At 36.6% G+C, this 137,283-nt stretch overlaps 3 protein-coding genes across 3 annotated transcripts; 2 read left to right on the top strand and 1 right to left on the bottom strand.

Annotated features, from left to right (window-relative positions):
• Window positions 1-19,494: 19,494 nt before the first annotated feature.
• Window positions 19,495-40,065, top strand: LOC128547708 (ribitol-5-phosphate xylosyltransferase 1-like; the record flags this gene model as incomplete). The annotated part of the gene is made up of 3 exons (XM_053520809.1): window positions 19,495-19,805; window positions 24,059-24,229; window positions 27,528-40,065. Coding segments are annotated over 3 exons (897 nt in total), but the record flags the coding sequence as incomplete, so codon positions are not given.
• A 7,774-nt stretch (window positions 40,066-47,839) lies between these two features.
• On the bottom strand, window positions 47,840-58,794 carry LOC128545892 (uncharacterized). Its single transcript, XM_053521468.1, has 2 exons — window positions 58,770-58,794; window positions 47,840-51,099 (listed from the first exon to the last, which is right to left on the bottom strand). The coding sequence occupies exon 2, from the start codon at window positions 51,096-51,098 to the stop codon at window positions 49,068-49,070; it is 2,031 nt and encodes a 676-aa protein (XP_053377443.1). The 5' UTR covers window position 51,099; window positions 58,770-58,794; the 3' UTR covers window positions 47,840-49,067.
• On the top strand, window positions 53,135-127,705 carry LOC123529023 (ribitol-5-phosphate xylosyltransferase 1-like). Its single transcript, XM_053521473.1, has 5 exons — window positions 53,135-53,977; window positions 89,418-89,517; window positions 110,138-110,443; window positions 119,394-119,564; window positions 121,941-127,705. Exons 1-5 carry the CDS (start codon window positions 53,929-53,931, stop codon window positions 122,353-122,355), a joined length of 1,041 nt encoding a protein of 346 aa, XP_053377448.1. The 5' UTR covers window positions 53,135-53,928; the 3' UTR covers window positions 122,356-127,705.
• Window positions 127,706-137,283: the final 9,578 nt, after the last annotated feature.

Genomic DNA, 137,283 nt, shown 5'->3' with positions numbered 1-137,283 from the left:
TTTCTGTCGGGAAATAGCTCATGAGCTAATGTTTTTTTTTGTTATACTATATCCGACGTAAAATAAACATTCTTGTATCTCTTGTATCTTGTACCTATATGTGGGATAAACGATAATCAGATGCAACTGGAAGTGGAGGTATACGTGTGCTTTGTTGGTCTGATAATGTAGGAGACTAGTCACTATAGCAGGTGCTAGGTTTTGTAAAATAAGATAAGTAATTCCGAAGAACATTCCCCCAGCCGATAGTCGACAATGGTCAGATTTTCAATATAGAAATATGGCCATGTACTCATTTTACTTAATAACAAAAATACTAAAATTAAGAATCCTTAAGTGCAAAATATTATCAATGTTTAACATTTGATTCTCCACATGCTACATTTAAAATAATTGAGTGCTATCTATTTTATTTTTGTAGAATAAGAGTTTAATGAACCTAAATACGGTTTATTTTCACTTATTTTGAAGAATTATTAACTTAAAAGTTGTTATTGTAGCATCATATGCAGACGATATATAATGCCGCGTGAAAATGCGGTATCATGATTATATATTAAACGTAATGATTTAATAAGTTTTCTTAATTTGCATTTGAAAGTTTAATGAGTCTAATTTTGATGTAATTTTACTTATTAAACAATTCTATTCGTATTAATTACACGCCGACCTTTACTAAATGATAATTTGTTCAAGTAGGCCTAAATATACAATCAATGCTCAGAGAAAGAGATGCGCCTTTTTCTCTTCGTGACTCTCTTTTTTATCTATGGACAAATTATACAGTGCGATGACAGACTAGTTAGCTTTTCAGTGAGAGAAAAAGAAACAATCTGGGGACAAAACTGCGTCCTTGTAAACTTCTTTCTGTGTCAGAAGTTAAACGTGGTGCCTTTCCCATCCCCCGGATTCCTGTATCCTACTTTTAATGTCTACATTCTAACTCACGTTAAAGACAAAACAAGAGCTGCTTGTAAAACACAAATGCCTCCACCCATGATGGCCTGTCGGGGGCAAGTGGGTTCACAGTTACGGCTAAGATTGATATCAACATTATGGGGACAGCTCAAAGCAGTTAAAAATAGAGAAAAAAGAGAACACATAGGCGTAGGAGCAACCCCCCCCCCCCCCACCCCAAAGCTAGGATAGAGGGGGCGAACTATAGTTTGGCCCCGCCAATATTTTGGAAAAATTCTTTTCAACCTGATTTCTGATTTGCATTTGGTCTTTCCTTGCATTCTGACTTGTCTCTTTCCGTTAGGTGAGTATTGAAACCTCGTACGCGCCGAGGATTGTTTGATTATATTTTATAAAAAGAATATACTTAATATCGAGCGCATCACTACAGTTCCGGTTTGAGCGTCTGCAAAAACGATGTAATTATTTAGTCTGTTTACGCATGTAAACGTGATGTATTTACGTTTTTCATTGTCTATTCAAGGGAAATAATATTTCCACAACTTTATATCACAATTAGACAAATGCAGCGCTTTTTGATTGTATATCCAGGCCTTTACCGAAGACTGTAAAAAAAAAAAAAAAAAAAAATGGCACGCCTGATTAGAACAATGCACATTTTGATCGATTAAGTTACACTGCAGACAGTTCAGCGCGTAGTCGTATGCCTATCATCAGAATAGCTCAATGATTGCTAAAACACAGAGACTTGAGGGGGCCTACGGCCCATTTGGCCCCTGGACAAGGCTTTGTCATGAATGCACGGGATTCCTTGCCAGCCCCCGGGCCCCGCTGTCGAAAAGGTCCCCCCCCCCCCAAAAAAAGTTAAACTCACTCCTATTCCTATGGAACCGGTGCTTTTCCCCATTTAATGGGTCCATATTTTAAAAAGCAACTTTCAAATGATTGTCCTCATTCATTGCAAGGACATATTGTTTTCCTTGCCTACCTAACGGGAAGGTATCCCACGCGCCAGGGATAGATATTCCTGTCTTTCCCCAGGGAAAAGCTTGTCTAAAATACGTGCACTCCGGTGACGCCCACATAGTACTGCACTATTATGACGTCATAAACTATAAAAAAAATGCCAGGAAATCCCCAAATCTATTCGTTTTCACGATCTATTTTGAACGTGATCTTGGTGATATGCAAGAAAAATAAAATAAAATGATCTAACATGTCTGCCTGTGTAAGAAAAAGCTTTTTCCCCAACCCTCGGGACAGCTTGGATAAAAAACCTCGCTAACGCTCGGTTTTTCATTCCCCCACTGCCCTTGGGTAGGGAAAAGCCTGTTTTTACACAGGCAGGCAAGTAAGATCCTTATAGTCTCATTACATTGGAGAGAACAGGTCCTAGTATTTCGGGGAAAAGAGAAAGATCCAAGGTCAGCTTTTACGAAAATTTTCAAGAATTCTCTCCCTTAATTATTGACTGTGTAAAAGCAAATCCCTTCAAATTGGATTGTCTCCATTACATTACTAAAGTGGGTGTCATTCGTGACCCAAGCCAATAATTCTTTTGTCATGGTTTTTTGCATTGATCTTAATATTTTGCTTTGGGCAATACACGGAAATTAAGTTTGCATATTACTCCATGGAAAGCAACAAAACATAAATTTCTTTTCTTTTCTTTTGAAACTTTGAATCCCGCCAGAAAATGACGGCTAAACATTGAAATCCGAGGATTATTTTTTAAACGACTTTCCCACAAACAAAATGTAAATAGTTTTCCTCGAGAAAAACAACTTGTGTGAAAATGAATGTATTTGGTTCTGGGACGATTTTGTATGAAAAGAATTGGAACCACTGCCATACCCTTGCATGATCGTAAAAGGGCGACTAATAGGGTCTTAACTCCTTGGTTTTGCAGTAACTCTGATTCCAGCAGTAAGCAAATTTTGATTCCATACCTCTTGTTTTTATTTCGATGTAAATGAGATGTGGAACCAAAATTTGTAGTCCTTTTGGCGCCTTATAACCTATACTGTTTTGGGTGCGCCGTAAAATCCAAATAAATAAATAAGAATGTATTTCCCATTTTGTTTGAAGGTTTTTGTCCATATAACAGTACTTCCTTTTTAACTTTCATGCCTAGAGGTTTGCATTTTAAAACATGATAAAACTAGAGCTGCTTTTGAGAAAAGCGCATGTCTCCCACAACTGCCTAATCATTTAGTGATTCAAAGTGGTTTGGGTGGTACTCAAGGGCCATAATTCAAAAGTGCCTGGGCCGATTTGGCTAGTCGTTCGGACTTGGACCCGAGGACTTATGGTCAAACACATTTTGTTCAAGTTTGGTGAAGATCGGATGAGAAATGTTGGACTTAGAGTGCGGACAAGATTTGTGAAAGACAGACAGACAGACAGACAGGAGTAAGTCAATATGTCTCCCACACCACTGTGTGGTGGGAGACATAATAAAGTAATAAACTAAGTAATACTGTATTTGACAGGCAATGGCAAAAACACACACACACACACACACACACACAGCAATATAACAAACTTAAAAATCATACATGTTAATCGGCGTGAAGTTGGCAGTACAGCAGTAGCAGCAGTAGCAGCAGTTAACTGCTGTAACTGCTGGCAGTAGCAGCAGTTAACTGCTCCTACTGCCAGCAGTTACATCAGTTAACTGCCGCTACTGCCAGCAGTAGGAGCAGTTAACTGCTGCTACTGCCAGCAGTTACAACAGTTAAATTGCTTGTACTACCACAAGTGAAGTGCTGCTATTGCCATGAGTTAATGGTCGGTTTTAAAGTTAGCGAGCTTTACCCTTTTTTAAAAAGGGAAAAGGGCTATAGTTTGGATAGTGTTTGCAAATACAATATAGTAGTAAAGATTTATTTTGTATAATAATTAATTTTAGCAACAAAAAGATGAACCGCCAAAATAGCTGTGATAGTATGGTAGGGATAAGCATTGCTTAAATATCAATCAGTATTTTAATCAATAAAAAATTTTCATCTTTAACACAGGGGTTATTAAAGCCACAACATCAAACGAAATTATATGGAAGTGTAATGCTATTATAAATTTTTTTTACAAGTAAGTACAAAATATTTTATATAATGCACAATGGATGTGATGCATGCTGTGCAAATCAAATTATTTATAATTTATGACATTCTTGGCTAGAAAAATTATTTCTGTGGACTCTGACGAATTAGCTGGGGAAACTTACCAATAATGAAAATTAGCATGGTACTTTTGCGTTAAGATGAAAAGAAAAATAGAAAAACATATAAGTGAAAAAATGAATTAATTTTATCGCACATAAAAAGGTTAATAAAAAATGAATTGACAAGTACAGAGTCCCAACCGCTTACGTGAGAATACTCCACCTTATTTAGACAGGAAGTGAACATTTGTAATAAACACGGGAGATTTACATAATCGAGAGGGCCAGCCTTAAATTGAACTCTCAAATATCAAATTTAGTTTATAATAGAGTGTATTAACTCTGAGTTTTGGCCTTTACTATGATGTAATTACCTCCCCAGATTGTATGTTAAGAAACTGAAAAATAGAAAATCCCGCGATTTTCTAAAAGGCAAGGGATGGTTTTTGAATTTGGCCCGGGCACGTTTTCTGAATAAAATCAGTACATGTATTTTATAGGCATATATATTCAAATAGTTTTTTTAATGATAAATGAAGTAAAAATACAGACAACAGTTTGAAGGAAGTTGTTATGTGCTAAAATCGAATTTGCCAGCTCCCGACTAAAAATAGAACGGCGAGGAAGATCAGGCAAACCAAAAAAGGACAAATTTTCCATAAATGTATTCATCCATGTAAATTGTATAGATTAAATCATGACTGTTAAATAAGACAAAAGTTTGGGGGTCCCCAGCTTCGCCCCAGACCTTGACTTTTGGGATCGGACCGGTGGCCGTTGTAGAGGGGTCGTCCCCCACCCGGCACGGGTGGCCGCCATTCGGGGAAAACTCTTGTTCGGGAGGAACCCGGGTGAGGTGTGAGGCGGGGGGCCTAAAATGCTTACAGCAGTTAATAGGAGGACCCTACGGGGCCTTGACTTTGGGACGGGACCGGGTGGCCGTTGTTAGAGGGTGACGGTGTATGCGGGCCAGCATAGCGGCTACCCCGGGAAAACTCTTGTTTACTCGTGAGCGGGTCTCAAAGTTGGGCCGAGGCCGTTTTTTGGAAATGTTCACTTTTTTTCCGTTTGGGCACCCCAGCTCCGCCCCAGACCTTGACTTTTGGATCGACCGGGTGGCCGTTGTAGAGGGGGTTCCGTCCCCCACCCGGCACGGGTGGCCGCCATTCGGGGAAAACTCTTGTTTCGGGAGGAACCCGGGGGGAGGTGTGAGGCGGGGGTGGCCTAAAAAAAGCTTACAGCAGTTAATAGGAGGACCCCACGGGACCTTGACTTTGGGACGGGACCGGGGGGCCGTTGTAGAGGGGGACGGTGTATGCGGGGCCAGCATAGCGCTACCCCGGGAAAAAATCTTGTTTACTCGTGAGCGGGTCTCAAAGTTGGTCCGAGGCCTTTCTGGAAATGTTTACTTTTTTCCGTTTGGGCACCCCCAGCTCCGCCCCAGAACCTTGACTTTTGGATCGGACCGGGTGGCCGTTGTAGAGGGGGTCGTCCCCCACCCGGCACGGGTGCCGCCATTTTGGGGAAAAATCTTTTTCGGAGGAACCCGGGGGTGTGAGGCGGGGTGGCCTAAATGCTTACAGCAGTTAATAGGAGGACCTACGGGACCTTGACTTTGGACCCGGGGCCGGGTGGCCGTTGTAAGGGTGACGGTGTATGCGGGGGCCCCATAGCGGCTACCCGGGAAAACTCTTGTTTACTCGTGAGCGGGTCTCAAACTTGGTCCGAGGCCGTTTCTGGAAATGTTCACTTTTTTCCGTTTGGGCACCCCCAGCTCCGCCCCAGACCTTGACTTTTGGATCGGACCGGGTGGCCGTTGTAGAGGGGGTCGTCCCCCACCCGGCACGGGTGGCCGCCATTCGGGGAAAACTCTTGTTCGGGAGGAACCCGGGGTGAGGTGGGGCGGTGTTTCCAAGTGGCTCTTTTTTTTTTGGGACTCGAGGCTGAATGCGACTTGAGTGGTTTTCTTTCAGCAGTTAATACGCCAGAAATATATACGAAACTGGTAAATTGCTCTCGTTAGCTGTTACAGGAGCCTTTTTATTTGCTGTCATAAACATTTTACTGCTAGCAGTAATAGGAGCCTTGTAAACATTTAATCACTGGTAGTTACATCTAAAATAAACTGGTATACTGGTCTTATAAACCATTTGACTGCTGCCAGTAACACATAGAAAACTGCTTTCATTGGTCATTTGACTCATTTCCCCTGCTGGAAGTGACCTGTTCTCATAGACCACTCTGCTGCAGAAACATAAATGAGACTTTTTAAACCATTTAACTGCTGGATTATTTGTTTACAGGGGAATTTAAGGGTGAATGGGACAATTTTCTGTAGGGCAAAATTTTTCTTACGGGCAGAATTTCTTTAAACTTTGTATACTGTCTGAGAATAAAATTTTGAACGAAAATATGTATTTAAAAATCATAGGTACCCAGGCTTTTATCCTGAATTTACTGCTCTTGAATATCGGTTTCAAGGGGAGATAATTCATGATAGATTAAGAACGCTTCAATGATCTTTAAACGATACGCGAGAAGGGTAGGTTTTTACGGCCTATTACACATCTGAAGGAATCTTGTAAATGATTTAATAACACAATTTAACTGCTGGGGATATTATATGTAGGACACTGACAAAATAAATACCTTATGTCATTCTCATCACCTGGTAATACAGGGTTGAGAACTGTTATAATTGCTGGCAGTAGTAGCGTTAACTGATGTTAGCAAACACGATCAATTGTTGTAAAATGGTAGCAGTTAACTGCGACAGGCAATAAACTGCTGTAACTGCTGGGGAGTAGGAGCGTTAACTGCGTAAGCTGGCAGTAGGAGCATTAATGCTGCTACTGCCAGCAGTTAAGTTTGTCTGTCTTACTTTTTGGTTCAGAGGGTAAGTTTAAACCTGCTCAAGGGAATATAATGAAACATGATTATTGTGATAGATGTGCATAACACTATTTTGAACACTTTAATTTTCTCCCTTTTTAAGTTACCTGAGTAGAAATGCTTGGGTTGGAGCTCGAAGTGCCTGGGGTAAGTTATTGTGATCACTCATTGTCATTCACAGAAATGAGCAAAAACTGCCTGCCCAGTTTTGAAATAATTTACACGTTTGTTTCATGGTACATCTACCTAGTGTAAATGTTATTCTGATTTGTCAAAAAACATGGCAGGAAAAAAGAAAAATCTTCAAAAGCTCTCTCCTTTATATAACCACTGGTCCGATTTTGAAATAATTTCCTTGAATGACCCTCAACTAATGTTGTTGTATAAAGCTTCCAATAGATTTTATTTTGCCAGTGACCTTACATCTTCATAATAGAATCAGATAATATAATATTCTTATTAAATAAGTGTAAAATACTTTCATTAATTATGGACTTATCTTTTCTTTCAACTACAAAACACTTCAGTGTATCTCAGACTAGAGACAAAGTGGTCTGGGGTGTAAAACTCTTTGTAAAATGCCAGTCAAAAATGTTCCTTATTGTGAAAAATTATTGGAGTATCTAATAATAATTATTCCTATTTTAGGTTTATATTTTATTATTCATACTTACCTGCAATAATTTTATTTCATTGAAATTCATATTGTCTAAATCGAACAGTTTTCATTCGATCTTCACCAAACTTGCTGACAATGTTTGTGGGCATAATATCTTGGCCGAGTTCAATAACCACCCAAATCGCCCCAAGCACTCTTGGATTATGGCCCATGAATTACTCGAATAACTGCGAATTTAGCTTGTCCACTCTCTAAGTTAAGAACAATTTTTTGTCCGATCTTCAAACTTGCTGACAATGTTTGTGGGCATAATATCTTGGCCAAGTTCGATAACCACCCAAATCGCTCCAGGCACTCTTGGATTGTGGCCCTTGAATTATTCGAAAAACTGCAAATTTAGCCTAATGTCCGCTCTCTAAGTCGAACAGTTTTCATCAGATATTCATCAATCTTGCTGCAAATGTTAATGGGCATAATATCTCAGCCAAGTTCGATAACCACCCAAATCTCCCCAGGCACTCTTGGATTATGGCCCTTGAATTAGGCCAAGTTAGATGACGGGCTTATTTTGTGACAGTCTGGCACTCTTGTTAATCATAATAAAAACTTACATATCTAAGTGATTCTGCACATAATAAAAATACTTATTTCAGTTATATAATGTCACTCCGACTGTCAGAGCTCAGCAGTCTTTAATTATTGTATGGAAAAGTCATTGCAAACAAGCCATTTGCAAGAACATTTGCAAAAAGTGATTAAAATCTTCACCAGATTTTCATCTATGTTAGACAGCTTGATTTAATAATGCATAAGTAATGGACACAATTCCTTAAAATATTACAATATTCTTGTCCCGCAGTAAATCATTTGAACATTAAGTTGTGTGCAGAAAACCTATTTACTGCCATCAGTAAAGGAAATAAACATTTACAAGATGTGCGATATGAGAATTTTTAGGTCTGGAATCCGTACTTAATATAAAAAATTTCTAGGAATTCTTACTGTGGAGACTTTGGAATCGATGAAGCACACTATACATCTTTCAAGAACAAAATTTCTTAAATTCGTGGTCTTAACTAATGCACAGATGCACATAAAAGCTTTAAAGCCAGTACAGTTGTTTGATATGATTGCTCAATTGCCCAGGTGAACAGGTGTTTACTTTTTGAAGTTTATTTACAGTTTGGTGTTAAACCCAATAAAATGAAAACAATTAACAGTGTACTTGTAAAATAATCTATTCAGATTCCTCATTCAATCTTTAAACAGTCTTTTAGTCAGATGAAGTGTTGCACTCATCAGTCAATTGATGCCAATGATGATGATCAAGAAGAGTGATGGTTTCATAGTTACAGTCGAAACTTGTTATCTCGAATTTTAAGGGACCATGCTTTTCATTTAACTGGAATTTGAGCTATGAGGAGGGACAAAGTAATGAAAGTTGGTTCCAACACCTATTTTTATCCCCTGCTATTGGGCACACTATAAATATAATATACATGTACATTGCATTAAACCTTTTAAAACGCAACACAAAATGATTATAAATTTTAAGTATTTCATTTCCAAGTAAACATAATCAGAAGTACACAATATATACATACATGTACGTCAAGTAATATTTACAGCAAATGCGCATCAGTCATAAAAACCTCACACATCAACATTTAGTACATTTAATAAATATTATTACAGCATATCTGATAAAAACTAATTAATCCATTAGTTTAGATTAAATGCAATTTTCATAATGTCTAAATCTAGTGTTTACATCAAACAATTATCATTAAGGCACGTGCAAACAAGTATGACATCATCTCACTGATAATCGCCACACTTTTGATAAGTCGCCATCACGGCTTTCTGGTAAGGCAATAAACAAGGACATGTGTTAAAAACCAACCACATTCACAATGACATGATTGTGTGAAATTTTATCGCATATTTATCTCACTTTGACTTACCGAGTTTACAATGCACTTGAATTTTAATGACGGGACTGAAAATCCCTTTCGACACATCCGGAGTCTCGGTAAGTCAAATTTTGACGTAACTGGAGTTGAATTATTTATATAAAGAAGAAATTTGACGGGACTTGAAAATTTCTTCGACTTAAGTGGAATTTCGAGGTAAGCGAGTTTGAGATACCGAGTTTCGACTATATATTATGTCTGATATCAGAAATAACTGTCAATATCTGAGGTCAACCACAGTGCAGTACAACTGTCAATATCTGATATCAACCACAGTGGTCAATGTCATATATCAGTAACAACTGTCAATATCTGAGGTCAACCACATTGGTCAATGTCTGATATCACAAACAACTGTCAATATCTGATGTCAACTGCAATGGTCAGTGCCTCATATCAGTAACAACTGCCAATATCTGATGTCAACCACAGTTGTCTATTATGGTCAGTGTCAGGTATCAGTAACAACTGTCAATATCTGAGGTCACTGTCAGTATCTAATGTCAACTGCATTGGTCAATGTCTGATATCAGTAACAAATGTTCACCACTATTAGATGGAGTGTCATGCGCAAGAACCTGGTCCCTAGGTCGAAGGTCAAGGTCACACATAGGGGCCAAATGTCAGATACAAGAACGACTTTGTCTGGAACATTTCTTCTTAATTCATTGAGGGATTTTGATGTAACTTGGCATAAATGTTCACTACCATGAAACGGATTGTTGTTTGCAAGAACCAGGTCCCTAGGTCTAAGGTCAAGGTCACACTTAGAGGTCAAATGCCAAATTTAAGAATGACTTTGTCCGGAGCATTTCTTTTTCATGCATAGTGGGATTTTGATGTAACTTGGCACAGTTGTACACCATCATGAGACGAAGTGTCATGCGCAGGTCCCTTCTTTAGAATTACTTCCCTTTGTTGTTACTATAAATAACTTATATTGTAACTTTTTCATTACTAGTCATAGGGAAAAATCGAGACCACTTTTCTGTGGTACTACATGCATGTTAAGTCCAATTTTGAGGTGTATTTTGACCTATCTCTACCTCAGGTAAGAATTTTTGTGTGGACTTAGAATTTTTTTTGGATTTTTTTTTTAAAGATTAACTTCCCTTAGGTGCTACTATAAATAACTTACATTGTAACTTTTTTTATAATTTACCATAGGGAAAAAACTAAAACCACTTTTCTGTGGTACAACATAGATGTTACTTTCAAATTTTAGGTGTATTGTAAGGTATCTCTGCCTGGTAAGGAGTTTTTTTGTGGATTCAGACAAACAAAAGAATTACAATAATTACTACACAACCACAGAATTAAAATTACATTTGCAAATACAGGTGCTAGTGTAAAGAAATTTGCTATGACGGGCATATATTGTGACATTCTGGCACTAATTTTTTTTTTCTTTTTTTTTTTTTTTTTACTATAAATAACTTATATGATACCTTTTTGATAATTGACCAAAAATGCTATAACATTATGTATATAGTACAATATTTTTTATACATTATTGACAGATATCAGTTCATTATGTTATACTGCAGTAGAGAAAATTAGTTACCTTCCAGTAGGGGACTTTGTATTGCATGGCAATACTTCATTCACTTGTTATTTTTAGCTCACCTGAGAGCCAAAGGCTCAGGGTGAGCTATTAGGATGGGTCACCGTCCGGCGTCCATCATCCGGCGTCCGTTGTCCATCTGTAAAGTTTTTACTTTAAATGACATCTCCTCATAAACCTCTAGGCCAATTTCATCCAAACTTCACAGGAATGTTCCTTGGGTGAAGCTCTACAAAATTTTTTCAAAGAATTGAATTCCATGCAGAACTCTAGTTGCCATGGCAACCGAAAGGAAAAACTTTAAAAATCTTCTTCTCAAAAATCAGAAGCCCTAGAGCTTAGATATTTGGTGTGAAGCATTGCCTAGTGGACCTCTACCAAATTTGTTCAAATCATGACCCCGGGGTCGAAATTGACCCCTCCCCAGGGGTCACTTGATTTTACATAGGAAAATCTTAAAAAATCTTCTTCTCAAAAACCAGAAGCCCTAGAGCTTAGATATTTCCCATGTAGCATTGCCTAGTGGACCTCTACTAAATTTGTTCAAATCATGACCCCGGGGTCAAAATTGACCCCGCCCCAGGGGTCACTTGATTTTACATAGGAAAATCTTCAAAATTTTTCTAAAAATAAACCAGAATGCCTAGAGCTTAGATATTTGACATGTAGCATTGCCTAATGGACCTCTACCAAATTTGTTCATATCATGACCCCCGGGGTCAAAATTGACCCCGCCCCAGGGGTCACTTGATTTTACATAGGAAAATCTTCAAAAATTTTCTTAAAATAAACCAGAAGGCCTAGAGCTTAGATATTTCACATGTACCATTGCCTAATTGACCTCTACTAAAATTGTTCAAATCATGACCCCAGGGTCAAAATTGACCCCGCCCCAGGGGTCACTTGATTTTAACATAGGGAAATCTTCAAAAAAATTCTAAAAATAAACCAGAATGCCTAGAGCTTAGATATTTGACATGTAGCATTGCCTAGTGGACCTCTACAAAATTTGGTCAAATCATGAACCCGGGGGTCAAAATTTACCCCGCCCCAGGGGTCACTTGATTTTACATAGGAAAATCTTCAAAAATTTTCTAAAAATAAACCAGAAGGCCTAGATCTTAGATATTTGACATGTGGCATTTCCTAATAGACTTCTACAAAATTTGTTCAAATCATGCCCCCCAGGGTCAAATTGACCCCGCCCCATGGGGTTACTTGATTGTACATAGAAAAATCTTCAAAATTTTCTAAAAAAAACCCAGAAGGCCTAGAGCTTAGATATTTGACATGAAGCATTGCCTAGGGGACCTCTACAAAATTTGTTCAAATCTTGACCCCCAGGGTCAAATTGACCAAGCCCCAAGGGTTACTTGATTGTACACAGGGAAATCTTCATAAATTTGCTTAAAATAAACCAGAAGGCTTAGATGTTAGATATTTGATATGTAACATTGCCTAGTAGACTGCTACAAACTTTGTTCAAATCATGACCCTCGGGGTAAAATTGGCCCCGCCCCAGGGGTTACTTGATTGTACATAGGAAAATCTTCCAAAAAATTTCTAAAAATCATCAGTTTGACATTTGAAACATGTAGCTCATATTACTCTGGTGAGCGATCCAGGGTCATCATGACCCTCTTGTTACAGTTTTCTTAGCTTTTTTTATTTATGAAGTTCTTTGCAATAGTGATGGGGTGCCTTTTCACTTTAGAATTTTATCCAAAACTCCAAAGACTTTAAAGATATCAGCCTTGGAAAGAAAAGTGACTGTCAATGAACTTCTTGGAGAAAAACAGGCAAGCTGTATGGTACTGATTAGCTGGAGAAATCTAATCGTTAATTCTATTTAACAGGCCTCGATCTTGACGGTAGCCCGGTAGCCGGAGACTACCAGTTTTTCAGACGGACTACCGAATTTCCCAAGCTGGGTAGTCCGTCGGGCTACTAAGTTTTCAAACTTGTTAATAATAAAAGCGTGGAATTTCACCGATTACTCTGATGTTTCCTTTTAAATGACAACGATATTTCCGGTCCGCATAACACGAAAATTACCTGGATTGACTAGAATTTACCCGCGAATCGTAAAGATATCAAAACGTCATGCCAGTAATTTTCCATTCCACGAGCACGTGCGACCTATCGTATCGCCGCTACTTAAATGTTTATCGACACGTTCACAAAAAAACGCTTGTAGTGCATTAATTTTTTGATAAAATCGCTTCAAATTTTCAGCCCCGCTTTAGAAGTAATACAGTTTGAATTCTATAACGATCTTAATAAGATGTCGACAGAAATGTAGGCAAAATTTTATAAAAAACGATCGAAGTTTCATACAATTATTTGTAAAATTTCAAACCGCGCGATCTTAATTATTTATTTATTTCTAAAAGTAAATAAATAATACATACTATGGTCATAAAATTCAGACTTCTGACAAGGAAGTACTAAAAACAGAATTAAAAAATCTTAAATAATTACAAGAAATATCTTTAAAAAAGATGATCGGCGTGATGTAACTGAAGCACAAGTTATATATGGGCAGAAACCTGTATTTTAAATCGTTTGGCAATGTTGAAAGGGGCCTCTGTGAAGTTTTGTATAAATGAGGACAGTAGTTCTAAAGAAGACTGTGTTTAGAAATTGTGGAGGGACACACGACGGACACCAAACAATCACAAAAGCTCACTTTGAGCCTTTGGTGCTTAAAAGATGGTAGGCAAACAATATTGAAATACGTTCTATACTTTATTTCTGGAATTGTTGGAAGCAACATGAACCCTTACTCTACTTCAGCTTATTATCAAATTTGTCTATCATTCAGAATATGTACAGTACTGTTTTCTCCGGAAAGATTAATTTAAAATTTAGAGTCTAAAACAGTATCGGACATGTTGTTGCAGGTTAGAAATGATTTGCACTGGTTAGAAATTGTTGCTGTAATGCAGGGTAAGAGTAAATGACTGTACAAAACAAATAACCTTTTTGTAAAAACAAAACTTAAGGAAAGGAAACTTAACAAAACAGAAATAACTTAACAAGAAAACTTAACAAAACAGAAGTATGTCCGGGTGAGCAGATGAATATTTGGTTACGCACACCTGTTCAAGTGGTACGAATACAACCCGATGGTGCTGTACTTATAGAGGTTATAGATGACGAACGCGTTGTCATTTCACTCAGTGTCACACATGACTCAGAGTGAAGCATTTTCAGCCTTTCCTCCAGTCAGCGTCACTCTTACAAAATCTCTCATTATGGCTGAAAATATCGAGATTACCTTACCAAGCAATCCGATTGGTACATTATTCAGGCGGCATAAGGTCATATGAGGTCATAAAATCGTGCTTAATACGGCACGCCGAAAAAAGCGGCAGCAATTTAAATACATCGAGTAAAATGATTTTTTGGCAAACAGATTTCTGCAAGTGCGGATGAATAGGTTACGGGACCTCGTGAACGTAAATAATATTGTTTGACACATTTACCTGTCAGTTTATACGGGATATTGCACATTCGCTTGAAAAAAATAATAAAGAAGAAACCCTTTTTACTGATTTCTTCTCAGCAGTTTAAAGAACCGAGGCCGTACGATCAGACAGTGATGTGTCACATGGCGCGAAAACATGACGTAATGCCATGACAATCTCGGGCAATTATACCGCTTTGATCTCCACTTCAGATGCCGTGATGCCGACACACTTCTTTTAGCTCTGTGAGAGGGTTTTAATTGATAATGAAAACAAGGCCAATTAACAACAGAATAATTACCGATAATTGATGGGTTTTTTTTTTCGCTTTAAACACGGGTGGGTTGATGATGATTATGGACATATTATTTTGTCCACGTCGCCTCGGACTGTGATAATAGGCTACATTTACTTGATAATAGTGCTTAAAAAAAGAACATACCGACCTACCGACCCTACTTTTTTTGACCACCAGAAACACAACATTTTTGGGGGTGGGTGGAGTGGGAGTGGGGGGCTAACCAGCCAGATCCATTATTGCAGTTAAATTTGAACAGCTACACTATATTTTAAAGGCCCTGACTAAAAAGTAAGTTTTAGAAGGGTAGTGCAAATTTGAACCCAATGCCTGGCATATAACTAGATACTGGTATATGTCTTACTTTTTTTCTACAGTTTTCTCCCATAATTTCTGTCTGCTAGTTACTTGAATATTGCAAGATGTTATCCACTTACGTTTGCTTAGCCTGCACATGGATAGTGTGGGTAGTTTAGTTGCCTACACTTTAAATAACTGAGTGTTGAATCAAGCATAAACTAAAATACATCATATTTTTTAAACAAAATGATTTCGGGCAATTAAAAATGTTTTCGGGCAAGTGGTTTTCTTAACTTACTTGCCTGAAATGACAAGTGCTGAAAAAAAATTAAGGCGAAGACTGTAATATATTTTTCTCTTTTCCAAAACGGGACTACCAGAAACCTGATCGGGCTACTTGATTTCACAAGTTGGTAGCCCTGCTGGCTACCAGCAAAAGTAGGTTAAGATCGAGGCCTGTTTAAGTACAGAGATAAGCTTCTAATCAACAGAGAGGAAATAACAAACTGTGTGTAGAGAAGTGTTGATATTGTCCTGCAATGTTGCCTTCTTATGCTGTGCTAATTCTATTACAGAAGCTATATATGTCAGTGATGGAGAAAGCTTCATTTATCAAAGAGGTATGCTTCATCTCCCGAGGGAAACACAGTGTTTGCTATAAGCTGAATTATGCCTTAACATGAAGGAGACAGACAGAGCATAAACGAAGAAATTCCACAATTGTCTTATCTTGAGAGATATATGTCTCCTTTAGTTGTGAACGGACAAAAGGTTCCATTTAATCTTACATTGTTTTCTGTCCCAGGAGATCCGTTTTAAAAGGCTGCTTGACTATAACATGACAGTATCAATTTCTAGGCGATGGTTTAATATGTTCTGGTGTTTTGTCATGTTTCTGGGATAGGAGAGAGAATACTATTTTCTCAAATGTTGATATTGGCCCCAATGAATTTCTATGGAGACTGATAAATTAGAATGATAAATTAGAATTACATTGTCAGTAATTGATAATAGGTTTGTAGATTAGTAGAAATAATTTGACAGGAGAGTTTGAGCTTTTCTGTGTGAGCCTGAACTTGTTATGATAATGTTCAGACTACTTTTAAGCAGGTACACAATATGAGCTGTGCCATGGGAAAACCAACATAGTGGCTTTGTGACCAGCATGGATCCAGACCAGCTTGCGCATCCGTGCAGTCTGGTCAGGATCCATGCTGTTCACTAAAAGTTTCTCTAATTGCAGTAGTCTTTGAAAGCGAACAGCATAGATCCTGACCAGACTGCGCGGATGCGCAGGCTGGTCTGGATCCATGCTGGTCGCAAATCCATTATGTTGGTTTTCTCACGGCATGGCTCATATAAAGGTGACATCTCTTTGCCAGATTCTAATCAATTCTAATTCTAAATCTTAAAATATTCATTATTTCAAGGGTTTTGATCTTTGCAGTTTTTGTGCAGTTTACTTCAAATAAGAAACATGCGGAAATCTGAAACAAACATCTGTAAACAGAAATGAAGGCATGTACTAACCACACACACACATAAACAACAACATTAAGTTTCGATTTAGAATAAAATCATTTGCTGGCAAAGAAACAGAATAAGATGAAACTGTAAAGGTTTTTATCTGCTCTTATGTATAAAATGAAAGCATTACTCTGTGAATAAACTGTGACCTTGTAAAGTTTGAAAATTATAAGCTTAACTGGTCAGCAGATTGGTGCACTTTTAGGACAATTTGATATATTTAGAAATAATAAGTTCCCAAGTGTGGTTTGTCGTAGAATAACCTGTGTTTTTCGTTCTTATGCGTAAGAATATATCAAGAAGGCCATAGGCCTGAGTGATATATTGTTTCGCATAAGAACGAAAACTTAGGGTTATTCTATGATAAATCACACTTCGGAACTTGTTATTTCGATTCTTACACAACATACTAGTATCAACAGTGTTAGAAAAAATGGTAACTACTTTTTACGACCGTGCTACACACCTGGATCAGATGACGTCATTGCACACGAGTGGTTTGTTGCAGAATAACCCGAGATAGATTTTGCTCTACATGTATGTAGGTTATTGGCTGGTCGTGTTAGAATGCATGTTAAACATTTTTCGGATGTTTGTTTCATAATATCAGACTATATATAAAAAAACATATCTTATTTCTTTAGCTCACATTGAACAAGATTTTGTATAAGTGGATGGTCCAGCAATCATCTTCCTACGTCTGTCGATCTGCATAAATTTTTTTAGTTAAACATGACTTCTCCTGAAACCACTGGTCAGAATTACACCAAACTTAGTCTGTAGTATCCTTGTATGGTCTCTCTGAATTGGCCCCTTTTTGGGGCTGCAAATATCCTTTAAAAGATTTCTTCTCACTAACCACTATCTTCACCAAACTTAATCTGAAGCATTCTTATATGGACCTCTCTCAAAACTATTCAAATAGTTCCACTCGGATCCTTTTCAGGTCTGGTAGCTCTCAAGTTTGTTTCAAATGCTTCTGCTTGGCCCCTTGTAGGGGCCACCAGAGATAAAAATTTAAAAAACCCTTCTAAATGATCTCTTCTCATGGAATGCTTGATGGTTCAGTATAAAGCTTGGTCTGAAGCATCCTTATGTTGTCTTCTGGCAGTTGTTCAAATGGTTCCGTTTGGCCACACTTAGCAACCACACCCTTGGAAGATCTTCACTAAACTTGGTCTGTATTATCCTAGGATGGACCTTCCTCAGTTTTATTCAAATATTTCTGCTTGACTGCATATAAGAGTTGCCAGAAATAGAAAATAGATCTTCAAAAAAACTTCTGAGGAACCACTGGATGGATCTTCACCAAACTTGATCTGTAGCACTCTTTTTTGTTCCTCTGTCAAGTTTGTTGAAATGGTTTAATACCATGGAGGCTGTCGTAACTGCTTGTAAATTGTTCAATGAATCGCTAAATGGATGTTAACCAAACATGGTTAGAAGCAATATGTCAAAAGGTAGGGTCCTCTTCAGGTGAGCGATTTAGACCCATTTCCAGGTCTTGTTTTAGTTTAACCATAATTTGTAGTCAATAAAAGAAAAGTGTTTTTGAAATATGAGCCAAGCTTTAACAAGTTTTAATAGATATTTTGCATGTTTGTATAATTCAGGGAATAAAATACAGCATTTGATGATTGCTTTATTGGGAGAAGTATCATGCAGCTGTTGTAATTTATTAGTCAATTTTAAATGCTCAGTGATATATTTACATTGTTTGCAGTAACTCACCTTGCAGGATAGAGTAGGTATAAGGAGCATCTGCTGTGCAGGAACATCCTGGAATTTAAATGATAATAGTGCTATTGTAATTTTAACTGCAGCTTACATAACAACTGACTTATAATTGCTTCATAATAAATCCATTACAGTGGAACCCTTTTAACAGGAACTTCTGAAAACTGGAAACACTCTAAACAGAGCAGTTGTAATGGTCCAGAATAATTTCTGTAAGAAATAACCTCTATATGCCAGGAACCTCTCAAAACTTTAAGTTTGGTATCAAGGCATACCAAGGGAGCAAGACAGTCTGGCTGCTTAAAAGGCAGGTTTCTGCTTGTGAAAAGTTGAAATTAAAACAAAAGTCAGTTTGGGAAGCTCAGGGAAGTTAGCTGACTGGTTACTCAAAACAAGTGCCTCTTTAATATAGATGGCTGCAAAGGCAAATTCAGCGGCATTTAAGAAACAATTTACAAAAGTTGAGCTGCGCCATGAGAAAACCAACATAGTGCATTTGCAACCAGCATGGATCCAGACCAGCCTGCACATCCGCACAGTCTGGTCAGGATCCATGCTGTTTGCTTTCAAAGCCTATTGCAATTAGAGAAACTGTTAGTGAACAGCATGGATCCTGACCAGACTGCGCGGATGCGCAGGCTGGTCTGGATCCATGCTGGTCGCAAATGCACTATGTTGATTTTCTCATGGCGTGGCTATAATGTATTTAAGAATGTTTTAATTATTGAATTGGTTTTTACAATTCAGTGCAAAAATTTGATGCACATAGAAGTGGACTACTTCTATATTTTTTTACAATCAATTTCTATTTGATTTTTGATTGAAGAGTACTGAACTATGGCTGGATCGGGAATACAAATAGTTATTGTCTTCTTCTTCCATTGAAAAAGTCTAGTGGCCTGTTTACTAAGAGAAGTGTGTCCTTTTGTCAGAATTTTGTTTATAGTAATATATTTGTTCTACTTGTACTGTATATGAAAAGCTAGACTACATCATTTTAGTCTGATAATTTATCATCGTATGATATTTTCATTTCAGATTCCGAACTGGTCCTGGTGTAATTCCGGAACATGTGCCAAAAGATACAGAGAACCTGTTGCTCATACTGAATGGCCGGGAACCAGATAAAGTTCAGTTTGCTGAAACCTGGCTCAAATCCCTGCATAATCTGTCTCAGCTGCGTAATGTTGGCCTGGTGTTGCTAGGCAACGAACAGTGCAATAATTCCTGGCTTCACAATTACATGCACTATAATGGCGGACTGGTGAAATTTGTGTTCTTGGTGTACGACAGTCCTGAAATAGACAACGTAAATTTCTACCAATGGCCATTAGGGGTTGCCACGTAAGTAATATACAATTATGATGGACAGTTATCAGGCATTAAATTCAGTTAATTTATTTATTTTTAGCTTGATTATCAAGAATTATGTCTTTCCCCCCCCCCCCCCCCCCCAAAGGGGAGACGTATTGTTTTTGCCCTGTCCGTCCGTCACATTTCATTTCCGATCAATAACTAGAGAATCATTTGACCTAGAACCTTCAAACTTCATAGGGTGGTAGGGCTGCTGGAGTAGACATCCCCTATTGTTTTTGGAGTCACTCCATCAAAGGTCAAGGTCACAGGGGCCTGAACATTGAAAACCATTTCTGATCAATAACTTGAGAAGCGCTTGATCCAGAATGTTGAAACTTCATAGGATGATTGGTCATGCAAAGTAGATGGTCCCTATTGATTTTGGGGTCACTATTAAAAGTCAAGGTCACAGGGGCCAGAACATGGAAAACTGTTTCCAGTCAGTAACTTGAGAACCACTTGACCCAGAATGTTAAAACTTCATAGGATGATTGGACATACAGAGAAGATGACCCCAGTTGATTTTGGGATCACTCTATTAAAGGTCAAGGTCATGGGGGCCTGAACATGGAAAACCATTTCTGATCAATAACTTGAGAAGCACTTGACCCAGAATGTTTAATCTTCATAGGATGATTGAACATGCAGAGTAGATGACCCCTATTGATTTTGGGGTCAGTCTATTAAAGGTCAAGGTCACAGAGGCCTGGTCATGTAAAATCATTTCAGGACAGTAACTTGAGAACCACTTGACCCAGAATTTTGAAACTTCATAGGATGATTGGACATACAGAGTAGATGACCTCTATTGATTTTGCGATCAATCTATTAAAGGTCAAGGTTAAAGCAGACAGAAAATGGAAATCCATTTTTTGTCAATAACTTGAGAACCATTTGACCTAGAACCTTCAAACTTCATAGGGTGTTAGGACTTACAAAGAAGATGCATGGCCCCTATTGTTTTTTAGGTCACTCCATCAAAGGTCAAGGTCACATGGGGCTGAACATAGAAAACTCTTTCCAAATAACTTGAGAACCACTTGACATAGAATTTTTAAACTTAACAGGGTGATTGGACATGCAGAGTAGACGACCCCTATTGATTTTGGGGTCACTTGATCAAAGGTCAAAGTCACAGGAGCCTGAACAATAACTTGAGAACCACCAGGCCCAGAATGTTTAAAGTTAGTGGGATGACTGGACATGCCAAATAGATGATCCCTATTGCAGCCAACCATCAGTGTCTCTTTGACTTTTGCTCCTGTCCCCTATTGACTTCTTGCCTATACAGCTATGCATTGGGGAAGACATTCACCTTTTTACAAAAGCATCTTCTAGTTATTTTAGTAATTGCTTTGAGAAAACATAGCTTAAGATACAATGTAAGGAAGTTTTAGCTTGGCCCTAGCTGGGTTTCAAAACCATGAACTTCTATTTAGTTATGGCAACAGGCATAACTGAATCATTGTTGATGCTGCCTTAAACTATGTCAGCATGTGCCTTTCAGCCTACCAGAACTGTTGATTATAAAACCTTTCTACTGGCAATCAATCATGTTTATAATACAATTATATTGTTCTTAAGTGCATATAATTAAGCAATGCTTACAGACCCTTAATACATTGTATAGACCAGAATAGATTGGTAAGACAATTACAGGTTCTAAATTACTGGTTTGCAATTTCTCTCCTTAAATAATTAATGAAGAAGTCAATTGCACTTTTCGCAGCACCATTGATGTATGTAGATGCACATGACGAAGCCACTTTATGTTATTATATTGAATAACTTTCACATATTTCAGAGTTACCAAAAGAGTAAGTCAGTGTCAATGTTTAGTTTATATATATTATTAAATGGCATTTATTAGTTAATTTTGCAGTGCCTTAAGAAGACTTGATTTTGAGGAATAAAAAAACTGACTAATAAAATCACCTTTTACAAGACATTTTGCGTTTTATTCATACATGTATGTACAGTGCTGTAAACTGCTTTTACCTTTTCTCTACTGAAAGTACTCACCAGAATTACATCAAACTCAGTCTTAGTGTTGACCTCAGTTTTTTTCAGATGGTTCCAACTCACTGTCTGCATTACAGGGCCACTAGAGCAAAAACAACAACAAAAACCCCAGCTAATAACCCGCTTGATGGATTGTATCATACTTTTTCTGAATTATCCTTTAATGGAAGTTTCTTCTTTGTTCACATTTTGTTCCCTACACTGCAAAACATTGGAAAACCTTGATAGGACTTCTTCTCATGAAACACTTAGTGAATATTCACCAAACTTTTTGGTAAGAAACTTGCTTGTTCTGATGTTTCTCAGGTTTGTTCAAAAGTTAAAATTCCCTGGACTGCACTAAAGGGGCCACAGTTAATAACTGAAAAACCTTTAAACAACATCCCCTCATTAACTGCATGATGAATGTTCACCAAAGTTGGTTGAAAACATAGTTGCCTCATATTTCTCAAGTTGATGAAATTGGTTCTTCTTGACGGCATTAATGGGGCTGCTAGAGCTAAAAATTGACAAAAACATTTAACCCTTACCAACCTAAATTTCTATAATGAACTTGTCTATCTTTTGATTTGGACAGAACTATTATCTGTTTAAAGGGGTGCTTACCAAATAAGATACTGACTGAATGGCAAACAGTGCAGTCCATGATTAGCCTGCACATCTGTGCAGGCTGATCTTGGTCACCACTGGTCCCAAAGGCAGAATGACTTGCCGCCAGCAGGCTTTTTCTTATGAACAGCTTGATTGAAGATCACCAATCTTCTTGGTTTACCGCCGTGATAGCCTAGTAGTAGAGCGTCCGCTTCAAGTGCAGGAGGTTGTGGGTTCAATCTTCGGCTGCTTCATACCAAAGACATGAAAAAAAGGTACCAGTAGCTCCCTTGCTTGGCGCTCAGCATTAAAAGGGAAACTGGCCTCTTCTCTCATACCCTCGTGGCAATGGATTCCATCAGGAATGAGGTGTCGAGAGTTATTAATATAAGTTGTAGAACTTGCTTCACTATCAACCTAAAATAAATTATGTATAAACTAATCCTCAGTAGTAAGGTCAAAATGTTTATTTCCAGAACATTTCTATACAGTCATATATAATGTTTATAGCCACAAACTTATCTATAAGTTATATATTATGTTTATTTCTAGATGCATTTCTGTATAGTCATATCGTATGTTTATTTTCAAATACATTTCTGTACAGTCATATCATTACATTTCAATCTTCTGTATATTCAAATCCAGTGTTTATTTCCAGATACATTTCAATACATTTTCTGTATATTCATATCCAGTGTTTATTTCCAGATACATTTCAATACATTTTCTGTATATTCATATCCAGTGTTTATTTCCAGATACATTTCCATACATTTTCTGTATATTCATCCAGTGTTTATTTCCAGATACATTTCCATACATTTTCTGTTTAGTCATATCTAATGTTTATTTCCAGGTATGTTACTGTATGAAGTTGCATTTCATCTTTATTTTCAGATACATTCCTATACAGTCATATTTTATGTTTATTTCCAGGTCATATCTTGTTGATTTCCAGCCACAAGTCTATACAGTCATATCTTGTTTATTTTCAGCCACAAGTCTATACAGTCTTATCTTGTTTATTTCCAGCCACAAGTCTGTACAGTCATAAATGTTTATTTCCAGACACAGGTCTGTGCATTCATATCCTGTTGATTTCCAGAAACAAGTCTGTGCAGTCATACCTTGTTTTATTTCCGAACACAAGTCTGTAAATCATATCTTGTTGATTTCCAGAAACAAGTCTGTACTGACATAAATTGTTTAAGACTCAAGCCTGTACATTCATATCTTGTTTATTTTCAACTACAAGTCTATATAGTCATATTTTGTTTATTTCCAGACATAAGCCTGTACAGTCATATCTTGTTTATTTCCAGACTCAAGTCTATACAGTCATATCTTGTTTATTTCAGACACAAGTTTATACAGTCATATCTTGTTTATTTCCAGACACAGGTCTATACAGTCATATCTTGTTTATTTCCAGACACAAGTCTATACCGTCATATATCTTGTTTATTTCCAGACACAAGTCTGTACAGTCATATCTCATCTATTTCCGGACACAAGTCTATACAGTCATATATCTTGTTTATTTCCAGATACAAGTCTATACAGTCATATACCTTGTTTATTTCTGGACACAAGTCTATATAGTCATATATCTTGTTTATTTCCAGGTACAGAGACTTTCCAACTGTAGACAGCTCCAAGCTACCTGTACATATCCGTAGACAATATTCCTGCAACTTTTTTGGGACCATTTACAAAAATTCATCACGAGAAACTTTAATGAAAATTTTAGAGGGAGATTTCTTCAGAGAAAAATGTTTGATCAAGGCTAGAAGACAGTAAGTGTAGGCTGAGGTTTATGAGTTGTCACAAGTGCTTGAAGCAGATTCAGTTATATTTGCGTCTGCTATTTTGGATAAAAGTTTTAGTACCTTGATAGTGGCAAGGGGATATAGTTTTACTTGTATCCTTTAGTCCATGTCTGTGTGTGTGCATGCATGCGTATGTATAGAAAATCAGGTCCCTGAAAGAACTTTATGGTACATGATAGGATTTAGAATGAAGTTGGTACAAGTTTTATATATGACCAACATAACAAGATGATGTTTTGCAGAGTTCGTTGCATTCTGTCCTGAACTTGGTAATTCATTTTGGAATTTCAAAATATCTTTGCACAAATTATAACCATAGATGATATGTCACAAGCAAGATCCATGTCTAAAGCCCAAAGGTCAAGGTCACAGTTTAAAACTAAACTTAAAACATTCTATTGTAAAAGTACTATTAATCACAGAACTCACACATTTTTGTCTGTACATTACATAATAGGGAGGATATGGAGGGGGTGAGCATTTGAATCATTTGGACACATTCTTTGTTTAATTGTCTTAGACCAAGTGTCTCATCTTAGATTTTCATGAAGTATGCCTTTCCTTGTTCTTTTTGTAGGAAGACTGCTTGTGTTTTTTTTTTCATATTATAAAGCTTGCAAGTCCTTACTCATACTGTGAGAACTGATTTGATTCTTAATTTTGCCTTCCCTGTTTTCACACCATTGAACCACAAAATATTTCTCAAATTTTGGCACTGGAAGTGATAATGGCAAAATTACTTGAAAACACACAGCCTATGTTTTATACCACTAAGCTTAGACTGTTAAATTGTCAACAAATTACGTTGCATGTTGAAGTCATATTGTGGTGTTAGGTAACTTGAAGCATTAACACACTGCTGTTATATTTGAAAAATGATACCGAACCGATGTTCTAAGATTTAGCTCGACTATTTGAATATTAAAGCTGTCAATGTGACAAATATTTTACATGTGAGCAGGTTGCTCAGTTGCTCAGAAACTACTGTACAGATGTTTTCATACTCCCTTCGCATCATGAATTGTACCTTTCTAGAAAAGTACCATAACTTGAGCTTACATTTTGTCACAACTATGTTCCTTTTTAACCTAGAAATTTGGTGAATGTTTTGGATGTAAATGGGTTTCCTAAGGGTTTCCTAGAACGACTTGACCAGATGCTTTTAAATCTTACACAAATCTTCAGCATAATGACATTACCTAACAGGACAGGTTTTTATGCCCCCGAAGGGAGGCATATAGTTTTTGAACCGTCCGCCCGTCTGTCAGTCTGTCGGTCTGTCGGTCTGTCCGCAATTTTCGTGTCCAGTCCATATCTTTGTCATCGATGGATGGATTTTCAAATAACTTGGCATGAATGTGTACCACAATAAGATGACGTGTCGCGCGCAAGACCCAGGTCCGTAGCTCAAAGATCAAGGTCACACTTAGACATTAAAGGATAGTGCATTGATGGGCGTGTCCGGTCCATATCTTTGTCATCGATGGATGGATTTTCAAATAACTTGGCATGAATGTGTACCACAGTAAGACGACGTGTCGCGCGCAAGACCCAGGTCCGTAGCTCAAAGGTCAAGGTCACACTTAGACATTAAAGGATAGTGCATTGATGGGCGTGTCCGGTCCATATCTTTGTCATCGATGGATGGATTTTCAAATAACTTGGCATGAATATGTACCACAGTAAGACGACGTGTCGCGCGCAAGACCCAGGTCCGTAGCTAAAAGGTCAAGGTCACACTTAGACATTAAAGGATAGTGCATTGATGGGCCTGTCCGGTCCATATCTTTGTCAACCATGGATGGATTTTCAAATAACTTGGCATGAATGTGTACCACAGTAAGACGACGTGTCGCGCGCAAGACCCAGGTCTGTAGCTCAAAGGTCAAGGTCACACTTAGACGTTAAAGGTCATTTTTCATGATAGTGCATTGATGGGCGTGTCCTGTCCATATCTTTGTCATTCATGCATGGATTTTAAAATAACTACGCATGCATGTGTGTCACAGTAAGACGACGTGTCGCACGCAAGACCCAGCTCCGTAGGTCAAAGGTCCTAAACTCTAACATCGGCCATAACTACTCATTCAAAGTGCCATCGGGGGCATATGTCATCCTATGGAGACAGCTCTTGTTTTTTTTAACTCTGACATACATTTAATGAATATAAAAAATATAAAGCCCCATTAACTTAAAAAAAAAGTTTGCTGAAAGATTTGCAAGTTGGTAATTTTCTCAGAAACTACTTTATATAAGTTTTTGATATCATGAGATGACATCAAAGAGGTTTTAAACTCAGGCTTGCTTGCTGCTTTATAAAGGTTTGTCAGGCACTGTAATGGACTGAATGCTTTTAAACTCTCCACAAACCATTACCACCCTGAGCCAGCTTCCAAAATTCTGACTTTCATTTTCTGTATTATGTCCCATCTTAAGTAGCAGGGTACACTTCGAATTTTGGCCCCTGTCAATATTTTTTATAATTAGAACTTCGTGATTTTGGATGTCTGTAAATTAAGGTGAGAGATAATGATTGTTGATTCTTTAGAAAATTTATACACATGTAAAATTCTGATGTCAGTTGTAAAACTAACTGCTGGTAGCTTTGTATGAATCAATGAGGCACCTTTTCGCAGAAAATTCAAATCATGGAAGGGTTCTGTGCTTTTTGATTGATACTTAGGAACATTTTCGCTATTTTGTGAAAAAAATCGAGCTGGATGGGCCCCCATTCCGTTTGTATCTTGAAGTTCAGTAAGGACTATTAAATTGATAAATGCAATAAAATTGGGCATTGTTCTTGCAGCGGGATCATTGCAGGCTGTTCAAAAAGTGCAAAATTGATGATTTTGGCATGATATTTTTCATGGATGGTGTAAAACTTTCGTTTTGATAACTTTCTTTATTCTTGTATGAGAATCCTGATCTTGCCATTAATTAAAAGCACAAAACATGCACACAATTTATAAAATGGCCACACTGATTCTGCTCATAAGGGAAGTGCAATATTGCGACTCGTGACATGTAAGACTGTCCGTGCCCAAAATTTTCGAATCCAAGTGTACCCTGCTACCTTAAGTTAAAAAGACTTTGGGAAAGCTAAGTTGTGTTAGATATTATCTAAGAGAGGTAACTCAGTGTTGATTTCACCTTTTAATTTTGACAGAATTATTTTCAGGACAAACGTGGAAGAAGTCCATTCGGCATGAATGTAACATACTAATTTTGTTATTATCAAAACTTGTAAAGATGACATTTATTTCAGGTGGTTGCCCCTGGAGACAGACGAGACAAGGGAGCAGTTCATACAAGCATTATCTCAGAGCGATCTCACACTAAACCCGGTTGGTGTAAACACGGAGTGCTACAGAATATACGAGGCTATAACATATGGTTCCATTCCAGTTGTGGAGGACATCATGACCCCTGGCAATTGTGGGAAATCTAAAAACTCAAATACATTTCCTTTGCGTCTGCTCAAAGAAATGGATGCACCAATTATTTATATCAAAGACTGGTCAGAATTGACTAAAATTTTAGAAAATGAGAAAAAGTTGCGACATAGTGAAGTAGTGAAAAGGAGGAGAAATATATTACTATGGTATGAAAGTTTTAAATCTAAAATGCGACAAAAACTGATTGGAGCTATTAACAGACATTTCTTTGGCCTAAACAGATAATGTTAATAGAAGTTAGATTTATTTAGTTTTATTTTTGTAATAAAATCTCAGTTAAGTGTGATTCAAGTTTGTACAAGAGTTTGTATATTGAAAATCTCTCATCTATACTCAAAACTGAGTCAGTCTGTATGTGATTATTTTATAGTTCTATTTATTTATTAATATTTTTATTTTAATTCATAAATTCTATAAAATAAAACTAAAAAACACTGAGTTTCAAGTTCGGTTAGTAAGGTTGTAAGTTTTCTAAATAAAACTCATTCATATGACTTGTAATTTGATTTAGAGATGGATGATTTGATTGTAAGTTATAGCTATTCTTATTTTACATGTCCATACATGTCATACGTCCCGGATTGTCCGGGATTGTCCCGGAAATCACATACTCGTCCCGGTGTCCCGGACAGTGTTGAAATGTCCCGGAAAATTAAAAATACAGAAAAACAAAAATAACCCCCCAAAAAACTAGTTTTTTTGCCGATAAATTGTTGAATTTTACATGAATAAAACACAATAAACAGTCACCGGTGTCACATTGTTTATTCCTAATCATCCGATAATCAGTTTCATGCCCTCGAGCGGGACACATGTTGAAAGCTAGCTCCGATCACCACTCATATTGTGCACTGCGATCTTTTGATGACCCAGATTAATTTACAGTCAGCTATTTTGATGACCCTGATTATGAATTGACAAAATTATGCAATCAATAACAGTTTTATGATAATTTAATATTAGGAACAATAGCCGAAAATCTCGTTGTTGTTAGCACGTAGGCAGTGAAGCTACATGTAGCCTTGATTGGAAGAAATGGCTGATAACGGTCAATTAAACGATAAATATTTTAAAAGGTTGTAATCTTTCAAAATGATGATTGATTGTCACACATATTCTAAATTAAACTTTTGACTACTGAATGCCTTTGCCGGCCGATCCTTGAAAATTGACCCAACCTGAAATATTTTATATCGATTTTATCTACAAGATTTATTTATTTCCTTTAAGGATACCATTTTATTAATGATTAGGTAAACTTTTAAGCTTTAAAAAGATACCAAATAAGCTGGATTCTAAATCACGATGACCAGGTTAACTCTTCGTATATAGCAAGTCTCCCAATTCAGTTCACCTCGGGAACGCAACCAATTCACGTGCCGAACTATAGACGTAAATTACCCTATTTACCTCCCATAGAAAGCTAAACGACATTTGCAACAAATTATTCCTAAGCGAGGGAACAATGTTTATCTCTGGAAACTGCATATAATTTTATGATATTTATGCATGAAACAGACGAATACTAATGTCACGGTGTATGTCCCGGACAAAGGGTAAAAATCCCGGAAATTTTAACTCAGAATCCCGGAAAGGTCCGGAAAAATTATGGCATGTATGTACATGTCTGTTAAGGTGCTGTTAATATCATTACAATGATTGTCATGCTTGCTTGTAAATTCAGTATTTCTCTAACGTATCTAGGCATATGTACAGTTAACACATTTGTTCCCTTGGAAAAGCAGAAATGCAGAGGGTTTGTTATAAGAATTGGATATCCTTCAAGTGGTGAACTGCAGATGCGGTATTTTCATGAATGGCACAGTTGCCTATTGTAGACAAAGTGAATTTGGCTAACGTCTCCTATACTTTAAACAGCATTAAAGTGTTTTCACATTAGTGTAATGCCAAGATTATGTAAAGGCTATCTTTCACTTCCATGTGATAAATATGTTCTATGTGCTTGATGGAGTGTATATCAAAATCCCCTTGATCAAAATCCCCTCCACTGAAAAATGACTGGGTGTTACAAAATCCCCTTCACACATTTGCAGGGGGTATCATAATCCCCTCTGTGATTAACATTATAGATATATAGATGTCAGTGCTACAAATTATATTATGTTTGCTAAAGGCATTTTATTTACATGCTTTATGCAATAGACTTTTAAGTTGTATATAGTTGTATTTGAACTTGATGAAATAAGTAAAAATCACAGAGGGGATTATGATACCCCCTGCAAAAGTATGAAGGGGATTTTGTAACACCCTGTCATTTTTCAGTGGAGGGGATTTTGATCAAGGGGATTTTGATTGTCTCCCTGCTATGGTATATGTGATAAATACGTATTTTTCATAACATAGGTATCTTTTTAGCTCACCTTAGCCAGAAGCTCATGGTGACCTTTTGTGACCGCTCAGTGTCCGTCGTCAGTCGTGCGTCCGTCAACATTTTCTAAAAAAATCTCCTTGAAAACCACTGGGCAGAATTACACCAAACTTAAATGGTCGTTTGGTGGTCCCCTTTCAAAATTGTTCAAAGAATTTAATTCCATGCAGAACTCTGGTTGCCATGGCAACCGAAAGGAAAAACTTTAAAATCTTCTTGTTCAAAACCGAAAGGCATAGAGCCTTGATATTTGGCATATGACATCATCTTATGGTCCTTTATCAAGATTGTTCAAATTGTGCCTCTTGGGTGAAAAGAGGCCCCACCCCGGGGGTCACAAGTTTTACATAGACTTACATAGTAGACGTGCAGGCTGATCTTGGTCTGCACTGGTCGCAAAGGCAGAATAATATTAACTTGCCGCCAGCAGGCTAAAGGCTAAATAGTATTGAAAGTCTTATGAATGTTTCTAATATTGCCTACCATTATAATTCAGTAAACCAGTGTAAAATAAGAAATAAGAAGTTACAAACCTTTCAGCTCCTTAATAATACAATTAAAAGGTCATGACCCTGAATCAAAGTGTTACAGAATAGCATTCTGTGATAGCTATACATAACTGCCATTCCTTATACAGGTATATGCCATGTATTACACATAGACTTGCATGCATTTCAAACTTTCATGATTAGAAACAGTCTTGTCTTTGAACATTGTAACATGTGTTACTTAAATTTATATACTGTTAATCGTGATTACCTAAAACACTAAGCTATTATTTTCATTTTTTTTCATCAGTTTTTCTTTTGTTTTATCATTGATCTTGATGGAACATCAGAAAAATATTTGTATGTTAAACATAATGTAATTTTGATAAATATTTAATAGAAGAGAAAATTAAGACAGGAAAATGTATTATCTTGCTGAATAATGTAATTTTCATGAATGCTGGTGAAATATAAAAATTGCTGTAGTGTTTACAAAAATTAGAAGATAAAAGATGATCAAGAAAACACATTGCTATTAGTTTCGAATTTTGCGTTCTTATTTGAAATGTACGACAAATTATGAAAATTTCTTCATCATAATAATACTACATTTAAAGATATTGGGTAACTGTAATAAACGTGATTATGTCTCCCACCACACAGTGGTGTGGGAGACGTATTGATTTACTCCTGTCTGTCTGTCTGTGTGTGTCTGTCTGTCACAAAGCTTGTCCGCACTCTTTAAGTCGAACATTTCTCATCCAATCTTCACCAAACTTGAACAAAATATGTTTGCCAATAAGTCCTCGGCCAAGTTCGATAACTAGCCAAATTGGCCCAGGCACTTGGGAATTATGGCCTTTAAAACTTGCGTTTGATAATCAAAGCACTGAAAGTCTGATAAGGCAGTTGAGGTCTTGGTGTTTGGTTGACTCATGTACTACTATTCAGATGATTAGGCAGTTGTGGGAGACGTGCGCTTTTCTCAAAAGCAGCTCTAGCTGATAACATGTTTTTCAGTGAATTATCAAAATACTAGAGTGAAATATATTTGATATTTTCAGTGAAGAATATCAAATATATTTTTCTCTCTGGTAAGAAATTATAAAAATGGGTAAATTTTGTTAAGACATGAAATAAAAAGAAAATATGTTCGTTTTAAATGTAAGATTAAAATATCTTCCATGCATGAACACCATAATCTTACATTTTCACTTATGGCTTTGCCACTCATGAAAATATTACATCTGGTGATCAATTGTGAAAGATATTACAATCTTACAGTGAAACAAACAAATATCCTTTATATGTTCTTGCTCCAAATATACAGAAATATGTGTATATGTAAAAAAAATGAATTCATTGAAAACACTGAAAGTTGTTTTTAGGAGAAATGTTTCAATTTGCATTTTATTTAATTGAGACTTTCTGACTCAAGAGGCAATTTTTTATACATTTTTTGTCAGTGAAATAGTACAAGACTGATTGAATTCACTTTTAGTTTTAAATTAATGAATGTCTGTTCTTGAGAGGTTGTTGTATAAGATGTATATTCATTTGACAGGAATATGCTGAGAGCCAAGTGCCAAATAGTTGTAACTAAGTATTGATAAGGTGTCCGCAGCTCAGCTAGGACTTTGTGGGGTTTGAATCACACTATTTCACAACTACATACCCCAGCACTGGATATGTAGGACCAACACATGAAAATGTCATAATTAATGTTATTATTTTGTGATTATTATTTATATGAGCTGCACCATGAGAAAACCAACATAGTGCATTTGCGACCAACATGGATCCAGACCAGCCTGCGCAGGCTAGTCTGGATCCATGCTGGTCGCAAACGCACTATGTTGGTTTTCTCATGGCGTGGCTCATATGATATTTCTGTTTTGTTAATTTTTGTTCTACAAGTATCTTTTACAGACTTAGATTTTTATACTTTGTGTTCAAGGTTGTGACTTTTATGGAATATGAATTATAATTATGCATGTTTTACGGGTTGAGATGAATTTAAAACTTCTTGATAAATTTACATCAGATTCCAAAAATATAAAAATTTAGAATAGACTTGCCCTCTCTTGAAGAATTTGTGTAAATTACTGTTTTGTGACTCATTAGCCATTAAACACGTATTGTATGGCATTGAGGTCCATACACATGTTTATAGACTTGAAAGTGAAGCCAAAAATCTTTAATGATTCATAATTCGTAATATCCTTTTCTGTCTTGCTGTCCAGTAACTTGCATATTGACCTAGATGTCATGTGATACTTGTTATATTATACAAAATAGATATTGTGTTTTATCATATTGTTTAAGGTATGGAGAAGTTTTTATTTCTCCACCTTGGATTGTAGAACTGGTTCTGTCTTTTTACGAAGGCTTCAACAATCATAAAATAAAATCATAATAGTCATAGTTATGACAATCTTCATAATGATGCTGAAAATAGCATCTGTGTCACTTTTTGGATTTGAAATTTACCAACTTCAGGACACTTTGGTATAATAGTTTAATGCCATTGCTCGGTATTTGCCACGAGTGCAGGAAATTGCTTTACTTTATTATTTTGTCTTCATGTCATTTGCTGTAACTGTTAGATAATCAGATTTATTCATTCATTCTCAATTGAATGGTCTTCCAGTCTGTTATTGGTAGTGACTGGTTTGATTTCACTTAATGTTAGTTGTTGTAACATGTTAGTATTAAAAGACTAGTTGTACTGTTTTCACAGTTATTGATCTGGCTCTATGTTCACAAAACATTTTCAGTCTCAGCTGAATTTTAGACTGAAAATTTGTTAGCTAATTTTACTAGAACATGTATATTTAGTTTGATTCATATATATATTTAGTTACACTTAGCTCGGAGGAAGAGTAGGTATATTGTTTGGCTGATGTCAGTCTGTCTATCTGTCTGTTTGTAGATTACCTGTATTGTTTTGGGGTCATGATGTCACAGGAACCTTGTGGTTTCTGATCAATAATAGGAGATTGCTTTGGCCTATGACCACTAAATTGTACAGCATGTTTGTCTATGGTCATTGTAATTGGGTCATCAAGTCTAAGGTCAATGTTACAGCATACCTGAGACTGAAAATAACACACACAAGTACCTCCTGACCACCGGAGAGGAGCTTATGTTCTTTATAGTTTAGTTCTTTACTTGGTTTTAAAGTCAGTAATAGTGCTGGTTATAGAAAATAGTATCAGATTGTATATGTAGTTATGAATCCACTGTATAGGGGTTTAGGAAATGCACCAAATAGGTAGGATACATGGCTTGTAGGGAAATGCACAGCAGGTTACCCCTTTTATGATTTAAATTAAACACATGCATTACATGGTAAATATACAACAATGTAAAATGTTTAATAAAAAAACATAGATTGGCTATATCTAAGTGTATCATTATTAAGTGTGAAATGAAACAGCAGGAATGAAACTGAATCATACAACGAAACATAGTGAATGTAAAATACCTTCCAGTCTTAAATAATAGTTGAATTTAGAAACTGTGCATCTCTTTTTTTTAAAGTAAAATCTTACCTGCAGATTACTATGGTCAGTTTTAATTTTATACAGATAGTTACAAAATGATGGAGGAGGTGAAAGGGTCATCATCTGCCATTAAAATCTGGAAGGGTGATAAAGAATTGTTAAACTGTAGCATCTGAAACAGAATATATCAGCTATGGAATGCAGATTGCACTGGTCATTGTTATTGTAGAATAATGCTTCATTTATGGTTTAGAATTAGAAATTTCCTGTTTTTAGCTCACCTGTCACAAAGTGACAAGGTGAGCTTTTGTGATCGCGCGGTGTCCGTCGTCCGTGCGTGCGTGCGTGCGTCCGTAAACTTTTGCTTGTGACCACTCTAGAGGTCACATTTTTCATGGGATCTTTATGAAAGTTGGTCAGAATGTTCATTTTGATGATATCTAGGTCAAGTTCGAAACTGGGTCACGTGCCATCAATAACTAGGTCAGTAGGTCTAAAAATAGAAAAACCTTGTGACCTCTCTAGAGGCCATATATTTCACAAGATCTTCATGAAAATTGGTCAGAATGTTCACCTTGATGATATCTAGGTCAAGTTTGAAACTGGGTCACGTGCCCTCAAAAACTAGGTCAGTAGGTCTAAAAATAGAAAAACCTTGTGACCTCTCTAGAGGCCATATATTTCACAAGATCTTCATGAAAATTGGTCAGAACGTTCACCTTGATGATATCTAGGTCAAGTTAGAAAGTGGGTCACGTGCCATCAAAAACTAGGTCAGTAGGTCAAATAATAGAAAAACCTTGTGACCTCTCTAAAGGCCATATTTTTCATGGGATCTGTATGAAAGTTGGTCTGAATGTTCATCTTGATGATATCTAGGTCAAGTTCGAAACTGGGTCATGTGCAGTCAAAAACTAGGTCAGTAGGTCTAAAAATAGAAAAACCTTGTGACCTCTCTAGAGGCCATATATTTCATGAGATCTTCATGAAAATTGGTCAGAATGTTCACCTTGATAATATCTAGGTCAAGTTTGAAAGTGGGTCACGTGCCTTCAAAAAGCAGGTCAGTAGGTCAGATAATGAAAAAACGTTGTGACCTCTCTAGAGGCCATATTTGTACCCCCCGACAACAAAGTTGTAAGGGGGGGTATACTGGTTTCAGGTTGTCTGTCTGTCTGTCCGTCTGTCCGTAGACGCAATCTTGTGCGCACCATCTCTCCTTATCCCCTTGACAGAATTTAATGAAACTTCACACAAGTGATCAGTAACAACAGTAGTTGTGCATGGGGCACGTTAGGTTCTTTTAGAAAAAAAAATTCCAGAGTTATGGGACTTTGTTTTTTTGTTACTATACTATATACATAGACACAATCTTGTGCGCACCATCTCTCCTTATCCCCTTGACAGAATTTAATGAAACTTCACACAAATGATCAGTACCAACAGTAGTTGTGCATGGGGCATGTTAGGTTCTTTTAGAAAAAAAAAATTCCAGAGTTATGGGACTTTGTTTTTTTGTTACTATACTATATACATAGACACAATCTTGTGCGCACCATCTCTCCTCATCCCCTTGACAGAATTTAATAAAACTTCACACAAGTGATCAGTAACAACAGTAGTTGTGCATGGGGCATGTTAGGTTCTTTCAGAAAAAGAAAATTGCATAGTTATGGGACTTTGTTTTTTTGTTAGCTCACCTGTCACAAAGTGACAAGGTGAGCTTTTGTGATCGCGCGGTGTCCGTCGTCCGTCGTCCGTCCGTGCGTCCGTCCGTGCGTGCGTCCGTAAACTTTTGCTTGTGACCACTCTAGAGGCCATATATTTCACAAGATCTTCATGAAAATTGGTTAGAATGTTCACCTTGATGATATCTAGGTCAAGTTCGAAACTGGGTCACGTGGGGTCAAACACTAGGTCAGTAGGTCTAAAAATAGAAAAACCTTGTGACCTCTCTAGAGGCCATATTTTTCATGAGATCTTCATGAATATTGGTCAGAATGTTCACCTTGATGATATCTAGGTCAAGTTCGAAACTGGGTCACGTAGGGTCAAAAACTAGGTCATAAGGTCTAAAAATAGAAAAACCTTGTGACCTCTCTAGAGGCCATATTTCTCAATGCATCTTCATGAAAATTGGTCAGAATGTTCATCTTGATGATATCTAGGTCAAGTTCGAAACTGGGTCACGTGGGGTTAAAAACTAGGTCAGTAGATCTAAAAATAGAAAAACCTTGTGACCTCTCTAGAGGCCATATTTTTCATGAGATCTTCATGAATATTGGTCAGAATGTTCACCTTGATGATATCTAGGTCAAGTTCGAAACTGGGTCATTTGGGGTCAAAAACTAGGTCAGTAGATCTAAAAATAGAAAAACCTTGTTACCTCTCTAGTGGCCATATTTCTCAATGGATCTTCATGAAAATTAGTCAGAATATTCACCTTGATGATATCTAGGTCAGGTTCGAAACTGGGTCATGTGCGGTCAAAAACTAGGTCAGTAGGTCTAAAAATAGGAAAACCTTGTGACCTCTCTAGAGGCGATATTTTTCAATGGATCTTCATGAAAATTGGTCAGAATGTTTACCTTGAAGATCTCTAGGTCAAGTTCGAAACTGGGTCACGTGGGGTTAAAAACTAGGTCAGTAGATGTAAAAATAGAAAAACCTTGTGACCTCTCTAGAGGCCATATTTTTCATGAGATCTTCATGAATATTGGTCAGAATGTTCACCTTGATAATATCTAGGTCAAGTTCGGAACTGGGTCACGTAGGGTCAAAAACTAGGTCATAAGGTCTAAAAATAGAAAAACCTTGTGACCTCTCTAGAGGCCATATTTCTCAATGCATCTTCATGAAAATTGGTCAGAATGTTCATCTTGATGATATCTAGGTCAAGTTCGAAACTGGGTCACGTGGGGTTAAAAACTAGGTCAGTAGATCTAAAATAGAAAAACCTTGTGACCTCTCTAGAGGCCATATTTTTCATGAGATCTTCATGAATATTGGTCAGAATGTTCACCTTGATGATATCTAGGTCAAGTTCGAAACTGGGTCAGTGGGGTCAAAAACTAGGTCAGTAGATCTAAAAATAGAAAAACCTTGTTACCTCTCTAGTGGCCATATTTCTCAATGGATCTTTATGAAAATTAGTCAGAATATTCACCTTGATGATATCTAGGTCAGGTTCGAAACTGGGTCATGTGCGGTCAAAAACTAGGTCAGTAGGTCTAAAAATAGGAAAACCTTGTGACCTCTCTAGAGGCGATATTTTTCAATGGATCTTCATGAAAATTGGTCAGAATGTTTACCTTGAAGATATCTAGGTCAAGTTCGAAACTGGGTCACGTGGGGTTAAAAACTAGGTCAGTAGATCTAAAAATAGAAAAACCTTGTGACCTTTCTAGAGGCCATATTTTTCATGAGATCTTCATGAATATTGGTCAGAATGTTCATCTTGATGATATCTAGGTCAAGTTCGAAACTGGGTCACGTGGGGTCAAAAACTAGGTCAGTAGGTCTAAAAATAGAAAAACCTTGTGACCTCTCTAGAGGCCATATTTCTCAATGCATCTTCATGAAAATTGGTGAGAATGTTCAGCTTGTTGATATCTAGGTCAGGTTCGTAATTGGGTCATGTGCGGTCAAAAACTAGGTCAGTAGGTCGAAAAATAGAAAAACCTTGTGACCTCTCTAGAGGCCATATTTTTCACGAGATCTTTATGAAAATTGGTGAGAATGTTCACCTTGATGATATCTAGGTCAAGTTTAAAAGTGGGTCACGTGCCTTCAAAAACTAGGTCATTAGGTTGAATAATAGAAAAACCTTGTGACCTCTCTAGACGCCATATTTTTCAATGGATCTTCATGAAAATTGGTCAGAATTTTTTATCTTGATGATATCTAGGTCACATGTGCTCAAAAACTAGGTCACTATGTCAAATAATAGAAATAACGATGTCATACTCAGTTGAACACTGGGTCATGTGGAGATAAGTGAGCGATTCAGGACCATCATGGTCCTCTTGTTACTATACTATATACATAGACACAATCTTGTGCGCACCATCTCTCCTCATCCTCTTGACACAATTTAATGAAACTTTCACACAAGTGATCAGTAACAACAGTAGTTGTGCATGGGGCATGTTAGGTTCTTTCAGCGACAAAAATTGCAGAGTTATTGGACTTTGTTTCTTGTTAACATACTATGTACATACAGTCTGCATATGCAATTTTGCGCGTGCCTAATCTACCAAACCCTTGCACACAATTTAATGAAACTTCACACAAGTGATCAGTACCAACCCTAGTTGTGCATGGTGCATGTTACATTCTTTTAGATATATATTCTGCATAGTTATGGGACTTTGTTTTGTTTTTTGTTACTATACTGTATACATACAGTCTATATATACATACAGTCCACATAATTATGCAATCTTGTGTGCGTCAAATTGCAATGTACTGTGTCGGTGCATGCGGGGGGGGGGGGGGGGGATACATTCATCACCTTTAGTGATAGCTCTAGTTTTCATGGGATCTGTATGAAAGTTGGTCTGAATGTTTATCTTGATGATATATAGGTCAAGTTTGAAACTGGGTCAACTGCGATCAAAAACTAGGTCAGTAGGTCTTAAAATAGAAAAACCTTGTGACCTCTCTAGAGGCCATACCCTTGAATGGATCTTCATGAAAATTGGTCAGAATGTTCACCTTGATGATTTCTAGGTCAAGTTTGAAACTGGGTCACGTGCCTTAAAAAACTAGATCAGTAGGTCAAATAATAAAAAAACCTTGTGACCTCTCTAGAGGCCATACTTTTCATGGGATCTGTATGAAAGTTGGTCTGAATGTTCATCTTGATGATATCTAGGTCAAGTTTGAAACTGGGTCAACTGTGGTCAAAAACTAGGTCAGTAGGTCTAAAATTATTAAAATCTTTTGACCTCTCTAGAGGCCATATTTTTCAATGGATCTTCATGAAAATTGATCTGAATGTTCACCTTGATGATATCTATGTCAGTTTCGAAACTGGGTCACGTGCGGTCAAAAACTAGGCCAGTAGGTATAAAAATAGAAAAGCCTTGTGACCTCTTTAGAGGCCGTATTTTTCATGAGATCTTCATCAAAATTACTGAGAATGTTCACCTTGATGATATCTAGGTAAAGTTCAAAACAGGGTCACGTACCTTCGAAAACTAGGTCAATAGGTCAAATAATAGAAAAACCTTGTGACCTCTCTAGAGACCATATTTTTCAATGGATCTTCATGAAAATTGGTCAGAATTTTTATCTTGATAATATCTAGGTCAAGTTCGAAACTGGGTCACATGAGCTCAAAAACTAGGTCACTATGTCAAATAATAGAAAAAACGACGTCATACTCAAAACTGGGTCATGTGGGAAGAGGTGAGCGATTCAGGACCATCATAGTCCTCTTGTTATGTTCATAATTTGAGCCATGCCATGAGAAAACCAACATAGTGGGTTTGCGACCAGCATGGATCCAGACCAGCCTGCGCATCCACGCAGTCTGGTCAGAATCCATGCTGTTCGCTTTTAAAGCCTATTGGAATTGGAGAAACTGTTAGCGAACAGCATGGATCCTGACCAGACTGCGCGGATGCGCAGGCTGGTCTGGATCCATGCTGGTCGCAAACCCACTATGTTGGTTTTCTCATGGCACGGCTCATTTTCATTTCTTTGCTACTTTTACAATAATGTTGTTGTATTACAGTGTTGTTCAAGTTTTGTTTATGTATTATATAGTTATTTATAGTTTAGTTTTTAGTACAAGACAGTCTTTCACATCGTATGTAGTTCATTTCACATTATGATTGTATTGTTGTTGATTTTTAATGAAATTGATTATGGAATAATCTTTCTAGCAGAAGTAGGTTTCATATTTTTCATGGGTAAATTGCCATATCAGTATACAAGATGAAAATAAAAGTTGAACATACACAGTGTTTGCGATTTTTATTTTGTGTAAGCCAATGGGGATCATTAGTCAGTTTCTTCCCTTGATTGTGTCCGAGAAGTAACTTGGTTCTTCCTCTGTTTTATCATTGACTTCTTTTTAGCTCACCTGTCACATAGTGACAGGGTGAGCTTTTGTGATTGCCCTTCGTCCGTCGTCTGTCGTCCGTCCGTCCACAATTTCTTGTCTGCTCGATAGTGGTTTCATTTATGATTTTATTTAAACCAAACTTGCACACAACTTGTATCACCATAAGATCTTGGTTCCTTTCTTGAACTGGTCAGATCCCATCATGGGTTCCAGAGTTATGGCCCCTGAAAGGGCCAAAATTAGCTATTTTGACCTTGTCTGCACAATAGCAACTTTATTTATGATTTGATTTTTACCAAACTTGCACACAACTTGTGTCACTATAAGATCTTGGTTCCTTTCTTGAACTGGCCAGATCCCATCATGGGTTCCAGAGTTATGGCCCCTGAAAGGGCCAAAATTAGCTATTTTGACCTTGTCTGCACAATAGCAACTTTATTTATGATTTGATTTTTACCAAACTTGCACACAACTTGTATCACTATAAGATCTTGGGGTTCCTTTCTTGAACTGGCCAGATTCCTTTATGGGTTCCAGAGTTATGACCCCTGAAAGTGCCAAAATTAGCTATTTTGACCTTGTCTGCACAATAGCAGCTTCATTTAAGATATGAATTTAATTAAACTTGCACACAACTTGTATCACCATAAGATCTTGGTTCCTTTCTTGAGCTGGCCAGATCCTATTATGGGTTCCAGAGTTATGGCCCCTGAAAGGGCCAGAATTAGCTATTTTGACCTTGTCTGCACAATAGCAGCTTCATTTATGATTTGATTTTAACCAAACTTGCACACAACTTGCATCACTATAAGATCTTGGTTCCTTTCTTGAACTGGCTAGATTCCTTTATGGGTTCTAGAGTTATGGCACCTGAAAGGGCCAGAATTAGCTATTTTGACCTTGTCTGCACAATAGCAGCTTCATTTATGATTTGAATTTAATCAAACTTGCACAAAACTTGTGCTGCCATAAGATCTCAGTTCCTTTTTTGAACCGGCCAGATCCCATCATGGGTTCCAGAGTTATGGCCCCTAAAAGGGCCAAAATTAGCTATTTTGACCTTGTCTGCACAATAGCAACTTCATTTATGATTTGATTTTAACCAAACTTGCACACAACTTGTATCACCACAAGATCTTGATTCCTTTCTTGAACTGGCCAGATTCCATCATGGGTTCCAGAGTTATGGTCCCTTAAAGGTCCAAAATCGGCTATTTTGGCTTTTGCAGCCATATAGAGACTTCATTTATATATTTTTTTTTAATACAAACTTCCAAAATATCTTCAACAACAATAAATCTTGGATTCCATGACAAATCAGATCCAGTCGTAGGTTCAAGAGTTATTTTATATCTGATTACCTCCCCTGATTGTAGTCAAAATGGATTTATATTAGTAAGTACTTATAGGACTTATTTGAAATTTCATTATTGTCATTAGTTGGACTGAGCCAATCAGGGTAGATAACTATGGACTGATTTTATGTCAAATTACCTCCCTTTATTTCAAATTAAAATGGGTATATCTTCGTAACTCATGAAGATACTGATCTGAAATTTCATTTACATTTGTGTGTCAACAGATTTATTTGGCAGATCCTTCTTTTGATCACTTACAATAATTTTCTTTTTTATTACTTCCCTTTTACGTTAATATAAATAGCTTATTTTTAGTAACTTTTTTATTATTGGCCGTAGGGAAAAACCGAGACCACTTTTCTGTGGTACAACATGGATGGTACCTCCAATTTTTATGTGTATTTTGACATATCTGTACCTTGTAAGAATTGTTTTTTCTTTCTGGTTAAATTTCTTTCCTTTGTTGTTCCTGTCCTTTGGACTTAGATATTTTTTCTGAGGACCTTCTTGTCCTCAAATGCAATGATAACAGGTGAGCGATTTAGGGCCATCATGGCCCTCTTGTTTAATTTTCATGAGCAATTTCTGCTCTAAATTTCATCGGATTGGAATATATGCTTAAGCGCAGGTTTTCTTTTAGTGGCTCTGTGCAAAATTTAGTTTTGATTAATCATATTTAGCTCGACTATACGAAGTATAAGGAGAGCTATCTTACTCGACCCGGCGTCGGCGTCTTTCAGCGTCCCCACCTTGGTTAAAGTTTTTTAACACTTTCTCTTTTTTCATCATATCTCTGTATTTACTTGATGGATTTGATTCAAACTTAAAATAGTTATTCCTTATCATCACCCACATCATCTGACATAAGGGCCATACCTCTTGCACCAATATTTTTTGATTTATCCCCCCTTTATACTTAGATTTTCAGGTTAAAGTTTTGATGCACTTTCACTCTATCTCTGTTATTACCTAATGGATTTGATTCAAACTTAAAATAATTCTTCATCATCATCACCCACATCATATAACACAAGGTGCATAACTCTGACACAAATTTTTCATGAATTATTCCCCCTTTTTACTTAGAATTTCAGGTTAAAGTTTTGATGCACTTTCACTCCAACTCTGTTATTACCAAATGGATTTGATTAAAACTTAAAATAATTCTTCAACATCATCACGCACAGCCACATCATATGACACAAGGTGTATAACTCTGGCACAAATTTTTCATGAATTATTCCCCCTTTTTACTTAGAATTTCAGGTTAAAGTTTTGATGCACTATCACTACAACTCTGTTATTACCGAATGGATTTGATTAAAACTTAAAATAATTCTTCAACATCATCACCCACATCATATGACACAAGATGCATAACTCTGGCACAAATTTTCATGAATCTCCCCCTTTTTACTTAGAATTTCAGGTTAAAGTTTTGATGCACTTTCGCTCCAACTCTGTTATTACCGAATGGATTTGATTAAAACTTAAAATAACTCTTCAACATCATCACCCACATCATATGACACAAGGTGCATAACTCTGGCACAAATTTTCATGAATTATTCCCCCTTTTTACTTAGAATTTCAGGTTAAAATTAAACACTCTAGTGACAGCTCCATTTCTTCAGATATGCCCACTTCCACTATCCAGCACGGAAATAGTCGAGCACGCTGTCTCCTGTGACAGCTCTTGTTAGCTCACCTGAGCACAATGTGATCAAAGGTGAGCTTTTGTGATCGCCCTGTGTCCCGTCGTCAACAATTTGACTGTTAACACTCTAGAGGTCACAATTTTGGCCCAATCTTAATGAAACTTGGTCAGAATGTTACCCTCAATAAAATCTTGGACAAGTGCGATATTGGGTCATCTGGGGTCAAAAACTAGGTCACCAGGTCAGATCAAAGGAAAAGCTTGTTAACACTCCAAAGGTCAAAATTTTGGCCCGATCTTAATGAAACTTGGTCAGAATGTTACTCTCAATAAAACCTTGGACGAGATTGATATTGGGTCATCTGGGGTCAAAAACTAGGTCACCACGTCAAATTAAAGGAAAAGCTTGTTAACACTGCAGAGGTCACAATTTTGGCCCAATCTTAATGAAACTTGGTCAGAATGTTACCCTCAATAAAATCTTGGACGAGTTTGATATTTGGGTCATCTGGGGTCAAAAGCTACGTCACCAGGTCAAATCGAAGGAAAAGCTTGTTAACACTCCAGAGGTCACAATTTTGGTCCAATCTTAATGAAACCTGGTCAGAATGTTACTTTCAATAAAATCTTGGACGATTTAGATATTGGGTCATCTGGGGTCAAAAACTAGGTCAAAGCCCCAGGCCCTGTGGTTTTGGACAAGAGGTTTTTCAAAGATTTTCCCTATATAAGTCTATATAAACCATGTGACCCCGGGGCGGGGCCATATTTGACCCCATGGATATAATTTGAATCATCTTGGTAGAGGACCACTAGATGATGCTTCTTACCAAATATCAAAGCCCTAGGCCCTGTGGTTTTGGACAAGAAGATTTTCAAAATTTTTCCCTATATAAATCTATGTAAATCATAAAAATAAACAAAGGGCCATAACTCACTCAAAAATTGTTGAACCAGTCTGATTTTCAGAGGGACACAACTAGGCTAACAAAACATCATTCTGACAAAGTTTGGTCAAAATCCCCCCAGTATGTTCTGAGGAGATGCAATAACAAGAAATTGTTAACGGACGGACAGACGGAATGACGGACGGACCACGGATGCAGAGTGATTTGAATAGCCCACCATCTGATGATGGTGGGCTAAAAACTAATGCATTAGCATTACTACAACCCTGCAAAAGGCTCATTTTAAGGTGAGCTCTTGTGACCGCTTGATGTCCGTCATCCGTCATGTGTCAACAATTTCTAAAAGAAAAAATCTTCTTCTTTAAAACCACTGGGCAGATTTAAACTTCACAGGAATGATCATTGGGTGGCCCCCTTTCAAAAGTGCCCTCTGGTTTTGACCTAGTGACCTACTTTCACATTTCTCAATTTACAGCCTTCAAATTTGGACCACATGCATAGTTTTGTGTACCAAAATGAACTTTGATCTTGAGATTGACCTAGTGACCTACTTTCACATTTCTCAAGCTACAGGCTTCAAATTTGGACCACATGCATATTTTTGTGTTCTGAATTTGAATTTGACATTGATTTTTATCGAGTACCTACTTTCACATTTCTCAAGCTGCAGCCTCCAAATTTGAAGCACATGCAGTGTTTTGTATACCGAAATGAACTTTGACCTTGAAATTGATCTTGTGACCTACTTTCACATTTCTCAGGCTACAGTTTTCAAATCTGGACCACATGGGATCCGGACATTTGCCCCCCAGGACATTTGCCCCCCAATAAAAAAGTGGACTGCAAGACCCAGGTCCGTAGGTCAAAGGTCCTAAACTCTAACATCGGCCATAACTATTCATTCAAAGTGCCATCGGGGGCATGTGTCATCCTATGGAGACAGCTCTTGTTTTTTTGTTGTTATTTTATAAAGTAATGGTAAAAGAATTAATCAGATATAATACAAGGAAGTCAAACATGTATTTAACTATTCATGTAGATGACCTAGGTAAACTAAAATGATTTAATGAAAAACAAACAGTGTATGTGATAATAACATGCAATGATTCTCAAAAAGTAATGGTAATGCTAATGCACCCTATGTAATGCTAATTTAATGCATTATTTTGATAAAAATGAGTAATGCTAATTTAATGCCATCTTTTTCCAAGTAATGCTAATTTAATGCATTACTTTTGCAAGTAATTATTAACAACCCTGGCCTTTGGCTCAGGTGAGCTAAAAAGAAACATTTCTAATAGGGAATATTGGGATTGTTCATAACTTTAACATTTGAAACATGTAAGATTTTCATATGAAGTACTTTAATTTTTCTATCAAGATAGAGTCATTTTACTCTGTAAAATTCAAGAGTAACAGTAAGAAATAAAACAAACACAGAAAGTAGGATTAAGGCTAGTATTTGGCAGTAAGTATCGATTTACCTACTGACCTACTTTCTTGTTTTTTTTTAGATACAGCCTTAAAATTTGGATGACATATTCAGTTTTGCACCACATTCTTAAAACTGACTTTCAGTGACCATGAATGTGACCCACTGACTTATAGTAATATTTTAGCATCTGTTTGATATCCCCTGTCAAATGAATACTCATACTGCATGAAGTATTCATAAAGTTTGCATGATTACTTCATGCAGGACTTCATGAAGTCTTCATGAGGAAGAAGTGAACTGAAAATGAGACAAATTCATCAACAACTCATGAAATGTAATTTCATGAATAATTCATGAACAACAAAATGTGTCGTTTTCACTCATAACAAGAGCTGTCCGTAAGACAGCCAAGCTCGACTATTCAAAATATTGTCCCAGAAGCAGGAAAATATTACCCAAAAAGGTTAAATATCAAAAGAGTTTTAAGTTCAAAAGGGGACATAATTTGACCAAAATGCATATCAGAGTTATGGGACTTGCAGCCATCAACTAGTTTTATAACCCCGAAGACACATGTGAAGTTTCAATTCAATATCTGTATTAGTTTTGGAGATAGTAACTTGCAAGTAAAACTTTAACCAGAATTTTTTAAGTCCAAAAGGGGGCATAATTTGCTCAAAATACATGTCAGAGTTATGGAACTTGACCCAGTGAGGTTGGTAATTGACCTAGAAAAAGAAAAAATAAGTTTCAAATCTATATGCCTTTTAGTAATAGCTGTATGTACTTGCACGCAAAACTTTAACCAGAAGGGGACATAATTTGGCCAAAATGAAGGTCAGAGTTATGGGACTTGGTGTTATCAACTAGTTTTATAACCCCGAAGACACATGTGAAGTTTCAATTCAATATCTGCATTAGTTTTGGAGATAGTAACTTGCATGTAAAACTTTAACCAGAATTTTCTAAGTCCAAAAGGGGGCATAATTTACCAAAAATACATGTCAGAGTTATGGGACTTGACCAAGTGAGGTTGATAATTGATCTAGAAAAAGAAAAAATAAGTTTCAAAGCTATATGCCTTTAAATGATAGCTGTATGTACTTGCATGCAAAAACTTAACCAAGGTGTGACGCCGACGCCGACGCCAGGGTGAGTAGAATAGCTAGACTATTCTTCGAATAGTCGAGCTAAAAATGCATAAAATCAAGCATGTATTGTTTGCATGAAAAATTCTTGACCTATGCGTTAATTAATGTTCATGAAGACTTCATGCAATTATTCTTCAAAAAACACTTCATGAATAATGCATGAAGTTTTTGTTCTTAATTTCATTGTCTCATTTTTCAGTTCACATGTTTGCAATGAATACTTCATGAGTTATTTTCAGTAAAATTGATGGATGCATAAAAATGCATGAAATCAAGCATGGGTATTTTGCATGAAAAGTTCTTGAACTGTGCATTAATATTTCTTCATGAAGACTTCATGTAAATATTCTTAAAAACACTTCATGAAGTTTTTGTTCTTTATTTCATTGTCTCATTTGCAGTTCACTTCTTTGGCATGAATACTTCAAGAATTATTTTTAGTAAATTTCATGAATTTCATGAAGAAACTTTTTGAGCTTTTCTTGAACTTTTCATGAAGAATTTTTTTATAGAAATTTCAATGTGAAGGTCAATTTGATTTTGACCTAGGTGACCCTATAATATTCTCATTTAGGAGCAACTTTGGTACTAAGGATTAATTGTGGCCAAGTTTCATTGAAATTCACCCAGTTGTTTCAGAGGTTATGACAAGAATTTTCAACACATGAAGGAAGCACCGAACAAATGCGATTCGATAAGCCAACTTACTGTTTAGAATTCACAATGACATTTTCCACTCTCAACAAATCAAATTGTAAAATTATACGAGGTTTACTGAAGTATGATTTCAATTCCATGAAATCACACTGCAGTGCTGAGACGTTAATTGAGACGACTAAGGTAATATCCACTCAGACTTTAACGCATGTAGCTGGATGTCACAGTCATAATACCATATAATATATACAATCTATACAATGTTGATATACATTTTAGTACATTATTAGGTATAGGGCTTTTGGGATTGGTCGGGCAATTAACGTCTCAGCACTGCAGTGTGATTTCATGGAATTGAAATCATACTTCAGTAAACCTCGTATAATTTTACAATTCCACTTCACACTCTGCAGTGCTGATCGGCTAATTGAGATTTTTAGAGGACATCCAGCGAAATTAAATGGTTTGTATTGCACCATTTAAATAAAATTAACGAAACCTGTGACTATCTATTTACTGTTCTAAATAAGCATACATAAATGTCTAACAAAACTAAGTATCAATATATGTTATAAAAACATCAATGAGAGCATATACAATGAGGAAAAATAATACTACAGATACTATATGAAAGTCATTATAGTCATATATCATTCACTGCATATAAATTGCTATCAACGTTAATAATTCAGTTTGCAGAGTCATTTCTGTTGAAAAGCTTCTGCGAAGGCCGTATCATTTGTGATTGGCTTATTATAAAACTTCCGGAAAGTTGACTCCTTTGTCCAACCAGCAGTTCTCATAGTACTCACAGGTACATGCTTTTTAGAAGCATGAGATGCAGAAGCAGCTCTGATGCTATGGGGCTTAAACTTAAAAGTGCCGATGCCTGCGTTATCCAGTACTTGCTTAACCCATCTAGCAACTGTGTCCTTTGACACGGCTTTATGAGATTTACTTAAACAAATGAACAGTGAAGTCTCATTATTGTGTAAACTGATGTTATTTCCATGTAACAATGTAAGCAGGTAACCACACACAAAGATTTTTCAGAAAATGATTGAAAATATAACTCATTCAAATGATTTCCAGGCCTAGATTGCTTTAACAATTCAGTTATTCTAATTTTTACACCATCTTTGGTAAATTCTATATTTCCCGTTTTTAGAAGGTGAAGGGATTGCAATCTTGTGCAGTCAACAAACTTAACAATCCTATCAATTTAAATGTTGTAAGTTTCAAGTCACTGCATGAATTTATCTGTTTCACTCATCATAATTAAGAACAATTTCAACATCCCAGGTAAACTGATACCTTGGTAGAGGGCCTGAGTAAAAACACACCTCTCATAAATCTCTTTATCAGATGATTGTTTCCCACCCAGTTAGTGGAACAAGACATGGTATTGATTAATGAGTTCACAGCTGACCTAACGGTGTTTAAAGCACTGTAGCTAAGACCTTTCTTATAAAGGAATGCCACAAAATCTAAAATATCTTTTACATGTTGTGAAAAGGAATTAATATTTTGTTCATTGCAAAAACTGAACCAATTTTTGATATTACTCCCATATTGAACTTTATGGTATTTTTCCATGACAACAGTATGATGCTGATAAGTTGATAACGTTGTCCGACACTGCCTCTGTGGGCAATCTTTCCCCTATATCTGAAAAACGGCAAGGTGTAAATTATTGTCTAGTTTTTTTTGCACTGGTGCTTTCTTACTCTACTTGTTTGTTAGTAAACTTGATAAAAGTCTACAGATATGGATCTTTGCTGCGTTGTAATTCTTCCTTAGGTTTAAGGATTTTGAATAGCAGTGCAAAGCATCTGTAGCCCTGTCCTCTTGTTCCATGCATTGTCCAAGTAAATTTAAGGCTGTTTCCTTGTGTCCAAGATTTGGTTCTCGGTCAGTTGTCTTGAGAAGGTTAGACAGCGCTCTTTTCTTTTCATCTTGTTTCCCAAGACTTTTATAGGTCTTGTACTGTAGAAAGTAGAGGTAAGGGAGAGAATCAACCACTGCCCATTTTATCCAGTTTTCATCTGGGGGTCTGAATGCTAGATCAGCTTTTGTGGATCTATACATTTCGTACTGTAGTTCATGTGGAGCACATTTTATTTCATATGGCAGAAATTTAACACAGAGTGCTGTAATGTGCTGCATAGCTTCTTCATAGCTATGATCATTAGCTTTTTCAAAAAATCCTTTTCTTAGAGCTTCAGTGTTGTAAAAATGGCAACCACAGATAGGTTCAACAGTGTTTAGGTCATAGCTTCTTTCAATATTCCTGAGAGTAATTTCTGTTTTATGAGTATCCCCTATACAATAGTAAATTGATGCTAGCTTCAGTTTACTAGATGAAACATCTGTGTTCAAACCCAAGGAGATCCAGGTGAGAGCTTCTTCTGATACTGTATTGTCCAACTGAATGCTTTGGGATGCTAGGACTGTTCCTAAGGATGTACAGAAACGTTGTTCAAGAAGACGGCATGCTGTTTTGTCCACTCCTTCACGCTGATTTAAAACAGCTAATTTGGTAATATACTTCTGCAGTGTTTGTACAACTTCTTCATTACTACTGTTTTTGTAAATGAATAAATTTAGAAAAGACCTATTGACATGTTCAATGCTGCATGTAAGTGGCTTTAATATTTGTCCGGAAAGCACATCACCTACATTTCTCGGTGGTATTATCCACCAATGAGCTAAATTATCACGTATTTTTTGCAGAATGTATGGTTTATCTGTGTGTGGTATTTTCCCTTTCATCAAATTGTTTCCAGGTATGATAAAGTGTGGACAATTTTCATTCAAAATACAGTGGTGTAGGACAAATAAACATAATGACAGACACCCATATAGGTTATTTTCTCTCCAGATGTTTGAATGTGTATTTGCAATACAGTGAAACATAACTGTTTTACACATGAAACTGGAAATGGTATCTTTAAAGTATGGCTTTATAAAGCGTTTCAGTATCATCTTCATCAAGACGTAACATCGAATCTGTGTAATATTGAGACTGAACATCAAGCGTCTTTCTGCTAGAGATGTTGATATTCTCCATTCAAGTTCCTCATGTTCACTGCCCTTGCTTCCAGTACCAACAAGGAAACATCCAGTACTGCCACAGTATCTTCTCATGTCAGCTGAAGGCCACTGACCAACACCTTGCCAGTCTAACCACTGCCTTGCTTGAAGAGGCCAGGACTTACACGGGAAAACATAAACAAAGTCATGATCGTTTAACCCAGGTTGATTTTGTAATGTGATTGCTGGTCCATGTATTATTTGTCCTTCATAGAGAGCATTTCGTAAACCTGCGTCAGCCAAATATTTGTTCTTTAGCAGTATTTTTCCTTTTCTTTCCCTTAAATGATTAGTACAATTCGGAAGTTCTCCGAGAGGTTGCAGAAGGCAATAGCCAGGTGATACAGTATCATCCTGGATCATCATTAAAGTTTTTACATCAGGTTTCCAGTCACTTATATCTTGGATCACATTAAAGTCATTGACACATATTAGTATGTCACTGTCTGAATTAAGATCCATTATTGTCGTGCCCTCTGACTGGCTGCCAAAGTGGTATGCTGTAAAATTTAAATTCTGTAGTTGTGATGATATTGTTTCCATATTTTCTTCCAGTAATGCTGCTCTTCTTCTCTTAAGTACAATACTCTCGTCAACTCCTCTATCAGAAAGAGCCTTTGACAGTGTTTCTGACATTGACACAATGTTCTCATGTGCTCGAAACATTCTGAAAATAAATAGAGCAGTTGTGATGACTGGAGCCCAGTTGATTTTTGTGTTATTGATTTCAAGGTAGTTATACATATTTTAAACAAATGTTTTTCTACATTGTAGATTATTTTAAACATATTTTTTCAAAGCATCATTGTATCCAAAAGGAAATTCAGCCAACAAGGAAGATATGGTTGTATGCTTGATTGTTTGTTAGACTGATCTGAAAATATTGCTTTGATAATCCTGCTTTCACAATGGGCTTCTATGGAAAAAATCGCAATAAGCTGACATTAATTTTCATCTATACATAGAAAAATTTTCACTGTATAATTTTTGAAGAAATTTTTCAAAGTTGTAGACTTGCCTATTTTCAATCTTATGGCCAAATAAAAATGCATCAAATTGGTCGGTGTACTTAATTTTTTTTACAGTTCGCCAACTACCAATCTGAGTTCTTACATTTACACTGGATAACCGACTATCCTGACGCCCGCTGGACAAAAAAACCCTGCTGGAAATGTAACCAAGCTGTAAATCAGTAGGTAAAGTTTTTCATTTATTTCTATAGAAACGGAGACAATTATTGCAAATAAACTGGACAGTTTTGTCAAGGAATGGACGTGGCTTACATTTACAATTTCTGGACCGAGAACGATCTTTATGTTTTAAGGAATTCCCTAACAATTTCTTCAGTTTGAAACAAGAGCTGTCAGTTGACAGCGCGCTCGTCTATTCTCAGTGCTTGATAGTATAATATAAGCTATGAGTAAAACTTTAACATTACAATAAGCAAATTCTAAGTCGAAAAGGGGCCATAATTCAGTTGATAGAGTTGCCTCCTCCTTTTTTACAGACTGGGGTCATGATGGTAAACAAGTATGCAAAATATGAACGCAATATTTCAATGGACTTTGAAAATATTTGGGGTGGTACACAAACTTTAACATTACAATAAGCATATTCTAAGTTGAAAAGGGGCCATATTTCAGTCAAAATGCTTGATAGAGTTGCCTCCTCCTTTTTACAGACTGGGGTCATGATGGTAAACAAGTATGCAAAATATGAAAGCATTATATCTCAATGGACTTTGAAAATATTTAGGGTGGTACGCAAACTTTAACTTTTGTGTGACGCTAACGCTCACGCCGACGGCGGGGCGAGTAGGATAGCTCCCCTATTCTTCAAATAGTCGAGCTAAAAATGAGCAAAAATCAGAAGTTTTGCGCAAATCGTTTTGTTTATGAACATCCTGTGAAAACTATTATCATCTTTTAACAGATGTGTCCTTTCGGAACACCTGTGTAAAGTTTCCAGGTTCTACGTTCTTTCTGAAAAAATATATTAGCCATTAAATAGGCATGGTTGACAAATGACTGTCAAAAAACAGCCGCTGTATTTGCAATAGGCAGTTGTTGAAGTCAGCTGTCGGCTCCCTTACAGAAGCAAGCCTCTGTGGCGTACATGCTGCGTATTTGCTGTGTATATGCCGCGAACACAGTAGTACGCCAGAGGAGTACATTTTACATACACCGCATGCCGCGTACATGCCACGTACTATTTCGACAAGTACACAGCATGTACACAGGAGGTCACTAGTACACTTGAAGTACGCAGCACAAACTGAAAATTTAAGGAGTACACTGCATGTATGCAGGAGGGCCTTGTACAAGAAAATAGTACACTGCATGTACACCGCAGATACTTTGAAATTTGTGCAGTACACTTCTTATACGCGGGAAAGACTTGTACAATTTCTTTTGGCATTTATACGTAGTTTTTTTTATAAATAGTACACTGCATGTACACCGCCGATACTTTGAAATTTGTGCAGTACACTTCATCATACATGTGATCTCCCGCGCGGGAGGGTCAAAATCCCGATTTTTTCACCTTGCCTCCCGTCTCCCGCTTTTCAAAAAAAAAAAAAAAAAAAAAAAAAAAAAAAAAAAAAAAAAAATCAGTATTATGACTGGGCAAAGAGCTATAAAATATGTATTTTTAGTTCTTTGGACTGGGTTGATAATTACCGAGGAGTGCCAATTCAATTCATTTTATTTCTCTCAGGTCACAATACATGACAACATGAGGTATACATAATATTACTTAAACATGTGAGGCAACAAAAAGGCATAGAAACAAATAATCGTTATCATATACAATAGTAGATAATAGAAAACATGATTAATAATATATAGTTAATATATGACTATCGGGAGAGAACAACGTTTTTTTTTTCTTAGCCTAACTTATAAGTAGCCTATAAAATAAATAGATATGGCATTAATATTCTCAGTGTGACATCTACATAAATTTAGCAATAATTTCCTTTACAAAGTTGCATAGCTTATTGTATTCAGACACATTTATACTTGCAATATTCATTAATCTATTGATCTTGTTTGCACAGTAAATCATGGTGTCACCGACTGTTGTGTATTATACATGTTTGACACACATGTTGCTGGAGGAGAGTTGTTTTTCACAGGTGAATTTTTAATTGTTTGTTTTGATAAGGGATTAGACAAGCAGGGCATTTTCCACCTGTCTCACGCGTGGCCGAATATCTGCCCATTCTCAATGCCAATTAAAGCTCCATTTTTTACCAGTTTGAAGCAAAAAACTCCCAGTCATAAGAAATAATTTCCAACTGAAATGAATTTGATTATTCAAAGAAGAATTTTGCTCGGTAATAAAATCACATCTAAAATAATTGTTGGAAAAACCAACCCATTACTATTTTTAGAACAGGAGTGTTATTTCCCCTTATGGAGTCACGCCATTTTCTTCCAATGTTTACCAAATTAATTTGCTACTAAATCGGACATATTTAATTGAAAATTGGATGAAAACACACACTCATTTATTTGATAACATCAACCTACATTATTATGGTAAGGGTAAATACACGTTGATGCATTTCTGTTTTCTATTTTTCATGTCAAAATCATCAGTATTTTTATACAAAAGTGGGTGGGGTAAGGAATTTACATAGTTTATGAGTTGTGTTCAGACCAGTTTAGGTTAAAGGTCAGTAATTCAAATCCTTCTTTGTTTCGTATAAAAAACGACAACTTCAGGTCGTCTTTACGTATCTTTAGAGAACATCACTTTTTCCTACACCTATTTTTCATGGAAGTTCTATCACAAATTAACGAAAAAATGAAAAGAACGAAAATAGGGGGTTATGTAGTTCCTAGTGAAATGCCAGTCAGTTGTAGTCTGCTACCCTAAAAATGGCGCATATTTGCTCTCGTATGCGCAATAAACACCTACTTCCGGTTTCGATCTGCAAAACTTGCCATGTGGGGTGACTGTATGAACATGAAAACTGTCTCATTTCATGCAGAATGTATTCTAGTAGTGAAAAATGGTGATTAAAGCACTCGTTCTACACGAATTTGCGCAAAAATGGGAAAATTAGGATCTATTTATTATGGACTTCTTTCGACACCACAGAAGCACATTTTGACCGAATTACTGACCTTATTCCTTTAGAGCTTCGTTTTTTTAAGTCTTCGGGTAGAATAATGTTAATGCATGTTCACCTTCATTTCAGACCTAAATTGAGACTTTGTTTCTACAAATTTAATCTGTTAAGAAAGTTTAAAGTTAGAACAAGAGATAGCATGCTCGACTTTTCTCAGTGATTGACTCTGAATTAAAGCTTTGCCAGTAAAAAGGGCAATTAAAGCTTTGCCAGTAAAAGGGGCATAATAGTCAATAGCTTTGAATGTAACAGAGATATTAGACATTATATAAAACTTCAACAAACAAAAAAATGAAGTTAAAAAGTGGCATAGCTCTGTCAAAATTCAAATCAGGAGTTATGAGGATTGTTTCTTCTGGTGTAGACTTATATACATTATTATGTGGCCAAAAATGTTGGATTTTGCCTGTAAGTTATGAGTTATGTCCATGTACCGTAAGTCCAAAACGTTTATACTAAGTACGGTACGTATCCAATCATCAAATAGAGAATTAAACGGTAAACCCATTTTTAGCTCGACTATTCATAGAATAGTGAGCTATTGCACTCGCCCATGCGTCCGCGTCCGCGTCCCGATTTTGGTTAAGGTTTTGTATGTAAGCTGGTAACTCAGTAACCACTTGTGGGAATGGATTGAAACTTCACACACTTATTCACTGTGATGAACTGATCTACACTGCACAGGTTGCATAACTCTATTTTGCTTTTTTACAAAATTATGCCCCTTTTTCGACTTAGAAATTTTTGGTTAAGGTTTTGTATGTAAGCTGGTATCTCAGTACTTACTAATGGGAATGGATTGAAACTTCACATACTTGTTCACTATCATGATCTGACATGCACTAAGTAAGTCCCATAACTCTACTCTCTTTTTTTTAAAAATTATGCCCCTTTTTCGACTTAGCAGTTTTTGGTTAAATTTTTGTATGTAATCTGATATCTCAGTATCCACTGATTGGAATGGATTGAAACTTCACACACTTGTTCACTGTCATGATCTAACATGCACTGTGAAGGTCCCATAACTCTACTTGGCATTTTTACAAAATTATGCCCCTTTGACTTAGCAGTTTTTTGTTAAGTTTTTGTATGTAAGCTGGTATCTCAGTATCCACAAATTGGAAAGGATTGAAACTTCACACACTTGTTCACTGTCATGATATGACATGCAGTACAGAGGTTCAATACCTCTACTTTGCATTTTACAAAATTATGCCCCTTTTTCAACTTTTGTATTCATTCAATTGACAAGGCTGTTGAATAGTCGAGCGTTGCTGTCCTCCGACAGCTCTTGTTGGTTTTTGCACCACTCCAGGCACGTAGCTGGGGCATTTTTCATAGTACGCAGAGGTAATGCTGGGGTCGAGGTATCCTCCTCTGATTATTTTTTTAATGTGAAAACGGCAAATTGTGCATTTTAAATAGCATATTTTTTTAAGCAAAAATATTGCACAAATATCTTTTTTTCTCATTTCTTTTATATAAAATGTATGGTTTTACTTTTTATTCGTATAATATTACACAATCATGTAAACTGCTGTTCATGTACATGTGTGCAAGTATTTAAACAAAACAGATGTTTCGAGGTAATATACTGTCAAAATATTATTATGATTGGATATATCATTCAAGGGATATGTCTATAAGTAAATGTACGATAGTTGTTAAAATGAATTTTACCGTCACTCTAGCTTTGCCATCGTGATCCCGCGCTTCACGTATCGCCTACCCAATGAAGCCGAAGAGCTAGACCACGATGGCAAAGTGCGACACGATTGCAAAGTGCAAAACAAATTATCGATTTCACGCTTAGCTATCGTGATCTCATGTGGGGCCACGACGGCAAAATGCGAGATCGCAAAATTCCGTGCTTCACCATCGCGTAATAGCGAAGCGAGAAGAGCAAAATAACGGTGGCAAAGCGTGAGATCACAATGGCGAAGTGCGAAATTAAGAAATTTTCGCGACTTTGTGCTTGTGATCTCGCGCTTTGCCGTCATGGATCGTGATCCAACGCTTCGATTATCACCTGTGCATGATGGAGAAGCACAAAACGCAACATTACGATTGCGAAACGCGGAATTGCAATGGTGAAGAGCAAAATTACTAAAAAGTTCACAGTTTTGCGCTTCGCCATTGTGATTTCACGCTAGTGTAATCATTGTGAACAGAGTTAACTTCAAATATAACGAACATAGTTAAAATGAATTTTCGGTAAATTTTCTGTTATAAGGAACAATTTAAAATGTCCCTATTTTAGCCCTTCTTTGATCTATGTAAACAGACATGGTTTGTAAGGAACATATTTTCATGTCCCAATGTTAAAATATACATTGAAATAACATATATCAAGCTTTAGCGAATCAAAAAAGTATTTTTTCAGAAGTGGGTAGACATTGTACTAACATATTGATTCGTAAAACAAATATTGAAATTTTAGCGTGACAGTTGATATATCTGAACAACATCTAAAACCATTGAAATCTTGATAAGATTGTTTTTAAGAATGTAGTTTAACGTCTTCTGAAATATAATTACATATAATTTAGCTACCTAATCTGCCATTAAAATATATAATCATCAATTATAAAAGAAAGAAGATATTTATCTCACTGTGAACTGGATTTTACTGTAGTATCTTAAGACTTGTGGGGCAACGGCATAAGATAAAATCGGATTTAATTACTTGATTTCTATAGGATTTTATATTCTACAACAATGTGACCATGGACTAAATGATAATTTTACATACCTCTTCCTTTGTTAGGAAGAGGTCTATATTTTTCTGAAAGACCTCTTTGAACAAAAGAATTTTCGTGCAGTGGTCTACCTGTTCTACCCAGACCTGAGCACAAGAAAAATAATTAAATACCATCTATCAAACACATAAATATGTTTCAATCACATGATTTTTATGGTGAGATAATCATGATATATGCCTGACCAAAATGAGGAAAAAATTCCAAATTTACAAATAAAGCCGTAAATGATGAAAGGAAAAATATGTATGTGAAATCAAAATGATAAGTGAAAGTAAAGAATGACCGCTCTACCACTGAGGCAGACAAAAAACGTTTTACAATTCACCATTTTCCAGCCTATTCCAATCAAAACATTATTCAGTTGAATAAACTTTAAAACTTTGAATAAAATGCAATACAGATTTTATAATATATGGTTGCGATTTGTGCCTTTTCATTTGTCCTCAATGTGTTTTATAATTACGAGCGCCTCTTATACTACACAAGTAATGCTCCATACAATTTTTAAACATCTAGGGATATATCTTCAAAAATATCAGCTGCAATGTTATGATACGTTGTCACTACACATCCTCCCACTTAATTCTTTAAATGTTTGAAGTATAAGTAAGTCATTTACATAGGTTTCTAGTTACACTCAGTATGATCTTTTATACTAAGGGTATATATTTCAAAAATTGAGTCAGGTTCTTTAAAACTACACTTCTTTCAAAGTAGGGGCACAGTCTCATACATATTTTTTTTAATCGGTACTGGACAAACTTTCTATAACCTTCTTGTCTGAACTTTGTTGACAAGCTTTTACGAGTGAGAATAAAAATGATGTTCTTTCAATGAGAAAATTAGACTTTCAGCACACATACATGTATGTGTGTATATTTTCAGGACATCTTGACCTTTGACCTACACGTGTGATATTGATCTTTGACCTACAGAATTTGGTCTTATGCCCATCACGTCAGATCAATGTGATGAACACCGAGAAAAGTTATTCTAAAATCCAGCCATAAATGACACACATCTGGCAAGGAAACAGTGTCCCGTTTGTTCAATAATAAGGTGCTCAGGAATGTCTTCCTGGAACAGACGTGTAACCGTAGTGGATTCGATTAAATGGTGCGAATTGTACACCATACTTTAAATTTTCTTTTATAAATAAACGTCAAATTCTTCGAAAACGAGATTTGTGTGACCTTTTTCAAAATTATATCACGTTTCTTCACGGATGCTTACAGTAAAAGGTTTTAATCGTTTTTTGGCAATGTTTTTGGTGTTTTGTCACAAAAATGTCCATAATTTGCTCTACAAAAATGAAAATATTTTTTACTTTTCTGAGGTTTCATATTGTCTACCAATATGGAAGTACTGTTTTGGTAGGTAGGCAATTATTATCCTGCATAAACCTTTCAGGTAATATTTGATGGGGTAACATACCTTCCCGGTCTTGCATATGTGCAGTTTAACCACTTCCTATACCTATATAAACAAAATTACAAGAACAATTATCACGTCATAACTTCTAAATTTCTAAAAGTAACATAAATTCCTTACATGTTTATATTCTGTGTCAGAAAAACCTTTCTGTCTTTAAGTTCATTATATCATCTGAGATCTAATGCAAGTATGTAAGTGGGGTATCGGCCTCATACATCGGCCTCTGTAGGAAAGACCTGCGCACGGGCTTCTCAAAACACCTCAAGCTATTCGCGCTCTCGGTGTTCACAAGAAGCTCGTGCATAGGTCTTTCCTGTAGAGGAAGACCTTGTACTCGGTCGATATCCTTTACGTATACATTTAAGTAAATTATAAATTTAACATAATTATAGCAGATATTCTATGACGTCTGAAAATAACTTAATAATTATTATGTGCGAAAATTATTTCTGTAATATTATAAAAAAAATCCTATTCAAAATTCCTTTTAGACTTGAAAGCCAACATTGTTTCATTCTTTTTTTGACATTGTGTTATAATTTTGTTATAGAAGTTTGCCTGTTTAAACCGTTAGCATAGATGGCGTATGATTGTATTATTTCACACGATTATTACAAAATAAGTAATCAAATACATGTAGTAGGATAACGAAATAATTGCAAAACTATACATAAATTGTTATAAAACTAAAAAGACAATTGGTGAATTTCAGTGCATGTTAAATCAACTTATTATAAATCAGTTTGCTATACAAATAATTCCTACTGGTAAAGAACATGTAACATATGTTTAACGATCACATTTTGCTTGTCCCGATGAGATCGCTATTCTTCTTTTTAAAAACAGAGTACGAAGTAAGCAATGATTGTATATGAAGCAATCTCCATTGCATGATTAGACTTCTTATTGAAACGAAATAGATTAGCAATTTGAATTGTGTATGCTTGCCAGATTTTCACTACGCAGCTGCGTATCTGCGTAAAGGCAGCTACACGCCTGGAGGATATTACACGAGTGTTTTTTTCATATTGAATTTATCAAACGAATTGAATAAAATAATAAAATGCAAGGCTCTGTCGATCATTTTATCAATTTTATAAAAAGGATTTAAAGATATTAAAGTGGAAAGTCACACACATAATATTCTTTTTATCACATTTGTCGAAACATATTTTTTTTTGCTTTCTTTTACTATATAAACAAGCAAATTCGATGAATTGGTATCCCCCGCCGAAAGGGTCTGTGGTGAGGAACGGCAAAAAAATATATCCAGCAAAAAGTTAAGAATGTTACAAAGAAGCAAATAATTTCATTAGTCAAATGTACAAATGTGTGAATTTTTAGACAATTAAAGGGCAATAACTCTGAAGTTACAAAAGAAATCCATACAAAATTGTCTGTGCACAACCACATTATAGTGCTCTAAATTCTGTTAAAGTTTCATAGTTCTAGGTCAAATATATCAAAAGTTATGATGCAGAAATTGCCATATTTATAGTACCCTATATAGTTAACACTAGAAACTTCTAAGGGCCATAACTCTGGTGTTACTTGGGCAATCTGTCTGAAACTTGATGGGCCCCATAACCTCATAGTGGTGAACATGTATATGAAGTTTGTTTGAAAAAAATCTAAAATAAGGAATGATTTATTTTTTTTGTGGGGGGGGGGGGGGGGGGGGGGGGGGGGGGGGGGGGGGGGGGGGGGGAGGTGTGTGATCAAGGTAAGGGGGTGACCAGGTGTGGGTACACAACTTCACATGTTTACAATAAATGTTCATGGAAAAGAATGAAAGAAATTTAATGAAATTTTACCAAATGGTAAGTTTGTTATGTACAAATATGTGGATTTTTATATAATTAAAGGGCAATAACTCTTAATTATGTCTCCCCCAGGAGACATATTGTTTTTGCCCTGTCCGTCCGTCCGTACGTCACACTTCATTTCCGAGCAATAACTGGAGAACCATTTGACCTAGAACCTTCAAACTTCATAGGGTTGTAGGGCTGCTGGAGTAGACGACCCCTATTGTTTTTGGGGTCACTCCGTCAAAGGTCAAGGTCACAGGGTCCTGAACATTGAAAACCATTTCCGATCAATAACTAGAGAACCACTTGACCCAGAATGTTGAAACTTCATAGGCTGATTGATCATGAAGAGTAGATGACCCCTATTGATTTTGGGGTCACTCCGTCAAAGGTCAAGGTCACAGGGGCCTGAACATTGAAAACCATTTCCGATCAATAACTAGAGAACCACTTGACCCAGAATGTTGAAACTTCATAGGATGATTGGTCATGAAGAGTAGATGACCCCTATCGATTTTGGGGTCACTCCGTCAAAGGTCAAGGTCACAGGGGCCTGAACATTGAAAACCATTTCCAATCAATAACTAGAGAACCACTTGACCCAGAATGTTGGAACTTCATAGGATGATTGGTCATGAAGAGTAGATGACCCCTATTGATTTTGGGGTCACTCCGTCAAAGGTCAAGGTCACAGGGGCCTGAACATGGAAAACCATTTCCGATCAATAACTAGAGAACCACTTGACCCAGAATGTTGAAACTTCATAGGATGATTGTACATGGAAAGTAGATGACCCCTATCGATTTTGGGGTCACTCCATTAAAGGTCAAGGTCACAGGGGCCTGAACATTGAAAACCATTTCCGGTCAATAACTTGAGAACCACTTGACCCAGAATGTTGAAGCTTAATAGGATGATTGGTCATGCAGAGTAGATGACCCCTAACGATTATGGGGTCACTCTGTGAAAGGTCAAGGTCACAGGGGCCCGAACATTGAAAACCATTTCCGGTCAGTAACTTGACAACCACTTGACCCAGAATGATGAAACTTCATAGGATGATTGGTCATGCAGAGTAGATTACCCCTAACGATTTTAGGGTCACTCTGTTAAAGGACAAGGCCACAGGGGCCTGAACATGGAAAACCATTTCCAATCAATAACTTGAGAACCTCTCGACCCAGAATGTTGAAACTTCATAGGATGATTATTCATGCAGAGTAAATGACCCCTATTGTTTTTGGGGCCACTCCGTTAAAGGTCAAGGTCACAGGGGCCTGAACATTGATAACCAGTTCTGATCAATAACTTGAGAACCACTTGACCCAGAATGTTGAAACTTCATAGGATGATTGAACATGCAGAGTAGATGACCCCTATTGATTTTGGGGTCAGTCTGTTAAAGGTCAAGGTCACAGTGGCCTGTTCATGTAAAATCATTTTTTGGAAATAACTTGAGAACCACTTGACCTACGATGTTGAAACTTAATAGGTTGATTGGACATGCAGAGTAGATGACCCCTATTTATTTTGAGGTCACTTGATCAAAGGTCAAGGTCACAGGAGCCTGAACAGTGACTTGAGAACCACTAGGCCAAGAGTGTTGAAATTTAGCAGGATGACTGGACATGCCAAGTAGATGATCCCTATTGCAGCCAACCATCAGTGTCTCTTTGATTTTTGCTCCTGACCCCTATTGACTTCTTGCCTATAGGACTTTGCATTGGGGGAGACATGCGCTTTTTTACAAAAGCATTTTCTAGTTTACACATGAATCCGAATGAAACTGTGTGTACACAACCACATTATGGTGATCTAAATTCTGTTTAAGTTTCATAGTTCTAGGTCAAATATATCAAAAGTCATGATGCAGAAATTGCCATATTTATAGTACCCTATATAGTTAACACTAGAAACTTCTAAGGGCCATAACTCTGGTGTTACTTGGGCAATCTGACTGAAACTTGACGGGCCGCAAGAACTCATAGTGGTGAACATGTATATGAAGTTTTAAATAAATATTCCCAACCATTTCCTAGATATGGCTCCGGACGGATGGAAAGACGTACGGAAGGACGGACGGACAAAGCCAAAACTATATCCCTCCGACTTTCGTCGGGGGGATAACAAATCAATTTGACCAACGCCTCGTATACTATATACGACGTCGACGTCAAAGCTTATTACACTGTAGTGCATTATAGTTCAAACATCGTTTTTATCCAATGACAAGCGAGGGATTTTCAAAAAAGTAACCAACTTAATTTCATATTGTTTCATAACTGAAGAATCTGATCCACTTAATCATGAAGTAGTTCAAAATTAATGAGTATTTATTGTTCCGCCTACTATGGATTTCCCACATTCTAGGAGGTGGAGCAATTACCAAAAGCAGTGACTGCATACAAGAAATAATGTGTCTATGTAATAAACGGACCAAATAGATAAATGAGCCGTGCCATATGGGAAAACCAACATAGTGGGTTTGCGACCAGCATGGATCCAGACCAGCCTGCGCATCCGCAAAGTCTGGTCAGAATCCATGCTGTTTGCTAGCAGTTTCTCTAATTACAGTAGGCTTTGAAAGCGAACAGCATGGATCCTGACCAGACGTCTGGCGCAGCTCAAATATCAAATTATGTTTTAGTTTCATTTTAATACAAGCTGTACTTTCATAGTTCAAGTTTGACCTTTCTTCACCTTTCACTACCTCTACTGGTCTAAAAATAAACCAGGGTGCACTTAGTTTCTACTTTGTCTTGTTTTATTTATACATGTAGTTGCTTAAATTGTACTGTTAGATCATTACGAGTTAAACCTGCATATTATATTTCCATTGAATAAGAATATAAAATTGTGTTCCACAAACTACTCGATAAGACTTAGCTGTCTACTATGTATTTATGATGTAAACTAAATTAAAATCTTCCAGCACTGGATCAACTGCTGTTTTGCTAAAGGTTGGCACTAAAATGACCTTGTATAAAGTTGTAGTAAACATGTACTTCTCCATCATAAGTGAAGATAAGATTAGCCAATGAATTAACAGAAGGCATGGTTAGTTTACTTCAGAGAGAGCTTTTTGCAGTTTTGACCATTCAATTAAATGAAACGGGCCATTAAACTATAAGCCGGTTATAGATACACTTATTGAACTTCTAAATGCATTAAGTTTTGCCTTCACTACGCTATGCTCCGTTTCGTCAAACTTAATTGCATTAGAAGTTCAATAAATGATCTATAACCTATACTTATCGTTTTTATTTAATATGCTTTTTTCTGTTAAAACACTCTTACGCTAGAATGACGTCACGTTCGTGAGTGATCAATGCCACTTTTTCGTCTTTATTACAAGACTTTGGGTTCTCTGTGCTTTCAAAAACGTCAGCGTTAAGGGGGCGAAGTGCCACAGTCAGCCATTTCAAACATTCGCGGCATGTTTACATTTTACATCTGGCATATACATGATACATGAAAGGTTATAAACGGTTCAACGAAGTAGGTCTGCGGTCGGCTTTTTGTGGGGGACATCTTCTCATTTTGAGATATTAAAAGAACTCAAGAATTCAGCTGTGATCGATAGGAATTTAATGCCTAACCCCACTTAAGCATCGATTCTTAATGCAGTTTTCGAAATTATAGACTTTTTATTTTTTTAAAATGACGCACGTGCGTATTTGCGTATGCCTAGTTACGCGCCTGCACTCGCGCACACGCTTCCAAACAAATTTGCAGCAAAGTGTTTACCCTTTTCTTCGGCAGTTTTAATAACTTTCAATTTAAAAGCAGGCACAGCAGCGTGTCAAACCACTGACATTGTGTATTGCGCTATTAGCTACCCACATGTACTAAGGAAAATGTTATCGGAGTACACAGCAGTTTGGGTCATGACGTAATGTGTAATGTCGCGAGCGTGTCAAAAAGCCAGACATGGAATACATGAGGTACCGTATTTAAATGCATAAAAGACACACTGCATTAAATTGGATGCCAAATAATTACGTTTTGGGGGGATCAAACAACACAGAAACACTTTAGTTTATAGTTAGTTTGAACGATGTTTTTAAGTTTTGTAAAAATTTTCATTTTTTATTTTTTTTACCTCAAATGAACGCTCCCTCTTTGGAAAATGTAACGCCCCCAGGGGCGTTTATTCGGGAAAATACGGTAAATAAATGATTTATATTTATCTGTATAAAAAATATTTATCCAAAATTACTGGGGAAGAGGGTGTTTTTTGCGCATGCTCACTGTCGCCACATGGAGGCCTGACATTGGGTCACTTTTCATTACTTGATCAGGAATGACTGTTGCAGCTTTTTGGAGAAAGTTTCAATATAATACTACGAAGAAAATTTTGTAAATGACAAAGTGTTTGAATTTATCATCAGTCAACCTGCTTACAGTCCCCATTTTACTAATACTAATCTACATACTAAAGTCCATGTGAAATAACGTACTGTTTTGAATGAAACCACAAAATTGTAAACTAATTCATGGTGAATATAACTTTAAATGCGTGAAATTACATACCTTTGTTTGGTTTGAAATAATTGATTTTCATAATAAAACCTCTTCAGACGGTATGTTTGTATTTGCTGTTTGTATTGCCTAGTTACGATTACTTCCTCTTCCTGTTTAAACAAGAGGATAACTCAACATTTTTCTGAATTTAATAGCCAAACTCCAACGCAGTGATCTCCCTTGCCGCTTCACTCATTGATCACTGCCAACACAATGTTTTTAGCTAAAATTCAGCTAAGTGGACTTTTTTAGTTATATGATTATTTAGTTATTTCACAGGAGTCTGAAATTCTATCTATCCAAAATTACTGGGGAAGAGTGTGTTTTTTGCGCATGCTCACTGTCGCCACATGGAGGCCTGACATTGGGTCACTTTTCATTTCTTGATCAGGAATGACTGTTGCAGCTTTTTGGAGAAAGTTTCAATATAATACTACGAAGAAAATTTGGTAAATGACAAAGTGTTTGAATTTATCATCAGTCAACCTGCTTACAGTCCCCATTTTACTAATACTAATCTACATACTAAAGTCCATGTGAAATAACGTACTGTTTTGAATGAAACCACAAAATTGTAAACTAATTCATGGTGAATATAACTTTAAATGCGTGAAATTACATACCTTTGTTTGGTTTGAAATAATTGATTTTTATAATAAAACCTCTTCAGACGGTATGTTTGTATTTGCTGTTTGTATTGCCTAGTTACGATTACTTCCTCTTCCTGTTTAAACAAGAGGATAACTCAACATTTTTCTGAATTTAATAGCCAAACTCCAACGCAGTGATCTCCCTTGCCACTTCACTCATTGATCACTGCCAACACAATGTTTTTAGCTAAAATTCAGCTAAGTGGACTTTTTTAGTTATATGATTATTTAGTTATTTCACAGGAGTCTGAAATTCTATCTACCGTATTTTAGTGTGTATAGGTCGCACTTTTTCTACCCATTTTGCTGCCTGAAAAAGTTCCTGCGACCTATACGACAGAACATTGCCAGCAGTTTTTTTTTCGGGCCAATTTTCTGACCGTAGCTCTCGCAAAATTACGTGCATCTGTTACGAACGAACAAAATGGATAAAAAATATCAATATCGGCGGCTTTTCAACCAATAGCGGTTACTTTCAATAAAATATATCGTAAATAACCCATACAGACTATTAAAATTACGAATGACTTTAATTCAAAGATGTTTTTGCAGTCTGAATTACGTTTGTTTCTACTTTCGTTTTACTGGACGCCATTGACATGTACTCCGGGTTGGATAAAATCCGGACAGATCCGTCCTCCATTCCAAACATTGTTTATACTAATTCTTAGTGTATTAAAAAGCTTGAATGATTATTTTTTACTTTTGATTTTTAAATAAAAGAAAAAAATCCAAAAACAGATATTTTGTTAATCTTTTTACTCAGAATCAAAAGAACGCGGTTAATTACATGACACGGAAAGGTGTTATAATTGCTGTGCAAACAATTCACACTTAAACTTGCATGATAACAGACGTCTGCTGCCAATTAGTGTCAAAAAGCCGCTTTTCTTTGATGTAGTCTGTTACCGATACTACTGTTGGTACGAAACGGCTGGGAACGAAAATAACACAGTCCGATTTCCACCAATCAGGTTCTGATAATAATTCAGTCCGCGGCATCAATATGGCCGCCGCCATAACTTTTTTGCCGGTAAATATTAAATATTGCTGGGGAAAAAATCCGAAATTTAACTGCGACTAATACGCTAGAAGTTAAATTTTCCGACCATTTCCAGAGGAAAAATTAGATGCGGACTGTACATTACCGCGACCTATACACACCAAAATACGGTATCCAAAATTACTGGGGAAGAGGGTGTTTTTTGCGCATGCTCACTGTCGCCACATGGAGGCCTGACATTGGGTCACTTTTCATTACTTGATCAGGAATGACTGTTACAGCTTTTTGGAGAAAGTTTCAATATAATACTACGAAGAAAATTTTGTAAATGACAAAGTGTTTGAATTTATCATCAGTCAACCTGCTTACAGTCCCCATTTTACTAATACTAATCTACATACTAAAGTCCATGTGAAATAACGTACTGTTTTGAATGAAACCACAAAATTGTAAACTAATTCATGGTGAATAAAACTTTAAATGCGTGAAATTACATACCTTTGTTTGGTTTGAAATAATTGATTTTTATAATAAAACCTCTTCAGACGGTATGTTTGTATTTGCTGTTTGTATTGCCTAGTTACGATTACTTCCTCTTCCTGTTTAAACAAGAGGATAACTCAACATTTTTCTGAATTTAATAGCCAAACTCCAACGCAGTGATCTCCCTTGCCGCTTCACTCATTGATCACTGCCAACACAATGTTTTTAGCTAAAATTCAGCTAAGTGGACTTTTTTAGTTATATGATTATTTAGTTATTTCACAGGAGTCTGAAATTCTATCTATCCAAAATTACTGGGGAAGAGGGTGTTTTTTGCGCATGCTCACTGTCGCCACATGGAGGCCTGACATTGGGTCACTTTTCATTACTGATCAGGAATGACTGTTGCAGCGTTTTGGAGAAAGTTTCAATATAATACTACGAAGAAAATTTTGTAAATGACAAAGTGTTCGAATTTATCATCAGTCAACCTGCTTACAGTCCCCATTTTACTAATACTAATCTACATACTAAAGTCCATGTGAAATAACGTACTGTTTTGAATGAAACCACAAAATTGTAAACTAATTCATGGTGAATATAACTTTAAATGCGTGAAATTACATACCTTTGTTTGGTTTGAAATAATTGATTTTTATAATAAAACCTCTTCAGACGGTATGTTTGTATTTGCTGTTTGTATTGCCTAGTTACGATTACTTCCTCTTCCTGTTTAAACAAGAGGATAACTCAACATTTTTCTGAATTTAATAGCCAAACTCCAACGCAGTGATCTCCCTTGCCGCTTCACTCATTGATCACTGCCAACACAATGTTTTTAGCTAAAATTCAGCTAAGTGGACTTTTTTAGTTATATGATTATTTAGTTATTATACAGGAGTCTGAAATTCTATCTATATATATAAAATAAACATTATATATTTTATATAATTATATAGGGGGAATTTTTATTGATAGAATTTCAGACTCCTGTGGTTATTTTTTCCCCAATGTTTTCGAAGTTTACACTTCTTTTAGCACAGGGGAATGTTCCATCACGTTTTCGTCATCGTACCATCGTGCATCGCGGTTTAGGATTAAATAAAAAGTCACGATTGCCCAAACGGAACACCGTAATATAACCCAATTTTAGACCATGATTTTAAAAATTAGGAGACAAAAGCTAGCACCCACTTTACATTCCGGCAAAGATGGTCATGGTTAGCTCACCTGTCACGAAGTGACAAGGTGAGCTATTGTGACCGCTTGATGTCCGTCGTCCGTTGTGCGTCGTCCGTCAACAATTTCTAAAAAAATCTTCTTCTTGAAAACCACAGGGCAGAATTACACCAAACTTCACAGGAATGATCCTTGGGTGGTCCCCTTTCAAAATAGTTCAAAGAATTGAATTCCATGCAGAACTCTGGTTGCTATGGCAACCGAAAGGAAAAACTTAAAAAATCTTCTTGTCCAAAACCACAGGGCCTAGGGCTTTGATATCTGGTGTGTAGCATCATCTAGTAGTCCTCTACCAAATTTTTCAAATTATCCACCTAGGGTCAAATATGGCCCCGCCCCGGTCACATGGTTTATATAGACTTATATAGGGAAAACTTTGAAAATCTTCTTGTACAAAACCACATGGCCTATATATAGGGCTTTGATATTTGGTATGTATCATCTTCTAGTGGTCCTCTACCAAGATTGTTCAAATTATCCCCCTAGGGTCAAATATGGCTCCGCCCCGGGGGTCCCAAGTTTTATATAGACTTATATAGGAAAAAAAGTTTAAAAATCTTCTTGTCTGAAACCACAACACTTAGACCTTTGATATTTGGTTTGTAGCATTGTCTTATGGTCTTCATTAGCTCAGATTTCCGCATTGCATTTCAAGAAGCGGAGAAAATGCGGAAAAGTTGCGTAAACCTTCAGTTTCTCTGCAGAAAAAAATTTTTGTTTTACGGAGAATCTGCAGATATGTGGAGAACATGCGGAATAATGTCACTTAAACATTTCTCAGTTGCGGAAATTCTGACTCTGACTATTTCATGATGCGGAGAAGTTATACTTACACATTTTCAGTTGTGGAAATCTTGACTCTGACGGCCTCTGTGCATTATTTTATCACAAGCGGGCACCTGGGTAGAACCATCGACCTTCCGTAAGCCAGATGGATGGCTTCCTCACATGAAGAATTCAACGCCAAGAGTGAGGCTCGAACCCACATCGATGAGGGGCAAGTGATTTGAAGCCTGAGCGATTTTAACCACTCGGCCGCGGAGGCCCCTAGAAAAAAGTTTGACTTGGGATTTGTTTTCGCTTAAAAAAATCTAATAAAGCATACAATCTGACATTTCTTCAGATCATTGTTTTGTAAGTCAATTAGATAAAGGAGAGATCGTGTTTGTATACAAGTCCGGTGTATTTGCTATTTTTAGAACTGATAAGACAGCGATAGGGTGGGCAGAAGCCGATCGTCCATGTTTTTTGTAAACGGTGATGTTTTTCTAACGGTCTACACTTTATTAAAACACAAATTACATCAATAATTTTTCCATGTTTTTTGTAAACGGTGATGTTTTTCTAACGGTCTACACTTTATTAAAACACAAATTACATCAATAATTTTTTTATCAATGCAAAGGTTATAAAACAAGCAATTTATTGATTACTTTTAATTGTTATTTTGAAATAAAATGAATTAATTATGAATGCTTAACTTACACTATTTTTCTAAAAGTTTTGAACATCACTACGCCGCTTTAAAAATTATATAAAACGGTTGTACAGTGAAAAAAAGATATTTGGATTCAAAAATATGAAAATTGTAAGTATTTCAAATCTTTTTGAATTTTGAAAATCCATAAATGAGCAAAACAGTTATTAAAAATTCTGATTCCATATGCAAACAGTGTAAAAAACATTTGTTTTGCCAACCACCAGATAAACAGATGTTAGCGCGTGACGTCACAGTGATCACTCCTATTACAAGATATATTAAAAACATTTGGAGTAATTTTAATGCCAAGTATTACAGATCACTAAGCGTAAAACACCTATACCAACACAGTACCTTTTACACAAAACCATCTTACAAACAGTACCATCTGCAAAATACCTATATCACACAACCTTACATGGAATGACCACATTGACAACATCACCAAAAAAGCAAATCAAACATTGGGTTTCCTAAGACGTAACATCAAAGTGCACTCAGAAGGGTTAAAATCACAAGCATACAAAACACTTGTACGGCCCCAGCTGGAGTACAGTTCCTCTGTGTGGTCCCCCCACTCTGAAACTCTTATTGATCAGCTTGAGTCTGTGCAGCGCAGGGCTGCACGCTGGGCCAAGCGCGATTACGGCCGTACATCCAGTGTAGAAAACATGCTGACTTCCCTAAATTGGCGACGCCTTGCACTCCGTCGCATTGACCAGTGCCTGGTTATGTTTTATAACATCTTGCATAACCAGGTCGCCATCCCACTACCGGACAACCTAACACCCAACACTAGATCTTCCAGAACCAGAACCACTCATTCCCAGGCATTCGTTCAAGTTTCACCCTCATCCAGCTATCATAAATTTTCATTCTTCCCTAGAACAGTATATCATTGGAATGCCTTGCCCTCAGATGTTGTCAACTCGTCTGGGCCAGTGTTCAGTCAGGCTGTAAGCCAGATTGAGCACATCTCACTTTAAATACACCTGCCCTATTTTTGACCTGTTTTTAACCATTCTCCATCTTTCTTTCTACTACTACTTTTTTTTACTCATTTTAACATTCTTGCTAGTTGACGCGCAAAGTCTAGGTCCCCAGCAGGGGTTTGACTATATGGAAGATAGATAGATAAAAGTGCGGCGTTTGGTCCCCAGATAAAGTAAAGGGTTTGCCCGAAACGAGAAAACAATGGGCAGAACTAAACAAACTGAACTTTAGGAAGGGGATAACTTGACCCTTCTAGTACCTTTAAATTAGTTCAGTTTGTCGATCATCTATTTATTACATTAACAGTTATTCAACCATTTTTACGAATAATTCACAACATGGTATTCACATTGTTCTGACATTAAAAGGATGTGAATTTTGTTCTAGAAAGCGGCATGAATGCATTTGCTGAGTTTGATAGTGTATACAGCTGGAACTTTTGCTTAGAATAATCTTGTGTTTCAGATAAATTAAATTTAGACTGCTGTATTTATCATCAGATTAAATTAATGTCCACTTGCATAATTGTGCCTATTTTTAATTCATTTAATGTTTTAATTAAATTTCAGGCATTTAAATATGCTTCACTGTATGAGCTTGTGTGTGAAAATATATTTAACTAAAATTAAATAAAAAACATAATTTTAAAGATTTTGAATATGATATAAGCTCACATTAGAGCGAAATGTTTTTGGCAAGCTATTGTGACCACCCCATGTCCGTCATCAAACTTTCATTCTAATTAAAGCTTGTTGTATTTAGAAATGAAAATTCTCTTAATTTTCCGCAGCTTCTTCACATTCATATTAATTGCTACAGATTTCCTCGGCTCAATACTCAGCATTCCGCATTGATTGCAGAACTTTTCTGATACCTGATTTTTTTCCCAATTTCCGCATGTTTTTCCGCATTCGGTGGCTCAATACTCTGCATTAATTGCGTAACTTTTCCGATTTTGATCTTCACTTAAACCAAGGAATATACTGCATCTGGAATCAAGTGTTATTGAATAATTTGAATCACGCCTCATAAGAGTTGTAATTCATATTATAGTGATCACCCAATCTGCCCGTTATTATACCTTTTGTTCATTTCTGCTTTCTTCCCTGGAAAATCGAGGCAAAGAAACTGGGAAATTTACACATAAAATGCGGATAATACTCCGCTATCGCATTCCGCAGATTCTCCGCATTCTGGTTAATTGCTGCGGATTTCCTCGGCTCAATACTCCGCATTGATCGCGGAACTTTTTCCGATACCTGATTCTCTCCCAATTTCCGTATTTTTTCCGCATTCTAGTTTTGTTGCGGATTTCCGCGGCTCAATATTCCACTTTTTTTACGCATAACTTGCAGAAATAGTCCTGCGGAGGAATTGCGGAATTCCGCATTATTTGCCGAGATCTGAGCTAAGGGAACCAAAATTGTTCAAACTGTACCCCTGGGGTGAAAAGAGGCCCTGCCCTGGGGCTCCTAAGTTTTATAAAGACTTATAAAGGAAAAAAACTTTTAAAATCTTCTTGTCTGAAACCATACAACCTATGCTTTTGATATTTGGCATAATGCATTGTCTAGTAGTCCTCTACCAAAATTGATCAAATTATGCCCCTGGGGTCAAAAAAGGTCCACCCTGGGGTTACTTAGTTACTATGTGAGTTATGTAGGAAAAAATAATTAAAAATCATTTGATCCTATTTCCAAGACTGTTTAATTATAATTACCTGATGACCCCAAGTAATATGATGTCACTTGACTGTGACCTTGACCTACTGACCTACTTCCTTGTTTTTTAAGATACAGCCTTGAAATTTTGATGACATATACAGTTTTGCACACCAATCATAAAACTGAATTTCATTGACCATGAATGTGACCTACTGACTTTCTTAATATTTTATCACCAGTTTGATCTTTGAAACATGTAGCTCATATTACTCAGGTGAGCGATCCAGGGTCATCATGACCCTCTTGTTTATATTTTATTGTGGAAAAATGACGATATGTCTGTGTGTATGTTAGTATGTTGAGTTACGTGCCTGCCATGTGCATTATAGATCTACTCCGGTCATACTGGCCAGTCGCTTTCAGAAGAAGCTACAAGTTCTATTTCTTTTCCCAGAATCTTCACCTTTGGTGAGATTCAACTGACCTGCACAAAAGGAAGTGGATTCCCTTTTTCACATCCTCCCGCTGAATACCTTCAGAATTGGTTGTGCTACGCCTCGAACCTCTATATATGTAATAAAATAGGCATGTTAAAATGTACCAAAAGCTATTACCAAACATTCACAAGGAATGCATTTTTCATTCGTGTAACATTCGGATCCCGAATTAAAATTCGCGCTCTTCGCAACATCATTTCGTACTTGGGCACTTACAACCGGAGCAAAAACATCCACAAGAAAAGTTTACACCCTACGTTTTCTGGCGATTTTATGTTTAATTTCCTACAATATAAATTCTTTTTTTTTCCAAACCTAATATGATTTCAAAGCAATTGGTTTAGATTCAAAATAAACCGACGAATTTGTTGGTGCCAAAAGCAAAATCACTTGAAACTTAATTATTTATCATTTTAGTTTATATCATATGTATTTCATTTTATCAAAATATCATCAATTGATGGGATAACAGTGGGGTTTATTTTCACTAATTTTGAAGAATATGAAGTTGAAGCGTTATATCATAGATGATAGGTTATGCTGTGGGGTTATGTTGTTTCATGATCAATTGATGGAACTTCATTTATGCTGTAATCATCAATTGATATCTATTTGAATGTTCTTTTCAACCTGATGAGGTTTAATTCTAAGTTAATGTCACAAATAATGTACTGATGATTTGATACACATTTTGCACTTATCTCTGTTGTGAGTTATAATGATAGCCACCTTGTCATTGTATGAAAGAAGAACTTTTTTAGAGAAAACTAATGTCCTTTTCAGCATGAGAGCAACATTAGACGGGTTACTTTATAGGGAAAATGGTTTGAACATTTTTACATTTAATTTTACTCGAATAAGCATCAGCAAGAAGAATATTCTCCATACACTTCCCAAAAAGTAGGTCTTGTGACCTCCATCACAGAGAGACACATTACAAACAAACCACAAATCGGTATAAGTACCCGGGGTAGATCGCAGAGTAAACGGGTAATATTTTTTCTTTTAATTATTACAAAAGCGCAACAAAGTGTGTTTTTATCAAATATCCTACTTTTCTTGGGGGATCCCCCACAAACCCTCCTATGGGGGAGTGTGGGACCTCCCTAACTAACCCCGCTGACTGCTGTCACTTTGCCTTACCACTCAAATTTACCCAGCAACCATGAACAAACGCGCGTACTCAATTGCCTCCGTAAAATTTAGTCTCTCGCTACGGCCATGGACATTTTCTAAAACTAACACCCGGGCTTTGAATTAAGGCCCCTTTTATCATATAATAAATAAAATAAAATCTTTTACATCTTTATCCTAGATCTAGACTGGATGTGTTCCAATTAAGTAATTAGTGTACTATATTATATAGTGGATGTGTTCCAATTAAGTAATTAGTGTACTATATTATATAGTACACTAATTACTTAATTGGAACACATCCAGTCTAGATCTAGGATAAAGATGTAAAAGAAGAAATAATTTTTTTTTAGAAATGGTAAAATTATGTGGATTCACGGGCGTACTGGCGTATAGGTAGCTACGGGCCTGATTGTTGGAGATAATACTGGTAGCAATGTGATCTTTTATCACAGGCTTTTGTTGGGGAAAGAGTATTTCTGACACTTAATTTGTCAAGAGGTTGCCATGACTAAGTCCCTGAATCACTTGCTCCTTGCCACTGTGGGATCAGTATCTAGCTTAGGATGTAGAAATAAGCAAATAATAGTCGAACATCTCTGTTAATGTCAAAGCTTTTAATTTGAAACTTAAAATATTTATTTACTATTATTAATTAAAGTCTACGGGGCCTCCATGGCTGAGTGATTAAAGACTTAAGATCACTTGCCCCTCATCGGTGTGGGTTTGAGCCTCACTCTGGGCATTGAATTCTTCATGTGAGGAAGCCATCCAGCTGGCTTTTCCAGAAAGTCGGTGGTTCTACCCAGGTGCCCCCTCGTGATGAAATAATGCACGGAGGGGCACCTGGGGTCTTCCTCCACCATCAAAGCTGGAAAGTTGCATATAACATATAATATTGTCTGTGCAATGTTAAACCAAACAAAAAAATAATAATTAAAGTCTACACCAGGAAAAACAGTCCCCATAACTCATGATTTGAATTTTGACAGAGTTATGCCCCTTTTTAACTTAGAATTTTTTGGTTAAAGTTTTATAAAGCTTTTACTGGCAAAGCTCTAATGCAGTGTCAAGCACTGAGAAAAGTTAAGCGTGCTGTGTTATGGAAAGCTCTTGTTTCGTAAAAAATAGTTTATCTACGGCAAGTCTTGAGTACTACTACCAGCATTTCGAGGGAATGTTGTCACGAGTTGTTATTATGTCTCCCCCAGGAGACATATTGTTTTTGCCCTGTCCGTCCGTCCGTCCGTACGTCACACTTCATTTCCGAGCAATAACTGGAGAACCATTTGACCTAGAACCTTCAAACTTCATAGGGTTGTAGGGCTGCTGGAGTAGACGACCCCTATTGTTTTTGGGGTCACTCCATCAAAGGTCAAGGTCACAGGGGCCTGAACATTGAAAACCATTTCCGATCAATAACTAGAGAACCACTTGACCCAGAATGTTGAAACTTCATAGGATGATTGGTCATGAAGAGTAGATGACCCCTATTGATTTTGGGGTCACTCCGTCAAAGGTCAAGGTCACAGGGGCCTGAACATTGAAAACCATTTCCGATCAATAACTAGAGAACCACTTGACCCAGAATGTTGAAACTTCATAGGATGATTGTTCATGAAGAGTAGATGACCCCTATTGATTTTGGGGTCACTCCGTCAAAGGTCAAGGTCACAGGGGCCTGAACATTGAAAACCATTTCCGATCAATAACTAGAGAACCACTTGACCCAGAATGTTGAAACTTCATAGGATGATTGGTCATGAAGAGTAGATGACCCCTATTGATTTTGGGGTCACTCCATCAAAGGTCAAGGTCACAGGGGCCTGAACGTTGAAAACCATTTCCGATCAATAACTAGAGAACCACTTGACCCAGAATGTTGAAACTTCATAGGATGATTGTTCATGAAGAGTAGATGACCCCTATTGATTTTGGGGTCACTCCGTCAAAGGTCAAGGTCACAGGGGCCTGAACATTGAAAACCATTTCCGATCAATAACTAGAGAACCACTTGACCCAGAATGTTGAAACTTCATAGGATGATTGGTCATGAAGAGTAGATGACCCCTATTGATTTTGGGGTCACTCCGTCAAAGGTCAAGGTCACAGGGCCTGAACATTGAAAACCATTTCCGATCAATAACTAGAGAACCACTTGACCCAGAATGTTGAAACTTCATAGGATGATTGGTCATGAAGAGTAGATGACCCCTATTGATTTTGGGGTCTCTCCATTAAAGGTCAAGGTCACAGGGGCCTGAACATGGAAAACCACTTCCGATCAATAACTAGAGAACCACTTGACCCAGAATGTTGAAACTTCATAGGATGATTGTACATGCAATGTAGATGACCCCTATCGATTTTGGGGTCACTCCATTAAAGGTCAAGGTCACAGGGGCCTGAACATTGAAAACCATTTCCGATCAATAACTAGAGAACCACTTGACCCAGAATGTTGAAAGTTCATAGGATGATTGGTCATGCAGAGTAGATGACCCCTAACGATTTTAGGGTCACTCTGTTAAAGGTCAAGGCCACAGGGGCCTGAACATGGAAAACCATTTCCAATCAGTAAGTTGAGAACCTCTCGACCCAGAATGTTGAAACTTCATAGGATGATTGTTCATGCAGAGTAAATGACCCCTATTGTTTATGCGGTCACTCCGTTAAAGGTCAAGGTCACAGAGGCCTGAACATTGATAACCATTTCCGATCAATAACTTGAGAACCACTTGACCCAGAATGTTGAAACTTCATAGGATGATTGAACATGCAGAATAGATGACCCCATATTGATTTTGGGGTCAGTCTATTAAAGGTCAAGGTCACAGTGGCCTGTTCATGTATAATCATTTTTTGGAAATAACTTGAGAACCACTTGACCTACAATGTTGAAACTTAATAGGATGATTGGACATGCAGAGTAGATGACCCCTATTTATTTTGAGGTCACTTGATCAAAGGTCAAGGTCACAGGAGCTTGAACAGTGACTTGAGAACCACTAGGCCAAGAGTGTTGAAATTTAGCGGGATGACTGGACATGCCAAGTAGATGATCCCTATTGCAGCCAACCATCAGTGTCTCTATGACTTTCGCTCCTGACCCCTATTGACTTCTTGCCTATAGGACTTTGCATTGGGGGAGACATGCGCTTTTTTACAAAAGCATTTTCTAGTTTACATTGATTTCTTATCAAATAATTGAGAAGAGTCAGTTTCCAGTAATTCTTTTCCTGTTACGATCACGCTACGAGGTCCCTGTTATGATCACGCTACGAGGTCCCTGTTTAATAAACAAGTCACAAGATGTTTCATTTGTTTTATGTGCAACCGCGTCTGCAATGATTATCATTGAGCTTTCTTGATTGACAGTTTGATTATCACGTTTTCTTCTCCAATCTTTATTATGATGTAATACGCATCTTGTGTCTTGTCAGACCTTTTCGTCTCTGATTGTTTAACATGATGGTGCAATAAGAAATGATATTGGTTTCAAAATAAGAGTTATTTTGACAGAAATTGGATAATGTAATTTAGAAATTGTTAATTGGTTATCAAAGCTATCTTGATAACTACATATTTATTTGTCCAGGAAAAGATTGCTTTTTGCTGTGAAGAGTTTAGATGGCATGATATCGTAGACTGCAGCAGCTTCAACCTTCATATTACTTCAAGCAATATTACTGCTTCAAGCTTTATCTCCTCTTCATGCATAGTGCTTCAGGTATCATTTTCTCTTCAAGCGTGTTGCTTCAAGATTATTTTCTCATTTTCTCTTCAAGCATATTGCTTCAAGCTTCATCACACTTGATTTTCTCTTCAAGCAAATAACTTGAAGCATTATTTTATCTTCAAGCATAATGCTTCTAGCTTCATTTTCTCTTCATGCATATTGCTTCAAGTTTCATTTTCTCTTCAAGCATAATTATTACTTCAAGCTTCGATTTTTTCTTCATCCATATTGCTTTGGGTTTCATTTTCTCTTCATGTCTGTTGCTTCAAACTTCATTTACTCTTCATGCATATTGCTTCAAGTTTCATTTTCTCTTCAAACAGTTTGCTTCAAGCTTCATCACACTTTATTTCTCTTCAAACATATAACTTAAGCCTTATTTACCCTTTTATGCATATTGCTTTAAGCTTGAATGACATCACACTTCATTTTCTCTTCAAGCATATTACATTATAACATACTACCTCCAATTAACACAGAGTACAACAATGAAATAAAATGTTATATGTAGTACAGGGTATCTTGAAAAAACTGACCAAACAAATGTTGAGCTTGATAGAAAATTCACTTTAAAGACTACTAAGAAACAAATGGGGATACTGGGAGTGCTGAAGTGTCACAGTTGTTACTTGTATTTGACAGTTCGTCAAAGTTATGTCTTTTCTTTGTCATTTGTTAATCAAAAGTCTTGAAGAATTCTCAGAGGAGTTTGTGTTAGTGTTGAAACAAATTTCTTTTCATGCAAAAGAGCTGTTATATTGCAAACTGGCTTTTGATAATGTACTATTGTGTTGTAGCAAATGTTGTTACATTGCACTGTCTTTATTTTTTGACTGTTTGTTTATCTGTCTGTGTGTCTATCCATGCATCTCAACAAATCTACTGCTCGGCTCGTATATATAAGTAGACATGGGCTCCGAGTGAGTGGAACTTGCTGTAGTATTTAATCTGCAGGCTGAGCATGATTTTGGCCAAAATATAATAATTTTCAATGAAAAACACTTTAAGGTAGCAGGGTACACTTTCGAATTTTGGCCCCCGTCAATTTTGTTATAAAGAGAACATCGTGATTTTGGATGCCTGTAAATTAAGGTGAGAGATAATGATTATTAATTCTTTAGAAAATTTATACAGCCGATACATGCAAAATTCTGATGTCAGTTGGAAAACTAACTGCTGGTAGCTTTGTATGATCAATGAGACACCATTTCGCGGAAAAATTCAATTCACGGAAGGGTTCTGTGCTTGTTGATTGATACTCTGGAACATTTTCGTTATTTTCCGAAAAAACGAGCTGGATGGGCCCCCATTCCGTTTATGTCCTGACGTTCAGTAAGGACTATTAAATTAAGAAATGCAATAAAATTGGACAGTGTTCTTGCAGCGGGATCATTGTAGACTGTTCAAAAGGTGCAAAATTGATGATTTTGGCACGCTATTTTTCATGGATGATGTAAACCTTTCGCTTTGATAACTTTCTTTATTCTTGTATGAGAATCCTGATCTTGCCATTAATTAAAAGCACAAAACATGCACGCAATTTATAAAATAGCCACCCAAATTTTGCTCATAGGGGAAGTGCAATATTGCGACTGGCTACATGTAAGACCGTCCGTGCCCAAAAGTTTCCCATCTAAGTGTACCTTGCTACCTAAGGTAGCAAGGTACACTTAGATAAGGTACACTTAGATGCGTGTAAAACTTTAACCAAAATTTTCTATCTCCAAAACTAATGCAGATATTGATTTGAAACTTCACATGTGTCTTCGGGGTTATAAAACTAGTTGATAGCAGCAAGTCCCATAACTCTGACCTTCATTTTGGCCAAATTATGCCCCCTTTTGGACTTAGAAAATTCTGGTTAAAGTTTTGCGTGCAAGTACATACAGCTATTTCTAAAGTGCATATAGTTTTGAAACTTATTTTTTCTTTTTCTAGATCAATTACCAACCTCACTGGGTCAAGTCCCATAACTCTGACATGTATTTTGAGCAAATTATGCCCCCTTTTGGACTTAGAAAATTTTGGTTGAAGTTTTACATGCAAGTTATTATCTCCAAAACTAATGCAGATATTGATTTGAAACTTCACGTGTCTTTGGGGTTATAAAACTAGTTGATAGCAGCAAGTCCTATAACTCTGACCTTCATTTTGGCCAAATTATGCCCCCTTTTGGACTTAGCAATTTCTGGTTAAAGTTTTGCGTGCAAGTACATACAGCTATTACTAAAAGGCATATAGATTTGAAACTTATTTTTTCTTTTTCTAGATCAATTACCAACCTCACTGGATCAAGTCCCATAACTCTGGCATGTATTTTGGGCAAATTATGCCCCCTTTTGGACTTAGAAAATTTTGGTTAAAGTTTTACATGCGAGTGTCTATCTCCATAACTAATGCAGATATTGAATTGAAACTACATGTGCCTTCGGGGTTATAAAACTAGTTGATAGCAGCAAGTCCCATAACTGATATGGGTGGTTTTCAAAATAATGAAGCAAAAGTGTGACATAGGGGTTAAAAATTCAAACTCATTTTTTATGGTGGTCACCTATTTTTTATGATAGCAAATACTTCAGAGTTGAAGGAAATAACTTTAGGAAAGTGTTGAGAAATGCCAATCAGAAAATATTTCAGCCTTTAATTCAAAAGTTCAGTGAATTTCCAGTAAGATGGGTGAAAAATGTTGCATGGTTTTATGACAAGGAAATATGTATAACAGTATTTTTTTCAACATAAATGATATGTAATGGGTGTATGTGTATGGTCTGAATCTTATTTAATCATATGTTTGTGGACATTGGTTTTTAAAATCACCCTTTCTGCACAAATCTGACATGAAAATAAAACTTTACCTAGAAAAGTTGTTGCTGAATGCAATATAACTAACATATAATTATAAAACCTATTTTTTTCTCACATTTTGCATGTTTATAAACCACATGCAAAATTTCAAGCATGTCCAGTAATTCTAATTTCTAGAATTGTCAACTCAAAATTGAGTTATTTTACAGATGCACAGGGGACACTTACTGAAGATTGTGTAATATTCATCCATTATTAGTTTTCTATTTATAAAAAGACTAATGGTAATCAACTTTAGACAAATGCTATTGAAAAATTAGTTTATTCCACAAAATAACTACAAAATCGAACATTTTCACTACAGAAACACGAAAATTCAACAGAATGTAATGCTTTAAATGAAAAATAAGTGACTTTAAACATAACTAACACGTTGAAATCATTTAGTTTACATGAACTGCTTATTCAGAGTAGAAAAATGACAAAATGCCATGCATGATAAAATGGAATAGTAAAATTCATACATACTTTTTAATTTTACTAAAAAGGGTGCACAGGGGACAAATTGTGTCAAAATATTTATTCATAGAATATGTTAATGGTAAGTAAAATTCTTTTAACTACACAATATTTACTAGTGAACATTTACATATGTAGGTAAACTTAAGAGCTTAAGATGCAATAAAATTGATGTTTTCACTTTTAAACTTGAAAATTGGCAACTTAAGAAAAAAATGCAAACAATGAATTTTAAATTGTCCAGGGTTTCTTATATAATGCTAAATTATCAAGTAATGCCTAAATTTTGCATTCACACTGCTAAGAATATAGAACTTCCACCACAAATTACTGGAATGCTATGATAATTGATATATGTAAAAAAAAGGGTGCACAGGGGACATCACTTTTGGCTTTGTGAATATTTAGCAGCCTGTAATATGTGAAGTTGAATGCTGCTTTTGTATCTATTGTAACTCCCTTTCAAGGAAAATAAAGTAAAATCCCATTTTACTTAAAGAATAAAAGAAATCTGACACTTAACAACTGAAAAGGTACACAGGGGACATTTTTAGGTGTATAGAAATTCATCAAGTTTCTGAGAAAGTTGATTTATTAAAGAAATAAATCATACTGTGTCTTCACAGCTGAAAGGATAAAGATCTTAGAAAAACATTAAGACTTTAGAAAAGTAATAAGGTTATGAAATTGTAGTGTTCAACATTTTAATTTAGTATTTTTTCCACTATTTTTTGTGAAGGGGGTTCCATCACAAGATGTGAAATCTTGGTAACAATAAGATGTATGTAATGAAAAAGAAGTATTTTATTTAAATGTGCAGAGTTTAAGTTACATAAAAAAGTCAAAGCTGTAACAATAAAGCATGATTTTAAAAAGTAAACCACAGTTGAAAACTATACTTCATGTAAAATGTCACACTTTTTTGGGTGCACAGGGGACAAAATTGGCTATATAATTTGATATAACTTTAAAACTGCTTGAGCCATCAAGATAAAATTGCACACACTTATTGATTACATTGATTTGGATATAATTTGCTCCAAAACAAATTCTAAAACTGAACTGAATTAAAGTAAGGTGAGGGAGAAGAAAAAGCTTCATTATTTTGAAAACCACCCATATGCATTTTGGTCAAATTATGCCCCCTTTTGAACTTAAAACTCTTTTGATATTTAACCTTTTTGGGTAATATTTTCCTGCTTCTGGGACAATATTTCGAATAGTCGAGCTTTGCTGTTTTACGGACAGCTCTTGTTATTTTGTGTTTTATAATTATTTACCAATAGTTTGATGTTTCTTTTATTAAAATTAATGGTAAAATGAGTTCTCTGCAAACGTTTTGGATAGTGGCTATCACTTTGAAATTTGTCTCTACTTAAGCTTGAGGAGATACCATAAGTTCTACAAAATTTATAAAAAACGGCACGGTAAAAGTTGTTAAAAAAATTGCAAAATAGTGCAAAACACCGTTACCTTTCAGAATATACCAGGCAAAGGCCATTTTGTAAACATTACTATTAGTGATCTAATACCTTAACAGAGCTGTAGTGAGGTTGGAGTATGTAAACAGTTGAAAATAGATGATTTGAGCTGCACCGTGAAAAAACCAACAACGCAGTCTGCAGTCTGGTCAGGATCCATGCTGTTCGCTTTCAAAGTCTATTGTAATTAGAGAAACCATTAAGCGAACAGCATGGATCCTGATCTGCGCAGGCTGGTCTGGATCCATGCTGGTCGCAAACGCACTATGTTGGTTTTCTCATGGCGCGGCTCATTTTTTGTTTGCAACTCTAAAGTCTCTCCTTACAGTACCATATTTCGATCTAATTAGCTAGATGCTCGATAGTCCATGACAAGATTCTGGTACCGTTTTCTCCAGACTTTAAAATAGATGCTGTAGGTAAAAATAATTTTACCTTAATTAATTGCAGGATGAGTACAGGATTAAATGTTCTAAGCAACTCATCCTGCAGGATTACTTGCTGTCAAACATTTTGTCCAGCCCTGTATTTGCTTTTAGATATATATCTTTTGAATATTGGCCCCATGAAAATATTACTGTGTTTTCCAGTTGAACAGACTATGTTCTTTTCTAGTGAATAGCATATTTTGATGTACCTTTCCTACGATGTTCTTTTATGAAACAATTTGTTGATTTAGGGAATCCATTTCCACCTCAAGGGAAGAATTCTCTTTGGTTCTTACATAACTTGTGTAAGGGACTCGGGCTTCTAACTCATACACAAGCGAGATATATGCGGCTTCTTCTATCATTTATTTTCTGACAATCATGCATTCCCATAAATGCCATATATGCTGATTCTCTACAATAGATTTAAAAACAGATATTCAAACAAACGTACAAGAAATTCGTACAAACAGCATTCATACAAACATTCAAAAATTACATTTAATAAAAAATAATAAATCTGTTCTTTACCGCAAAAATGGAAGTTTTAAATAAAAACAATAATTACTATATGATACTGAATAAAAAATAAAAGAACCTTACCAACTTTGGTATCTCAAATCAAATTTACTTTAGCAAAGCAAATTACACCCAAGCTTCTTAGCTCTAGTTTAAATTATAACAAAACTAACAGGTGGAAATGACGTCAGATGTATACTGGACGTCATGTACAAATTGACACCAAAACGTCACATTTAGTGCCAAGAATAAAACAATAGATCTAACAACTTGTATTGGACAGACTGAAGATCAGGTTTTGTGTAATGTATTTTTCAATAATTTTTCGTATCATATGAATGTCAGTCAGTGTCTGCTTGCAGCATTGAAAACAATGCAGGCCAGTTTTATAGTGCTGCCTCACTGGAATAGCACACCATAGACATATGACATGATACCCCACCTAGTCACAATATTATATACTTGGCTGACCAATCCTAGAACTATACTGTTAATTCTCAGTGGTAAGGGAGGAAGCTACTAATAACATTTTCCATGTCTTTGGTATGATGTGGCCAGGGTGCACACCTACAGCCTTCCACGCTTGAATTGGGCACTGTACCACTAGGCTACAAAGGTCGTCTACTACTATGATACTGATCTAGTGTGCAGTGTTATTTCTGCATGTGTAGGAAGGTGTTTCTGCCTGCTCTGCAGAGGTATCAGGTATTAATCTTTTGCTTTTGTTTTTTTAGCTCACCTGAGCACAAAGTGCTCAAAGGTGAGCTTTTGTGATTGCCCTGTGTCCGTCGTCGTCCATCCGTCGTCCGTCCGTCCAGCGTCAACAATTTGACTGTTAACACTTTTGGCCAAATCTTAATGAAACTTGGTCAGAATGTTACCCTCAATAAAATCTTGCACGAGTTCGATATTGGGTCAAAAACTAGGTCACAAGGTCAAATCAAAGGAAAATCTTGTTAACACTCTAAGGTCACAATTTTGGCCCAATCTTAATGAAACTTGGCCAGAATGTTACTCTCAATAAAATCTTGGACTAGTTCAATATTGGGTCATCTGGGGTTAAAAACTAGGTAACCAGGTCAAATCAAAGGAAAAGCTTGTTAACACTCTAGAGGTCACAATTTTGGCCCAATCTTAAAGAAACTTGGTCAGAATATTACTCTCAATAAAATCTTGGACAAGTTCGATATTGGGTCATCTGGGGTCAAAAACTAGGTCACCAGGTCAAATCAAAGGAAAATCTTGTTAACACTCTAAAGGTCACAATTTTGGCCCAATCTTAATGAAACTTGGTCAGAATGTTACTCTCAATAAAATCTTGGACGAGTTTGATATAGGGTCATCTGGGGTCAAAAACTAGGTCACCAGGTCAAATCAAAGGAAAAGCTTTTTATACGCCCGTTTGAAAAACGGGACGTATTATGGGAACGCCCCTGGCGGGTGGATGGGCGGTCAGGCGGCGTCCACAGACTTTGTCCGGAGCATATCTTCTTCATGCATGGAGGGATTTTGATGAAACTTGGCACAATTGTTTACCATCATGGGACGGAGTGTCATGCGCAAGAACCAGGTCCCTAGGTCTAAGGTCAAGGTCACACTTAGAGATCAAAGGTCAAATTCAAGAATGACTTTGTCCGGAGCATATCTTCTTCATGCATGGAGGGATTTTGATGCAACTTGGCACAGTTGTTCACCATCATGAGACGGAGTGTCATGCGCAAGAACCAGGTCCCTAGGTCTAAGGTCAAGGTCACACTTAGAGATCAAAGGTCAAATTCAAGAATGACTTTGTCTGGAGCATATCTTCTTCATGCATGGAGGGATTTTGATGTAACTTGGGACAATTGTTCACCATCATGAGACGGAGTGTCATGCGCAAGAACCAGGTCCCTAGGTCTAAGGTCAAGGTCACACTTAGAGGCCAAAGGTCAGATACAAGAATGACTTTGTCCGAAGCATTTCTTCTTCATACATGGAGGGATTTTGATGTAACTTGGCACAATTGTACACAATCATGAGACGAAGTGTCATGCGCAAGTCCCTTCTTTAGAATTACTTCCCTTTGTTGTTACTATAAATAGCTTATATTGCAACTTTTTCAGTACTAGTCGTAGGGAAAAATCGAGACCACTTTTCTGTAGTACAACATGCATATTACATCCTGTATTTTGACCTATCTCTACAGGGTTAGGATTTTTGTGTGGACTTACAAATTTTTTTTTTTTTTTTTTTTTTTTTTTTTTTTTTTTTTAAGATTAACTTCCCTTAGTTGTTACTATAAATAACCTATACTGTAACTTTTTAGCTCACCAGAGCCAAAGGCTCAGGGTGAGCTATTAGGATGGGTCACCGTCCGTCGTCCGTCCGTAAACTTTTTACTTTAAATGACATCTCCTCATAAACCGCTAGGCCAATTTCATCCAAACTTCACAGGAATGTTCCTTGGGTGAAGCTCTACAAAAATTATTCAAAGAATTGAATTCCATGCAAAACTCTGGTTGCCATGGCAACCGAAAGGAAAAACTTTAAAAATCTTCTTCTCAAAAACCAGAAGCCCAAGAGCTTAGATATTTGGTGTGAAGCATTGCCTAGTGGACCTCTACCAAGTTTGTTCAAATCATGACCCCGGGGTCAAAATTGACCCCGCTCCAGGGGTCACTTGATTTTACATAGGAAAATCTTAAAAAATCTTCTTCTCAAAAACCGGAAGCCCTAGAGCTTAGATATTTCACATGTAGCATTGCCTAATGGACCTCTACAAAATTTGTTCAAATCATGAGCCCGGGATCAAAATTGACCCCGCCCCAGGGGTCACTTGATTTTACATAGGAAAATCTTCAAAAATTTTCTAAAAATAAACCAGAAGGCCTAGAGCTTAGATATTTCACATGTAGCATTGCCTAGTGGACCTCTACAAAATTTGTTCATATCATGACCCATGGGATCAAAATTGACCCCGCCCCAGGGGTCACTTGATTTTACATTGGAAAATCTTCAAAAAATTTCTTAAAATAAACCAGAAGACCTAGAGCTTAGATATTTCACATGTAGCATTGCCTAATGGACCTCTACTAAAGTTGTTCAAATCATGACCCCGGAGTCAAAATTGACCCCGCCCCAGGGGTCACTTGATTTTAACATAGGGAAATCTTCAAAAAATTTCTAAAAATAAACCAGAAGGTCTAGAGCTTAGATATTTGACATGTAGCATTGCCTAGTGGACCTCTACAAAATTTGTTCAAATCATGAACCCCGGGTCAAAATTTACCCCGCCCCAGGGGTCACTTGATTTTACATAGGAAAATCTTCAAAAATTTTCTAAAAATAAACCAGAAGGCCTAGATCTTAGATATTTGACATGTGGCATTTCCTAGTAGACTTCTACAAAATTTGTTCAAATCATGACCCCCAGGATCAAATTGACCCCGCCCCATGGGGTTACTTGATTGTACATAGAAAAATCTTCAAAATTTTCTAAAAAAAAAACCCAGAAGGCCTAGAGCTTAGATATTTGACATGAAGCATTGCCTAGGGGACCTCTACAAAAGTTGTTCAAATCTTGACCCCCAGGGTCAAATTGACCAAGCCCCAGGGGTTACTTGATTGTACATAGGGAAATCTTCATAAATTTGCTAAAAATAAACCAGAAGGCCTAGATGTTAGATATTTGATATGTAACATTGCCTAGTAGACTGCTACAAACTTTGTTCAAATCATGACCCTTGGGATAAAATTGGCCCCGCCCCAGGGGTTACTTGATTGTACATAGGAAAATCTTCCAAAAAATTTCTAAAAATCATCAGTTTGACATTTGAAACATGTAGCTCATATTACAGTCTGGGGAGCGATCCAGGGTCATCATGACCCTCTTGTTTATAATTGACCGTAGAAAAAAACCAAGATCACTTTTCTGTGGTACAACATAGATGTTACTTTCAAATTTTAGGTGTACCGTATTTTGGTGTGTATAGGTCGCGGTAATGTACAGTCCGCATCTAATTTTTGCTCTGGAAATGGTCGGAAAATTTAACTTCTAGCGTATTAGTCGCAGTTAAATTTCGGATTTTTTCCCCAGCAATATTTAATATTTACCGGCAAAAAAGTTATGGCGGCGGCCATATTGATGCCGCGGACTGAATTATTATCAGAACCTGATTGGTGGAAATCGGACTGTGTTATTTTCGTTCCCAACCGTTTCGTACCAACAGTAGTATCGGTAACAGACTACATCAAAGAAAAGCGGCTTTTTGACACTAATTGGCAGCAGACGTCTGTTATCATGCAAGTTTAAGTGTGAATTGTTTGCACAGCAATTATAACACCTTTCCGTGTCATGTAATTAACCGCGTTCTTTTGATTCTGAGTAAAAAGATTAACAAAATATCTGTTTTTGGATTTTTTTCTTTTATTTAAAAATCAAAAGTAAAAAATAATCATTCAAGCTTTTTAATACACTAAGAATTAGTATAAACAATGTTTGGAATGGAGGACGGATCTGTCCGGATTTTATCCAACCCGGAGTACATGTCAATGGCGTCCAGTAAAACGAAAGTAGAAACAAACGTAATTCAGACTGCAAAAACATCTTTGAATTAAAGTCATTCGTAATTTTAATAGTCTGTATGGGTTATTTACGATATATTTTATTGAAAGTAACCGCTATTGGTTGAAAAGCCGCCGATATTGATATTTTTTATCCATTTTGTTCGTTCGTAACAGATGCACGTAATTTTGCGAGAGCTACGGTCAGAAAATTGGCCCGAAAAAAAAACTGCTGGCAATGTTCTGTCGTATAGGTCGCAGGAACTTTTTCAGGCAGCAAAATGGGTAGAAAAAGTGCGACCTATACACACTAAAATACGGTATTTTAAGGTATCTCTACTTGGTAAGGAGTTTTTTTTATGGACATAGAAAAACAAAAGAATTACAATAATTACTAAACAACCACAAAGTTAAGATTCCATTTGCAAACACAGCTGCTATTTGCTAATTTGCTGCGACGGGCGTATATTGTGACATTCTTGCACTCTTGTTAACACTGTAGAGGCCACATTTATGACTGTATCTTCATGAATTTTGGTCAGAATGTTAATCTTGATGGTATCAAGGTCCAGGTAGAATCTGGGTCATGTAGGATCAAAAACTGGGTCACCAGGTCAAATCAAAGGAAAAGCTATGTACCGTAACACTGTAGAGGCCACATTTATGACCGTATCTTAATGAATCTTGGTCAGAATGTTGATCTTGATGATCTTTAGGTCAAGTTCTAATATGGGTCAGGTGGGGTCAAAAACTATGTTACAAGATCAAATCAAAGGAAAAGCTTGTTAACACTCTAGAGGCCACATTTATGACTGTATCTTCATGAAACTTGGTCAGATTGTTAATTTTGATGATCTTTAGGTCGAGTTTGAATCTGGGTCATGTGGGGTCAAAAACTAGGGCACCGGGTCAAATCAAAGGAAAAGCTAGTTAACACTTCAGAGATCACATTCATGACCATATCTTTATGAAACTTGGTCAGAATGTTAATCTTGATGATCTTTAGGTCAATAGGTCAGGTGAGCGATACAGGGCCTTCATGGCCCTCTTGTTTATCAGTTTGTTTGACATTGAAAGTTTTTTCAAGAACTTGTTCTCCATGTGTTTTAATTAATTTTTATTTCTTTGTCTTGTTTCAGGGCTGTATTTATGGGAACATATTTTGGAAGGACCTCTGGAGGAAAGAATGGGTGGGGTATGGAGTTACGGTGCCAAAACTGTCAATAATATTAAACTTACGTAAGTTCCTCAGCTATAATATTTATAAGGATAATTAAAAACCCATTATATACTTCCTGTTTCTTAAGGATTTTATCCTCTGCTGAGAAAGCAGAAGACAAATAAAAAGGCATAATATTATGAAGTTTGTTGTTTGTCAGTTTGTCTGTCTTACTTTTTGGTTCAGAGGGTAAGTTTAAACCTGCTCAAGGGAATATAATGGAACATGATTATTGTGATAGATGTGCATAACACTATTTTGGACACTTTAATTTTCTCCCTTTTTAAGTTACCTGAGTAGAAATGCTTGGGTTGGAGCTCGAAGTGCCTGTGGTAAGTTATTGTGATCACTCACTGTCATTCACAGAAATGAGCAAAAACTGCCTGCCCAATTTTGAAATAATTTACACATATGTTTCATGGTACATCTACCTAGTGTAAATGTTATTCTGATTTGTCAAAAAACATGGCAGGAAGAGCTGAAAAAAGAAAAATCTTCAAAAGCCCTCTCCTTTATATAACCACTGGTCCGATTTTGAAATAATTTCCTTGAATGACCCTCAACTAATGTTGTTGTATAAAGCTTCCAATAGATTTTATTTTGCCAGTAACCTTACATCTTCATAATAGAATCAGATAATATAATATTCTTATTAAATAAGTGTAAAACACTTTCATTAATTATGGGCTTATCTTTCTTTTAACTACAAAACACTTCAGTGCATCTCAGACTAGAGACAAAGTGGTCTAGGGTGTAAAACTCTTTGTAAAATGCCAGTCAAAAATGTTCCTTATTGTGAAAAATTATTGGAGTATCTAATAATAATTATTCCAATTTTAGGTTTATATTTTATTATTCATACTTACCTGCAATAATTTTATTTCATTGAAATTCATATTGTCTAAATCGAACAGTTTTCATTCGATCTTCACAAAACTTGCTGACAATGTTTGTAGGCATAATATCTTGGCCGAGTTCAATAACCACCCAAATCACCCCAAGCACTCTTGGATTATGACCCATGAACTACTTGAATAACAGTGAATTTAGCCTTGTCCACTCTCTAAGTTAAGAACAATTTTTTGTCCGATCTTCAAACTTGCTGACAATGTTTGTGGGCATAATATCTTGGCCAAGTTCGATAACCACCCAAATCGCTCCAGGCACTCTTGGATTATGGCCCTTGAATTATTCGAAAAACTGCAAATTTAGCCTAATGTCCGCTCTCTAAGTCGAACAGTTTTCATCAGGTATTCATCAAACTTGCTGCAAATGTTTATGGGCATAATATCTCAGCCAAGTTTGATAACCACCCAAATCTCCCCAGGCACTCTTGGATTATGGCCCTTGAATTAGGCCAAGTTAGATTATTGGCTTATTTGGTGACAGTCTGGCACTCTTGTTAATCATAATAAAAACTTACATATCTAAGTGATTCTGCACATAATAAAAATACTTATTTCAGTTATATAATGTCACTCCGACTGTCAGAGCTCAGCAGTCTTTAATTATTGTATGGAAAAGTCATTGCAAACAAGCCATTTGCAGGAACATTTGCAAAAAGTGATTAAAATCTTCACCAGATTTTCATCTATGTTAGACAGCTTGATTTAATAATGCATAAGTAATGGACACAATTCCTTAAAACATTACAATATTCTTGTCCCGCAGTAAATCATTTGAGCAGAAAACCTATTTACTGCCAGCAGTAAAGGAAATAAACATTTACAAGATGTGCGATATGAGAATTTTTAGGTCAGGAAGGCTGTACTTGATATAAAAAATTTCTTGGAATTCTTACTACTATTGCAAGTTACCCACCGGAGCCCCGAACATGCAATGTATAGGGAAGTCATAGATAAGCGGGAACAGTTGTTGACGCGCTAGCCAAGGGATAACTTAGTTATCCCTTGGCTAGCGCGTCAACAACTGTTCATAACTAGTACGAGTGTATTCATATATCATGGAATTAGAAATTTTGAGCAGGTACAGGGACATAGAATGCCCTGACCTGGATCCAGAAATGACAACATTGTCAAGGGACGAATGCCTAAAAAAAACGAGCGAAATGGGCGTGGATGGATTAAATTTGTGCCGGTTGGGGGGTATAGATCCGTCACCGGTTAGTCTGTGCAAAATGTTATTTTTTGCTAACGCGTGTGTGGAGGAAAGTACGACACGCCAGACAAGAAAACGAAAGCAACCAGATTCAGGCGATGAAACAGCCGTAAGTTCTTTTCTTAGTATTAAGGGTTTTTGTATCATTTTGTTATGTGTTAGAAGTGCTACAAAATTCGTGTAGTTCGTTTATGGAAAGCCATTTTATAGGTTAATACAACATGTGGCTGATGCATATTTTACACTAGACAGGTGTTGAAAAAATTTAGTAGGCTTTAATGTTTAACTGGAGTAGAGGTTTGATGAACGGTTGAAAATGCAGATTTTACGAGAATTGTAGCGAAACTGGTGCATGAGCTAAATAGAATATTGAGAATATATAAGCAGAGGAAAGCAGAGTTGCATGCGAAGAGAGATGGAAAATAGTATAGTACATGTAGTTATAAGAATAATAAGATGTAATGATCATACAGATTAATACTAGAAACTTAAGAGAAAAAAGGAAAAGAGAAAAAAAAAAAAAAATGTATTCAAGTTTACAGAAATGGTTTAAATGTAATGCATGCGTTAGTGAAGAATTAAAATTTTGTACAAACGTTAATATTTTGCAAAATGCGATTAGGAGTTCGTTTCTTTTATGCTATGATTTATTTAGAAAAGGAAATAGAAAAAAAAAGGAAAACAACTTGTGCATGCGGGAGTAGAAGAGATATGATATGGGATGGTTTATTTTGTCGTGTTGCATGCGTTTTCCGCTGCTGGAATTTGGAATATTTAGAAGCATGAATAATGGAAAACAAATATTTTCAGATAGAAGAAAAGAAACAAAAATAAACAATAGTAATAATAATAATAATAATAATAAATAATGATGATGACGATGATGATAATATAATAACAATAATAATAATATTAGCAAATCATAGATGATGAAAAGGTAGGACAGTTACAGCAGTAAATAAACGGCCGTGGATAGGCAGTTGCCGCCTGTTAATTAATGCTCCTGCAAATTAGTTACAGCAATTTTATTCACTGGTCTATCTTGAGTACTGTCACGGAAATATTGCATGAGAGAAAAAACAAACAAAAAGGACAACGTTTGCAATATCATAGGCGGGGCTCACGTAAACCCTAGATCTCGGAATCTGGGCGTGATGTGAGTTTCGCGCCTCTTATTTTAACTGCATATATATACATATATATATACAGCAACAAGCATAATAATTAATAATAATTAAAATAATAATAATACTAAATAATAATGATACTTGTGGTAATTATGACTATAATGATAACTATAGGCGGCAGCGGGGTTACTAATATCTATCTTATTATCACAACATGCATGTTTCTTAACTGATGGGCTACAGTTAGCGATTGTAAAACGATTAGGGTCATGTATTTTGTAAACAAGTTAGCACATTAACGCATGCGTATCTGTGACAGGAGATTTTATGGTCGATGGGGTGACACGAAGTGTTAATTAGTCGCATTTTCACATTACTTGCAGGTGAAAAAGTTAGAAGAGAAGGTAACTTTGTTGTCGAAACAATTGGCTGACAAGAAAAAGGCAGATGAAATGACCGAGTTGGAACGTATCCGTAGGGAGGCGAAAGAGGAAGCAGCTAAGGGAGAAACGGTAAATGTGGATATTCTAACTCAAAAATTAATCTTGTTGGAAAACTTGGCGACAAAAACCAATCACGATAGCAAAAAAGAAGTAACAATGATAATGTCGCGATTCAACGCTCATAAGACTACAGCCCCTGCATTTGCAGCTTCTTTAGTGTTGAAACTACTCTCTAGTAAGGAAGAAGAGTCTATACTGGACAAAGAGCAGAAGCTCATGAAGCAATTCGGCTTTAATTCAATCAGATCTCAGACCCCGTTTCCGGCGGATCCTTGGCAGCAAATGTTTCCTTTTGCATTACCTCCGTATCACTCGGCTAGCTGGCCTAGGCCCCAATATCAGCCTAGACCACGTGGCCCTTCGGCCCGACTGGACGTCATTTGTTTCAAATGTAGGCAGGCTGGGCATTACATGAGAGACTGTAAGGCTTAAAACAACAACAAAAACAAAAACAAAAAACTGTATATACATTGTCCACTCATTTTGTAATGTACAAATATAAAACTCGTGCCACTCAACTTGCAGGTTACTTTGACATTAAGATCCTGGGAGTCGTCACTCAATCTGCCGTTTGACCCTGCATCTCAGGAGATGAGAAAACCTCAATTCGTGACTTACAAAATTGCTCGGAGTTCACACACTCGGACACATATTGATGCTGAAAGCGCTTATGAACAATTTTTAAAGGGTACAGTACCGGATATTAACACATTGAAATTTTTAGATCCAGATAATTTTGTTGCTGGACAAATCCACCAACATATTGATTCATGGGATTATATTATGCAAAATTCACACAGTGATTTGAAGAATGAGGTCATGGAGTGGTTACGGAATGGTGTAAATATTCATTCATACATGAAACATTTTAAAGGAATATTTTGCGGTAAAAAGTATGATCATGAATTTCCACCTCCTCGGGTGTTTCAGAATTCAAATAAATGTAAGGACTTCGTCAATTTCATTTCTAACACAGTGCATGATAGAGTATGTAATGGATCTATAGCATGTGTGGGTAAAGTAGGCGTTGACGAGCCACCATACATAGTAGCACCGCTTACGGTCGAACCTACAGAACCACGCCTGTGTATCAACCTGATGTACCTTAATAATTGGATTGTGGACAAGCCTTTTTCTCTAGACACTTTAAAAGATATTCCAAGGGTCGTAAAGAACAATGCATATTTCACTTTGTGTGATGACCGTTCTGGATTTGATCACGTAAAAATGCATAAAGACTCTTATCATTTGCTTGGTTTTCAATGGGCAGGGTATTATTTCATCTGCAAAACGCTTCCTTTCGGTTTTAAGCTGTCCAGTTACATTTATCACACTTTGAACCTACAACCTACATCTTACATTAGAGCATATTTTTCAATCCCCATGTTCTTGTACATTGATGATAGGTTAATTGAAGAAATTAGGCACTCATTTTTAAAGGCGGGATTCGAAAATGCTTTAGCGGCGAATTACATTGTTTGCGAGGTTCTAACTCGGTTAGGGTACTGTATCAATCTAAAAAAGAGCATACTTCAGCCTACTCAAACTCCAGTATTTTTAGGGTACATTATTGACGTTGTTGATAAATGTTTTCGTATAACAGAACAAAAACGTTCAAAATTTATTCAGTTGCGTGAGTTTTGCATAAACACACCTCACATTTCTGTACTTGACTTGCAACGCCGGCAGATGTATTTCTTTCATGTTGGCGGTACCCGCGGCAAAACTATATACTACTGCTATCAATAGGGTAATCTCAGATAGCATTCGTTCTGGGGGTCAGGTCTCGAAAACAGCCGACCTGCTAGATGAATTGAATCACTGGAAATTTTTAGATAATTGGCATGGCAAATTGCAATGGAAACGCGAGAAACATTCGGTTTTTGAAGTATCAACTGACGCTTCGTTATATAAATGGGCAGGTCACGCGATAATTGGAAACAAGTCAGTGAAAATCTCCGATTTCTGGCCGGACAGTATAAAACACATGCCGATCATGGTACTAGAAGCGTGTGCATTGCGTAACGTTTTGCAATCATTCTGCACAGATATACAAGGACATAGGGTCGATGCTAGAGTAGACAACAAGTCGCTTATTTCTGCTTGGGAAAATCAGGGTTGTAGATCATCACAGCTCAACGTGGTCTTAAAAGAAATTTTCAATATTTGCTTAGATTTTGACATACATCTCAAGCTTGCATAATGTTGCATCAAAATCTAACTTAGCCGATTGCCCTTCACGGTCTATTAAAAAAAGTGATGCCACGTTATCTACAAAAGCATGGCAAAACATACAAACGTATTTTGGGGGAAGGTCGGGCCATAGTGTTGATTTAATGGCACTTGATTCTAACTGCATGAAAAATAAATCGGGGAATTCACTGCCTCATTTCACACCTTTTCCCAGCCCGGAAACATCTGGTGTTGACGTATTTACACAGGATCTTAGCGCAACGGGAAACTGTTACGTGTTTCCACCATTCAGTCTGACATTGCCTATCATAAATTTGGTCAATGAACAGAATGTATTCTGTTCAACGCTAGTTACCTGTGGCGATTCTGTCCCCGCCTGGGTCCCCTCAGTCCGCTGCAGAATCAAAGACGCATTTATATTGGCTAGCAAGGGGTCAAAAGAGTGTTTACTGTTCCCATCAAAGCAAGGTTTTGTTCGCGATAAGTGCGGATTGAATAACAATATGTGGGTTATTAGGTTAGCACCAGAGGTAACCGCATCGACATATGGCACTATGCTTTTCTGCAAAACTCCAAATGTTGAAATGAATCATCACTTTTTATGCTTCGGAGATTCGGTCATCCGTTTCTTAAATTCCAAACCGGGTTTTTTTAACCCTATGGTGAAAATGTCCCCTATGGGGGGTGCCTCCATTTCATAGGTCATGAGCGGCATAGTTTCCTCTGCAACAGCATTTCCCCCAAGGGTTATATTGATACATGCAGGGGTTAATAATTTAAGTAAAAATTTTCTTTATGGAAGCGAATTCCACCAGATGTCATGTGTCATGTAGGGGAGTTAGGTCAACTTGAAACACTGCTTTTGAGCATAAAGCCCAAGTCCCAACCAGTCAAAATTATCCTGTCTTGTGTGCTATGTTCGTCCAATCCAAATATTCAATGCAAGGCTAATGTGTTCAATGAGTACGTTATAAACTTATGCAAAAGACGCGACTGGTTTTGTTTAACACACAGTAATATTACCGCGGAACATATGAGAGATGAGGTGCATTTGAATCACGAAGGGGAGATATTATTTCATAGAAACGTAATAGATGCATTAAAAAGCGTGGTTTAGGTTAGTCGTATGCAGGTATGTGGGGGCTTATCATATATTAGGTTGAACACAGTTAAACATGTTTGTTTGTTGGCCCAACTACGGGATATCTAATGGCATAATGAATATCCGCAATAATGAGTGTAGGGAAAGAAAGAAAAAAAAAAAGCAATTTGTTTTCTCAATCATGTTAATACACTGACACTTCAGAACATGACGGAGATAAGCCATGTGACATATTGTTTTTGTATATATACATGTAACATACATTTTGTTGAATAAAATAAAATGCATTATGTACCGCCTGTTTTTTGTTTGTTTTTTTTTTGTTTTTTTTTTTCTCCAAGCTTAAGTCCACCAGTTTACTTACTATATTTGCCTGGTTATATTGCAGACCCACTCCATTAATGAGCAGCATGTACTCTGCCAACAATGCAAGGATAGATTTACGGGAAATCCAGAGTTTTGTGTGTGTTGCGGTATTGCTTTACACGAACATAGCTGAACGCATCAACCAATAAGTCAAAATGATATGCAGCACATTCAAGAATGCATATCTTTCCTTGAGAGCCTAATTAAATCGACACAGTATTCAAAGCAAAAGTCCTCCACAGAATCTGACTTGGTAGCATTTTTGCAAGCTTTGACCCCACCGAAAAGTTTAAGTAATGCAACGCCGGAGGACATACGTTTCTTCATTGTGTTTAAAGAAAAGAAAGGCAGAACAAAATTGCATTCAAGTGATTGCATTAGTCGTAGTAATTCCGGAAAAACGGCCTGTCAGTGTCCGTTGACAATGGCTTTCAAATCTGTAGACAGTCTAGTTGGGAAAATTAGAGCGATATTTAGGGATTTTGGTAGGTCTGGCGAATGGAACCCTGTGCTGGGCACCGACAATCCAGCTGCATCGCCGCTCATTAAACGGCACATTCAGTCTATAACAATCGAACAAACTGCGACAGAAATCACCCCTAAGCAAGCAACACCACTATTGCTTGATAAGTTAGCACGCTTATGTCGTTTCTTAACATATAATATTGCGGTAGAATGGGAACAAATTGCAAAATTATTGTTTGCCCGGGACCGGGCCTATTTCTCTCTTCTTTGTCATACAGGCGGGCGTGGAGGAGATATTGGATTATTAACATCATCACGCATTTTTTACTTGCCTAACTATGTTGGTATTGTTATTTCACAAATTTCAGGTAAAACTGTATCTCTTGACCAGCCAAATAACATTGTTTTGCATTATTCCAAAGAGTCCGATATATGTCCGATAAAGCACCTTCACGAATATATGCATATTGCCGCAAAAATGGGAGTTGATTTAGAGCGCGGTTATTTATTCCGGGTGAGGGATGGGAAAACTAAGCAAGTTTCAGATAAGCCGGTCTCCTCGAGCACAATGACCGACAGGCTGAAATCGCACTTGTCGGCTATAAACATGTACAGCGGTGAAACGACGCACAGCGGTAGACGAGGTTGTGCGATCACGTTGCGATTACTTGGCATATCAGATGATGCTATTAATCTGCACATGGGCTGGAAGTCGCATGGAATGCTTGATCATTATGCGCGTACGGGTGGAATTGTGGGATCGTCTGCAGTGGCAGAGTCCTTAGCAAACGCGGCTTTAAATAACATTACATCTTCAACAAATCCGGCGACACCAAAAACAGCTACATCTCTCAGTAATTTAAACCGTTTTTACTTTAAATAAATTCTTTGATAAGTATTGGATAGGTTGTGTGGAGGCCAGGGGTTGCCACACACGACACCAAGCGTATTTTGCGTTATTCGGGCATCTCCATACCTTACATGTGAGGGGTTGCGGGGTAACTTGCAATAATATACTGTGGAGACTTTGGAATCAATGAAGCACACATTACATCTTTCAAGAACAAAATTTCTAAAATTCTTGTTCTTAAATAATGCACAGATGCACATAAAAGCTTTGAAGCCAGTACAGTTGTTTGATCTTATTGCTCAATTGCCCAGGTGAACAGGTGTTTACTTTTTGAAGTTTATTTACAGTTTGGTATTAAACCCAAATAAAATGAAAACAATTAACAGTGTACTTGTAAAATAATCTATTCAGATTCCTCATTCAATCTTTGAAGTCTTCAATCGGATTAAGACATATCAGATTAAACAGTCTTTAGTCAGACTAAATGTTGCACTTATCAGTCAGCTAATACCAATGATGATGATCAAGAAGAGTGATGGTTTCATAGCGTATTATGTCTGATATCAGAAACGACTGTCAATATCTTCGATCAACCACAGTGCAGTACAACTGTCAATATCTGATGTCAACCACAGTGGTCAATATCTGATATCAGTAACAACTGTCAGTATCCCATGTAAACTGCATTGGTCAATGTCTGATATCAGTAACAACTGTCAATATCTGAGGTCAACCAAATTGGTCAATGTCCTATATCATTAACAACTGTCAATATCTAATGTCAACTGCAATGGTCAGTGTGTGATACCAGTAACAACTGTCAATATCTGATGTCAAATGCAATGGTCAGTGTCTGATATCAGTAACAACTGTCAGTATATGATACCAACTGCATTGGCCAATGTCTGATATCAGTAACAACTGTCAATATCTAATGTCAGCTGCAGTGGTCAAATGTCTGATATTAGTAACAACTGCCAATATATAATTCCAACTACAATGGTCAATGTCTGATATCAGTAACAACTGTCAATATCTGAGGTCAACCAGATTGGTCAATGTCCTATATCACTAACAACTGTCAATATCTAATGTCAACTGCAATGGTCAGTTTGTGATACCAGTAACAACTGTCAATATCTGATGTCAAATGCAATGGTCAGTGTCTGATATCAGTAACAACTGTCAGTATATGATACCAACTGCATTGGCCAATGTCTGATATCAGTAACAACTGTCAATATCTAATGTCAGCTGCAGTTGTCAAATGTCTGATATTAGTAACAACTGCCAATATATAATTCCAACTACAATGGTCAATGTCTGATATCAGTAACAACTGTCAATATCTGAGGTCAACCACATTGGTCAATGTCTGATATCACTAACAACTGACAGTATTTGATGTCAACTGCAGTGGGCAATGTCTGATATCAGTCACAACTGTCAATTGCAATGGTCAGTGTGTTATACCAGTAACAACTGCCAATTTCTAATGGAACTACAATGGTCAGTGTCAGAGGTCAACCACAATGGTCAGTATAAGATATCAATAACAACTGTCAACTTCTGAAATTAATTACATTGGTCAATGTCCTATATCAGTAACAACTGTCAATATCTGTTGTCAACTGCAGTGGTCAAATGTCTGATATCAGTAACAACTGTCAATATCTAATGTCAACTGCAGTGGTCAATGTCTGATATCAGTAACAACTTTCAATATCTAATGTTATTCACAATGGTCAATGTCTGATATCAGTAACAACTGTCAATATCTGATGCAACTGCATTGGTCAGTGTCAATGTCCTATATCAGTAACAACTGTCAATATCTGTTGTCAACTGCAGTGGTCAATATCTAATGTCAACTGCAGTGGTCAATGTCTGATATCAGTAACAACTTTCAATATCTAATGTTATTCACAATGGTCAATGTCTGATATCAGTAACAACTGTCAATATATGATGCAACTGCATTGGTCAGTGTCAATGTCCTATATCAGTAACAACTGTCAATATCTGTTGTCAACTGCAGTGGTCAAATGTCTGATATCAGTAACAACTGTCAATATCTAATGTCAACTGCAGTGGTCAATGTCTGATATCAGTAACAACTTTCAATATCTAATGTTATTCACAATGGTCAATGTCTGATATCAGTTACAACTGTCAATATCTGATGTCAACTCTGCAGTGGTTAATGTCTGATATCAGTAACAAATGTCAAATTCTGATGCAACTGCAGTGGTCACTGTCTGATATCAGTTACAACTGTCAATATCTGATGTCAACTGCAGTGGTCAATGTCTAATATCAGTAACAAATGTCAATATCTGATGTCAACTGCAGTGATCAATGTCTGGTATCAGTTACAACTGTCAATATCTGATGTCAACTGCAATGATCAGTGTGTGATACCAGTAACAACTGCCCATATCTTATGTAACTACAATGTTCAGTGTATGATACCAGTAACAACTGTCAATATCTGAGGTCAACCACATGCTCTGTATTTGATATCAATAACAATTGTCAATATCTGATATCAGTAACAACTGACAATACTTCTTTGTTGGATGCTCATCCGACTTGTTCTGTAGTGTCATTGTAAGATCCTCTCCCAATGTTGTTCAAATGGGGGCTCTAAAGAAGGGTTGCAAATGCTAAAAATACAAGTAACTTTTAATGTTTAATGGCTTGATGGATCTTCATCAAACTTGGTCTGTAGAATCATAGTCCTCTCACACTTGTGTTCAGATGAGAGCACTTGGCCCCTTTTACATTCATGCAACTTCTTCTCATGAACAGTCTGGTGGATTCTCATCAAATTTGTTGTGTTGCATCATTGTAATGTCTTCTCTCATTTTTTTTCCAAATAGGGGCACTTCCAGGCTTCATTTAGGGACCACTGTAGGTAAACAGTTTAAAAAGAATTGCTTAAAATTTGAAAGCATATTATTTTCAGACTTTTAAAATACAAACCTCTGCATGATTTATACAGAACTGATAAATATATTATATTTATTATGACTGAAAGTCATCTTTAATATGTTAGCCCCTTACTTTGTAGAGGATATTGAATTGACTGGTAATATGCTTTGTGAAAAATGTTTCTAGACAGGGATTTTTGTAACTCTTTTACAGTATTTTGTTACTTTGGTTTTCTGTAATCAACTTTTATTTTGGTTGTTTGTAATCAGCTGATAGTTTATTTGTCTGAAATAAACTGTTAATTTGATTGTCTGTAATCAGCTGATGCCTTGGATGTCTGTTATGTTGGTCATCTGTTATCAGCTTTTACTTTGGTTGTTTGTAATCAGCTGATACTTTGGTTGCCTGTGATCAACTGTTCCTCTGATTGTCTGTGATAAGATTTTACATTGGTTGCCTGTAATCAACTGTTACTGTGATCGTCTGTGATCAGCTGATTATTTGTAATCAGCTTTTACCTTGATTGTCTGTTATTAGCATCTGCTTTTGTTGTCTGTAATTCACTGCTACTGTGATTGTCTGTAATAATAATTTTTTTTACCTTGGTTGTCTGTAATCAACTGTTACTCTGATTGTCTGTTATCAGCTTTTACCTTTGTTGTCTGTAATCAACTGTTACCCTGATTGTCTGTAATCAGCTGTTACTCTTATTGTCTGTAATCACCTTTTACCTTGGTTGTCTGTAATCAACTGTTACACTTATTGTCTGTAATCACCTTTTACCTTGGTTGTCTGTAATCAGCTGTTACACTTATTGTCTGTAATCACCTTTTACCTTGGTTGTCTGTAATCAGCTGTTACTCTTATTGTCTGTAATCACCTTTTACCCTGATTGTCTGTAATCAGCTTTTACCTTGGTTGTCTGCAATCACCTTTTACCTTGGTTGTCTGTAATCAGCTGTTACTCTTATTGTCTGTAATCAGCTTTTACCATGGTTGTCTGCAATCACCTTTTACCTTGGTTGTCTGTAATCAGCTGTTACTCTTATTGTCTGTAATCAGCTGTTACTCTTATTGTCTGTAATCACCTTTTACCCTGATTGTCTGTAATCAGCTTTTACCATGGTTGTCTGCAATCACCTTTTACCTTGGTTGTCTGTAATCAGCTTTTTAATTCCCCGCTGTGGCGGAGGGATTATAGGAATGGTCTGCGTCCTTCCGTCCGTCCGTCCTTTCGTCCGTCCATCCTTCCGTCCGTAACAAAATCGTGTCCGGTCCATATCTCCTAAACCCCTTGAAGGATTTTCATGAAACTTGGGTCAAATGATCACCTCATCCAGACGATGTGCAGAACCCATGAGTCAGCCTTGTCGGTTCAAGGTCAAGGTCACAACTCAAGGTCAAATGTTTGAGCCTTCCATTTCGTGTCCGCTCTATATCTCCTAATCCCCTTGAAGGAATTTTATCAAACTTGGGTCAAATGATCACCTCATCAAGACAATGTGCAGAACCCATGAGTCAGTCATGCCAGCTCAAGGTCAAGGTCACAACTTAGGGTCAAAGGTTTGAGCCTTCCATTTTATGTCCGCTCTATATCTCCTAAACTCCTTGAAGGATTTTCATCAAACTTGGGTCAAACGATCACCTCATCAAGGCGATGTGCAGAACTTATGAGTCAGCCATGTCGGCTCAAGGTCAAGGTCACAACTGAAGGTCAAAAGTTTGAGCCTTCCATTTCGTGTCCGCTCTATATCTCCTAAACCCCTTGAAGGAATTTTATAAAACTTGGGTAAAATGATTACCTCATCAAAACGATATGCAGAAATTATGAGCCAACCATGCCAGCTCAAGGTCAAGGTCACAATTAAGGGTCGAAGGTTTGAGCCTTCCATTTTATGTCCACTCTGTATCTCCTAAACCCCTTGAAGGATTTTCATCAAACTTGGGTCAAATGATCACCTTATCAAGAACTCATGAGTCAGCCATGTCAACTCAAGGTCAAGGTCACAACTGAAGGTCAAAGGTTTCAGCTCTGTATCTCCTAAACCCCTTGAAGGATTTTCATGAAACTTGGGTCAAATGATCACCTCATCAAGACGTTGTGCAGAATTCATGAGTCAGCCATGTCAGTTCAAGGTCAAGGTCACAGCTAAAATCAAAGGTTTACCCTTTCACCTTCCATAGCAGTGGCAGGGGATTTTGCTGTCTTTCAGACTGCCTTGTACAATTGGTTGTTACCTTAGTTGTCTGTTATCAGTTTTTACCTTGGTTGCCTGTACTCAACTGTTACTTTGATAGTTTATAATCAGCTTTTACTTCAGTGGTTATCTATAATGAATTGTTACTTTAGTTGTATGTATTATATTGTTAATGTGATTGATTGATATCAACTACACATTTTTTGTATCTAATGTCAACTGCAATGGTCAGTGTGTGATACCAGTAACAACTGTCAATGTCTGATGTCAACTGCAATGGTCAGTGTCTGATATCAGTAACAACTGTCAGTATATGATACCAACTGCATTGGCCAATGTCTGATATCAGTAACAACTGTCAATATCTAATGTCAGCTGCAGTGGTCAAATGTCTGATATTAGTAACAACTGCCAATATATAATTCCAACTACAATGGTCAATGTCTGATATCAGTAACAACTGTTAATATCTGAGGTCAACCACATTGGTCAATGTCTGATATCATTAACAACTGTCAATAACTGTCAACTGCAATGGTCAGTGTGTTATACCAGTAATAACTGCCAGTATCTAATGTAACTACAATGATCAGTGTCAGAGGTCAACCACAATGGTCAGTATAAGATATCAATAACAACTGTCCAATTTGCATTCTGGTGGTTATTATTTTTACAGTTGTCTTAAGTAGCTTTTTTATTTATGAAATTCTTTGCAATAGTGATGGGGGTGCCTTTTATCCAAAACTCCAAAGACTTTAAAGATATCAGCCTTGGAAAGAAAAGTGACTGTCAATGATTACTTCTTGGAGAAAAACAGGCAAGTTGTATGATGGTGATTAGCTGGAGAAATCTAATCGTTAATTCTATTTAAGTACAGAGATAAGCTTCTAATCAACAGAGAGGAAATAACAAACTGTGTGTAGAGAAGTGTTAATATTGTCCTGCAATGTTGCCTTCTTATACTGCGCTAATTCTATTACAGAAGCTATATATGTCAGTGATGGAGAAAGCTTCATTTATCAAAGAGGTATGCTTCATCTCCCCTGGGAAACACAGTGTTTGCTATAAGCTGAATTATGCCTTAACATGAAGGAGACAGACAGAGCATAAATGAAGAAATTCCACAATTGTCTTATCTTGAGAGATATATGTCTCCTTTAGTTGTGAACGGACAAAAGGTTCCATTTAATCTTACATTGTTTTCTATCCCAGGAGATCTGTTTTAAAAGGCTGCTTGACTATAACATGACAGTATCAATTTCTAGGCGATGGTTTAATATGTTCTGGTGTTTTAACATGTTTCTGGGACAGGAGAGAGAATACTATTTTCTCAAATGTTGATATTGGCCCCAATGAATTTCTATGGAGACTGATAAATTAGAATGATAAATTAGAATTACATTGTCAGTAATTGATAATAGGTTTGTAGATTAGTAGAAATAATTTGACAGGAGAGTTTGAGCTTTTCTGTGTGAGCCTGAACTTGTTATGATAATGTTCAGACTACTTTTAAGCAGCTACACAATATGAGCTGTGCCATGGGAAAACCAACATAGTGGCTTTGCGACCAGCATGGATCCAGACCAGCTTGCACATCCGCGCAGTCTGGTCAGGATCCATGCTGTTCGCTAACAGTTTCTCTAATTGCAGTAGGCTTTGAAAGCGAACAGCATAGATCCTGACCAGACTGCGCGGATGCGCAGGCTGGTCTGGATCCATGCTGGTCGCAAAGCCATTATGTTGGTTTTCTCATGGCATGGCTCATATAAAGGTGACATCTCCTTGCCAGATTCTAATCAATTCTAATTCTAAATCTTAAATTATTCATTATTTCAAGGGTTTTGATCTTTGCAGTTTTTGTGCAGTTTACCGGTACTTCAAATAAGAAACATGCGGAAATCTGAAACAAACATCTGTAAACAGAAATGAAGGCTTGTTCTAACCACACACACACATAAACAACAACGTTAAGTTTCGATTTAGAATAAAATCATTTGCTGGCAAAGAAACAGAATAAGATGAAACTGTAAAGGTTTTTATCTGCTCTTATGTATAAAATGAAAACATTACTCTGTGAATAAACTATGACCTTGTAAAGTTCGAAAATTTTAAGCTTAACTGGTCAGCAGATTAGTGCACTTTTAGGACAATTTGATATATTTAGAAATAAGTTCCCAAGTGTGGTTTGTCATAGAATAACCTGTGTTTTTCGTTCTTATGCGTAAGAATATATCAAGAAGGCCATAGGCCTGAGTGATATATTGTTTCGCATAAGAACGAAAACTTAGGGTTATTCTATGATAAATCACACTTCGGAACTTGTTATTTCGATTCTTACACGACATACTAGTATCAACAGTGTTAGAAAAAATGGTAACTACTTTTTACGACCGTGCTACGCACCTGGATCGGATGACGTCATTGCACGTGAGTGGTTTATTGCAGAATAACCCGAGATAGATTTTGCTCTACATGTATGTAGGTTATTGGCTGGTCGTGTTAGAATGCATGTTAAACATTTTTCAGATGTTTGTTTCATAATATCAGACTATATATAAAAAAACATATCTTATTTCTTTAGCTCACATTGAACAAGATTTTGTATAAGTGGATGGTCCAGCAATCATCTTCCTACGTCTGTCGATCTGCATAATTTTTTTTAGTTTAACATGACTTCTCCTGAAACCACTGGTCAGAATTACACCAAACTTAGTCTGTAGCCTCCTTGTAAGGTCTCTCTGAATTGGCCCCTTTTTGGGGCTGCAAATATCCTTTAAAAGATTTCTTCTCACTAACCACTATCTTCACCAAACTTAGTCTGAAGCATTCTTCTATGGACCTCTCTCAAAACTATTCAGATAGTTCCACTTGGATCCTTTTCAGGTCTGGTAGCTCTCAAGTTTGTTTCAAATGCTTCTGCTTGGCCCCTTGTAGGGGCCACCAGAGATAAAAATTAAAAAAACCCTTCTAAATGATCTCTTCTCATGGAATGCTTGATGGTTCAGTATAAAGCTTGGTCTGAAGCATCCTTATGTTGTCTTCTGGCAGTTGTTTAAATGGTTCCGTTTGGCCACACTTAGCAACCACACCCTTGGAAGATCTTCACTAAACTTGGTCTGTATTATCCTAGGATGGACCTTCCTCAGTTTTATTCAAATATTTCTGCTTGACTGCATATAAGAGTTGCCAGAAATAGAAAATAGATCTTCAAAAAAACTTCTGAGGAACCACTGGATGGATCTTCACCAAACTTGATCTGTAGCACTCTTGTTTGTACCTCTGTCAAGTTTGTTGAAATGGTTTAATACCATGGAGGCTGTCGTAGCCGCTTGTAAATTGTTCAATGAATTGCTAAATGGATGTTTACCAAACATAGTTAGAAGCAATGTCAAAAGGTCAGGGTCCTCTTCAGGTGAGCGATTTAGGCCCATTTCCAGGTCTTGTTTTAGTTTAACCATAATTTGTAGTCAATAAAAGAAAAGTGTTTTTGAAATATGAGCCAAGCTTTAACAAGTTTTAATAGATATTTTGCATGTTTGTATAATTCAGGGAATAAAATACAGCATTTGATGATTGCTTTATTGGGAGAAGTATCATGCAGCTGTTGTAATTTATTAGTCAATTTTAAATGCTCAGTGATATATTTACATTGTTAGCAGTAACTCACCTTGCAGGATAGAGTAGGTATAAAGGAGCGTCTGCTGTGCAAGAACATCCTGGAATTTAAATGATAATGGTGCTATTGTAATTTTAACTGCAGCTTACATAACAACTGACTTATAATTGCTTCATAATAAATCCATTACAGTGGAACCCTTTTAACAGGAACTTCTGAAAACTGGAAACACTCTAAACAGAGCAGTTGTAATGGTCCAGAATAAGTTCTGTAAGAAATAACCTCTATATGCCAGGAACCTCTCAAAACTAAACTTTAAGTTTGTTATCAAGGCATACCAAGGGAGCAAGACAGTCTGGCTGCTTAAAAGGCAGGTTGCTGCTTGTGAAAAGTTGAAATTAAAACAAAAGTCAGTTTGGGAAGCTCAGGGAAGTTACCTGACTGGTTACTCAAAACAAGTGCCTCTTTAATATAGATGGCTGCAAAGGCAGATTCAGCGGCATTTAAGAAACAATTTACAAAAGTTGAGCTGCGCCATGAGAAAACCAACATAGTGCATTTGCAACCAGCATGGATCCAGACCAGCCTGCGCATCCGCAGTCTGGTCAGGATCCATGCTGTTTGCTTTCAAAGCCTATTGCAACAAGAGCTCGTCGAACACGAAATGCCCCCCTTGATGCATTCAGTAATTGCACAAGGAACAGAAATTATATGCTCACTGTAAACAAAAGTTCTACCATTCTGGTTTAATCTGACCTTGACCTTTAAACTATTAACCTAACAAGAGATTACAGAGTGATCTTGGCGCCATCCACTAAGCCATTTTTTAATGTTCCAAATTTCAAGACTAACTCAAGGTCAAAATCAAGGTCAAAGTTCATTTTGGTACAAAACAATGTGTATGTGGTCCAAATTTGAAAGCTGTGGCTTGAGAAATGTGAAAGCAGGTCACTAGATCAATTTCAAGGTCAAAGTTCATTTCGGTAGACAGAACTATGCATTGCTTCAAATTTGGAGGCTGTAGCTTGAGAAATGTGAAAGTAGGTGATAGGTAAAAATCAATGACAAATTTCAATTCAGAACACAAAAATATGCATGCGGTCCAAATTTGAAGCCTGTAGCTTCAGAAATGTGAAAGTAGGTCACTAGGTCAATCTCAAGATCAAAGTTCATTTCAGTACACAAAACTATGCTTGTGGTTCAAATTTGAAGGCTGTAGCTTGAGAAATGTGGAAGTAGGTCACTAGGTCAACATCAAGGTCAAATTTTATTTTTGAACAAAAAACTATGCATGTGGTCCAAATTTGAAGCCTGTAGCTTCAAAAATGTGAAAGTAGGTCACTAGGTCAATAACAAGGTCGAAGTTTTTTTCGGTACACAAACCTATGCATGTGGTCCAAATTTGAAGGCTGTAGCTACAGAAATGTGAAAGTAGGTCACTAGGTCAAGATCAAGGTCAACTCATGTCAAGGTTCATCTTGCCATTCAAAACTATACATGTGGTCCAAATTTGAATGATGTAAGTTATGGACATGAAGATTCTAAGTTTTTCCCTATATAAGTCTGTATGAACCATATGACCCCTGGGGCGGGGCCATATTTGACCCTTGAGGGATAATTTGAACAAACTTGGTAGAGAACCACTAAATGATGTTACATTACAAAATATCAAAGCCAAAGTCTTTGTGGTTTGGACAAGAAGATTTTCAAAGTTTTTCCCTATATAAGTCTATGTAAACCATTTGACCCCCAGGGCGGAGCCATATTTGACCCTTGGGGACTAATTTGAACAATCTTAGTAGAGGACCACTAGATGATGTCATATACAAAATATCAAAGCCCTAGGCCCTGTGGTTTTGGACAAGAGGTTTTTCAAAATTGTTCCTATATAAGTCTATATAAACCATGTGACCCCCGGGGTGGGGCTGTATTTGACCCCAGGGAAATAATTTGAACAATCTTAGTAGAGGACCACTAGATTTTGCTACATACCAAATATCAAAGCCCTAGGCCCTATGGTTTTGGACAAAAGATCAGAAACGGTTTAACTGTTCCTGGCCAATGTGACCTTGACCTTTGACCTAATGACCTCCAAATCAATACATCTGCTGGTCGTGGCCAACCTAACTATCAATTTTCCTGTCACTAGACCCAAGCGTTCTTGAGTTATTGCCTGGAAACCGTTTTACTGTTCCTGGTCACTGTGACCTTGACCTTTGACATACTGACCTCAAAATCTATAGGGGTCATCTGCTGGTCATGACCAACCTCCCTATCAACTTTCGTGACCCTAGGCCTAAGCGTTCTTGAGTTATCATCCGGAAACCGCTTTACTGTTCAGGGTCACTGTGACCTTGACCTTTAACATACTGACCTCAAAATCAATAGGGGTCATCTGCTGGTCATTATCAACCTCCCTATCAACTTTCATGATCCTAGGCCCAAGTGTTCTTGAGTTATCATCCGGAAACCATTTTACTATTCAGGGTCACTGTGACCTTGACCTTTGACATACAGACCTCAAAATCAATAGGGGTCATCTGCTGGTGATGATCAACCTCCCTATCAACTTTCATGATCCTAGGCCCAAGCGTTCTTGAGTTATCATCCGGAAACGGATTGGTCTACATTCCGACCGACCTACCGACCGACCGACAGACCGACCGACATCTGCAAAACAATATACCCCTCCTTCTTCGAATGGGGGGCATAATTAGAGAAACTGTTAGTGAACAGCATGGATCCTGACCAGACTGCGCGGATGCGCAGACTGGTCTGGATCCATGCTGGTCGCAAATGCACTATGTTGATTTTCTCGTGGTGTGGCTATAATGTATTTAAGAATGTTTTAATTATTGAATTGGTTTTTACAATTCAGTGCAAAAATTTGATGAACATAGAAGTGGACTACTTCTATATTTTTTACAATCAATTTCTATTTGATTTTTGATTGAAGATTACTGAATTATGGCTGGATTGGGAATACAAATAGTTATTGTCTTCTTGTTCCATTGAAAAAGTCTAGTGGCCTGTTTACTAAGAGAAGTATGTCCTTTTGTCAGAATTTTGTTTATAGTAATATATTTGTTCTTCTTGTACTGTATATGAAGAGCTAGACTACATCATTTTAGTCTGATAATTTATCATCGTATAATATTTTTATTTCAGATTCCGAACTGGTCCTGGTGTAATTCCAGAACATGTGCCAAAAGATACAGAGAACCTGTTGCTCATACTGAATGGCCGGGAACCAGATAAAGTTCAGTTTGCTGAAACCTGGCTCAAATCCCTGCATAATCTGTCTCAGCTGCGTAATGTTGGCCTGGTGTTGCTAGGCAACGAACAGTGCAATAATTCCTGGCTTCACAATTACATGCACTATAATGGCGGACTGGTGAAATTTGTGTTCTTGGTGTACGACAGTCCTGAAATAGACAACGTAAATTTCTACCAATGGCCATTAGGGGTTGCCACGTAAGTAACATACAATTATGATAGACAGTTATCAGGCATTAAATTCAGTTAATTTATTTATTTTTAGCTTGATTGTCAAGAATTATGTCTCCCCCCCCCCCACCCCAAAGGGGAGACATATTGTTTTTGCCCTGTCCGTCCGTCACATTTCATTTCCGATCAATAACTAGAGAATCATTTGACCTAGAACCTTCAAACTTCATAGGATGGTAGGGCTGTTGGAGTAGACGACCCGTATTGTTTTTGGAGTCACTTCATCAAAGGTCAAGGTCACAGGGGCCTGAACATTGAAAACCATTTCTGATCAGTAACTTGAGAACCACTTGACCCAGAATGTTGAAACTTCATAGGATGATTGGTCATGCAGAGTAGATGACCGCTATTGATTTTGGGGTCACTCTGTTAAAGTTCAAGGTCACAGGGGCCTGAACATTGAAAACCATTTCCGATCAATAACTTGAGAACCGCTTGACCCAGAATGTTGAAACTTCATAGGATGATTGATCATGCAAAGTAGATGGTCCCTATTGATTTTTGGGGTCACTATTAAAGGTCAAGGTCACAGGGGCCAGAACATGGAAAACTGTTTCCAGTCAGTAACTTGAGAACCACTTGACCCAGAATGTTAAAACTTCATAGGATGATTGGACATGCAGAGTAGATGACCCCAATTGGTTTTGGGGTCACTGTATTAAAGGTCAAGGTCATGGGGGCCTGAACATGGAAAACCATTTCTGATCAATAACTTGAGAAGCACTTGACCCAGAATGTTTAATCTTCATAGGATGATTGAACATGCAGAGTAGATGACCCCTATTGATTTTGGGGTCAGTCTATTAAAGGTCAAGGTCACAGAGGCCTGGTCATGTAAAATCATTTCAGGACAGTAACTTGAGAACCACTTGACCCAGAATTTTGAAACTTCATAGGATGATTGGACATACAGAGTAGATGACCTCTATTGATTTTGCGGTCAATCTGTTAAAGGTCAAGGTTACAGCAGACAGAAAATGGAAATCCATTTTTTGTCAATAACTTGAGAACCATTTGACCTAGAACCTTCAAACTTCATAGGGTGATAGGACTTACAAAGTAGATGCATGGCCCCTATTGTTTTTTGGGTCACTCCATCAAAGGTCAAGGTCACATGGGGCTGAACATAGAAAACTCTTTCCAAATAACTTGAGAACCACTTGACATAGAATTTTTAAACTTAAAAGGATGATTGGACATGCAGAGTAGATGACCCCTATTGATTTTGGGGTCACTTGATCAAAGGTCAAAGTCACAGGAGCATGAACAATAACTTGAGAACCACCAGGCCCAGAATGTTGAAAGTTAGTGGGATGACTGGACATGCCAAATAGATGATCCCTATTGCAGCCAACCATCAGTGTCTCTTTGACTTTAGCTCCTGTCCCCTATTGACTTCTTGCCTATACAACTATGCATTGGGGAAGACATTCACCTTTTTACAAAAGCATCTTCTAGTTATTTTAGTAATTGCTTTAAGAAAACCTAGCTCAAGATACAATGTAAGGAAGTTTTAGCTTGGCCCTAGCTGGGTTTCAAAACCATGAACTTCTATTTAGTTATGGCAACAGGCATAACTGAATCATTGTTGATGCTGCCTTAAACTATGTCAGCATGTGCCTTTCAGCCTACCAAAACTGTTGATTATAAAACCTTTCTACTGGCAATCAATCATGTTTATAATACAATTATATTGTTCTTAAGTGCATATAATTAAGCAATGCTTACAGACCCTTAATACATTGTATAGACCAGAATAGATTGGTAAGACAATTACAGGTTCTAAATTACTGGTTTGCAATGTCTCTCCTTAAATAATTGATGAAGAAGTCAATTGCACTTTTCGCAGCACCATTGATGTATGCAGATGCACATGACCAAGCAACTTTATGTGTTATTATATTGAATAACTTTCACATATTTCAGAGTTACTGAAAGAGTAAGTCAGTGTCAATGTTTAGTTTATATATATTATTAAATGGTATTTATTAGTTCATTTTGCAGTGCCTTAAGAAGACTTGATTTTGAGGAATAAAAAAACTGACTAATAAAATCACCTTTTACAAGACATTTTGCATTTATTCATACATGTATGTCCAGTGCTGTAAACTGCTTTTACCTTTGGTTTAGTATGAGGTATTAACATAGGGGATGGTTAGTCCTGCCTCCACAATATTTCCTGTTTTTGACTTAAAAACTTTTCTCTACTGAAAGTACTCACCAGAATTACATCAAACTCAGTCTTTAAGTGTTGACCTCAGTTGTTTTCAGATGGTTCCAACTCACTGTCTGCATTACAGGGCCACTAGAGCAAAAACAACAACAACAAAAACCCAGCTAATAACCAACTTGATGGATTGTATCATACTTTTTCTGAATCATCCTTTAAATGGAAGTTTCTTCTTTGTTCACATAGTTTCCCTACACTGCAAAACATTGGAAAACCTTGATAGGACTTCTTCTCATGAAATACTTAGTGAATATTCACCAAACTTTTTGGTAAGAAACTTGCTTGTTCTGATGTTTCTCAGGTTTTTTCAAAAGTTAAAATTCCCTGTACTGCACTAAAGGGGCCACAGTTAATAACTGAAAAACCTTTAAACAACATCCCCTCATTGACTGCATGATGAATGTTCACCAAAGTTGGTTGAAAACATAGTTGCCTCATATTTCTCAAGTTGATGAAATTGGTTCTTCTTGACGGCATTAATGGGGCTGCTAGAGCTAAAAATAGACAAAAACATTTAACCCTTACCCACCTAAATTTTTAGCTCACCTGTCACAAAGTGACAAGGTGAGCTTTTCTGATCGCGTGGCGTCCGTCGTCCGTCGTCAGTGCGTGCGTGCGTGCGTAAACTTTTGCTTGTGACCACTCTAGAGGTCACATTTTTCAAGGGATCTTTATGAAAGTTGGTCAGAATGTTCATCTTGATGATATCTAGGTCAAGTTCGAAACTGGGTCACGTGCGATCAAAAACTAGGTCAGTAGATCTAAAAATAGAAAAACCTTGTGACCTCTCTAGAGGCCATATTTTTCATGAGATCTTCATGAAAATTTGTCAGAATGTTCACCTTGATGATATCTAGGTCAAGTTCGAAACTGGATCACGTGGGGTCAAAAACTAGGTCAGTAGGTCTAAAAATAGAAAAACCTTGTGACCTCTCTAGAGGCCATATTTCTCAATGGATCTTCATGAAAATTGGTCAGAACGTTCACCTTGATGATATCTAGGTCAAGTTCGAAACTGGGTCACGTGGGGTCAAAAACTAGGTCAGTAGATCTAAAAATAGAAAAACCTTGTGACCTCTCTAGGGGCCATATTTTTCATAAGATCTTCATGAAAATTGGTCAGAATGTTCACCTTGATGATATCTAGGTCAAGTTCGAAACTGGGTCACGTGGGGTCAAAAACTAGGTCAGTAGGTCTAAAAATAGAAAAACCTTGTGACCTCTCTAGAGGCCATATTTCTCAATGGATCTTCATGAAAATTGGTCAGAATGTTCACCTTGATGATATCTAGGTCAAGTTCGAAACTGGGTCACGTGGGGTCAAAAACTAGGTCAGTAGATCTAAAAATAGAAAAACCTTGTGACCTCTCTAGAGGCCATATTTTTCATGAGATCTTCATGAAAATTGGTCAGAATGTTTACCTTGATGATATCTAGGTCAAGTTCGAAACTGGGTCACGTGGGGTCAAAAACTAGGTCAGTAGGTCTAAAAATAGAAAAACCTTGTGACCTCTCTAGAGGCCATATTTCTCAATGGATCTTCATGAAAATTGGTGAGAATGTTCACCTTGATGATATCTAGGTCAGGTTCGAAACTGGGTCACGTGCGGTCAAAAACTAGGTCAGTAGGTCTGAAAATAGAAAAACTTTGTGACCTCTCTAGAGGCCATATTTTTCATAGGATCTTTAGGAAAATTGGTCAGAATGTTCACCTTGATGATATCTAGGTCAGGTTCGAAACTTGGTCACACGCGGTCAATAACTAGGTCAGTAGATCTAAAAATAGAAAAACCTTGTGACCTCTCTAGAGGCCATATTTTTCAAGAGATCTTGATGAAGATTGGTCAGAATGTTCACCTTGATGATATCTAGGTCAAATTCAAAACTGGGTCACGTGCGGTCAAAAACTAGGTCAGTAGGTCTAAAAATAGAAAATTCTTGTGATGTCTCTAGAGGCCATATTTCTCACTGGATCTTCATGAAAGTTGGTGCGAATGTTCAGCTTGATGATATCTAGGTCAAGTTCATAACTGGGACATGTGCGGTCAAAAACTAGGTCAGTAGGTTGAAAAACAGAAAAACCTTGTGACCTCTCTAGAGGCCATATTTTTCACGAGATCTTCATGAAAATTAGTGAGAATGTTCACCTTGATGATATCTAGGTCAAGTTTAAAAGTGGGTCACGTGCCTTCAAAAACTAGGTCATTAGGTCAAATAATAGAAAAACCTTGTGACCTCTCTAGAGGTCATATTTTTCAATGGATCTTCATGAAAATTGGTCAGAATTTTTTATCTTGATGATATCTAGGTCACATATGCTCAAAAACTAGGTCACTTTGTCAAATAATAGAAATAACGACGTCATACTCAGTTCAACACTGGGTCATGTGGGGATAGGTGAGCGATTCAGGACCATCATGGTCCTCTTGTTATAATGAACTTGTCTATATTTTGATTTGGACAGAACTATTAACTGTTAAAAGGGGTGCTTACCAAATTAGATACTGACTAAATGGCGAACAGTGCAGACCATGATCAGCCTGCACATCTGTGCAGGCTGATCTTGGTCACCACTGGTCCCAAACGCAGAATGACTTGCTGCCAGCAGGCTTCTTCTTATGAACAGCTTGATTGAAGATCACCAATCTTCTTGGTTTACCGCCTTGATAGCCTAGTGGTAGAGCGTCTGCTTCAAGTGCAGGAGGTTGTGGGTTCGATCTTCGACTGCTTCATACCAAAGACATGAAAAAAAGGGGATCCGGACATTTGCCCCCCAGGACATTTGCCCCCCAATGAGAAAGTGGACTGCTGGACATTTGCCCCCCAGTTGAAATGGTAGATAGGACATTTGCCCCCCAGTGCTTATTTCTGAAATGGACATTTGCCCCACAATATTTTTGTCCCCTAGTGATTTTTTAGCTCACCTGTCACAAAGTGACAAGGTGAGCTTTTGTGATCGCATGGCGTCCGTCGTCCGTGCGTGCGTGCGTGCGTAAACTTTTGCTTGTGACCACTCTAGAGGTCACATTTTTCATGGGATCTTTATGAAAGTTGGTCAGAATGTTCATCTTGATGATATCTAGGTCAAGTTCGAAACTGGGTCATGTGCGGTCAAAAACTAGGTCAGTAGATCTAAAAATAGAAAAACCTTGTGACCTCTCTAGAGGCCATATTTTTCATGAGATCTTCATGAAAATTGGTCAGAATGTTCACCTTGATGATATCTAGGTCAAGTTCGAAACTGGGTTACGTGCGGTCAAAAACTAGGTCAGTAGGTCTAAAAATAAAAAAACCCTGTGACCTCTCTAGAGGCCATATTTCTCAATGGATCTTCATGAAAATTGGTCAGAATGTTCACCTTGATGATATCTAGGTCAAGTTCGAAACTGGGTCACGTCGGGTCAAAAACGAGGTCAGTAGATCTAAAAATAGAAAAACCTTGTGACCTCTCTAGAGGCCATATTTTTCATGATATCTTCATGAAAATTGGTGAGAATGTTCACCTTGATGATTTCTAGGTCGAGTTCGAAACTGGGTCACATGGGGTCAAAAACTAGGTCAGTAGGTCTAAAAATAGAAAAAGCTTGTGACCTCTCTAGAGGCAATATTTTTCATGAGATTTTCATGAAAATTAGTCAGAATGTTCACCTTGATGATATCTAAGTCGAGTTCGAAACTGGGTCACGTGGGATCAAAAACTAGGTCAGTAGGTCTAAAAATAGAAAAACCTTGTGACCTCTCTAGAGGCCATATTTCTCAATGGATCTTCATGAAAATTGGTCAGAATGTTCACCTTGATGATATCTGGGTCAAGTTTGAAACTTGGTCACGTGCGGTCAAAAACTAGGTCAGTTGGTCTGAAAATAGAAAAACTTTGTGACCTCTGTAGAGGCCATATTTTTCACGGGATCTTTATGAAAATTGGTGAGAATGTTCACCTTGATGATATCTAGGTCAGGTTCGAAACTTGGTCACGTGCGGTCAATAACTAGGTCAGTAGATCTAAAAATAGAAAAACCTTGTGACCTCTCTAGAGGCCAAATTTTTCAAGAGATCTTCATGAAAATTGGTCAGAATGTTCATCTTGATGATATCTAGGCCAAGTTCGAAACTAGGTCACGTGCGGTCAAAAACTAGGTCAGTAGGTCTAAAAATAGAAAAACCTTGTGATGTCTCTAGAGGCCATATTTCTCAATGGATCTTCATGAAAATTGGTGAGAATGTTCAGCTTGATGATATCTAGGTCAAATTCGTAACTGGGTCATGTGCGGTCAAAAACTAGGTCAGTAGGTCGAAAAATAGGAAAACCTTGAGACCTCTCTAGAGGCCATATTTTTCACGAGATCTTTATGAAAATTGGTGAGAATGTTCACCTTGATGATATCTAGGTCAAGTTTAAAAGTGGGTCACGTGCCTTCAAAAACTAGGTCATTAGGTCAAATAATAGAAAAACCTTGTGACCTCTCTAGAGGTCATATTTTTCAATGGATCTTCATGAAAATTGGTTAGAATTTTTTATCTTGATGATATCTAGGTCACATGTGCTCAAAAACTAGGTCACTTTGTCAAATAATAGAAATAACGACGTCATACTCAGTTCAACACTGGGTCATGTGGGGATAGGTGAGCGATTCAGGACCATCATGGTCGTCTTGTTAGGAACTTGGTAGAAGATAATTATCATATTGTAGATAACATTGTCTTTGTTTCTTACATATTTCTAGTAGATAATTGCCAAATTAACAAGTTTGAGTGTTAAAAACATTGCACAAATTAAAAAATTATAACACTGTTTGAGCACTTTTGTAACTCAATAATAGACTATTATTTACCTTAACACCTGAATGTAATTAACATATTCATCAAATTTTAACAATAAAATAACTTTTTTTTTACTGAAAATTGCCTTTTAGAGTAATTTTGATAATAAAATGACATAAATGACAGTATATCTACTGGCACATAGGACAAAAATATTGGGGGGCAAATGTCCATTCTAAAAATAAGAAGTGGGGGGCAAATGTCCTATCTGCCATTTCAACTGGGGGGGCAAATGTCCGGTAATACATTTTTTCATTGGGGGGCAAATGTCCTACAATCAAAAAAAAGGTACCAGTAGCTCCCTTGCTTGGCGCTCAGCATTAAAAGGGAAACTGGCCTCTTCTTTCATACCCTCGTGGCAATGGATTCCATGAGGAATGAGGTGTCGAGAGTAATTAATATAAGTTGTAGAACTTGCTTCACTATCGACCTAAAATAAATTATGTATAAACTAATCTTCTTGGTCAGTAGTAAGGTCAAAATGTTTTTTTCCAGAACATTTCTATACAGTCATATATTATGTTTATATCCACAAACTTATCTATAAGTTATATATTATGTTTATTTCTAGATGCATTTCGGTATAGTCATATCGTATGTTTATTTTCAAATACATTCCTGTACAGTCATATCATTACATTTCAATTTTCTGTATATTCATATCCAGTGTTTATTTCCAGATACATTTCCATACATTTTTTTACTGTATATTCATATCCAGTGTTTATTTCCAGATACATTTCCATACATTTTCTGTATATTCATATCCAGTGTTTATTTCCAGATGCATTTCCATACATTTTCTGTATAGTCATATCTAATGTTTATTTCCAGGTATGTTACTGTATGAAGTTGCATTTCATCTTTATTTCCAGATACATTCCTTACAGTCATATTTTATGTTTATTTCCAGGTCATATCTTGTTGATTTCCAGCCACAAGCCTATACAGTCATATCTTGTTTATTTCCAGCCACAAGTCTATACAGTCTTATCTTGTTTATTTCCAGCCACAAGTCTGTACAGTCATAAATGTTTATTTCCAGACACAGGTCTGTGCATTCATATCCTGTTGATTTCCAGAAACAAGTCTGTGCAGTCATACCTTGTTTATTTCCGAACACAAGTCTGTAAATCATATCTTGTTGATTTCAAGAAACAAGTCTGTACTGACATAAATTGTTTATTTCCAGACTTGAGTCTGTACAGTCAAATCTTGTTTATTTCGAACTACAAGTCTATATAGTCATATTTTGTTTATTTCCAGACATAAGCCTGTACAGTCATATCTTGTTTATTTCCAGACACAAGTCTATACAGTCATATCTTGTTTATTTCCAGACACAAGTCTATACAGTCATATCTTGTTTATTTCCAGACACAGGTCTATACAGTCATATCTTGTTTATTTCCAGACAAAAGTCTATACAGTCATATCTTGTTTATTTCCAGACACAAGTCTATACAGTCATATCTTGTTTATTTCCAGACACAAGTCTGTACAGTCATACCTGGTCTTTTTCCGGACACAAGTCTATACAGTCATATATCTTGTTTATTTCCCGATACAAGTCTATACAGTCATATCTTGTTTATTTCCAGACACAGGTCTATACAGTCATATCTTGTTTACTTCCAGACAAAAGTCTATACAGTCATATCTTGTTTATTTCCAGACACAAGTCTATACAGTCATATCTTGTTTATTCCCAGACACAAGTCTGTACAGTCATACCTCGTCTATTTCCGGACACAAGTCTATACAGTCATATATCTTGTTTATTTCCAGATACAAGTCTATACAGTCATATACCTTGTTTATTTCCGGACACAAGTCTATACAGTCATATATATTGTTTATTTCCAGGTACAGAGACTTTCCAACTGTAGACAGCTCCAAGCTACCTGTACATATCCGTAGACAATATTCCTGCAACTTTTTTGGGACCATTTACAAAAATTCATCACGAGAAACTTTAATGAAAATTTTAGAGGGAGATTTCTTCAGAGAAAAATGTTTGATCAAGGCTAGAAGACAGTAAGTGTAGGCTGAGGTTTATGAGTTGTCACAAGTGCTTGAAGCAGATTCAGTTATATTTGTGTCTGCTATTTTGGATGAAAGTTCTAGTGCCTTGATAGTGGCAAGAGCATAATTATAGTGTTACCTGTGTCCTTCATTCATATATCTGTGTGTGTGCATGCTTGCATATGTATAGAAAATCAGGTCCCTCAAAGAACTTTGTGGTACATGATAGGATTTAGAATTAAGTTGGTACAAGTTTTATATGACCAACATAACAAGATGATGTTTTGCACAGTTGTTTGCATTCCGTCCTGAACTTGGTAATTCATTTTGGAATTTCCAAATATCTTTGCACAAATTATAACCATAGATGATATGTCACAAGCAAGATCCATGTCTAAAGCTCAAAGGTCAAGGTCACAGTTTAAAACTAAACTTAAAACAGTCTATTTTAAAAGTACTATTAATCACAGAACTCACACTTTTTTGTCTGTACATTACATACTAGGGAGGATATGGAGGGGGTGAGCATTTGAACCTTTGGACACATTCTTTGTTTAATTGTCTTAGACCAAGTGTCTCATCTTAGATTTTCATGAAGTATGCCTTTCCTTGTTCTTTTTGTAGGAAGACTGCTTGTGTTGTTTTTTTTTCATATTATAAAGCTTGCAAGTCCTTACTCATACTGTGAGAACTGATTTGATTCTTAATTTGCCTTCCCTGTTTTTCACACCATTGAACCACAAAATATTTCTCAAATTTTGGCACTGGAAGTGATAATGGCAAAATTACTTGAAAACACACAGCCTATGTTTTATACCATAGCTTAGACTGTTAAATTGTCAACAAATTACGTTGCATGTTGAAGTCGTATTGTGGTGTTAGGTAACTTGAAGCATTAACACACTGCTGTTATATTTGAAAGATGATACAGAACCGACGTTCTAAGATTTAGCTCGACTATTTGAATATCAAAGCTGTCCGTGAGACAAATATTTTACATGTGAGCAGGTTACTCAGTTGCTCAGAAACTACTGTACAGATGTTTTCATACTCCCTTCGTATCATAAAATGACCTTTCTAGAAAAGTACCATAACTTGAGCTTACATTTTGTCACAACTATGTTCCTTTTTAACCTAGAAATTTGGTGAAAGTTTTGGATGTAAACGGGTTTCCTAAGGGTTTCCTAGAACGACTTGACCGGATGCTTTTAAATCTTACACAAATCTTCAGCATAATGACGTTACCTTACAGGACAGGTTTTTTTTTTTTAACTCTGACATACATTTAATGAATAGAAAAAATATAAAGCCCCATTAACTTAAAAAAAAGTTTGCTGAAAGATTTGCAAGTTAGTAATTTTCTCAGAAACTACTTTATATAAGTTTTTGATATCATGAGATGACATCAAAGAGGTTTTAAACTCAGGCTTGCTTGCTGCTTTATAAAGGTTTCTCAGGCACTGTAATGGACTGAATGCTTTCAAACTCTCCACAAATCGTGTTCACCCTGAGCCAGCTTCCAAAATTCTGACTTTCATTTTCTGTATTATGTCCCATCTTAGGTAGCAGGGTACACTTCGAATTTTGGCCCCTGTCAATATTTGTTATAATTAGAACTTCGTGATTTTGGATGTCTGTAAATTAAGGTGAGAGATAATGATTGTTAATTCTTTAGAAAATTTATACACATGTAAAATTCTGATGTCAGTTGTAAAACTAACTGCTGGTAGCTTTGTATGAATCAGTGAGGCACCTTTTCGAGGAAAATTCAAATCATGGAAGGGTTCTGTGCTTTTTGATTGATACTTAGGAACATTTTCGCTATTTTGTGAAAAAACGAGCTGGATGGGCCCCCATTCCGTTTATATCCTGAAGTTCAGTAAGGACTATTAAATTGAGAAATGCAATAAAATTGGGCATTGTTCTTGCAGTGGGATCATTGCAGCCTGTTCAAAAAGTGCAAAATTGATGATTTTGGCATGATATTTTTCATGGATGGTGTAAAACTTTCGTTTTGATAACTTTCTTTATTCTTGTATGAGAATCCTGATCTTGCTATTAATTAAAAGCACAAAACATGCATGCAATTTATAAAATGGCCACACTGATTCTGCTGATAAGGGAAGTGCAATATTGCGACTCGTGACATGTAAGACTGTCCGTGCCCAAAATTTTCGAATCTAAGTGTACCCTGCTACCTTAAGTTAAAGACTTTGGGAAGGCTAAGTTGTGTTAGATATTATCTAAGAGAGGTAACTCAGTGTTGATTTCACCTTTTAATTTTGACAGAATTATCTTCAGGACAATTATGGAAGAAGTCCATTCGGCATGAATGTAACATACTAATTTTGTTATTATCAAAACTTGTAAAGATGACATTTATTTCAGGTGGTTGCCCCTGGAGACAGACGAGACAAGGGAGCAGTTCATACAAGCATTATCTCAGAGCGATCTCACACTAAACCCGGTTGGTGTAAACACGGAGTGCTACAGAATATACGAGGCTATTACCTATGGTTCCATTCCAGTTGTGGAGGACATCATGACCCCTGGCAATTGTGGGAAATCTAAAAACTCAAATACATTTCCTTTGCGTCTGCTCAAAGAAATGGATGCACCAATTATTTATATCAAAGACTGGTCAGAATTGACTAAAATTTTAGAAAATGAGAAAAAGTTGAGACATAGTGAAGTAGTGAAAAGGAGGAGAAATATATTGCTATGGTATGAAAGTTTTAAATCTAAAATGCGACAAAAACTGATTGGAGCTATTAACAGACATTTCTTTGGCCTAAACAGATAATGTTAATAGAAGTTAGATTTATTTAGTTTTATTTTTGTAATAAAATCTCAGTTAAATGTGATTCAAGTTTGTACAAGAGTTTGTATATTGAAAATCTCTCATCTATACTCAAAACCGAGTCAGTCTGTATGTGATTATTTTATAGTTTACTTTATTTATTAATATTTTTATTTTAATTCATAAATTCTATAAAATAAAACTAAAAAACACTGGGTTTCAAGTTCGGTAAGTAAGGTTGTAAGTAATTTAAATAAAACTCATTCATGTGACTTGTAATTTGATTTGATTTAGAGATAGATAATTTGATTGTAAGTTATAGCTATTTTTATTTTACTTATCTCATCAAGGTGCTGTTATCATTACAATGATTGTCATGCTTGCTTGTAAATTCAGTATTTCTCTAACGTATCTAGGCATATGTACACTTAACACATTTGTTTCCTTGGAAAAGCAACAATACAGAGGGTTTATTATAAGAATTAAATATCCTTCAAGTGGTGAACACTAGATGCAGTATTTTCATGAATGGCACAATTGCCTATTATAGACGAAGTGAATTCGGCTCATGAATGGCACAATTGCCTATTATAGACGAAGTGAATTCGGCTAACGTCTCCTATACTTTAAACAGCATTAAAGTGTTTTCATATTAGTGTAATGCCAAGATTATGTAAAGGCTATCTTTCACTTCCATGTGATAAATATGTTCTATGTGCTTGATGGTATATGTGATGAATACGTATTTTTCATAACATAGGTATCTTTTTGGCTCACCTTAGCCAAAAGCTCATGGTGAGCTTTTGTGACCACTCAGTGTCCATCGTCAGTCATGCGTCCGTCAACATTTTCTAAAAAAATCTTCTTGAAAACCACTGGGCAGAATTACACCAAACTTAAATGGTCCTTGGGTGGTCCCCTTTCAAAATCGTTCATAGAATTTAATTCCATGCAGAATTCTGGTTGCCATGGCAACCAAAAGGAAAAACTTTAAAAATCTTCTTGTTCAAAACCGAAAGGCATAGAGCCTTGATATTTGTCATATGAACCATCTTATGGTCCTCTATCAAGATTATTCAAATTGTGCCTCTTGGGTGAAAAGAGGCCCCACCCCGGGGGTCAGAAGTTTTACATAGACTTATATAGTAGACGTGCAGGCTGATCTTGGTCTGCACTGGTCGCAAAGGCAGAATAATATTAACATGCCGCCAGCAGGCTAAAGGTTAAATAGTATTGAAAGTCTTATGAATGTTTCTAATATTGCCTACCATTATAATTCAGTAAACCAATGTAAAACAAGAAATAAGAAGTTACAAACCTTTCAGCTCCTCATCAATAATACAAATAAAAGGTCATTACCCTGAATCAAGTGTTAGAGAATAGCATTCTGTGATAGCTATACAGAACTGCCATTCCTTATACAGTTATATGCCAATGTTTAATATAAGAGAAAATTAAGACAGGAAAATGTATTATCTTTCTGAATATGTAATTTTTATGAATGCTGGTGAAATAAAAAAAATTGCAGTAGTGTTTACAAAAATTAGAAGATTAAAGATGATCAAGAAAACACATTGCTATTAGTTTCGAATTGCGCATTTTTATTAGAAACGTACGACAAATTATGAAAATTTCTTCATCATAATAATACTACATTTAAAGATACTGGGTAACTGTAATTAACGTGATTATGTCTCCCACCACACAGTGGTGTGGGAGACATATTGATTTACTCCTGTCTGTGTGTGTCTGTCTGTCTGTCACAAAGCTTGTCTGCACTCTTAACATTTCTCATCCGATCTTCACCAAACTTGAACAAAATATGTTTGCCAATAAGTCCTCGGCCAAGTTCGATAACTAGCCAGATTTGCCCAGGCACTTGGGAATTATGGCCTTCGAAACTTGCGTTTGATAATCAAAGCACTGAAAGTCTGATAAGGCAGTTTAGGTCTTGGTGCTTGGTTGACTCATATACTACTATTCAGATGATTAGGCAGTTGTGGGAGACGTGCGCTTTTCTCAAAAGCAGCTCTAGCTGATTACATGTTTTTCAGTGAATTACCAAAATACTAGAGTGAAATATATTTGATATTTTCAGTGAAGAATATCAAATATATTTTTTCACTGGTAAGAAATTATAAAATGGGTAAATTTTGTTAAGACATGAAATAAAAAGAAAATTTGTTCGTTTTAAATGTAAGATCAAAATATCTTCCATGCATGAACACCATATCTTACATTTTCACTTATGGCTTTGCCACTCATGAAAATATTACATCTGGTGATCAATCGTGAAAGATATTACAATCTTACAGTGAAACAAACAAATATCCTTTATATGGTCTTCCTCCAAATATACAGATATATGTGTATATGTAAAAAAAATGAATTCATTGAAAACATTGAAAGTTGTTTTTAGGAGAAATGTTTCAAATTGCATTTTATTTAATTGAGACTTTCTGACTCGAGAGGCAATTTTTTATACATTTTTTGTCAGTGAAATAGTACAAGACTGATCGAATTCACTTTTAATTCAACAGTAAAATACATAGTTTTAAATTAATGAATGTCTGTTCTTGAGAGATTTTTGTATAAGATGTATATTCATCTGACAGGAATATGCTGAGAGCCAAGTGCCAAACAGTTGTAACTAAGTATACAGAATAGTTACCTATTGCTTGATAAGGTGTCCGCAGCTCAGCTAGGACTTTGTGGGGTTTGAACCACACTATTTCACAACTACATACCTCATAGGACACCAGCACTGGATATGTAGGACCAACACATGAAAATGTCATAATTAATGTTATTATTTGGTGATTATTATTTATATGAGCCACACCATGAGAAAACAAACATAGTGCATTTGCGACCAACGCAGATGCGCAGGCTAGTCTGGATCCATGCTGGTCGCAAACGCACTATGTTGGTTTTCTCATGGCGTGGCTCATATTATATTTCTGTTTTGTTAATTTTTGTTCTATAAGTATCTTTTACAGACTTAGATTTTTATACTTTGTGTTCAAGGTTGTGACTTTTATGGAATATGAATTATAATATGCATGTTTTACGGGTTGAGATGAATTTAAAACTTCTTGATAAATTTACATCAGATTCCAAAAATATCAAAATTTAGAATAGACTTGCCCTCTCTTGAAGAATTTGTGTAAATTACTGTTTTGTGACTCATTAGCCATTAAACACATATTGTATGGCATTGAGGTCCATACACATGTTTATAGGCTTGAAAATGAAGCCAAAAATCTTTAATGATTCGTAATTATGTCCTTTTCTGTCTCGCTGTCCAGTAAATTGCATATTGACCTAGATGTCATGTGATACTTGTTATATTATACAAAATAGATATTGTGTTTTATCATACTGTTTAAGGTATGGAGAAGTTTTTATTTCTCCACCTTGGATTGTAGAACTGGTTCTATCTTTTTATGAAGGCTTCAACAATCATAAAATAAAATCATAATAGTCATACTTATGACAATCTTCATAATGATGCTGAAAATAGCATCTGTGTCACTTTTTGGATTTGGAATTTACCAACTTCAGGATACTTTGGCATAATAGTTTAATGCCATTGCTTGGTATTTTCCACGAGTGCAGGAAATTGTTTTACTTTATTATTTTGTCTTCATGTCATTTGCTGTAAACTGTTAGATAATCAGATATATTCATTCATTCTTAATTGAATGGTCTTCCACTCTGTTATTGGTAGTGACTGGTTTGATTTCACTTAATGTTAGTTGTTGTAACATGTTAGTATTAAAAGACTAGTTGTACTGTTTTCACAGTTATTGATCTGGCTCTATATTCACAAAACATTTTTAGTCTCAGCTGAGTTTTAGACTGAAAATGTGTTAGCTAATTTTACTAGAACATGTATATTTAGTTTGATTCATATGTATATATTTAGTTACACTTAGCTTGGAGGAAGAGTAGGTATATTGTTTGGCTGATGTCAGTCTGTCTATCTGTCTGTTTGTAGATTACCTGTATTGTTTTGGGGTCATGAGGTCACAGGAACCTTGTGGTTTCTGATCAATAATAGAAGATTGCTTTGGCCTATGACTATTAAATTGTACTGCACGTTTGTCTATGGTCATTGTAATTGGGTCATCAAGTCTAAGGTCAATGTTACAGCATACCTGAGACTGAAAATAATACACATAAGTACCCCCTGACCACCATAGGTGATAGTGGGTGGGGAGAGGAGCTTATGTTCTTTACAGTTAAGTTCTTTACTTGGTTTTAAAGTCAGTAATAGTGCTGGTTATAGAAAATAGTATCAGATTGTATATGTAGTTATGAATCCACTGTATAGGGGTTTAGGAAATGCACCAAATAGGTAGGATACATGGCCTGTAGGGAAATGCACCTTTGATAGACCTCACAGCAGGTTACCCCTCCTATGATTTAAATTAAACACATGCATTACATGGTAGATATACAACAATGTAAAATTTTTATTAAAAAAACCATAGATTGGCTATATCTAAGTGTATCATTATTCTTAAGTGTGGAATGAAACAGCAGGAATGAAACTGAATCATACAAACATAGTGAATGTAAAATACCTTCCAGTCTTAAATAATGGTAGAATTTAGAAACTGTGCATCTCTTTTTAAGTAAAATCTTACCTGCATAATACTATGGTCAGTTTTAATTTTATACAGATAGTTACAAAATGATGGAGGAGGTGACAGGGTCATCATCTGCCATTAAAATCTGGAAGGGTGATAAAGAATTGTCCAAATGTAGCATCTGAAACAGAATAATGCTTCATTTATGGTTTAGAATTAGAAATTTCCTGTTTTTATGTTCATAATTTGAGCCATGCCATGAGAAAACCGACATAGTGGGTTTGCGACCAGCATGGATCCAGACCAGCCTGCGCATCCGCACAGTCTGGTCAGGATCCATGCTGTTCGCTTTTAAAGCCTATTGGAATTGGAGTAACTGTTAGTGAACAGCATGGATCCTGACCAGACTGAGCTGATGCGCAGGCTGGTCTGGATCCATGCTGGTCGCAAACCCACTATGTTGGTTTTCTCATGGCACGGCTCATTTTCATTTCTTTGCTACTTTTACAATAATGTTGTTGTATTACAGTTTGTGTTGTTCAAGTTTTGTTTATGTATTATATAGTTATTTATAGTTTAGTTTTTAGTACAAGACAGTCTTTCACATCGTATGTAGTTCATTTCACATTATGATTGTATTGTTGTTGATTTTTAATGAAATTGATTATGGAATAATCTTTCTAGCAGAAATAGGTTTCATATTTTTCATGGGTAAATTGCCATATCAGTATACAAGATGAAAATAAAAGTTGAACATACACAGTGTTTGCGATTTTTATTTTGTGTAAGCCAGTGGGGATCATTAGTCAGTTTCTACCCTTGATTATGTCCGAGAATTAACTTGGTCCTTCCTCTGTTTTTAGCCCACCATCATCAGATGGTGGGCTATTCAAATTACTCTGCGTCCGTGGTCCGTCGTCCTTCCGTCCATTAACAACTTCTCGTTATCGCATCTCCTTAGAAACTACTGGAGGGGATGTTGACCAAACTTTGTCAGAATGATGTATTGGTACCCTAGTTGTGTCCCTCTGAAAATCAGACTGGTTCAACAATTTTTGAGTGAGTTATGGCCCTTTGTTTATTTTTATAATTTACATAGATTTATATAGGGGAAAACTTTGGAAATCTTCTTGTCTAAAACCACAGAGCCTAGGGCTTTGATATTTAGTATGTAGCATCATCTAGTGGTCCTCTACCAAGCCGTTTCAAATTATTTCCCTAGGGTCAAATATGGCCCCGCCCCGGGGGTCACATGGTTTATATAGACTTATATAGTGAAAAACCTCTTGTCCAAAACCACAGGGCCTAGAGCTTTGATATTTTGTATGTGACATCATCTAGTGGTCTTCTACTAAGACTGTTCAAATTATTCCCCTAGGGTCAAATATGGCCCAGCCCTGGAGGTCATATGGTTTATATAGACTTATTTCGGGAAAAACTTTGAAAATCTTCTTTTCCAAACCACAAAGCCTAGGACTTTGATATTTGTAATGTAGCATTATCTAGTGGTTCTCTACCAAGTTTGTTCAAATTATCCCCCTAAGGTCAAATATGGCCCCACATGGTTCATTTAGACTTATATAGGGAAAAGCTTTTAAAATCTTCTTGTCAATAACCTATAACATTCAAATTTGGACCACATGTTATGTTTTGAGTGGCAAGATGAACCTTGACATGAGTTGATCTTGATTTTGATCTAGTGACCTACCTTCACATTTCCGTAGCTACAGCCTTCAAATTTGGACCACATGCATAGATTTTTGCACTGAAAAAAAAGCTTTGACCTTGACATTGACCTAGTGACCTACTTTCACATTTTTGAAGGTACAGGCTCAAATGTGGACCACATGCATAGTTTTGTGTTCAGAAATGAAATTTGACCTTGATTTTGACCTAGTGACCTACTTTCACATTTCTCAAGCTACAGCCTTCAAATTTGGACGCTATGCGTAGTTTTGTGCACCGAAAAAAACTTTGACCTTGACATTGACCAAGTGACCTACTTTCATATTTTTGAAGGTACAGGCTTCAAATTTGGACCACATACATAGTTTTGTGGTCCGAAATGAAATTTGACCTTAAGATTGACCTAGTGACCTACTTTCGCATTTCTGAAGCTACATGATTCAAATTTGGACCACTTGCATATTTTTGTTTTCTGAATTGAAAATTGACATTGATTTTTACCTAGTATCTACTTTCACATTTCTCGAGCTACAGCCTCCAAATTTGGAGCACATTTATAGTTTTGTATACCGAAATGAACTTTGACCTTGACATTGATCTAGTGACCTACTTTCACATTTCTCAAGCTATAGCTTTCAAATATGGACCACATGCACAGTGTTGTGTACCGAAATGAAATTAGACCTTGATTTTGACCTTGAGCTAGTCTTGAAATCTGGAACATTCAAAAATGGCTCAATGGTGGGGGCCAAGATCACTCTGTGATCTCTTGTTAGAATAAATCACGCAGTCAGTGCAAGAGCAAGATTTTTACAAACCTATTTACAGTGAGAAGTCAATGTGACAAAAGTGAGAAGAAAACAGTAAAAATGCTAGAAAATCAGACAAAAGTAGTAAATCAGGTTAAAAACACACTTTGCTACAACTAATTGCATGCATGTTGGCATACTGCCTGATGCCTAGCATGGACAGGAGAACAATTTCAGATGGTTGTTCCATTAGACGAGAGTACTTTGAAAAAAGGAAAATTTATAATAATGGGAAATAGTACGGATTTGTCTATAGGCAATGTGTGTGTAACTAGTCAGTCTCCTGGGTTTTTCCAAATAAGTTTGGACAGAAATAGTTACTAGTGAATGGACAATTTTGTAAATCATTATTAATTTTGCATTATTTGTCTATTCTCTAAAGATCTTAAACCAAGAGAATTTTGTGTATCTGAAACAACTGTCATAATGTGGAATAGTTGTCATGTATCCATCTGATTGCTCTACTTTGACCATTTTTATTTCGTTATTACCAGCCGAAGGCAAAGGGATATTGTATTGGCATTGTCCTTCCAGCTGTTTGTCCATTTGTGTATGCGTCTGTCCCTCTGTTGAAAATGCTTATAACTCGAAAAGTATTTTAGCTAGAATCACCAAACCTGACATTATTACTATTTAGCATATGGCCTTTGCTCACATGTAGTATTAGCCCCTTTTACCAAGTAAAAGCAGAGCTTAAAAATCCAAAAAAAATCTTCGTATTCAAAAAGAATTTTGACCACGCATAATTATTGATAAGCACATGGGCTTTGCTCACATGTAGTATTATCCCCCTTTGCCCAGCAAAAGCTGAGTTTAATTCTTAAAATACCCACTATCAATCATATGCAAGTGTTGTACTTGAAATTATAGTCCACTTTTTAGCTCAGGTGAGTTTTTCTGATGATGCGATGTCGGCGTCTGTCTGTCTGTCTGTCTGTCAACATTTAGCTTGTGTATGCGATAGAGGCTGTATTTTTCAATTGATCTTCATGAAATTTGGTCAGAATGATTACCTTGTTAAAATCTAGGCTGAGTTCGAAAATGGGTCATCTGGGGTCAAAAACTAGGTCACTAGGTCAAATCAAAGAAAAACCTTGTGTATGCGATAGAGGCTGTATTTTTCAGTTGATCTTCATGAAATTTGGTAAGAATGGTTACCCTTGATAAAATCTAGACCGAATTCGAAAATGGGTCATCTGGTGTCAAAAACTAGGTCACTGTACCTTCATGAAACTTGGTCAGAATGTTAATATTGATGATCTTAAGGTCCAGTTTGAATCTGGGTCATGTAGGATCAAAAACTAGGTCACCCGGTCAAATCAAAGGAAAAGCTAGTTTACGCTGTAGAGGCCACTTTTATGAACATATCTTAATGAAACTTGGTCAAAATGTTAATCTTGATGATCTATAGCTCAACTTTAAATCTGGGGTAGGTGGGGTCAAAAACTAGTTACCAGGTCAAATCAAAGGAAAAGCTTGTTAACACTCTAGAGGCCATATTTATGACTGTATCTTCATGAATCTTTGTCAGAATGTTAAACTTGATGATCTTTAGGATAGGTTCGAATCTGGGTCATGTCAGGTCAAAAACTAGGTCATCGGGTCAAATCAAAGGAAAAGCTAGTTAACATTTTACAGGCCACATTTATGACCATATCTTAATGAAACTTGGTCCGAATGTTAATCTTGATAATCTTTAGGTCAAGTTTAAATCTGGGTCAGGTGGGGTTAAAAACTAGGTCACTAGGTCAAATCAAAGGAAAAGCTTGTTAACACTCTAGAGGCCACATTTATGACTGTATGAAACTTAGTCAGAATGTTAAACTTGATGATCTTTAGGTCAAGTGCGAATCTGGGTCATGTCCGGTCAAAAACTAGGTCATGGGGTCAAATGAAAGGAAAAGCTAGTTAACATTTTAGAGGCCACATTTATGACCATATCTTAATGAAACTTGGTCAGAATGTTAATCTTGATGATCTTTAGGTCAGTAGATCAGGTGAGCGATACAGGGCCTTCATGGCCCTCTTCTTTAATAATCTTCATGAATTTTGGTCAGAATGATTGCCTTGATAAAATCTAGGTCAAGTTCGAATATGGGTTATCTGGGGTCAAAAAGTAGGTCACTAGGTCAAATCAAAGGAAAAGTTTGTAATTGTGATAGAGGCTGTATTTTTCAGTTGATCTTCCTGAAATTAAGTCAAAATAATCCCCTTAAGAAACTCTAAGCTAATTTTGAAAATGGGTCATCTGGGGTCAAAAAGTAGGTCACTAGGTCAAATCAAAGAAAAACTTTGTGTATGCGATAGAGGCTGTATTTTTCAATTGATCTTCATGAAATTTGGTGAGAATGATTGCATTGATGAATTCTAGGTCAAATTTGAATATGGGTCATCTTGGATCAAAAATAAGGTCACTAGGTCAAATCAAAGAAAAACTTTGTATATGCGGTAGAGGCTATATTTTTCAATTGATCTTCCTGAAATTAAGCCAGACTGATTGCCTTGATGAAATCTAGGCCAAATTTATATATGGGTCATCTTTGGTCAAAAAGTAGGTCACTAGGTCAAATCAAAGAAAAACATTGTGTATGAGATAGAGGCTGTATTTTTCAATTGATCTTCATGAAATTTGGTCAGAATGATTGCCTTGATAAAATCTAAGTCAAGTTTGAATATGGGTCACCTGGATCAAAAAGTAGGTCACTGGGTTAAATCAAAGTAAAACCTTGTGTATGCGAAAGAGGCTAAAATTTTTGAACTGATCTTCATGAAATTTTGTCAGAATGATAACCTTGATGAAATCTAGGTCAGGTTCGAATATGGTTCATCTCGATTTAAAAACTAGGTCACTAGGTCAAATCAAGGAAAAGCCTTGTGTATGCAGTTGGAGCTGCATTTTTACACTGGATTTTCATATAATCAGGTCAGAATGCTTGCCTTGATGAAATTCGGTCAAGGTCGAATATGGGTTGTCTTGGGTCAAAAACTAGGTCAATAAAAGAAAACCTTGTGTATGCGATAGAGGTTGTATTTTTCAACTGATCTTTATGAAATTTGGTCAGAATGATAGCCTTGATAAAATCTAGGTCAAGTTCGAATATGGGGTCAAAAACTAGGTCACTAGGTCAAATCAAAGAAAATACTTATACTCAAGATTTTTGCTGTAATTTTAATGATAATTGGTCAGAATATGTTTGTCCATGAAATCACTAGGTCAAACATGATAAAACTGTTATGATGTGTTTCTCAGGTGAGCGACCTAGGGCCATCTTGGCCCTCTTGATAACTATTTTCGTATTAAAAGGGAGTAATTACAAAATTTCATAAAGAAATAATAAAAGTTTCATTTCTGAGGGGGAATATTTGTTCATAACTTGAACTACCTTTAACTTTGAAACTTGAGTTTAAATTGGAAGTACTTCGTTTTTTCTTTTAAAGATTGATTCTTGTACTCTCTGAAAATTTGGGTAAAATAATTATTCTCTAAATTTCAAAACATAAAAAAAACAAACCAGAAAGTAAGAAAAATAATTTTGGCAGAAAGTTGGGTTTAATTCAACACAATAAATGTTCATGTTTTCCCGGGTTTTGCGCATCTCTTTGGGGGGGAAAAAAATTTCCCCGGCTCAAAATTTGGGGTCACCACTCTTACGACTTTCTTTTAGGGGGGGGATATAAAATGTTTTAAAACCGCTTTCTTTTCTTTTTTTCCCTTTTAATTATTTAAAACCCACCCACATTAAAAAATTTTATTTTAAAACTTCCTATTATTTTTCTTCATTTTAAAACTCACTTTTTCTGATTCTAAAACTTGTTTTCTAATTTCAATTTCCTTTCTTTTTAAAGCCCAGCCTCACCCCGACACTTTTACTTTTTCCCTCCGTCATTTTTTCTGAATTAGAGGGTAAATTATAAACCCTTGCAAAATTTTTTCCATTTCAAATTTTCCACTTTCCCTTCCGTCACTTTTTCCTTTTTCCGTAACCCTTCCCATTTGCTCATTTTCCTCTCTTTCAAACGAATTTCCAAAATGAGCTGCCCAAACATTTTTGTACTTTTTGTTGGACCATTTCAAAATTAAAATAAGGTTTTAGCCGATTGAATGGACAAACGTTTTAGACTTGAAGGCCCCATTTTCTCTGAAATTAAAATGGTCAATGACACTTTTTTTTTATTTGGGAGATTCCGTTTCGTTTTGGGGGTTGTACAACCACCATTGAAATACTTGAAACTCTAAGCTTTGGGGATTTATCATACTGGCGCTTCTCCGGGGCCTTATAGATATTCCCCAAACCATTTCCCCGCAACTCTCTGATTTTCAGTTATGGGGCGCAAGTGCTCCATGACTGGTACCATTTTGATGTTGGTATTAACGCATATCTAGGGGAATCGACATTCTCCCAAACTGATTAGAAAGGGAAAGGAACCGGTTGGTAAATTAAAGAAACACCCAAAACTCTCATAATCATGCAACTTTTTAACCAAAATTTTTTTTGCTTTGGTTCAGAAAATTGCGCTTTTGTAAAATGACACTTTCATTTTTCGGGCGGATTTGTACTTTTTTTATTTTATGATTTCAAAATGCTAAAAATTTCCTTTATCAATTTGCAAAAAATTTTCTTCCTCTATGGGTTTGATAGTTTTTGGGAAAACCCGATCTGCAAATAACTCACAACATTTTAAATCCACATGTATTTTCCAGGGTTTAAAAGATGCTTCGGGGCCATTTAGAAAAGAATCCCAAGGGGAAAATGTATTTGAATCCTTCCTCTTTTTGGGAAAGGGCCCAAAAAGCCTATAATCCTTGAAAACACATCGCCTACTGAACGAGAAGGGTCCTTGGAAATAAGTGTATCTTTTTTTTGTTGACATGACTCATGTTTGGGAATAGTTTTTATATCTTTGTTGGATGGCCAATAGAATTTTGTCGGGATACGACTTCAATACACTACCCCGCAATACACGAGGTACAGACAATTGTTTCTTCTCATCTGACCATCGGGCCCCCTTTTTTGTTGGGGGTTGGTACGGTGATAGAAAACCCATTATTTACTCTATACTGGCCTCCCCACATCTATTACTACATCTGGTACCCTCCAAATTTCTTGTATTCAACATTGCCATGAAATGTGAACCCTTCTTTTGAATTCGCGTAACTTTAAAAGGGGATTCACGAACAAATTTCTTTTTCAAAAGCTTTTAGGGCACACATCTTTGCTGAAAAGTTCTTGCCGGCCTTTTCGACGTTTAACCACAGCACATTCAGGTTTGTAAAATACAAATGTTTTTCCCCAGACTCGACCGGAATTACTTTATTTTTTTTAAACTTTCATTTTTATTGTGCAAACTGGGATAAAGGGTTAAGTCTTTCACGAAAATAATTTTAAAAGGGCCATGGATGGGCCCTCCAATAATGCTCGCTTAAAGGTGGGCTTTACATATACGGAAACCCTCTAAAAAGAACCCCATCACCTATTTTGGGGTTGATTTATTGTCATTTATTGTCTGTAAAAAATATGATAAATAAAAACCGTAAAATCCCTGTTTGTAAAAAGTATGGAAAGTTTTTTTTTCCCTTCCACTAAACCCAACCCTTCAATCACTTATCCCCCCAATTCCTTTCAGGGCCCGAAAGCTTTTTCCAGCATAAAAAAACCTTTTCTCGGCCGGTTTCCCCTTCTGCCCTTAAAAAACCCTTTTGCCGGGCAACGCATCCGTGTACAACATAAATTTTTTTTAAAGTCGGGAAATGCAAGAATAGGTTTTATCAGCAATTGTTTTAATTTATCAAAAGCCCTACACTCTCATTCCACAAAACGAGTATCCTTTTTTAAAAAATTGTTAAAGGGCCTACAATATCCATAAATCCTTTCAAAAAGCGAAAATAATATTAAAACCCTAAGAAACATGTACAAGTCTGACCCTTATGCTGGGTAAGTATAAGAAAATTTTGTCAGATCAACCCCAAATGCCTTCACAGGAACAGTCCCCTAAAATTTTATTTCTTTAGCACAAAAGTCCCTTACTAGGAACTTAAAATTCCCTTTTCAAACCCTATCAAACATTTTAGCAGTTTGTTTTTAAAAATACTCTTCAAAATCTTTAAAAAAGTCAACTCTCGATATAACAAGGCACTTTTAATAAAAACCCTAAAACATACTAAACGGAAGCACTTTCATTTGGGCCAAAAGATAATCTAATAAATTTCCATACCCCTTGTTGGTTTTTAACCGTTTTGTGTTTTTTTAAGGCAATTATTGAAATTTCCCTTGAGCCATTTTCTAGAACAGATTACTTGCAAAAAAGACGACCTAGGGGAACAACCCCCATCTTGAAAAAGGGTGATTGGGAAATTTATGGGGGTGTTTGTTTCCACCACATAATCAATTGCGAAAAATATAGTCCCCCTTTTCTTTTTCCCAAACACAACAGGGGGTTGCCACTAGTGGTCGACTTTCTAATGATTTTTTTTCAAGGGCCCAGTTTTCCTTTTGTTTTTAATTTTTCTCGGGGGTCATCCTAATTTAGGGTTTTTACTGGGCAGCTCAGCTTTCCCCAAATTTTATTGGTAAAAAATTTATAGCCCAATTAGCATTCAAGTGGGAAAAATATCCCTATTTTAACCCTTTAATCACAATTGAATTTTGCTCTTTTACTTAAACAAGCCTTTTACAAATCAACCAATGATTTTGCATGCAAAATTGCGCTCACGTACTCATTATTTTCTAGGTCCCCCCTTTATTTTTTTTGAAATTTTTTTGTATCCAAATTTTCCTTGACACAAAATTTTTCAAACCCACATCGGGCAATTTTCTTCAAACTGCTTTAAATGCACCAATCATTTTGGGGTTTAAAACTTGTAACAAGTTTACCCCCTTTACCCCGTTTGGCCCTTGCTCCTATCGCCGATTATTATTTGGCATGTTTTTAATTTTTACCCAATGCAATCCACTATATTTTTAAGTTTGACCTGACCTAAGCAAAAAAACCTGAATGAGGAAGAAACGATTTTATTTATTATCTCACAAGACAATTTTTCTCGGGTTGGAAACAGTTGCGTTTCCACCATCCCCCCCCCCCCCCCCCACCCCCTTTAAAACTGTAAAATGTCAGCCAAAAAACACCCCGGCCTTTTGACTTTTAGAAGTCTCGACCTAAATCACCAGGATTAAGCCTTTTAAAAAAAAAGAAGCTGCACTAACGTAAGCCTGAAATTTCAGGACATAAAAATTTTTCCCATAATGGCTTTATCCACAACATTTCCATGTTTTTAAATTTTCCCAATCCAAAATTTGGAACCTTTATTTAAGGCCCGAATGTTTGTACATTATAAATAATATAAAAAGTAACAGTCACAAAAATTTTCCCTTCTACGTTCTGCCACTTCAGCAATTCCCTTAAAACTCCATATTTTTTTGGTCCTTTTTGATAAATGTTTTTTAAAGTCCCGCCTTCATCCCCAGATAATTCTGTCCATTATTTTTATCTTTAGTTTTATTTTAAAGTCTCCACAGGGGGTCACATTCTCGATATCTCTGAACAGTGTTTTTTTCTTACTCAGGTTCATGAATTTAATATAAGTTTCACATTACTGACATTTTCAATCATTTTAAAAGATTTTAAGGGCCCTCAAGTTCCTTTTACATTTTGTTAAATTTAAATTCCCGTTCTGCATTTTTTAGGGATCCAAACAGAAATTGCATACTTTTTTATCTTCAATCCACTATTTTTTTTTTGCCACCCTTTCAAAATTTTTCCATAAAATTAATTTTTCACCATCTTTATTTACATTTACAGCCAATTTTTTTCTTCGCAATTGCTACTTTCATTTTTCTCACAAA

The sequence above is a fragment of the Mercenaria mercenaria genome, chromosome 13, assembly GCF_021730395.1.
Source record: "Mercenaria mercenaria strain notata chromosome 13, MADL_Memer_1, whole genome shotgun sequence".
Classification (NCBI taxonomy): domain Eukaryota; kingdom Metazoa; phylum Mollusca; class Bivalvia; order Venerida; family Veneridae; genus Mercenaria; species Mercenaria mercenaria.
This window is presented reverse-complemented; position numbering and strand designations above follow the sequence as displayed.

Bases quoted from the DNA above. Each gene is read 5' to 3' on its own strand.
- LOC128545892 (XM_053521468.1), bottom strand. From the start codon at position 51,098: ATGTTTCGAGCACATGAGAACATTGTGTCAATGTCAGAAACACTGTCA.
- LOC123529023 (XM_053521473.1), top strand. From the start codon at position 53,929: ATGAAAACACACACTCATTTATTTGATAACATCAACCTACATTATTAT. The intron at 89,518-110,137 runs GTAAGTTCCTCA...TTTTTATTTCAG, and splicing joins GTCAATAATATTAAACTTAC to ATTCCGAACTGGTCCTGGTG. The intron at 119,565-121,940 runs GTAAGTGTAGGC...CATTTATTTCAG, and splicing joins TTGATCAAGGCTAGAAGACA to GTGGTTGCCCCTGGAGACAG.